Raw genomic sequence first — 144,179 nt, 5'->3', positions numbered from 1 at the left:
TTTATTTCCTGAGTGCTATACAACCATTATCCTATGCTCATACTATCTACACAAACTGGCTTGATATTCTTGTCAGCAGCCTCAAATGTAGAGCCAAAGGACCTCAGGGTTTTAGTGTTTTTTTCAAAGGCAAGAAAATATAGTTTCAGAGTGCTCTTTCAGGGCTGCAGTCAGCCCAGTCCCCCGGGGTGGATTGTGCCTTTTTGCATGCGGGTGCACCTGCCCCTTGGCGCCAGAGGCCTTTCCGGGGCCTCCCTGCTTTAGGCAGGCTCAGGACCTGATTACAAATAAACACAGTGCTTTCCCTGGTGGGGAAAGGCTGTTTATTCAGTAGGTGGCACTCCATTTACTCTGAAATCATTTAGAACTTAACCTTTTCATACATCAGGTGAGACATTTTGCATAATTAATGTATTTAAGAACCCTTTTTGAGAGGATTTTTAGGCAGAGTTGTGAGAAGAGCTGATTTGTGAAATGAAAACTGTCACCAGCCTGAGTAGCAATTATAAATATTTAAAATATGCCGTAGGAAGATGACAGGGACGCCGAGACGTGTGATGGCCATCTTCTAATGAGCCCCATGAACAGACACTGTGCTTTGGTCTTGTTAGGTTTGTTAGGGACTGGGGCAGATCATAAAACACTGCGGCCCGCATTTATTGCGCGCCCACACTATTCTGGGCACGTTACAAAGTGCTTTATGTAAGTTGATTCTATCATTTGTTCTTCACAACTAAATGTCTGGATTACTTTTAAGTTAGGGTAATTGAGACTCAGAGGGGTTATGCATCAGTAAGGTTAGGCTTCACAGTAGAAGTGGACATACTTCTATTTGCATCCTCCTCTGTGCTTCTAACCCATAGGCAGCACTACTTCTAGACTCAGCAGACTGAAAGGGAAAGGAAGGTAAAGAGGGCTAATTTTTCTCTAGGGAGGGGCAGTAATAGATGAATATTCTAAGTCTATCTAGCCTGGTTTATTGCTAGCACCTAAACAAAAAGTTGGGTACTAAAGAAAGGGTAAGAATGAAACCAGATTAACAATCTGCCCCATGGTGATAATTGGGAAGGTTTGATTTTCGAATGTGGTTGGGTATGACTGGGAGTGGGCGATGTCTCTGGATTCTGTGGCTGGTTCACATGTAGAGGTAAATTATATGCTCTCCTCTTGTAGAGGCGATCATATGGTTCCTTGGGCATGCAGGCCAGAAAGGAAGAGTCAGGACAGGAGTTTTGTGTTTGAGCCTAAAAAGTGTTATTTATACCCTGAGGATCAGCAGTTTAGTTGGGACCCCATTGGCTCCCGACACTTGGAACAAGAAAGATTCCACTCTACCTTCTAGAGTCCATCCCAGGGAGCAATCTTTCTGGGTGTTTCTTTCTCTGCTCGTACCCAAAGCTGCTGCAGAAGTTAGCTTTGACTTGTGCTGCCCTGACTGCTTTCACTTCTCAGTGGCTAGAGTGATATCTTTTCTCATAGGTCCCTCTCCTTGGCCGTGTTTGGTTTTGCCTCCATCCTGTGTACTTCCTAGCCTGACCCTGTATCACCCCTGCTCAGCTTGGCTCAACTCCCTCCCTTTTCCAGTTTAAAGGCCTCTGGAATGTTTTTGTGTTATTGTTGTTGTTGTTGTTTTTTCTCCCCCTATGAACAGCTCCTTGCTGCCCCCTTCTGGCTTAAAATATATTAACCCTTCTGTTTGTGGACCAAGGGGCTAGTCAAGTCTGGGTATTAGGTAACTGTCAATTCCATATTCTTGCTACTTGAAGGGAAGACAAGATAATTCTTTTCCCTCTCTCCCCCTCACAGTTCTCTCCAATTGTTTTTTCCAACGATTCTTTCACTAACTATTTTTCTGAGGTTTATCAAATTACTGGTTACATATACGTTCATCTTAGACTTCTAACAATGAGAACTCTTTTTTCTTTAATTTTAAACAAAATATATTTTTCTTATTAGTATTATATACCTATTCAATATTAAAAATTTGCAAAACACTTCAAGGCATAGAGAGAGCAAATATATCCTGTAATTCAACTACAACAGGTAGTAACCACTAACATTATGGTATTATCAGTACATGTTATTTACATGATTCTTTATTCTTCCTCTTAGCCATAGGTCATTAGTTATTTTGGTTCTTTTTAATACTGACAGCCTCTTTGGGAATTAATTATAGACACAACTTAGTTGGGATCACAAATTGTCATAAGATTTTAAGCATCTGCAAGGCAGACTTTGGATATATGAACAGGAGCTTTCTCTGCATTCTCCCTACTCCGTAGAATTCTGGGCTCTTTGTGTTGTGACGCTCAGTTCACGCGGCTGACTGGCTGTTCCGAGGTCATGGTGTGTTTTCCAAAATGGCACTAAAAATGGTAATGAAATGGTAAGTTATTCTCAGCTACTAAATTCCTGGTACCAGGGACATTATAAATTGTGTTTTTGATGATCAAAACTATTTGACCATAAATTTCAATTAAGTCACAATAACTTCTGAATTTCTCTCCAGCCCCTTTTATCCCATATGTTTCCAAAGTATCTGCATCATGGCTGAATTACTTTACAACTAATTAAAGCATAAGAGAAAAACATAGTATATGTTAAGAAGAAAACACAGTATATATTAACGTAGTTTGGATAGTAACCAAAGTTGGAAGAATTATTCTATTATAAAAGGTAGTTGGGGAAACAAAACCCATACTGTTAATAACTTGTCTGTCTGTCTTGCCTCCTCTCTGGCCATAGTGAAGTCAATTCATGTACACACTTTTTTGCGAGCTAGAAAACAATGAATCGGCTCAAAATCAAAGTTACATACCAATGAGTACTCAAAATCACAAGTCTTAATGCTGTACCATTTCTTGCTAATGCATCTAGCTTGTGGAAGCTGGTAAGTTTAGCTGCCTTAGGTTCAATAATTCCACAAGCCTGAATCTGTGAACAGGTCTGTGTTTAGCTACCGCAAGGGCCGGCCTTGCCATGGGTGGGGTCACCTCACCCCCTTTCTTTCTTTCTGGTTAAAAACAACAAAAAGATGTTTAATCTAGAGCAGATTGAAGAAAACAATTAATTTACCCAAAATGTTCACATTTAAAGAAGATAATAAAAAGAATAGGGAACATGAACATGCTTTTTTTTAATGATTAACAATATTTTAGGGCAGTTTTAGGTTCACAGCAAAAATGAGCAGAAAGTGCAAAGGGTTCTAACATATCACTGCCCCCCAACCCCCCCCCCCCCCACACACAGCTTCCCCCACCGTCAACATCCCGCACAGGAGAGGCGCATTCGTTACAATGGATAAACCTACAGGGACAGGATACTACCATCCCAAGTCCATAGTTACATTGCCGTTCATTCTAGGTGTATATTGTGTGAGTTTGGGCACATTTATAATGGTATGTACCCACCATTGTAGCATGCTGCCAAATAGTTTTACTGTCCTAAAGATCCTCTGTGTTCCAAATATTTGTTCCTCCCTCCCCCCAACCCTGGGCAAGTACTAATCCTTTCTCCATCTCATGGTTTTGCCTTCCCCAGAATGTTGGAATCATCTAGTCCATAACCTTTTCAGATTACCTCCTTTCACTTAGTAATATGCATTTCGGTTTCCTCCATGTCTTCTCAGGTTTTTACGGGTCAATTCTGTTGAGCACTGAATAATATTCTTATGTACCCCAGTTTATTTATCCATTCCCCTCCTGGAGGACAGCTTGGTTTCTTCCAAGTTTTGACCATTAGGAAGAAGGCTGCTATAAGTATCCATGTACAGTTTTTGTGTGGATATAAATTTTCAACTCCTTTCAGTAAACCAAGGAATGTGATTGCTGAATTGTAGGGTAAGAGTATGTTTAGTTTTGTCTTCTAAAGTGGTTGCACCATTCTGCATTCCTACCAGCGATGGATGAGAGTTCCTGTTGCTCCACTTCCTCTTCAGTATTTGGTGTTGTCAGTATTTCATGTTTTGGCCATTCTAAAAGCCCTGTAGTGGTAGCTCATTGTTAACTTGCAATTCCCCAATGATACAGGATGCTGAACATCTTTTCATGTGATTACTTGCCATCTGTGTTTGCTCAGGATTCTTTCCCATTTTTTAATTTTTTTTCTCACTGTTGACTTTTAAGAGTTTTTAAAATATATATTAGATAACAGTTCTTTATGAAATTTGTCCTTTGCAAATATTTTCTCCCAGTTTATAACTGTCTTCTCATTCTCTTGAAAAAAGCTGTTTTTTTTTAAAAAAAAAAACAGCTTTCTTTTAATATTTTGCTCCATGGATGACCAATGCAGAGAATTCTTCTTAACATATTTAGAAAATAATTGCTTAATCAGAGAAATTGAATAAACTATATTTGTCTGATTATTCTTGGTCCTCATTCAGGAATCTTAAAATACCCTGTGATCTATGGATGCTTAATATCTAGCTCTTCCTTCTCTAAATGTTAAGTGGATGTGACCTTCCAAGAAAGAATACAGCAAAGAGACATTTTAACATTATGTTTAATGCCTCTGAATGCATTGCTTTTCTGGCATTTATTATTTCCTGTTCAGGAATATTTCTGTCCAAGGAGATATAGGACTATTTTTTTATTATTATTATGGCAGAGGGGACTACAATGACAAAGCCAAAGAAACTGAAATTAAAAATCAAAATTATAGTATATTTCAGTTTCTACCCCAAATTTTCAGATATGTTACAAAGATTGATGGCAAAGATTTTATGTGATATTTTTAGGGTAAAACATTAAAAAAATAAATGTTTGTGCTTTGTGTTCTGGTACCATACAGAATATTTTAAAAAAACAAATAGCTTTACGGATTCCGTTTAGAAGGCTGTTTTTGCTATATCCTTTAATTTTCCTTCTTCTATCCTTTCTTAGATATTTTCTGAATGTAACTGAAATTTATCTTCTGTGTTTGAATTCAATGTAATTTTTTGTTTACTCTCTACTTGGTCATGAGAAAGAATGATGAAAATGATAAGGTTAGAATTTTATAAAAGCTATATGTAAAATTTAATTATAGATATTGAGTGCATTGAGCTGTTATGTAATCTCTTCTTTATACTTTTATTATGTAGGTATACTTATCATTTCAGAAATGTTCAGGTAATTTTAGATTAAATCGATCAGATTATTCCAGTAAATACACACACCTACACACACAAAATATCCATTTGATTACTGTGTTCTATTATTATACACACAAGTATGGTCTCTCTCTTTCTCAGCTCTCTTCTCTGTTGTGATACACCTGCCCTTTGAAATGTAAATATAGACACAGAGTTTCATGATGAAAGATACTAAAGAAACATGAATTCTCAACAACCAGCACACTCAGTAAGTGTTGTCCATATTTTCATTTCATCTTTTGTATGATAAACAAAACAATCTTCACTCTCTCAATAGAGAAAGGCATTGTAGAAGTTAACAGACTAATAAATGGAAGTGATTTTGTGCTTCTCCTGAGAAAAGTATCATATAGGTTCAAAATACTTCAGGATTACAATAATTTGAACAAAGCTGCTCTCGCTCGCTCCTTCATTTAAGGACGTGTTAGAATGAGTACTCCAAGCTCTTCAACCTGTTAATACACAATCGCATGTGCTACTAAACACCTCTCCACTCCTCCTAATGTCTTTGGTCTGTTTAAATTGGGTGAACTCAGAGTTATTAGCCTGATAAGCAATGATGTCATTGACTCTTTGGGCTAATTTCTCCCTATTGAACATGGCTGCACAGGAGCATGATTTGGGACAGGAGCATCAGAAGCTGGTATGTTTTACAGACCTGGCTAACATGGAAGCTTCCTCTCTATTGAACTTAGTATCTCTGCAGTGGAATAAATTCTCAGAAATCATTAATAAAGTAATTTAAAAAAATGCCCTTGCCATTTCCATGAGCTTCAGATTACAGCAGTTACAGTAATTACTGTCAGTGATATGCTATGTACTGGGGCCTATTAAGGCTATTTCTATGGACCTCTTTTTTTCAATCTTTGTACCTAAAAGGTCGGAAATGAAAAAGGGTGCTAAGGATGGCAGCCGCAGCACTTGCTAGTCTATGATGTTTATACGAAAGCTTAGAAACCTGGTCTTTTCTCATTCACAGAGACTCCTCCAAGGTTGTTGATAGAGTTCCTACCTTTAGGCAGTTTGCGTGTCTAATCATTTTTAGGATTCCCTTACAATTTAGTTAGATGTCAAACTGCTACTCCTACAGTGGGTAGGATATTTACCAAGACTCATCATTTGCTGTCTATGATGGCTGCCTGTAGGCCAGTGGAAAATCATTTTTGGTGACATCCATGGTCCTTTATATCTGAGGCCCTTAGGGAATTGACTTTCTCATAGAGACTTTCTATGGAAGCAGCATCTGGCTCTGGTCTTTTGCTCCCCATCTGAATGTGGCTAAGAAGCACAGGATTATCTCATTGGGAACTCCATATATGAGGATTCTATTCAAGCTCTCCAATAGGCATCTGGTTGGCTCTAGGAAAGATTAGAGTTTTCCTCTCGTGGCTGGGTAGACAGCCTTTAAAATTTTTTTTTAACAATCTTTGCAGGTAAGTGGACATTTTTTCCTTCCATCTTTCTTCCTTCCTCCCTTCCTCCCTCCCTCCCTCCCTCAGTCCCTTCCTTCCTTCCTCCCTTCCGTCTATTACATTTATTTATATGTGGCTCTTTTTGGGGTGTGGAGCCTGGCTGGGCTTGGTTTGTTTAATTTGTACTGCCACCCCGTCTTCTGATGGGTGGTGGGCATTTCATCAGAGTAATTAAACATTCTGTGAATCCTTTTAGAGATCAACAGAGAAATTGTTGGAGTCTTAAGAAAGGCAGGGGAGGAATGACTGTTGTGAAAACAGGTTTACCATTCGTATTTACTCAAGAGGAGGCAGTTTCTCTCTTCAGTTGAAGCTTGGACTTTAGAATACATTGTGCAGTTAGAGAGCATGGACGTATGGAGGAGGGAACCGTGAAGAGTGTTCCTTTCATGACTAGGAGTGAGTGGTCTTTCTGCTTCTAAGGAAACAAAGGGAAGAGGCAGCTGAGACATACACTTATTGTTTTGAAATCTATAACCAAATGAGTTATTTTCATCTCATATACATGTTTAACAGTGTAAGATAGTATTATGCATGAGGGGAATGTTTCCTTTTTTAGATAGTCAAAGTCACCCAGATTTCCTTCAGAATAAAAATTTTTCATCTATGATAGAGAGAATAATGTAGCGATTAAGAACATAGACTTGGGAGCCAGGTTACTTCATTCCAATCTAGTCTCTGGTCTCTGTGTTGTGACCTTTTTAACCTATCTATGGCTTAGGTTGTATCCAACTCACAAGATTGTTTTGTGGGTTAAAAGGGCAAATATTTATGTTCATAAGGCAATTAGAATAGCGTCTACCATATAGTAAATACCTTAAAGTGTTTTCTGAATAAATAAAATGTTCAACCTTTTCCAAAAAGATGGAAATTTTAACTTTAATAGGGAAATGAGGGGAGGCAGTGAAAATAGCTTATACAGCATTATGCCAATGCAAGATGACATTGCTTAAGATTTATTTTCCATGAAAAGAGTTTAGATATACATTTAGTGGATGGCCTATAAATCCGATTGAGTGATTGAGCACTCTACTCAGTTTTTGGTCCACATTGCTATTTTTCATATAGACTGCATTTTACTAAACCTTTTCATTAGATTTGAACAAAATTATGGTCACCGTGGTTCCCAGGATCTTTCACCATAGAGTCTTGCTATAGGAAGCACTTAGATAAAGGCATTAAATTATCATTTATCGATAAGAAGCTAAACTCAGTGAATTAATTTTTTATTTATACATTAACCTTTAATAGTCATTTAACTTCAGAAATAGTCATAAGCCTATGGTTTTTCAATATCTTCCAGTTAAGATGTTTTAAAATCAATCTTTTCATTTCCAGAAATAAATCCAATTTCATCACATCATTTCCCTGATTAGAGGTAGTTAGTGTCCCTCCATCATGCACACAGGATAAAATACAACTGCCTTAGCTGGCATACAAGGCATTTCATAATCCGGCTCTTAACTATTTTTGCCTAATCCCTTATCATTTCTTCCCTTTCCCCATAGTTAAGCCCAAAGAATATAAAATTTACCTTTGCATCTGACAAAAGCTGCTCTCAGTACCTGTACTGTCTTTTCTAATTCCTCCCTCTCCACTTTCTACCTCTTCTCTTAGCCGGTATCAAAGTCTGACTCATCCTTATACTTTAGCTCTGTTTAACGAAACTTCTAGGGATACTGAAACTCTCTCCTCCATGTTGTCACTGTAATAAAAATAAGTGAACCCTATATTGTACCTACTGTGTGAGAGGCTCTATTCTGATTGCTTTAAGAATATTAACTCATTTAACCCCCATAATAAATTTAAGACAAATGTTGCCCCATTTTACAGACTAGGAAGCTGAGTCACCGATGGTTAAATAAGGTCATGCTGTCAGTTGATTACAGAGTCAGAATTTGAAGTGCACTGCACTTCCCCGACGCTTGTCTACTTTTATATCTTTCCACTTATCAGATCTTTGTAAGTACTTATATATATGGCTCCTTGTCATCCTAAATACCTCCATGACCTACTAAATTCCTACTAACATCATAGATGATCAATAAATGTTTACAAGGACAATGTTTATTAATTTAAAATATATGAAAGTTTCTAAGTACAATTGGTTTTTTCTCAGAATATGAAAGTACAATTGTTAAATCCAAAGAAAATTGTATGATTTCTCAAGTCTCCATTGTCCTATCTTTTTTATTTTCAGATTAGTAAAAACCTCAGCAATGATTTTGCCCACTATTTTCTTTTCAATATATATGAACCTTTGCAACTCAAGTAGAGGCTGGGCCTTCTCTTTCCCCTCCTAACTTCACATCACCAACCTGACTTGAAAAGATGGTTTAGCCATCTTTTCATTCTGACTACAATAGCCCCAAACACCAAGATATGATTATAACATATATCCTCAATCTTGAAGACATAACTAGCTCTGTTTTTAAAGCTTCCAGCGAAGGGAAAAGAATTAAAATGAGAATGAAACCTAGAATTTTGTCACATCCTCATAATTTAGTACCAAGATGTTCTGGATTTGAAATAACAGTTGTTTTTATTTTTAAGTAAGAATAGGTGGATATTTCTTTAATATGATTAAAATATGTATAATATTTTAACAAGAAACTCTTCATGCTTGAGAGACAAACACTTGATGCATTCAAATAAAAATCAGGAAAAAAGACAAGGATGTCAGTTTTCCCACAATTACTTAACATTGTTCTAGAAATACTAGTTAATGTGATTATCCAGGAGAAAGAAATATTATGTTAATATTAGAAAGGAGGAGGCAATATCATGTAAGAGAATCAACTAAAAACTATTTGAAAATTTAGGAACTCCATAAAGAGGTGTATACAGTCAACATGCAAAAACCAATCATTTCCTATATAAAAACAATAAATGGTGTAATGTAAAGAAAATATTCAATGTACAGTAGCGATAGGAAAAGATAAGCTAGTTAAGTATTAATTTAACAAAAAATCTGAAAAACTTATGAAATGACAGTTAAATTACTCATTTTCTAGTAGGTAGAAAAAATTGTGTATAAGATGACAGTAACCGTCAGCACACTGTAGGAGGATGACCTGATTAACTTGCTCCAGTCTGAATCCCCACATTTCTGTTTTGTTTTCCCATAGGTCTGATTGGTTTTCTTTCAAGCATTTAATTGCTTACTTCATGGTCTGTTGTAGAAATGCCGCATGCCTTACGTACTATCCCTTTCTTTAATAATACTTCACAGCACTTTAGCTGGGACCACATAGTAAACAAGACTACTTAAGATAAAAAGCTTCTGCAGCATCTCCTTATTGACAAAAAATCTTAGTCAACTCATTTTAAATGTGGATCCAACTGACTGGTTACTGACAGGAAAGCACTTTTATGCTTAAATTTATGCTGTGTATTTACGTGCTTGTTTTGGCCCCAAGGAGACACAACTTTGGAGCAACTGGGTGAGTTAGGCATAGTCAAATTTCTGTTTAGTTCAAATATTCCTAGTCGCTCTGTAATAGCCACAGAAAAATAACTTAGGAATTTACCTCTCGAGTCTGGGTTTTTAAAATTAGAATAGTGGAATCTTTCTTTCTCACTGAATTTGACAGTGTGTATACAAGCCTGTGTGGGTGCAGAATGCATTGCTAGAATGGCCTCATGTCTTCACCAGTCTGGAGTTTGATCTCCATTTCTTACTCTCTTTTGCTTCTCTAAAAATGTTTCCTATGTAATTTCCTATTGCATAAATACAATTTTTCCAATTTTAAATTCTACTGAGTCCCATAGGTCTATCTCTAAAGATGATTAAATTTCACACTTCTTGCAAAACAATATTTTCTCTCACAAATATTATTCCCACTCCCCCAGGAATAAAATACAAAAACAAAAATAAAAACAAAAATGGGGATTTCTCTAATAGGCAAATGCAAATCCATAAAATAAGACTATGAGCTTTAAAAAGCGTGCTACTTTTGCTTATGATTTCTGTCAGCTGAACCAACCTACAAATGTTATGTAAATGGTAAATAGTAGGAAACAGAATAAGGTAGCCAATATAGTATGAATACACAGAAAGTAAATCACATTGTTTGTTTTGGTACATTTTCTTCAATGTGTTGCTTAGCAGGGTAGAATTTTGTTTTGAAAATTTTGTGACAGTACATAACTATAATACCCATTTCCAGCACTGTTGGAATGAATTCCAGTGGATAATCTGTTGGATTAATTATACCTGGATTATACAGGTATAATCCAGTTTATACCTGTATGTTGGAAGCCAGGTTTGTGAGCACAGGTAATGTCTTTTCTCTCCCCTGTAATCTTAGTTCCTACCAAAAACCAAGCAGTGCCATTTTGCTATTTTAAACTTAAAAACAGAAGTTCCTACCTACCAATCTATTACAACCCTACTCCTCAGTTTGGGAGATTTTGCTGATTTGTCTCTGCACATATGCGTGAGAATGCTTATTCTTCCTTTCTCCTCCTTCATTCAATACCAGCTCTCTCTCTCTTTGAGAAACTGGATGAGCTACAAGTCAAAAGCAACATGCATGAATATCTTAAAATATTATCCACTCATTCCACTACAAAATATCTTAAAATATATTTTACTATGGTTTTTGTAACATTCATAAGTTTAGTATCTTATTTTCATTTTTGTGGATATATTTATGTTCAAATAGTATCTGATATTATCATATAATAATTTTTCTCCTTGGATAATCATAATATCCTTGTAAATTCTATAGAATCATTTAGTTCTAACAATTTTACAAACTCCAAAATTTTTGTCGTTCCCTGCCTAGTCACCTCTTAATCCATACATTGGGAAAATGAGACAGTGATAAAATTATCTTAAACTCCCACACCCTAGTACTTTTATTTTCCTCAGGTTAGAATGAAGATTCAAACAGATAATAAATCATTAGCTTGCTAATAGGAGAGGGTCTGGTGGGGCATACTCTCTTGATGCCAAATTCTTCTCTCTTTGCTTAAGGTTTAGGGCTCCCAAAAAGAGAGGCTTCGGGGCCATGAACACATCAAGTTCATTGGCTATTTCTTAGCAGCTTTGCCCAGGGTGGCCCTTACCCTACCCAGTCTAATTCTTTCTCTACAGATAAAATTTGAGTCAACATTCCTTACCTGTTGAAGACTCCAAGAAGTTATGTGACCACTTAATCTTTTTATAGATCAAAATGTGTAAACATGAAATCTGCATAGCTCTAAAGTCTAGAAGTCATTTCCAATTTCATATCAGATGGGTAGCCTGGCTGGATATGTTAAATATGTCAAACTGGTTTTCTTAAGGACCTCAGTGCAAATGGGAAAATCTAGCTTCTATTAAGAGCTATAGAAACTTCATTTGCAACCATAAAACCATCATGGTGATTCATCAACAGAAAATGAAGACAAATATTCTGACAGATTATGTTGTAGAAATCTTGATTACAAGGCTTTGGGTAAAACATCAAGAAGTGTTCATTGATTTTGAGGACTGACTTAGAACTGCAGTTAATGAATTTTGGAAGAAATATTACATTGGAAGTGGAGAATAAGGCTTCTTGACTTGCTTAAAGGAAATTGTTAATCGGGCCCAGAAGCTGTGCTAACAAATAAAATAGTAAATTAAACACTCAGGGAAAGAACCAATGCAAAAGCATCTTTGTAGCAAAACTGCATGAATAAGAGGATGCATATTGGAAAATCCAATTTGAATGAAAAGACAACATGAGGACATTAATAACAAATTAAGGCAGTAACAAAAAATATATTACAAAAATATAGCATTAAGAAAATCTTCCAAGAAAGGATAGAAGCCATAGGAAGATGTGTTGGTAGACAGAATGGAAAGTAATAGGTGTAGATATCACTTCCATCTTAACTGGTCCCAACCCACATTGGTGTTAATTTTGTTATGATCTCAGCAATTGGATTTAATTTGAACTTTAAAGACAATATAATCAGGTAAAGTATGAGATGCTATACCCAGGTCAACATGGACACCAACACAAAACTTTGAACATGGTATTACTGAAAAACATAGTACTACTTCTCTAGATTAAGAACAGGGTGGGCATTTGTATTATTGAAATAATATACTGAACTCTAGTCAGCATGAGTATAGCAGATAGTATCTTCAGTGGTACTGACCAATTCAGCATGTTATCTTAGTAACTAAGAAGCATTTAATTTCTCCAGTGCCCATGCATATCACATTTTTAAAAACAATTGTGTCTAGTCAAGTTATAATCACAGTTTCCTGACGCACTACAATAAAACTTCTCTGGACTTAAAAATGATCTGGGATGGTGAGGATTCCAAAGGTTTGGCTCAGCAGGCAGCAGAGATCTAGGATGGGACAAAGGTGACTTTTCTGCATTCGATTTTAAGTCTCTACATATAGACTAGCTGTGAAAGATTCACAGTTGTTTGTTGGGAGAGAAAGGTGTATCATACAAGTGGAATGCATTTTTGTAATTCCAGATATCATTGTTTATTCACCCTGTGATAATATGTTATTCCTGTTATATTGGCTGCTCATTCGAGTAGTTATTTGTTCTTTGGTCACTCATTCAGCAAATATTTTTGACTGTATTAACCAGTTCAGACTAGTTTATGTTAGTAAACTATTTGCTTAGTGGGGGTCTGGTCTCCCCAAGTGTAAGTAAGCTACTGTTGGGCATAGAAGAGCTTATATTTTCTTTATAGTTCCCCACTCTCCCAAATCAGGTACATAGTAAGCAGTTAATGCCCACTTAATTTATTTAATTTTATTGAAATAACAGTCAGAAGATGTCTAGATTTCAACTGAATAAATGTATGTATCAGAATAACTCATTTCCACAATTACTTGTCAAAGACTAGGATTTGGAATTAATGGAGACCAGGGATGTGACACTTTTAACTCCAAGGGTAGTAATGGAGAGACGTTAACAATTGCCCATCAGTGTTGAGCTTGAAAGAGAAGGCTTGTTTTGAAAAGTCTTGGACACACAGATAAACCCAGAAATCTTTCCTGAATTGTTCTTAAAAGAATAATCCAGGAAATAATCCAGGTAAATAAAGAACTCAGTCAAGTGTCAGATTTCAGGAACATGAGTTCACTCAGAAGGCAGTTGTAAAACTTTGATAACCTTCTTTAGTTGGCTCTTTTAGTACATTACCCATATTTGACTATATGTGGCAGATTTTACCCAAATATAGTTTGGTATTTCAGTGAAGCTCCTCAGATGACCTGAGGCTTCTGAGTGCTTCACAGTTAGCTTAGAGAAGTAGTTACTGAGATCGAACTTAAAACAGATGGAATGGCAGTAGGAAGAAGTGATGGAGAAGCAAAATCTACTGACTTTGCAGAGGGAGGGCCAGCCCTGCCTTTATGCAAATGATCCTGGTACTTAGAAAAACAATGGACTCTTTGGTTTAGGGGAATCTCTCATAGGTGTATGTTTTCCATGACAAAACTTGAGTTCTTGCCAATAAGAAGATGAGGTCCTTACTAATGTTGCGATGTAATTGTGGCAGTAGGATGGGGTCGAAGGTTTTGAAAATGAGAATCTCCATGTCAACCCTGCCACCTCCTGCAACATTCCTCTATCTTTTTGCATGGATTTGACCTTAGTCACAGAAAGCAGATCTTGCTGGTGATCCTAGATGGAGGGGCCTTGGAAAGGGAAACATTTTCCAGTTGCTTTCATGTGCAGTTTTCTTACTTCTCAAGACCCAGATATCCACATGCCACATCATTATATAAAAATTACTTGACTTTTCCTAGATACTTACACTGAGCTGCCTTTCTTGGCAGCTCTCCTTAGAGACATTTTGGCATGGCACTTCCTCTCTTAAAGAATAAGCTCTTTCTCCTCCATCGGATATTTGCTAGGCATCACCAATTGCTTTTTTAAATTAACCAATATACAGTAGTCCTCTCCTATGTGGAGAAGATATATTCCAAGACCCCCAGTGGATGTCTGAAACTGCGGATAGTACCAACCCCTGTATGTACTATATTTTTCCTACACGTACATACCCATAATAAAGTTTAATTTATAAATTAGGCACAGTAAGAGATTAGCAACAGTAACTAATAATAAAATAGAACAATTAGAACAACTTTCACAGATGACAAATCTTTCTCTCTTAGTTTTTCTGGCTGGTAGATTAATTAAAATAAATAGGGCAGGGAATTGGAGAAAATCAAGTTTTAATATGTGTGTTCAGAAAATTCATATGGAATGAAAATTCCAAAAACAGTAAAGCAAAATGAGGTATATATGTAATTCTAGACTGAAGAAGAGGTCTAGGACTTCAAAAGGAAGTAAGGAAATTTTACAAGGGGATAAAAAGAGCTAATGTTTAGTAAACAAACATGTGTTGGGCCATCTTGAAATAATGAGGCACAGGGAGGACTTTGGTCAAATGGTTTTTGCTAGGTTCCTCGCCATGTCCCATACCTAGTTTAGATTAAACAATGATGATCTATGACAATAGCTCCCTTCCTGGAGCAGGTCTTCTATCTTAAATTCTGTTGGCAGTAAGGGGAAGGTCGAAGTTTCTTTCTTAGCCTTCTGAGTCTTGATTGTTTTTAGCTCAAGATAATTCATGCCAGAGTGACACATCTTAGGGCAAATCATTCTGAACCACCACACAGCATACAGTCATTAAAGTGATATAAATATGGTCTTTCTCTTCTTGTGATGATGTGAGATGACACAATGCCTATATGATGAGATGAAGTGAGGCCAGTGATGTAGGCATTGTGACGTGGCATTAGTCTACTATAAGGAGGACTTGAACGCAAGCACCATGACACCTCAACAGTAGATCTGGCAACACAGACAACTGTGAAGTGACTTAGGGTGGGTAATATATACCATGTGGATACATTGGATAAAGGGATGATTCACATCCTGGGCAAGAAGAAACAGGATAATGCAAGATTTAATCATGCTACTCAGAAGAGTGCATGGTTTAAAACTTATGAATTATTTATTTCTGGAATTTCCTATTTGATATTTTCAGGCTTTAGTGGACCACAGGTAACTGGAACTGCAGAAAGCAGGACTGTGGATAAGGGGGACTACTGTAACGTTCTGACCCATGACACAGGCCTTGATCCCCAGAATGACTTTTCCTAGAACTTAAGTTTGAAAATACCTTCAACTAGATAAAATCAGGCAAACTAAAGAAGGAAAAAAAATCGTAAACTTAAAAAAAGTCATCCACAAAGATGCATAATGAAGACAAAGCATTTAGTCTTGGTAGTTGCAAGGAAGTATATAAATTGATTCCATGCACAAGCAATTATTATGGAAAGAGTTCATCCACTGAGAACTAGAAGAGCCAAACCCTAAACATAGAGAATTGTGGTGGAGAAAGATTGGACATTTTATTGCTGAATGATGACATCCAGGAGAACGGGAAGACAATGCTCAAAAGCCTGAACTCTTGAATGGTGTGTAGGTTACAAATTATATAGATCAAAATCACAAGACACCATGGGTTGAGGCTTGGGGTCATGCTGGGAGCTGATTTGTCTGGGTAAAGTAAGGGTAACAAATCATTTCAAGTCTTGAGGACAGCTCTGAGTCTTTTACAGTGTCCCTCTGTCAGTTTTATGGGAAAGTAGGTGGGAGGTCATTCCACCTTAGGGCTCATGGACTAAAACACAACTTAGGTCAAGATGCTATCTCTGGCCTGCCAGGGGTCCATACTTTATGAGTATTAGTTCTGTCAGGGCAACTGTTTTATGCTGCATTGGGGTTACTGATTATCTAGGGAAAAGGCTGGGTCTCTGAGGGATGAATAGATAGATAGATAGATAGATAGATAGATAGATAGATGATAAAGAACTACTAGAGCTAGGATTTAAAGCTAAATTTAATCAAAGTCATAAGGCTGCTAAGCTTCATAATCTCAAATTTTATGAACAGGTTGTATTCCAGAACTGTTTGTTTGGAATTTAGAAAGTATTCTCTCGTAGAAACAGTGGTGATTAGGAATTAGGGTATAGGCTAACCCACAAAAGTGTACTTAATTCATGCAGTGAAATTGCAGCGTGCATGGTTAAACCACCTGGGAGTAGGAAGCAGGCAGCCTTGAGCGTTGGATGGAAGAGTACTGATGGCTTTCCCATGTCCTAGGGATGGATGGCCGTAAGCAAACAATTGAAACCTGCAAGATTTGCCGCGTTTTTCTACAGCCATCTGTTCTCTCTCCTGCCACTCAGTACCTCTCTGGCAGTCCCAGCACACCGTTAACCTACCTTAAAGCACTCGTTCTCAGGCACTTCAGCACCATTTCCACGCCATTTAAAACAATCTACCTTCTTTTATCTCCCAATTTCCAGTTTTATCAGTATATTTACTCTCAAATAGGTGCTAAGAAAAAAATCGATCAGAACCAAATAACTCACACTGCCATGTGGAAAATGAACAATTTCTCTCTCTTTTTTTAAAAAAAGAGACTTACTCAAATATATAAATTGAGATAAAATGATATGCTTGCAGCAATTGGACAAGTTGTTGGTTTGTGGGGGTATGAGAAACATCACAGAAGCTGGTCAACTTTCAATTTCTACTACGCAACTGATGATATCTATCTACTTAATCACCTATCTCTCTGATTATCTATCTGTCTAATCTCATACCCTGAACTTTTTATTTGAGTTTGTATTACAGATTAAGCTTTCAATTCTGACTCTAACACCCCAAGGCAACGTGTAATTTGTTATCAAAAGCATTTGTCTCAGGATAATTACCACTGCCTACTGAACAAAGCAACCAAAATCTCGGATTTGCACGGTTACAGCTCAGTTCTGTTCACACTGAGTCCTGTGGGAGTTGGGCAGCTCTGCTCCAACAGAGGAATCGGGTTGTCCCATCATCTCACAGCTCTTAAACTTCAGCTGCCAAAGAAGCAACATGGAGGACTGAACTGGACTCCCCAGAGGCAGAATGGGCACATGACATAGAGCTTCTTGGCCCATTTCTGCATTGGCCACGCTCTATCACATGATCCAGTCCAACTTCAAGGGAGCCGGGAAATGGAGAGGACCACATGGATAGGGTGAATGTTAGCACTCTCTGCCATAGTTTTAGCAGTGGGGATTTGTCCTTAGAATAAGTCGCTCATCTCTTTCATGGTTCTTTCCTACCTGACACCAAACTTACTTGAAGCTCCAAAGTTCCTTCTCCTCACTTTCTGATACAGTGACACATGTGATGTATGTATGTGTGTTACTCTGGCTATTTATGTAACCAATGGCAGTGAAATGAGCAGGAAGGCAAGTGGAGGCTGATGTTACAACTGCGAGCAATTGACCCAGAGTGGAAAGGGATAGAAAGTTATATGTACATGGAGATATTCTATTATGGAGATTTTCTTTTTTCTTTTTTTTCTGTAGCTGAAAGGACTTATAGACAAGCCTCAATAACAGATAGATTAAAACTCAGATTATGAAGTATACTTAACAAGACTTAACTTTATACTAACAATATGTAGACACGCTAAATCAGGAGAGAAAGAATTTTCATTATGTACTGCAGTATGCTACACTTTAGAATTGTTAGGATACCTTCATCAACCGTATTTCATTTGACCTGTACAGCAATCTCATGAGTATGGAGAAGATGACTTACTGTGCCCATCTTATAGTGAAAACAGGTGAAACCAAAAGACTTAGGCATCTTGCTGGGCTCACACTCTCCTTAAGTGGTTGAGTCAGAAATTGAGCCCACTTCTCCTGACACTTAGTCTAATTTCTTTGTTCTATAACAACCTGGAGTTTTCTTATCACCGCGCTAAGATTTAACTGCTAGAAAAACTACTCATTTATTGGTTTTTCTAGAGACAGTAGTTTGCTCATCTCTAGGGAGGGTCTTTTTCTTGATTTTGATTTCTATTTCCTGGAAGGAACATAATATGCACTCTAATGTGGTGAGCACATGCAGGGGGCAAACCATAATAGTTATGAAGTATCATTATTGTTGTTGATTCACACCTCACATGAAATCTTTAAGAAAGTTCTATGGCTTACATCCAAGTACATTCTAAACTCCACCACGTCTCCCTACTCGGGTCGCTGCCTCATGTCTGGTGTGCACTCCCGCCGCGGTCTCCAGCTGATCTCCCTGAGGCCCTTCTCACAGACCTCCCCCACCTCCACCAAGTCCGATCTCCCCCAGCAGGCAGACCTTCCCCTCCCCTGCTCAGAGCCTTCCCAGTCTCCTGATCAGCCTTAGAATAAAATTTCCCACGTGTCCTATAAGATATGCCCCTGGGAATATCTTTTACACATTTCACATTTTCTACCACTCCTCTCTTACTAACCTTGTTTCCATTTGTCTCCTTCCTACACCTTTAACATGACAAGCATTCACTGCAAGCATTTGCCACCACCTGGAACTCTTTCCTTGTGAGTGTGTGCCTGGCTTCCTGCCAACTTTTGGTTGGGTCTCTTTACAAAGACACCTTTGTGTGGAGGTCTTTGGAGGCCATCCTATTAGTTAAGCTGCACCCAACATCACTTTTATCACTTACCACTGCCTGTTACATTAGGAACATTTTTATACACTCATTTTCTCTCGTCCTCACTGGATTGTGAGCTCTGTGATGGTAGGAATTTTGCCTGATTTGTCATTATGTTTCCAGTGCCTAGAGCAGTGTCTGGCACATAATAGGTATCTAGTAAGTATATACTCAGTGGGTAAATTTGTTAAAGGAATGAATGACTCATGGGGTAAGGCCACTAAGTCTTATCTTAATATGGCTTAGCTATTAGCTAGATAATATTGTGTCTATTATTTAACTTAGCCTCAGTTGTCACATCTGTAAAATGGCGATTATAATAGTCTCTGCCTCATTACTAGTTTGCCATGAACATTAAGTCAGATTATCCTCATACATTGCTTACAAGTGCCTGATATAATAGGAACTCAGAACTTACTGACAACTGTTGACTCTGCTACCCATGGATGAAATGCATAGATAAAAAGCAGTTTTGTTATTCTCAGTGAAACTGTGCCCATGCATTTAAAGCATGCAATCAATGGAACAAGTGACTCAGCTCTTAAAAAAATTCAAGCTGTACAGAATCTTGGATCTCAATTTTTGGAGATTGCACAATTATCTTTCAATAGCAAATGTGATGAAAACATGTTCAGGTTATGTAGGCTGCCTTTGTTTTCACTCTCTCTGTCAATAACGTGGCTTCTTTTTTGGAGATCTGGCTAAAGGCTGTTGAACCCTTCCTTTATTTCACTAGATGTAACACCTGGTGCCAGGAGGGCCTTGTGTGAGATTTTTAGGAAGAGGTTTTGTGAAAGTAGGATTATACCCGTTTGCCTGAGTGAAGGGCTGAGCCTGGGCTTGAAGCCAGGCATTCTGGGAACAATGGTCCAATTTGCTTTTCTAAGCTCCTGACTTTATGGGCTTTCTTAGGGAAGTCCGGAATTACCTCATACTTCTGTGGCCTAGGCTTGGCCCTGGGCTGTGCTCTGGATGCTCAGCCTGGTCATCCTGTTGCCTCACCCCTAGTCTAAGGACGGGTGGCTCCTGACCCTTTCCTACCTGGGCTTTCCTTCTGAGGGAAGCGCTCCTGTCACAGGTGTTTCAGGTTCTTAATTGGCTGTGGCTACTCCTGGGGCAATGCTGTAAGTACTGGTTTTATTGATAAGGGACTCAACAGCGGGAAAAGTTCTCCAAATAAACCTTATCACAGCAATACTTGTGAAAGCCAAGAAAGATATATTGGAGAAAACTTGAGCTTGAGGGGTTGACAATCCGTGCAGAAGATGGAATGTGTCTTCTAAAGGAAAACATGTAAATCAGGGTAAAAAATATGAGAATTTATTTTAAAAAATTTATTGTATTTTTTCATTACCCTTTAATCCCCCTATACCCCCTCCCCCCTGCAATCACCACACTGCTGTCCATGTGCATGAGTCCTTTTTCCTTTTTGCTCAATACCTCCCCTCCCCCCTCACCACCCTCCCCCCTTAGGGGTCACCTGCTCTCCATCTGTGAGTCTGTCTCTATTTTCCTTGTTAGTGCAGTTTGTTTATTAGATTCCATGTATGAATGGGATCATATGGTATTTGTCTTTCTCTCACCGGCTTATTTCACTTAGCATAATGTTCTCTAGGTCCATCCAAACTGCTGCAAAAGGTAAAATTGTCTTTTTTTATGGCCAAGTAGTACTTCCATTGTGTAAATGTACCGGTAGTTGTTTTACCCACTCATCTATTGATGGGTACTCCGGCTGCCCAAGATGGCGGAAGAGTAAGTGAAATGTACACTAAACTCCTCTCAGAATTGTAGGAGAATTTGTGTTTTTGAATGATTTCATAGAAAGTGCTTCGGGAGACCCAAGTTTGTGGGATTTCTGAAGAAAATATTTGAGACACAGAAGGTCCTGTTCAACCCACTCCCACTTCAAAGCAATGTTCCCTACAGCTGTGGGGACCATGAGGTGGACAATACTTGTCAAGACCCTAGTGTTTGGTGAAACCCTTTGAGAGGCCCTCAGAACATACAAAATTCTGAACCCAACCCTTGGCCCTTTTTTTTATTCTTTTATCAATTTATTTTTAAAATATGGACATTGTCAAAATTTAGAAAACATGTTTTCTTGTCCAATATGGTAATGTTTATAGACATTGAGGTAATTCTAAACACCTGTTCTCTACATGGATACTTCTATTTTTTTTTCTTTTGATTTTATTTTGTATTGGTTTCAAACGTGTAGCTCAGTGGTTACACAAGGCACTTCTTATGCAATAGATGTGAAGTCAGACCCAGACCCCTGCTGTCTTCATCATCTTCTCCCTCCTCCTCCTCCTTCTCCTTTTTCTTCCTTTGAATGTTTTTTATTGACATACAATTAATATAAATAAAATGCATCTACCTTGAGATTCAATTCAGTGAGTCTTAATAGTTGTGTACATCTGCATAACTACTTTCCAAAACAAAATATTAAAAATGCAAAAATATTTTCATCACCATAGAGAGTTCCCTTGCTCCCCTTTCTAGAAAATTCCATTTCTCTTAACCTTCTCCACCCCAGTTCCTGATTTCTAGCTAAAGATGATCTCAGTCTGTTCTTGGATTGTATATAAATGGAATTGTATAGTATTATAGTTTTGTATCTAGCTTTTTTAATTCACAATGGTTTGGGGGAATTCATCCATACTGTTGCATGTATGAACACAATTTGGTGGGGAACTCATCCATGTTGTATCAGTAGTTAGTTTCTCTTTTAAATTTCTGTCTAATATCCCAGTCTTTAAATAAACCACAAATTGTTTATTGTATTTTCTTTGATGGGTATTTGGATTCTTTTCATTTTTGGACTATTTGGAATAAGTCTGCTCTAAACATTCTTATAAATTTTTATTTTGTAAATGTAAGTTTTTGTTTTTCTTGGGTAAATACCTAGGAGAGAAATTCTTGGTTCACAGGATAAATGTATCCTTAACTTTATGGAAAACCAGTAGACATTTTTCCAAAGTGGGTATATTGTTTTATACTCACTGCAGGAGAGTTGTGCTTGCTTTATATCATCACCGACATTTAGTGTTGTTAGATTTTTTAAATTTTATCAAAAATGTTGAGCACCTTTCATTTATTTATATGGTCACTGGTAATATCTTCTTAATTAACATGTGTTTTCAAATCATTTGGGCATTTTTAATGAGGTTCTTTGTCTTTTTATTCTTCATTATTATGAGTCCTTTATATATTCTGAATACAAGTTTTTTTGTCAGATATATGTATTACCAATATTTTTTCAGTCTGTAGCTTATTATTTTTTAAGATTTCTTTTGATAAGTAGAAATTTAAAATTTATGTTATTAAATTTATCTATTTTTATTTTATAGTTAGTTCTTTTTGGAGATTGCTCCAAGAAACTTGTCCACAAAATTACAAAGATATTCTCCTACGCATATATTTATAAGCTTTATAGTTCAGGACTCTGATCGATTTGAGTGTTTGTGTGTGTGCATGTGTGCTCCTGTCTGTGCAATGGGACAGGAGGTTGAGATTCATTTTGTTCTATACAGATATTTATTTTTGATAGTAGCATTTGATAAGAAGAAAATTAACCTGATACTTTGATTTTCTGCATTTTTAGGTGGTTCTGATGCAGACCATTCAAGGATTGCTTATATATGGTGCTGTGGAAGATAAGTGAGTGGGTGTTTGCTTTCCTATAAGGGAAAATTACTAGCAGTGGAATAATAATATTATCAATAATCACTGGAAGAGACTAAACTTTTTATTAAATTTTTGCTACTTTTCCATGATTATAATGAATACTTAATATTTGACTTACTCCTTACAATGATCCTTTTGAGTAGATCCTTTATATGTGGATCCTCTTGTCCACATATAAAGATATAGAGGCTCAGAGAGCTTAATTCAACTTGTCCAAAGATGCTCTTTAGTAAATATTGAAGCCAAAATCCAAACTCTGGTTTTCTGACTCAAGAGCTACTCTCTTAACCATTCTGTTCTCTGCCTTCTTCCTTGGTGTACTGACTTTGTTTCATGCTCATACCTGAAGTAATGATTCCTTAGTACAGTGGTTCTCAAATATTTTTTCTCTCAGGTTTACTTTATACTCTTGTTTTTTTAATATTTTATTTATTATTTTTAGAGGGGAAGGGAGGGAGAAAGAGAGGGAGAGAAACAGCAATGTGTGGTTTCCTCTCGTGTGCCCCCTAGTGGGGACCTGGACTGCAACCTAGGCCTGTGCCCTGACTGGGAATCCGACCAGCAAACCCTTGCTTCTCAGGCCCACACTCAATCCACTGAACCATACAAGCCAGGACCTACTATTCTGAAAAATTATTGAGAACCTCAAAGAGCTTTGGTTATATGGGTAATGTCTATTTACATTTATTATATGAAAAACATAACTGAGGAACTTTAAAAATATTTATAAATTTATTTAAAAAATAACAGTCATGAATATATTGCAGTGTAACATAAATATTTTAATGAAAAATTTTTTCAGAAAAATAATTCGTGAGAACAAAATAATTTGTTTCATATTTTTGCAGACCTCTTTAATATCTGGCTTAATAGAAGATACCTATATTTTCCTGTCTGCTTCTCATTCTCTCTGTTAAGATATACTCTTTTCATTGAAACACAGCACACAAAGAAAATCTGGCCACACAAGTATACATGATTGGAAAAAGCAACAGTATTATAATAGCCTTTTCCAATGACAATGGCTGTTCTTTGATACTACATCAACCCCTCCCCCAAAATGGTAGTTTCTTAAATTTGTTGCAGTGTGGAATCTGAAACCATGGTTCCTATCAATGACCATTTTGTACCCAATTTAGCTGAATTTTTATCCATGAATGTCTGAATAACAACGTGCATCAGTCGTTTGGAAAGTATCATTTCACTGTGTTATACAGATTCAGGTAAGCATGACCAGGCACTGCTGAGATCTCCTACTGTGGGGCATATAACTGACCAGCAGCAACTGCTGCTGCCCTTCTGCATCCACCACAGCGTTTGTACAAAGGTCGTGCTTCCCACTGCTGCTCCCAGCCAAGGCGTAGGTGAGCATGCATTAATGCAGCCCCATCCCTGCAAGATGTGAACCTCCTTAAACTGGTGACTTTGGCTCTAGAACTTGCCACTGGCTTGGCAGAAACAGTCTTAGAACCATGCAGCTACCCTACCCACTTTCCTTCTTCTCTCCTTCACAGGTGTCAGAACTGCATTGTGGTCTGAAGGCTTTCCATGCTTTGTCTGGCTCGTCTCTCTACCCTTCAGAGGTACTTCCACCAATAACTCTCTTAAATGCCTAATCTCATTTCAGCATCTGCTTTTCAAGGGACTCATACACAGATCTCTAAATGTTGACACATTTTATCATAGAATATCAAAACTCACATTCATAAATATCACCACTGATCTCATTGGGAAAGTCTTTAAGTATTGGGAAGCTGTCAAGTACAAAGTGAAAGAGAGAAGTGTTCCAAAATTCTAATTTTTACTTGAAAACTTGAATTTTATCATTTGCAACATGTACTGTCAGTTCTTTTCCTTGAAATAGCAGGGTTAGTCTATTCAATTATGTGAAAATTTCTGCCCATTACCCAAGTCTGAATAACCATAGTTTACCTACCAGTGTTTTTTCCTAGGGAAAAAAAACAGCTGCTAGTTCAGGTCACAACTCAATCAATCAAACAAGGTCCTTTCCTTGAGTCAAATCAATGGACTGCAGAATGCAGCAGAAGTGCTTTTAATTCATTGGTGCCATTTCCTCATGCAGAGTATGAGAAAGATGTGTCCTTAGGGTCAAGATTTAATACAATTAACATATTTTTTACTGCTTTTTCAAGGACATTCCTAAGTGGAACTGGCATGGCATTTCCTGCAAGTGTGTGGCAGTGAAGAATGTAATGACTATAAACAGTGTTTGTTGCCATTGACTTGATTTATACTCTGACCCCAGTCATTTTACCTGTGATTGTTTTCACTCCCTCAGTGCAAAAGTCAACACAATGAGAAAGGCAAATGAATCCTTAGTATTAATATAAAAATAGTTTTGACCTCTAAGATCCTCTTTAAAGTCTCCAGAATCCCCAGGTGTTCAGAGATTATACTTTGAGAATCATTTCATGGAGGCATCAAACATTTATCAAGCACTCAGTAAGTACAGTATATCTTTCTAGGCTCTATGGATGCAAAGACGGACAATACCAAGTACTTGTCCTCCAAGAGCTCTGGCTTTTTAAAAGGGGCACAAGTTATTAAATCAGTAAATTAGAGTTAGTGGAGTGTGCTCTGGAACACACTAAAGATATTTTAGTTCTACCTGTAAGCCTCAGGGAAGTCCATACCACGGAGGTGATTCTTGAAAAGATTGAGAAATGGCTTACCCATAAAATAAAGGAAGTAGGCCAGAAGGAGGAAACGACAAAATGCAAAGGTATGACGGCATGACGGAGTGTGGTATGTTTGTACAACCATCTAAAAAAAAAAACAGCGAAAATAGTATTTTAATCTACCTCAAAGATTTCAGAAAGTTTTAACTATATAATTTTCTGGAATTTTTATTTCCACATTATTACTCAACTAAGTAGACCCTTGGAAGTCACCTCTCCATTGTGCCAAGTGTGGTGGTAGATGCAGCTTACATTGTGACCCCTATGTTTTCCCTCACGGTAGCCACTTCTTAATCATTTGTTGAAACATTGGTTTTTGTTTTTGTGTTTTAATCGGACCCCAAAGTAAGACACATCTGAATATTTCCCTAGTCATTCAACTAGAACTCTGACTGATGTCATCGTTGATTAAAATTGTATTGTTCTCCCATATTATGCAGCTCAAATGCCTATGTTCTCCAGCAATTTGGATCTGGTTCACTAAACATGTATAAAACCATTAATCTGGAAGTCCAAGCCCTTGTTTTTCAAAGCATGTTCATTGATTTGCTAAGTCATAAAGAAACTGGATACTTTAGATTAGAAACCCACAGTGCAAATAAATGTATTAGTGTTGTGCGTAGTGAATGTTTATCTGTATAAACCCAAGATTGCTAGGGAGTGTTCAAACAGATCACTGTGATTCAGATGTTTCCTAACAACCACCTGGGGGAGGAGTGTGATCTTCTCATTTAGTCTTAATCATTGGCAATCAGGGACACTTGACAACTGGGAAATATCACACACATTATTAGAAGAGCAATCATAAAATGTAATAAAGGACAGAAAAACATATTCTTCCCTGTGCCAGGGATTTATCTACATTTACTTAAAATATTTAAAGATCTCTTTGCATCCCCTCCCAAGCCATCAGATTTAAATCTGAGTCGTCTTTTTAACTAAAGTCCTGTCTAAAGAAACCACAGTTTCTGGTAGACCAAGTATTTTTTATATGCAAAATAAAACCAGTGGATTTTAGTACTGAGATTCGTGTGTTTGTTTTTGTATATCTCCTCAACCATTGGTGCCCAGGTAGAGGTTTTAGCTTTGTGGTCTCTCTTTATAAACCTGTAAATATCTCTAGATCGAGAAGTGTCCAAGTGTTGTGTCCCCTTAGCTCTTATGTGAGAGATCAGAAATCATACCCTCCGGTTCCGGATTTCACCATTCAAGTCTCTGCCTTCATCTGGCAGGAGAAGGATGATAGAGAATCCCTGCCTGGAGATGGTTACCTCACTTTGTTCCTATTCTATTGACTGGCTCTAACTTGTAAGACTCTGCTTACCTGCAGGAGAGGCAAGAAAACATGGTCTGGTTGTGTGCCCTGGAGGAAACAAAACCAGAGTTTGGTGAACACAATGTACTGTCTCAGCCACACATTAATTTGTTCTGAGTGGTCGTTGTCAGCATTATGGGTGGACTGCATGTAGAAAAACCTCAGATCTGACCTAGTAGGCATGTATTTATAATTTTGTCTATTGCCTCAACAAATATCATCAAACATCACTCTAAGCAGGACATTGGGCAAAACATTCAGTATTTGACACTAAGCAGAGCATGTAACAAAGAGAGAACACAGACCCTGCCTTCAGAAGTTTAGTCTCCCACTAGCTAGCACACCTACTTTCTCATCTGCTTCCTTCAATCATCTCAAAGCTGTTGACAGTGTTGGGACAGGATAGAAGGGAAGGCAGGCACTTCTCCTAATTTACTATTCCAGAGGTGAGTCCAGCAGTAGTCATGCCTATCAGTTTATCCACTGCAGCTCTTTGAGGGATAACTCAGAACAACATGTAATACATATTTTATAGTGCTTCCTATTTTTGAAAATGCTTACATATCTACTGGTAAAGAGGACTTGAAATTAGCTATGCGATCTTAGGCAAATGACTTAAGCACTCAAAGTTAATTCTTGACCTATAAAAGAGGAATAATGATAAAATCTACCTCTTAGGGTGATTGTGAGAAGTAAATGAAATTTGTGAGGTTGTTAGCAAAATGCCTAATCCACCATAAACAGAAAAGCACACTAACTTGTGTTGTCATTTTTTGACTTTAAAAACAACCCTGTGGAATAGATGTTTAATGGATGAGTAATGCACAGTTCAGAGAAGTTAAGTATCTAGAGAGTAGTTGCACAGCTTCGTAATCTCAGGGTCAGGACTGATTCCTGGGTTAATGCTCTTTTGTTGATCCATGATTCCTTGAAAGGCCTGTAAATTATAGAATACTTTGAAGACCATTTACTTTTTTTTCTATATTAAAAAGAAGCTGGGTTAATCTCTTTAATAAAATGAAAAGACAAAAACTACTTCCTCTTAGTAACCAGTCATGAGAGTTTTTATGAGCATTAAATTTTAAGTTGTAGGCAGCATATTATCAAAACACCTGCACCTTGCTGCCTTTAAGTAAAGGTTGCTGTAGTCTGCAGATGGTGTGGAAAGAGAAGAGTGGGCGTAAGCGTTAGCATGCCTAAGTTCCAACATTTGTTCTACAGGTGGCCTGCTGCATAACGAGAGATAAATTATCTTACCTCTCTCCAGTTTTTCATCCATAAAATAGACATGTAGAATGTCATGTAGCTATTAAGCACCCTGCCAATGTAGCATAAAGCAAATTAACTGATGAGTAAGAGGATAATAAATACATGGCATTTTGAAATTAGAATTGAACTCAAGTCATCTTTATATCCTAAGTGTTGAATCTAAGTCCTCTGATCCTAGGTCACTTTGTCTGCAGAGTTTAAATTCTTCAGCATCCCTATAAAGTAGAGAGAGTCTGAATACTCTCTGTTGCCATGGCAGAGAACATGCTACAGGTATGGATTGTGTCCCTGTTAAAAGACTAATTATGAACAGACCACATTCACATCCTGCAACTATCCCTGTGCCCCACAGAGACAGACATGGGGTAGGTAAGTCTGTGAATAAACTTTTATAACCAATTAATTTGTTATCCTTTAAAGGTATCTTTGTGGTCATCATAGAGACTTTTACTTCATTTACTATAAAGACCAGGGAATAGCACTCTTTTAGTTTCCCTAACCCTTTATTAATGTATGTCTTTAAAAGAAAAAAAAAAGACATCATTTTATTGGATGATACACTTACATTTCAAAAAAAATGTTACAATTCAGTAAGAGTTTATGTACTCTTTTTATTCTACAAAATATCAATTTTGCAAAAATTTGCCGATGAATTTAAAGACCCTAAATAAAAAATAATTGTTGAAAAATTCTACTAGGTTTTTTTTTTGGAAAACAAAGAAAGGTCAGATGTTTATCACATAATTAATCTTTCAACCAATTTATTTTTACCTATGAAGAGACTGAAGCACAGAGAAGTTCATGACTAAGTAGTCACGGGGCGGGGGGAGGGGGAGGACCTAGGTCGACTGAATTCCTGATACTACACTCTTTTCTCCAGCTGCATTCGATACATTCATCTTGAACTTGCTTTGGTCTGAGAAAACCTCTGTGAAGGATTTTATGGTCAGAATGTTAATGAGAGACAGTGAATGCTGGGGGATAAAGAGACTAATAGCCAGTCACACAAATGATTGACTTTTAACCTGAATCTTGGCTGCCTATTTTGAAAAATATCTAGAACAGAAATGCTTGATTCCCAGGATCACCATGGGACTTAAATGACATAGGAGTCAAAAACTGGGACTGAGTTGGAGTCAACAATAATCAGTTTCTTTCCTTCCTAATAATATTAACTTCCATTAATTGCACACATTCTGTGTCCTAATTTGTGCTTAAACCCTTCCCATGAATCATCTCATTAATTTCTCAAAACACAAGGAAACTGAAGCTTCTGGAAATTAAATCTAGCCCCAAGGCCACCGGGTCAGTCAGTGTCAGAGACGGTTTTCTAATTAGATGGCCCTAACACTGGAGACCATGTTCTTGATCACCACGCGTATTTATTTCCTACTGCTGCTGGACAAATTACCACAGCTTTAGTGGCTTCAACAGCACAAATTTATCCTCCTACAGTTTTGGAGGTCAGAAATCTAAAGTCAGTTTCAGTGGGCTAAAGCCAAGGTGTCAGCCAAGCTGGTTCCTCCAGGAGGCTCCAGGACAGAACCCGTCTTTGCCTCATCCGCCTGCTGCAGGCTGCCTGGCTCTGTGGCTCAGCGCCCCTTCTATCTTCAAAGCCAGGGGTGCACCTTGCTCCCATCATCACTTCGCCTTCTTCTCCTGTGGCCAAATTCCCTTCTACCTCCCTCTTTGAGGATACTTGTGGTTTTATCTGGGCCCATGTTGCTAATTCAGAAAAATCTCCTCATTTCACAATCTTTAATTTAATCACATCTCCAAAGTCCCTTTTGTCACATAAGGTAACATTCACAAATTCCAGAGTATAAGACCTGGGTATCTATCACACCATTATTTTATTTCTCTTTCCTTCCCTGTTATATAGTAATCAAGCTTTAGTTTTCTCTCCTGATTGCCATGGCCTTTGGAGTTGAAGTCCATCCTAGGTAGGTTTGTTAAACAAACAAATTTGGCTTGGGAGGTGCCAATATCCACGTGCTGACAGAATCCAGATAAGACAGAAAGGTTCTTGATTCCTGGGCAGCATGCACCCTTGCTTAAATCCCAACAGGCTGAGAACATCGGATTTGCCTCAGCTCAGCCCTGAAAAAGGCTAAGTATGTGGCTTCTGCCTGGCTGTTGATATGAACTGCTCTAAGTGATTGGAATATCTGGAGACATGGCCAGGGCAGGCTTCAGTTTCCTTCTTTTCTGAGAACCTTTGAGGTTTACTCCTTGATTCTAAGAGCAAGCTCTGTTCATATTTCTGGAAAGCTTTTGGTATCAGTTTTGCTAGTGACAGTAGCAGGATCTTGAATGTCTTTTGTGAATCACATCCAACATATTGTATAATTTTTAAATCTACTTTTCCATCATCTATTTATCCACCTTTCTATTTATTTACTCATAGTGAAACATAAACCCAAGGTGTTTCAGGAAGTTTCTAGTTCTTGATGCTAGAGGAGGCAAACTACCTACCCTGTTTCCTTAACTATTTCTCATAATATAATAAACTTACTACTAATTCTTATTAATGTTTATCATAACTGATAATCTGAAAGATTTTTAGTTATTTTTAATATAATTAACATACTTCTAAAAATACCTGTAAACCTGTGATTCTATAAGAGAAATTAATAAATTTAGTTCTTTTTCTTACTTTCCTGTCAATGCAACAGGCAATCTGACCCATTTCCATTTGCTCATTTTCAAGACCCGTATTGCTCTCTGTCAATTGCAGACAAAATGTGATCATTTCCCTTCAGGGAACTTCCTAGGATTAAAACCTTGAATTTACTACAACTTAACTCTTTGCAGAAGCATAGTCGAAAGAAACAGTATTTATGGAGGGATTTCAGAAAGATCTTTATTTTAAATTGTCCTCCAGTCACTTTAAAAATCAATTCTCAGATTAAGCAGTTTAGTAGAGGAGGTTGCATAAGTGAACTTGACCCTTTGCCACTCTGCAGTTTTACTTGCACTGCACTGTGCTTTGATCTTAGATCACTAGCCTACATTACAAGGCAGTGTATGAAACATCCCGGAGACAGTAGCCCAGGCCAAGAGTCAGAATAGAACCTAGTTGAACAAGACGTTCTTTCCTTTTTCCTTCAGCCTCAGGGTTAATTAGATACCTGGATTTGTGCTTTGCTCCGTTTTGAGGACCCAGTCCTCTACTTTGAAGGTATTGTCTTTCAGGGCCTCTGTTGGCCATGACAAAATACTATTTTCCTCCCCAGAATAGAGCAGCATGTGTTCTTACAGGTGGGCACAGCATATTGATCCCATTTGCAATCTTTATGTTCATTGACTTTCTGTTGTGTTGCCAGGATTGATTCTTGAATTCCTTTTTCTGATTTGTTAAAGGCTCTTGGCACTGTCTTTGTCCATTTGGCTTAGCTGGTTTTGCATCCACCAGATCTGTTAGTGTGATCACATTCATTTTTCAGCATCAGGTGGGCCTGTGACTCTTGAAATGGTGACCTGTACCTGGAGATCATGCTAAATTTCCTTTGTTTGTATTTTTGTGTCAGTGGATTTAAGAGGTTGTTAGCTTTTTCTAGGCATTTTTTCCCCAAATGCAAAGAGAGTTTGCATTGACTCTTTGAGAAAACTAAGTGTGACTCAGAATACAGAGAGATACAGTCTGTAGTTGTTTACAGATTTCTATGGGTGATTTTGGGACTCTCCCCATTTTCCTATTGATTATGGCCTTATGTACCTCATGGCTACTGTGAGGATTAATGTTTGTGTAGCAGTTGCTAGAGTGTAGGGCTTTAGAAGGGAGGGCATGCTATTAATAGTGATATAAAAATTTGTATAGAGATGATAAAATAGACTACCCCCCCAAAAAAAAGCTGCAGAGCCTGAGATAATTTTGACTGGAAATAAAAGCTTAATGCCAAGGTCTTGAAGACTTGTCATACCTGAGAACAGTCACACATTATAGTCCAACTCCAGTGAGAACAAGACAACATGGAAGTGATCGTGGGCAGGTTGCATCCAAGTAAGGTTTCAAAGTCCTAAGATATGTTACTTTGAAAGGTTGATTAGAATATACCTCTTCACTGTAGGCTTGATTCTCATCAGCCTATAAGCAATAGATACATCTGAAGAGAAGACTGCGGATATTCAGCATCCATTCCCAATTCTATGCAGTCCTGTGATCTTATTAAATTAATAATAGAAATGTATCCCAGCTCGATATGATTGAAGCTGTGAGTCATTATGGCCATGACTATGTGATAAGGATACTTTTTACATTTTTTGAGGATATGCTTGTTTGAAAAGAGCTCATCTGCATTTACTATGGCACTGAAGCAACAACAAAGAGCATTTTAGCTATTCTTTTTTTCCTATTGTTGTTCAAGTATATTTGTCTCTATTTTCCCCCTGCCACTCCCCCCACCTCATCCATCCCCACTTCCCATCCTCAATCCTACCCCCCTCCCTTGGCTTTGTCCATGTGTCCTTCATACATGTTCCTTGATGAACCTTCCCCTCTTTTCCCTCTCTATCCCCATCCTTCCTCCCCTTTGGCTACTGTCAGTTTGTTCTTTATTTCTATGTCTCTGGTTATATTTTAATAGCAGTTTGAAGGGTACCAAAATTTTCTGGGAGAGATGTATATCATTTATTCAATTTATTAATAAGCTGTGAGTCATTTGAGCTTTTGTCTTCCTTGGGAAAACAGACAAAGGAAAGAAAATCTAGAAATGAATGAAGAGGTCTGAATAATGTGGGTCAATAAGATGTTGATTTATAATTTTCTACCTCAGTAAAACTCTTCCAAACTGCCTTTTAAATTTGTAGCTTCTCTCTGTTCATTTTTAGTAAAAAGAAACATATAATCTGAAAATTCCTGTCAATGAGAGCCAGAAACTTAGATTTCTACTTTTAGAAGATATGCTCAAAGGAAACTAAACTTGAGGGAAAGAAAACATAAAAAACGTTCATGAAGTTGTTATAAATTAGTTTGGTGGAGACCAGGTTGAAAGAGCCAGAAAAGCTACAGTGTACTAAAGAACGGGGAACATAAGGGAGTTAGGTAGAGGTACAGGAAGTATGGATTGTAACGGGCTTTATGTTCTCTGTTCAGGAATAGCTAAAAGATCTTGTTTTCCCAACAGACAGAGGTTCCTTAAAAAGTTTGGGTGCAATTACTAGTAATTACTGACTCTTCCTTCTCCATGATGTCTATCAGATCCTTGATTTCCTATCTCTTTGCTAATAAACTGTGACCCAGCTGTAGGACATAAAATGGACAAGATAGAACTTTTAAATCAGAGACAGTGGTTAGGAGCAGAGCTTTTGAAGAACATCCCTTGAAAAATTTGCTGAAGTCCTCAGAGCTGTTCTTCATCTGTAAAGCCAGCTTTAACGGTGTGCCTTAAAAGGACGTTCTAAGGATGAAATGGCAATATATTCAAGTTACCTGATACCCAGTAAGTGCTCAAAATATTGTAGTTGCTACTGTTTTTATCGTTGTTGTTTCTGAAACTTTAAGTGAAATATTTATTCTGTGGAATATCTGTATGTGGTAATGTGACAAATTGAAGGTGTTAACTGAATGTTAAATAACGATCACAAGTGGACTGGGGGAACAAAAGCTTCAGAAGGAAAGTGTGACTCAAAGGCCAACCTAACTTGAATGCTGACCAGACAGAAGCAGATTTTTGGCTGCGGAAAGCAAAACAAATATGCCCATGATCAGAGCCCTTCATCAGGTCCATGGAGCCAAAGCTTTGGGAACAACAACCTCCAGCCCAGGTCATCTAAACCTTCCCAGATTTTTGAGATGCCAGCAGTGAGAGCTGGTGCTTTCCAAGTCAGGAAATGGGGATCAGAAAGAGGATGTGATCCTGGCAAAGAGCGTTAGGATGATCATTTATGGTGTTAGTTTTGAACAGAAATAAGTTGGTACCCACTCGTAGATGACAATACCCCGGAAGCTGTGAGGGAATAATTCTGGGCTGGTAGACAAAAAACCCAGGTTTAGTTTTATTTTTCACTAATGTGCTAGAAAATTATTGGTAAGCCATATACACTTTCGTAAACTCTCAGTATCTCACTTTTCTGCTGGGCAAAAGGATTGTATGAGATGATCCTTCAGGTTTCTTCTAACTTCTTGTCAAGCCAACTAGTCTGTATTAGTTTCTTTCATTTTTTTAGTCTACTTAGTCTATTATACTACCATAGTCAACATAATGTGTAGTTGCATATTTGCAGTTTATAAATTTTTCCCTAGAGATTTATACCTTGTAAATGGTAAATAAAGCATAATTTCTGGGATTTTTTTTTGCCTTTTTTATTGGTTGGTACACATGTTGAGAATATAAATTGCAGACTCAGCATACAGTTTTCCAAATTAACTGAATATTGGCTAGTGAGTCAACAGAGTTCAAAAAGTTTGTATAGGAGGTTCAAACTTACAATCTCATTCAAATTTATATAGGTAATATTTTTCAAGAAGATAAGACATTTATGGTGAGAGAGACAGACTGAAAATATTTGCATGTAATTTTCTCCAGGCAGCTGGGAAAAGTTTAAAATTTTAAAACCAGAGGCCACGTGATTAATTAATTTTGTCCCAGGCTATTTACTAAGGAAATGAGATCCTTTTTTCTTTAATAGACAATGTTTTTGTTATTTTTAATCAAGGGCTGGGTAAATATCTGAAGTAGGAATTCAAGTACACTCAGCTGACATGCTCTCAAACAAAACTGAGGGTGGAAAGTGGGCATGGATACAGTTTATGGGAACGTTCCGAGTCCATCTCAGTTGCAGGCCCTCTTCCTCACACTGAATTGCTAAATAATATCACTCAGTACTTTTTATTTTGCAATGTATTTTGGTAACTCTGGAGAGCATCGCTAAATGAAATAACTTTTAATTTACTTTTCACTTATTTGTCCTTGGAAGAATCACAGGCTTCCAAGAACTTGTGAGAGTTGCATTCCATATCTTCCTGAGTATTAGGAGTAAGACTTGATATTTTAAAATTTTCATGTGGGGAAAACCGTGCTTATAAGCATACTGTCTTAGGTCACTTGTAAGAGCAATGGTACAGTGCTAGCCAAGATCTCTCCTATAGCAGTAGGAAACATCCAGGCAAGAAGACATATTTTTGCTGTTTACTTATCTCACAGATAATTCACTCTTAAGAAACAGAGTGCTATGAGAATAATGGTTTGTTCAGATTTTCTTTGGTCATGTACTATCTACAGTATTAAGTAAATAAATATCTGTGTTAACCTCCCCTTAGCCTCTCCAATTTCTCCAGACTGTGGAGTGTTGGGATTCATACTGTGAATGCTCTGAAAATCAATTATTGTCAGATTCTGTTTGCAGGGCTGCCAGACAATATTTTGGCTTAACTTCAGTCCATTTGGAACACAGCTGTTAAGTTGTTGACAAAAACTAAGGAAATATGAACATGTTCCACCCCTTCAAAAAAATCCATTTTCTGGCAACCAAACTGATGGATTTGAAATTTTCTTATTGGTGAGCAAGTTAGTACCACCCTCTGGCATCCTTTTGGACTGAACTGGTCGTCCCTGTGTTCCAACACACATGGCATCCTTCATTCACCACTTGAGATATTCAAAATTTGTTTTTGATCATGAGCTTAAGCTTTAAATTATTCAGTTAAAAACTGCCCCATAACTTTAAGTTTTCTTGGGATTTAGTGTCTCTGGTCTCACCACTTCTTCAGGTACATTTTTTAAAAAAAGACTACTATGACAAGTTAGCATTGATTTACTTTTAAAGGATTAGTGTTTATATTACCCTGGATGTTTTCTGTTGCAGTTAATAGAAAATCCCGTTCCACTGAGCAGTAAGTATCAGGTGACCATTTATATAAGAAAATAGGGAATTAAAATTATATATATATATATATATATATATAATCTATGTATATATATGTATGCTTGCTTATATTTAAAATAAACCCAATGGAAAGAAACCATAATTTTAAGAAAAAGTTTACCTATAGGAAGAAAGAGTGAACAGATTAGAGAGGACAGAAGGAGAAACAACACTTCCTTAAATATACCTTGTTTGTGGATTTGTCTTGGGAGTTGTGTAAGTATTTACTTAATAACTAATGCTGCCTGATAAAACTTTTATGATGATGAAAATATTCTACACATGCACTGTTCAGTATGGCGGCCTCTAGGATCTGGGAAGCTCTTCAATTTTCCCCTTCAATTTCTCCTTCAATTTTAAATAGTAGCCTTGCTGGATAAAGTAGTCTTGATATAGGCCCCTGCTTTTTATCATTTTGAATATTTCATGCCAATCTCTTTGGGTCCTTCAGTGGGAAATCAGCTGAGAGTCTAATGGGGCTCCCTTGGAGTTAACTGTATTTCTCTTGTGGCATTTAAGATTCTCTTTTTTTTTTCTTTAGTCTTGGCCATTTTAATTATAATGTTTCTTGGTGTAGGCCTCTTTTGGTCCATCTTGTTTGGGACTTTCTGCACTTCCTGGACTTGTGTGTATTTTTCTTCACCAGGTTATGGAAGTTTCCAGTCATTATTTCTTCCGGTAGGTTCCTGATTGATCTCTTGCTTCCTCTCTTCTCCTGGTATCCATCTGTATGATGCAGATGTTTTTACACTTCAAGTTGTCCCAAAGTTTCCTTAAATGATTCTCATTTTTTAAAATTCTTTTTTTTTTTTTTACAACTTGAAATGGGTGTTTTTTTTCTACCTTGTTTTTCAAATTGCTGATTTGATCCTTTTCTTCAACTAACCTGCTCTTTATTCTTTCAGGAGTTTTCTTCATTTCTAATATTGTATTCTTCATTTCTGACATTTTTTTGTGGTTTCTATGTTCTTTCTCATGTTGTTGTGCATCCTTATTACCAATATTTTAAATTCTATGTCTGATAAATTGCTTGCCTCCATTTCATTTAGCTTTTTTTTCTGGTGATTTCTCTAGTTCTTTCATTTGGACCTGTTTTTTTCTCTCCGCATTTTGGCTGCCTCTTTCTGTTTATTTCTATATATTAGATAGATCTTCTATGATTTTCAGTCTTTATGGGGTGGCTTCATGTAGTTAGTTGATTTTCTGTAGGGTCCAGTGGTGCAGTCTCCTTGATTACCTGAGCTGGGTGCTCCAGTAATGTTTCTTGTGTGGGTTATATGGGCCCTCCTGTTGTAACTGAATCTTGATTGCTATTGGCCCATTTGTGCATGGCTGGCTGACTGTGAGGCTCACCCTAATCATGGAGTGTGAGCTTCTGCACAGGTGCTGGCCTCATGAAGCTGAATTCACCTCAGCAGGGTTTGGTGCCTGCAAAATCTCCCTTTGGATATGCTGCTTGTGAAGCTTATGGGATCCAGCTATGGTTTTTTTTGGTTCTGGATCTCTTGGGAGGCACTCTGGTGCAGACCAATGTCGGATGCTGCCTGTGACTGGCTGTGGGCAAACTGTCTTGATGTAGCTTTTTCTATAAATTGTTGGTTATAAGGCTTCTCTTCAGTGTGTCTTCAGTTGGTTATTCAGAATTATTTTTATAAGTTAGTTCTAATTCTGGTTTAGTCTCGGGAAGAAGTAAGTGTAGCTTTCACTTACTTTGCCACCATCTTGAATCTCTCCCTCAGCAAATATTTTTAAAATTTATATTTATTGATTTTAGAGTGAGAGATGGAGATGGAGGTGGAGGAGAAAGGGAGGGGAGAGAGAGAGCGACATTGATTTGTTGTTCCACTTGTTAATGTATTCATTGGTTGCTTCTTATAGGTGCCCTGACTGGGGATGGAACCCACAACTTTTGTGCATTGGGACCATGTTCCAACCAACTGAGCTATCCAGCCATGGCAACTTCATCAAATTTTTAATGAGTAGGAAACTAAAATTTAGTTATATTTAATTAATTTAAATTATACTTTTAATAGCCACGTGTGGCTAATGGCTCCATACTGCACAGCTGAGAAACAGAATAATAACAGAATAGAGAGGAATTACTGTAAATGGTACTAAAATGCAATAATTCAGTTGTATATTCCTAGTGGGGAGACACCCTAAAGCCAAAAGAACTTAAAAATTAATATTAAACTTTTTTCAGTGATGACATTTTTATGGTAATGTTGTTGTCATTCTGAATCTGTTAGGTATATATTGTGAAAAAATCAAATGAGTAAATATGTTGGTGTCTTTGAGAACTCAAATGTTTAGCACAATTGGAAGTAGATACAGACTGAAGTTTGATACAGTTAAGTTAAAACTTTTTGAAGCATCTAATGAACTCACAATGTATGTTTTCTTAGGACATATTTCCCAACTCTCTCCACTAAAAATGCCTAGAAACAATGACCAACCAAGCAGCAATAAAATTTCTAGTGCTCAGCTTACTGTCTTTAAGTGCCTTTCCCCAGTAAACAGACCAGGAGTTCTTAGAGAAATGGGTGACTCAGAGTTTGGGGCAAGGAATTTGTGAAATAAATCTAAAACATCTTGCTATCATAAAGATGGAAAAATTTATGCACCAGTATGGATAACTACTGCAATTGACTGGAAAACTTCAAATATGTACATCATTAATTTGTATTAATACTTTAAAAACTCAATTATCTTTGAAGGTGTAGAGAACAAACTCATTATATTGAAAAGCTAAGTAATTAAGTATTAATTCTGCCTTGATTATATGAACTGTATTTCAGGAAGACCAAACAGTTGATGAAAAAATTTCTCTTTATGATACTATTCTATTTAATAAATGAAAAAGTAATGATAAAATTGGAATACCACTAGCTTCCAACCCATGACAAATTAATGGGTCTGGGCAATACTCACCAATGGATAATAATATCTTAGAAAGGTGATAGAGGTATGCTGTGATAGCTGTACACTGCTTTATATGTAGCTTTTTTTGTTCTTCTTTGTAGATAAAAATGTGAAATACCAAATATAAGTTGTCTTACAAAATAAAACCAAAACAAACATATTCACAATCAAACCTGAATCTACTCTAGATCCAACTACCAATTTATAGAAACTACAGGAGAAAGAAGCTCTGATAAAGGACCCCATGGTTGTGCAATTAGTGAAATCAGACTTTGAAATTCCACAGCAAGGATCAGCAAACGATGGCCTATGGGACAATTTAGATACTAATCGAAACAAACATATTGTAAATAACTTTTAAGAAAATCAGAAAATCTAAATACTGCTTGGATATTGGTAATTTTAATAAAATTTAAAGCTTTAAAATATTTTTAGCTATGCTATTACATATATATTTTTAAGAGCCCCTCTCTTTTAGATATATATTCTGCAATGGTTACCGAAGAACATGTTATCTAAGATTTGCTTTAAAATAATTCAGGGTGTAGGGAGTGGGTGGATGTACTGATGAAGCCAGATTGGCCATTAAGTGGTATTTATTGAACATGGTGATGCATAGTTTGGGTTAATTATACTATTTTTTTACTTTTGTATAAATTTTAAAATTTCTACAGTAAAAAATTTTTAATGCCTCTTTTTATGGAACTTTCTTTCCTGTGGAAAAAAAGAAAATGATAATTAAGATAAGTAACTAAATATATTTCATAAAATAGATGGTAAAAAGACTTCAGTGGAAAAAACTGTAAGGTTTTGAGGAAGCTATTGAAATTTTTGAGAGGATGACTTGGACTGTGTGGTATATAAACCACATATACACCTCCAAATCTGGGGATGGAGTCAGCTTCCTGAGTAGCACGTGGGAAAACCATGCAGCCGAAATCAGTACTTAAAAGCATACAATTTGGTACTGATTTTCATAGGTTCAAATTCCAACTCTGCCGCTTACTAGCTGTGTGAACTCAGTCAAGTTCCTTAGCTTCTCTGTGCTTCAGTCTCCTCTTGTTCTATAAGTCTTTGATAAATGTTTAAAAAAATATTACTGACATGGGAATTGGTGCTGAAAAGTGTTCTTAAAAATTTTCAGCCTTCTTATCAGTACAGTAAGTGGGTTTCCAATATTGTAAGACACCCGGCTAGGGTGGCTTGGTGGTTGAGCACCGGCCTGTGAACCAATATTGTAAGACAGGGGTTTTTAAACTTTAATATACATCAGAGTCATCTAGAGTGCTTGTTGAAATACACAATACTGAGCCTTTCCTCCCTTCCACCCCAGCATTTAATACAGTAGGTCTGGTGGGAGCCTGTGACTGCATTTCTAATAGGTTCCCAAGTGATGGTGATTCTGGTCTGAAGATCTTACTTTGAGTACCATGGCACAAAGAATTCCCTTATTTTGCTGCTATCTTCAGGGAAAAAACAGGGAAAAACATACGTGACATTAAAAAGAATTTTAAAGAATGGATTTGATAACCCTAACTTCATATAACAGAGGAGACAACATTCTTAGTTTAACCCCAAATTGGGAGTTTGAATTTTCTTCTCTTGGCTTTAATGACTGAATGAAAGAAAACTGTGCTTATGGGTAAATGTGACATACCAGCTGCAGATTATTTTTCCCATTCTTTTTCTTAATAAAAAAATTCAACGTATCCAGACAATTTCTCACCTACTCAGATCCATCTAAAACAAGACACCATCTGTTATGTACCCACTTAATCAGTGCTGTGACAAATTGGAGCGCACTCAGGCCTCTGACACCATACACCACTCACCAGGAGTTTCTGACTAGACCTTTGGAAGGTTCTGATCAGAGGCCGAGAGGACAGCTGGTCATTATTCTGCAGCTGGATATAATCAGAGGAGATGCCCTCAAGGACTCCCAACACATAAGTAGGTTCAAACAGCCTAGCCAGGATGACATTTGGAAAATGAGTAACCTGGGGTTTGGGAGAATTCTGAGTTTAATTTACTTATCAAGAAGGTTAAGTTATCTTTGAAAAGTGAGTCTCTTTTTCTCTTTGTGTCCATTGAACATGAAGTGGGGATGTTGAGAGTTTTTATCATGTCCCCAATTGGTGCCTGGGTATCACTAGAGCGCTGGCTCACAGATAAAATGCCTCTACACGTGGAATGGGAGGTCTAATTTCTCCTCCTGCTGGTCCGAGGTGACCTGTAGACTGAAGGCAGACAACCCACACCACTTCAGAACTTCCTTCAGTGGCTGCAAAAGTCTCTCATCTCTGCTTGCCAGCAGCCCATTTGAGTTCAAGAGCAGAGAAAGCAGGGGGCATTTGAAATGAGAAGAAAAAATAATCATCCAGAGAAAAGGAATCAGATAAAAAAAACAATGTTATAAGAACAGAAAAAATGAAGTTGGAATTTGGAGACTGCAGTTAGGGGCAATAAGGTTAGCAACTAAAGTTTCAAGAAATATTGTTGGTAGGTTATTTTTTTTTTTTCATATAGGGTAGTGGGGATGAAGAATGAATATAAAGATACAAATTAGTAAAAGTTGTTCAGATGATAACTATTGCCTTAAATGAAATTCTAAGTGTTCATGATCTGTTTTGTGTCTCTAAGTATTTAGCCATTAAAAAGTAAAAATAGTGTATATAATTGAAAACAGCTCTATGAAAGGGTATTACACAATTTCCTTAATAATGCACATGTAATACTGGGAAAAGAAGAAAAATGCTTCATTTTGTAATGAATCAAGTACATGGAACAAAATAAATCTGTAGGAATATATTTCTAGAATGCAAAAGAGAAATTGTTTATATAAGGAATATGTAGGAGATCAAAAGTATTTAAAATGTTCATAGCCCTTTACTTTTCCCTTTCTTTCCTTCTTTCAGCAAATATTTTTGAGAACCTGCTGTGTACCAGGTACTCTTTTAAGGAATGGGGGATTCAGCAATGAATGAGAGATAAAAATTCCTTCAATCAACTTTTAGTAGTCAAGAGAATGACTTGGAAATTTTGTTGAAATGCAGACTCTTGGGCCTAAGCCCTAGAATCTGATCCATTAATTTGTGAAAGGGCCTGGAGATACATACTTTTAAATACTATTAACAGGTGATTCTGACAGGACACAAAGCAATGTTCCCCACAGGTATGTTTCTCACTCTAAAGGCATCAACTATTTCCCACAAGAATATTGAGTCCATCTGCCCCTCTCAGCTCCTCAGCTACAGACCTGTTTATTCAAATGTTTCCTTGGCTTTTGCACCTGACCTTAGGAAGTCAAATGCTACATGTAAAAAAAAAAAAAAAGAAAGAAAGAAAGAAATTACCTCTAAGAACAAACCTATGCTTCTTCCTACATTTCCATGTCAATGAACAGCATCACCCTCTAGGTACCAAAGAGTAAGTTGGAAGTTCATCACAGCCTTCATCTTCCTTCAACAAATCTAGTCACCCAGGCTTAGGGACTTACCTCCACAATGTTGAGTATATTCATCTTTATTGCTTCTACTTTAGGTCAGCCTCATTAACTACCACCATGCTTATTTCCAGAGTCCTCTGTTCTCAGATTCTGTCCTCCCAGTCTACCCTCCATTCTCTTTCCCATGTATGTTTTTAAGATGAAAAATCAATCGTCTAACTTAATTACTCAAAAGCACCCACTGAACAAAATCCAAGATTTTTGAGAAGGTTAAATTAATTCATAATCTGGTGGCCTCTCTAGCATTTTTCCCTTACAAAAGCTCCTCCAACCTCCCATCATCCCACAATTCAACAATTACTTAATCATACTTTTTAATCTGTGATGTGTTTGCTCTTGCCCTTCCATATGTCTAGAATGCCTTCTTCATGTTCATATCAACTTGGTCACTCATCATTCAACATTTACTTTACTGTAAAATTTCTTGAGCACCCCTTCACACCCTCCCACTCCACAAAGAATTTACTTCCTTTCTTTGCATCCCTTTATTCCCATATATTCGCAATATAGCATATGTAATCTTTTAGTGTTATCATAGGTAGTTAGCTAATTATTAATAGTAAAGAGAGAAAGGGATTTTAGATAATGAGCTTAATAAACTGGGGATCATAAGCCTGTTTGCTTCACCAAGAAGCTTCAGCTTCACACCCCAGGAGATCATAGCATTGTTCCACCAAGGGGATTAACACTCCTCCATTCCTCCCTCTTGTACTGAATTGCTGGGAACTGCAGGGGGAGGTGCTTGATCATGGAGGCCTGTCAGTCTAACCAGGGGATAGACCCATCAACAAGCCCACAAAAGCTTGGGAAGTTGATTGGCTATTTTCAAAAAGCTAATATAATCCCAGAAGAACAAAGAGTCTCTTTCTCTATAGTTCAGTGGCCCGCACTTGTCTCACATGTCCGTGCATTCTTTCTTGCCCAGAAGCACACGCCCATGTGGTCTAGCTGCCACTGGGGTCCATGACAGACTGTGTGGGCTCCAGAGAGCTAAGCTTTAATATGAAGCACAAACTCTGGACACTGGCTTTTGTTTTGGCCTGTTCAAGATGCAGTTGGCCTTTTTCCATGGGGGCATGAAAAAAGATGGAAAATTTGAAATCCAGGGGCAGATTTCCACCCAAATAAACCTTGCCATAGCACAAGCTCCTCTGCATGGGTCCTTGGAATGCTTTTCTCATGATCCTATGGAAGAGCCTGCGTTCCATCAGCAATACTAGGACCCATATTTCGTCACTGTGAGTCTCACTTGAGTGTATCTGCAAGCCTCTTGATGACTTGGAGCTTGTTTAGCTCTGAATGGGAACTTTTATCATAGTGTATGCTTAGTCTTGAATCAATGAATGAAAATGATGACTCACTAATAAGTACATTTGAAAGTTTTGTGATATATGAATTTTTTAATATTTATATTTTTACCTAGTTAACTATTTTTATTTGCTTGTCTTGTCATACCAAAGCTGAATCAAAGATAAAGCACAATGCTTTCTTTAGTTGACTGATAATTAGAGTAAGTCTCAACCATTATTTTTAACAGCTGAGTCTTAACGTGAGTTCTCTAGTAGATCTTTCGTTAAGTATCATAGATCTTGATTTTCATTCTTGCACCAAAAAAGATTCTTTAAGCTCTCAGCTTCCTCCTTGCATATAAATTTTGATTTATAATGGTTTCAGGCTTTGTTTATATCTAAGAAAATAAACTGATTACTAGTCATGTTTTATAAGAGTGGAGGAATGACTCACATTTTTTGGTTTCATCTAAACTATTTTCATAACTTCTGGATTAGAAGATAACAGAGTGTTTTTTATTCTTTTTCATTTTTTTGTGGGTTTTTTTTGGAATGGACTCCAAGTACTTTTTTTAGCTATTGCTTTCTGTATCTCAGACATTATTTTTTAACCCAACACCAAATGAGCCATTTTATATATCCCACCTTTTGTGAATTGCTCAAGGAATGTAGGGGGGAATCCACTACTGATTTTGTTCACAAACTAGTGGCTGGGATAGTAATGTGTTGTGTATTTAGTATTTATTGCCATGATTTCTGTCTTTTAAACAAGTGGATCATTGCTTATTCAGTGTCCTGGGGTACTTTGAGCTATTCTTCAATCAGTAGTGATATGTTCATAATTTTTCATCTGCTTTCAACCAAACTTCCATAAGGGTAATGTGGGGTGTTTGGCAGATGATGATAACCCCACATTTCTATGGTCTTTTATATTTACAATGCACTTTGCCGTGTGTAATCATCCTTATTTGACTCTTGGAAGTTTTATGAGAATACTAACCAGTAAATGCTAACATTCTCTTGTGTGTACCTTTAAGAATAACTTCATAAAAAACTGGAATAAGTAATACTCTTATATCTTCTGAACGAATAAATGTCCAGAACAGTTTACACACTAATATTTAGAAGAGAAAAAATATAGATTAGTTTTTTTCTATGTTCTTTTTTTCATACCTATTGCCTTCTTGTGGCTGAAAAATAACTATAAGAGAAGTAAAGCTTTACCTTCAGGTAAAAGTTTCTTTGAATAAATCTAGAGATTCCAGATGCTTAAATGCACATTTACAACAGTAGTTAGAAAAAATCATTTTTAGACAGAACTGTTTGTCCCTGATTTATTCCTCAAAATAATTCTCACACGAAAAATAAATAAATAAATAAATAAATAGACCTGCCAATTACCCAAATAACAAGAGAAATCTGTCCATGGTTAATTGTCAGTGGAGAGAAATATAATTGTGTAAATAGCATTTAAAAAAATACATTTACCTTTTCTGTACCTCAAGGTTCAAAATTATGTCTCCTGATTTTTGAAGCACTAATCTTGAGTTGTTTAAATTCAAGGACCTCATCTGTATAGAGGTGGGAATTGCCAAGCTATTAATACCTGCATTTTTATGACACATTCTAAAGTCAATAGGAAAGAGGTTTCTGAATAAAAGACTTAAAATTACCTTATGAATTATTAATTATAGAGCATATTACCTTTGAATTATAAAAACCCAGAAAAAATGGAAAGGAGAATTGAAAAACATCAATCTCAGGTTCCTTAAAAATGTAATACCAATCACTGGAGCAGTGTACAAATCTTTTATTAAAGATAAAAAGGAGGTGATATGTTTTTTATTAACTGGAGGATATGTTCAATTCACATGATTAAAAATCTTATTACTAACTCAGGTCAGGAAAGAAATTTATTACTGAAACAGCATGGGAAGCATTCAGTTGTCCGTCGCAGCCTTTATCAGGAGTAAAACTATCAGTTTGTATCCATTTTAGCGGCCTTATATTTTTTAAAGGTAGACTTGCCATCTGTCTGAAGAATTCAAGATCTTTTTCTAAAGTTGGCTAATTACCTTGAAGTGAAAACATTACAAGTTTTTCATTTAGCTTTAAGTTGTAGAAGTAAACATTCTTTCTGTGCTCTAATGAAGGTAAAGTTTTTCAAAGGGAAAAATTACAAGCCTACTGTCCTCAATATTTTTTAAAAGGTTGTAGTCTGTAAACATTTATTATAGGATGACAACATTTTTTTCAAAGGAAAGATAATATAATATGTATTTGGTATTTGCAGTGGCAAAGAGATATAATTATTATCTTTTTGATTCATTGACTCCTGTATTTGTTACCACTTTTGTTTTAAGAGTAATTACAATGATTGCTTGTGAATTATTTCAAATTCCCTCAGGCTTTAATTCAATATCTAAGGTATTATATTTAGAAAACAGTCCTTTAGTATTAAGCTATTTATTTAGTACTGAAACATTTATTCATATCTGTAATATAACAAAGTATCCCACCAAATATCAGGGAAATAAATGAGGGTTGATGCTATCAGGATGCACCTCATGGATGTGGAGGGGAACCTGGAAGCTGGGTGTGATTTGGCTTGATGGAGTGGAACAGCATTTAGTAGAGGGAAGATGGCACTATCTTTTCAACACACTCAGCTGAAGCTGAGCTTGGAGAGTTGGGAAGGTGGTGAGAAAATGGCTTGGGGAAAAATGGTGAAGAAAGAGCCTTGGTTGTTCATCAAAAGCTTAAAGAGATGAGCTTGTGTTAGCTAAGCACAACCCAGGGAAACTTATGATCGGTCTGAAGTTAGGAGAAGTCAGTGGAAATGTTTAAAACAAAGGAGTGATGGGAAGAAAAAAAATGAAGAGGTGTTCAAAGGGCTGCAGCATTTAAGTCAAGGAGACCAGCTGGTAGGCCAGAAGCAATGTAGGTGATGAGGCCTGAGACAGTAGGAATTAAAAAGTGATGTTTATTTTTTTAAAGATCTTGAAAGAAAATTTTACTAGATAACTCTGACTTTTATGTCATTTGCTTACAGTTTATTTTAAATAATTCACCAGCTTTTCTAAGACTCAGAATTCTTATATTCTTTTTCTTCATATCGCAGTCCTTTGTCACTACTAGAGGTCGCTCCTGGTTTCAGGTGGTTATGCCAGTGCCACAGACCTTAGGAAGCACGTAAGAGATTCTCTAGTGCCTTTCTCTTCATGTAGTCCCCCTTGCAGAATAAGATACTCTTTTAGAGCTCCTGTTCCACCAGCAGAGATCACTGAACTCTTCCCAGTCGGGCTAGGGACAGCTGAGAGTACATCTGTGTCCATTTGGAAGGGGTGCCTTCTGGGGTTGCTTATGTTAACTAACACCAGCAGCACCTTGGTTTCAAGGCTGCTTTGGAATTTGGGCTTTTAACTGTAAATATTAAGCAGTAAATATCCTGGTATAGGTAGTCAATATCATCATGAACTAGAAAGATTGAAAATTCACCAATATTTTTCTCTCTCATTAAAATAAACTTTTTACTAAAGAATGGTTGTCGCAGATACGCTCACACTGTCTAGTCACTTGGCATTGTGTGTGCGCATAGCTTCTCTGACTTACGTAGTGCTTCCTGGGAAAAAAGAAAAGGTCTACAAAGTCTCATGTCCATTTATCAATAGTTATACAGTCTTGAGTGTCTATATGTACTTTAAAAAGAAAAAGAAACACTGTGTTTCAAATGCAAAATGCCTGTTATAAAGTGTAATATTTCTTCAGGCTGCTTTGTCCCTTTGAGCATTGGAGTTTAAACAAATGCCTTTTCCCTGTCCTTTTTTTTTTTTTTTTTAAAGCTGGCACATTCTTGTTCAATGAAAACAAGGGAGCAAGGGATTATTCTAGCCATTGAAATAGAAATGGTGTGTGAATCTGACAGCTGGAGCTTGGGTGTGAGATACTGCAATTTTTGCTGCAGGGAAAGGAGATAAAATGAGGGTTTGAATTTCATAGCATCAGGGGCTACCTAAATGGCAGCTGTTAGGTACGAGATCCCTGCTAAAGATTAGAAAATGGTGGCAGTTAGGTATTCCTAAACCAAGAGTTGGAGTGGGGGCAACACATTGCTCTATTTAAAGTGATTTTTCCCCCTTTTCTAACTCATGACCGCTGCTTTATGGGTGTAAAAGTGTATATTCTAAGTTCTCTTAATTTACCCAGGCTAAAAAAATACCTGCAGCCTTAGAGTTTTCATTTGGAAGGTGCTGAATAATATCGATAGATTACACAGGAGATACATATTTTGAAATTGCTGAAATTGTTAATAACAGTTCAGTGGATTTGGTTCTGCATTTCAAGAGGGAATGTTGTAATGAATTTAACTTCCCCAAGGCAATACAGTCTCTCTCTCTGAACAGCACTAAGCTGAGAACCTTTACATGCATTTATTATTTCATCATATTACACATTTTTGACACATGGTCTTTCCCTCTTCTTATTTCCCCTTGCCCATTATCACACATGCTCTCTGTGCTACATGTATTCCTTTCAGTTCCTCAAATACTGGTTGTTATCGCTCACTTCTGCCATTATCAGAATTGTATGAAAAGTAGAAAATGATTAAGACCTTTCCCCCACTCCTCCTCTCTCTTCTGCCCCAAGTAACCATTTCAAACCACTGCTTGTGGTTTGATACAATGGTCGCTGTGGTAGATGCCCAAATGCATCTCCCGAGTGGCTGGTACTAGTCTAAGGCAGCGGTTCTCAAGCGTTTTGATAACAGAACCCTCCTAAAAATTATTGAGAACTCCCAAAGAGTTTTTATTTATGTGATTATATCTACCAATATTTATAATACTAGAAAGGAAAAACTGAAAAATAATTTAAATTATTTATTAATTCATTTAAAACTAAAGGTATTAAATGTATTACACATTAATATATTATGACAAAAATTATCTAAACCAAAAATTATCGTTTTTCTCAAATGGTAATTCTGTTAATAAAAATTCTATGATTCTAGTCATTTTAAATTTTTGAGGTTTATTTTGAGGCCTATTACACGTTCTATCCTGCAGAGTATTCTATGCACGCTTCAATGAATAGGGCACTGTTGCTGTGGGGTGGAGTGTCTGTACTATACTATCAATATCTATTAAGTCTAATTGGCTTACAGTGTTGTTCCAGAACTCTGCTTCCTGGTTGATCTCCCCCCTAGTGTGTGTGTTCGTTATTAAAAGTGGGGCAGCGAAGACTGCAGCTCTCACTGCGCTGTGTTTCTCCTCTTGGTTCTGTCAGTTTTACTACATGTATTTGGAAGTGCCTGATGTTTTGACCCTTTTATCACTATAAAATGTCCTTCTTTGTCTATACTAATTTTTTTACTTTCACATCTGCTTTATCTGATATTAATACAATCACTGCAGCTCTTTGGGGGTTCTATTTGCATGGCATACCATTTTCTGTTTACTTTCAACTTGTTGGTGACACTAACCAAATGTGTCTGTTGTAGATAGTCTGGAATTGTCTTCCATCAGGTGACCCCACGGCCCTTTCCCTTACTTCACTGGAACCTGGACTCAAGTGTCACTTCCTCATCCCTGCCAGATCCCCAGTGCCTGGAATAGTGACCGATACAAGGCAGTGACTGAATCCATATTTGCTGAATAAATAAAAGTGAACCTAACCTATCTACAAAGTGTTATGTTTTATGGTGTAATGTGAAACAGAGTACAAAAATTCTGTTACAGTTTCAGAAACTACATGTAGCTAATTCTTAACAACTTACATTTGTCAAGTTTTAGTGAGTTTTAAAGAATAATACCTGGGAAAAACATTTCCAGAATGGCAATGCAAGGACATCCCAAAACCCCTCGTCCATAAAGCAACAAGAGTATTGGCCCAAATTATCAAAATCAAGTTTTCCAGAACTCTGGAAATTAACCAAAGACATGCAACAATCAGGATGGCTCATTCAATACAAATGGCCCAATCTGATTAAGGATAGATAGCTCAGTTGTGTTTTAACTTGACCTGTTCCAATCTTCTCTGCAGTTATACGCTAGCGTTAAAAACTGGAGGAAAGGTCCTGAAGCAGAACCCTGCTTGGCATGTTTAAAGCCCAGCAAAAGGCCTGTGCTGAGGGAGTGGAGTAAGTGAAAAGAAGAGCCATGAGACCAGGGTTCAAGCTAGAGGCCAGATTATGTAAGAGTGTTGTGAATCCTGGGAAATTCGGGTGCTCCGAGAGTGATGGGGAGAGATTAGAAGCTACTGAGTAGACAACTGACAGGATGTGTTAATGGGATTACTCTAATCTGTGCTTCCTTTTGAATGGTTTACAATCTTCAGCTTTACCATTCTCTCAACTTTTATTTCCTGTAGAAAGTTTTTTTTTCATGTTAAGGTATCAAGAGTTGCCAATTATGGATCTAATCTAATTATCTCAGAACCCCATACCTGTGGGAGACATGAAAGTATTTTAGTTAAGGGCACAGCGGCATCACTGCTCCTAATATTCAATAAAAGAAAGCCTCTTTAAAAAACAAACTTTAAAAACAGGCCACAGCACTAGACTATCTTATAGTGCATAAATAATTATTTACCAAGTAGCAGTTTAATTTACAAAAGACAAGAAGGAGACTACTTTTCCCTTCTGTCACTTATACTTAAAATTAAAGAAAAATAACCTGCCCTAAAATATTTTATTGGTAATCAGAATATAAAGCATTGCTGTTCAACTATAATGATAGTAGTAATTTCCTGAATTCTTTTGTTAAAATACAGATAGAAAAAATCTTTTCTCCTTAGCTTAAAACCTCCCGTTGTAGAGCAAACAAACTTGAAGAACTGGAGTTGAACAGGGCCCTGAAGAATTTGGCAAATAGGCAACCTCATGTTACTTCTTAATAAACCGTGTCAATATTCCACCTACTTATCCCAACCTGAGATTATTTCATCAGCAGTTTGCGAATATTTCTCATTCATTTCTAGAGATATCCAAGGTTTATCTAACCTATAACTATAATTTATTTTCAGTAAAGAGTTTTGGAGTGCTGCCATTGCTATCTCTGGTAAGCTTACCTCTTGTGATAGCCCTGCATCTCATATCTGCATCTCATATTTGAATACAATTATATTAGAGAGCACAGATTAATTTGCTTTACATATTCAGAGCTAGCTTTTTGGGAAAATGCTATGCAAATTTATGTAAATTGGAATACATGTTTATGTAAAACAACATGTGATTATGCATCCCTAAATTTACAAGAAAAATTCTGCTAGTCTTCTCTTAAAGTGGAGAAAAATACAAATATCCTCGCAGTCCCGGTTTGGACTAGGATTCCTGCTAGAATGGTTTGTCTGGCGTGTGGAGAGGCTCGCGTGTGCCATGGCACCGGTTACAGATTCTGTGTTTCCTTTGCTGAAACATGGTTTTCAGCCTGAGTTTCAAAGGACCTTGCCAATTTTATCTCCCTTTCTCTGCTTTCCTTTATTTCTGTGATGAAAGATCTTGATTTCCACTAAGTAATTCAAAACGGTTTTGTGGCGTTTCGCTCATTTTATAAATAAACATACATTGGTTGAGGCCACTGCATTTGCCTTTTTGTAATGAACTGTGGTAAAAAGAATGGCACATCCCAGCTTTTGAAGACACTCCCTCTGTTCTTTTTATATTGAAATGTGTAGCAATAAGACTGCTTCACCCTCTTGGGCTAAGGTGGCCACATATATCATGTTTTGTCTGAACAAGGACACCTTTGAGAGTCAACAGGGTGCAATTGTCAATTTAACTAGTTTTAAGATTTAAACCAGGACTGTTCCAAGAAAACTAAGACATGTGATTACCTGAACTCTGGCTAATTCTAAGAAATTTTTCTCCCTCTGGCAAATTTATGTGACTGTTCCATTGCACGATCAATCCTAATCTGTTGATCTTACAAGCCTCACAATTTTTATCAATCAGATGCTCTCTACGATTCTCAGACAGGAATGTTGTCTTTTCCAATCAATTGTTTTAAGTATTGGTTGTCTAATCCCTTTTCCCAAATGATAGTTTTGCACTGTTGTTTGGCTAGATTAAGACATGGAAATTTTTCTCTTGTGTTTTATGTTTCTGTTTTTCAGAAACAGAGAGAGAGAAAATAATTAAGACATCAGCACCCATCCTTAAGCAACCTCAGGCATTGTTTCTTTTCTCCACAAGTTCTGTCAGTTGCTTTTTTTTTTTTTTCATGTTTGCATGTTGCTAACCTGAGAAAAATCTTACCTTCGAGGAAAGGTTTAAGGCTATGATAGGCAAAAAGCACCAAACGTTGTAATAAATAAATAGTGAGCCATTTTGCTTGCTGGAGGTGATTTTATTCTACCAAGTTTGATGGCAGTTGGAATGAGACATCTTAATAAAAAACCAAAGGTCCTTTGAGATTTATTGGAAAAGGACATCATCCTAGCAACATGAGGACTTAGGTGAAGAAAATTGAGTAAATTTCTACTATTTTTATTCAATTATCTTTACATTCTTTTCCCCTGATGATCAAGTGTGATAGGGAAAATATTATTTTGTAAGCTCTCACATGGTGTTGACAGAGTCCCTGCATCTTTGAGAGCATGTGACAGGGTGACGGAAGGAAAGCCAGACTGCTAGTTAGGAGACAGTGATTTCACAATTTACTCAATATTTTTGAGGCTTGTGTTTTGCTAATATTAAATGGGGGGTGGTAATTTTCTTCAGACAATGAACTCAAGGTGAGAGAAAAGAATTAGACATTGAATGCTGACATATGTTACACCTCACATCACTGTGATTCTTATAATATCGTTGCCATATAGGTACATAGTAGGAATGAAATAAAAGTTAATGGAATGATTATTAAAAGATCAAGTGAAAGTAGCAATGTAAAATTACATTTTTTCTCCCTATTTTAGCAGATGGACATTTAAAAATTCTTAATCTTCTAAAATGCATTTTTAATAAAAGAGAAAGGCAAATTAATCAATCCCAGGTCCAGCAACTACCTCTCAGATAGTCAGTCATAGCATTCTGTTGCCTTATATCTTTTTTAGAATAAGACAAAATAAGAGTAAATGAATACATAAAAAATTCTAGTTCTGAAAGGAAAGCCTCATGAATCAATGGTTATATCCACATGAATCTAGAAGAGTGGATAAAAACTGAATAAATATTGGGAACATCCAGATTGCTTAAGTTTTTTCACAATGTGTTGTCCAAATCTCCTGGAGTTTGAACTTGTGAAGTGTTTATGACAGTTACAAGTTAAACACAATGCGTAAAACCCAGCAGATGGTCACAAAGTAACCATCATTTAATATTCCAGGTATTTTAGCTTGATTGCCCTTAATTTCTGTATATAATTTTGCTTTGATGGATTTATAGTTCATTCCTGTTACTGATTCACATATATAGAGAGAGATATATACATATATCTCTCTCTATATATATTATTGTATGTTTCTGTAACCCTGTAAAGCTGAACTATTGTAAAGTTCAGCTTTAGTCTGTACATACAGTTTTAGAGGACTTTCTCGATATCTCCCCTATGTTAAGGTATTAAGGTAAACTTTATTCTAACCCTACTATTCACCCCTTCTTTCTTTTTGGATTCTTTGTAGAGAAAACTGCATAATTAAACTGCAAAAGTTGCATGGAAAAAGAAAAAACTATTTCAGTAGAATTTCATTTGAATCCAAAGCTGAGCTCTTAACAATTTATTATTCTGTTTCTACCATGTCAGTTTTGTTGTCTCTTATACTGTTTTTGTTTTTTATCATCATTGCAGATATATGAAACCTGGTTATTCTGAGACTTTGTTACATATTTGTAGATTGGCCAGCTGATTAGATCTAAAAATGTGGTTTCCATGTGTTTTCATATTATTTTTCATATGTGCGTGTGTGTGTGTATGTTTCAATTTACTCACACAATTCATTTGAAGATCTATTGTTGAGAAACAAGCAGAGTGCTAAGTGAAGCAAACATTACATTGTTAGATTCTTCGAGAGAACATGTTTAACAATTGCTAGGTACAATGGGACAGTCTCGGTGTCCCTCGATTTATTACAGTAACGCCACTTATTGTTTGACGGTGCCAACTGTTTCAGATGGCTTTGAATACTGACTTGGTAAATGCTTTATTGAAACAGTCATTAACTTCTCCCACTCCAGAGGCAACCAAATATTTATCCCTGGACATGAAACAAAAGTGATCTGAATGTTGCCCACATCAGCATTTGAGAGGGAGGAGAAAGGTCACTCATGAATGGAGTCAAGTTCTGACTACTTTGCAAAGAAGGAAGCAAGTCAAATTGTAAGTCATGCATTGCTGATTTAACGTGTGGGAACAAGAAAGACAGGAAGAAGCTTAGAATGCTAGAGAAAGCTATCTGCCTGCCAGTGTCATAAAATTCTCTTTGTAATTCAATAAAAAAGTCATACTGTTGGAAATGATCCAAGTTTGGCTGCAATAACTTTTTATTCATACTTCTTAAAGGGATATCAGTGACTCTTTTTAGATTTGAATGATTTTATAGCAACAATTTTCCTGTAGGAATTATAAATTGATCACCACCTGAACTGAATAATTAGCCTTCCTCTTCGCTTCGGGAATCTTCACCTTTCTATCCTCAGGAGGGGGAGTAACTGAAGATTAAGGGAGGTCCGGCCTGGAAGGAAGAGGAAAAGGTGTTGCCTAGGCAAGTGTCCTTGGCATATAAGCATTTACTCACCCCCTTTCCTTAGCCACAAAGGCAATCAATAGCTTGCTGTTTACCCTTGTATGCACTTGAGATTACCATCTCACTCTAATTCGCTCTTCTCTTGCTGTTCACTGCTGAACCTACTCTACTCTATTTTTGTTTAGTTATCTTTTAGTGCAGAAAGCTTTTACTTGTGGTGTTGCATCACACAGCTATGACACAACATTGATTATACTTCTAGGATTCCTAGAGAATAATTTATACCTTAAAAATTTGATACAGTTAAATAAAAAGGCTCTAAAATGAGGAAGAGCTTATTTTAAAATTAAATAATAATAAAAGGATTTTCTTTTGTTTTTTCATGTGGTTATAAAGCAAGAAGAAATGGACTTTTTTCACCTATTTATTATTCATATTTATCTTTATTGATCATCTACCATGTTTACATTCCAGCCACTTTGTTTAAAATATTTTTATTTTTTTAAGAAAAGGTTTCTTGAACATTAGTGTGATAAAAATTAAGAAGAGAAAAGAAGTAGTGTCTAAGTTATAGTAATTTTCAAGAAAGGAAGATAAACTAGAAACACATTGGAAGAGTAGGTATCTATATTTTGGCCCAACTGTGTGTGTGTGTGTGTGTGTGTGTAAGATGTGTTTTCAACATACTGTAAGAGCAAGACTCCAAAGGGATTATGTGAAAACAGCTTTTTCCTTTTTTCTCTATATAAAATGAAATCCAGGGGTGGCCCATGATTTTTATAGTTTCCATTTTGATAATAAAATGTCCTTTAGTCGCTCTTAGTTTCAATGTAATTTTAATAATTGAAGTAACCATTTCCAAAGTCAAAACACTGAACTACACTTAGACTTAAAGAGGCTTCTCTTCTCCTGCTGAGTCTAGAGACTCCTGGTGGGAAATAGGTGTGGCCAAGTCCCTCTTTCCCAAATATCCTCTTCTCTTTCTCCCATCTCTTTAGCCAAGGCTTCTCAATCCTTCCAGCAGAGTGGAGAAGACAGAAGCAAGGAGCAAGAAAGTTGTTACTTCACAGGTATTCTTATGACTTGGCATTGACATATTCTGAAATTAGTGGATATTCATAATAGTGCCTTGTTTGGAATATGTTTGGTCTTTCCATGTTTACCATGGGGATCTCTGGGTAGTGTAGTTCTCTGACATGGGCACAGAACCACCACCCCCAGTTCCTGATGGTACATCCCACAGCCTCTTATTGCTGAGATTCATTCAAGACATCTTCAGCCCAGTTCCCTCTTGGATTATCCATAGGGGACCCCATGCATCCTTGCCATGCTAAATAGAGGAGAGTAGTTGCTCCCAAAGACTTCTGCATTTCGTCTTAGTTGGGGTTCCAACACCAGTTCCTGTGCCCTTTCACATTTCAGGAAGTACATATCAAAAGCTACAAAGTCCTTTCAAAGCCCTCTCGCTTCTTGAAATAGAAGAGAATCTCTCTTCCCTCTCCTCTAGCAAGGAAAATCCAAGAACTCAGCAGTTTTCTCTTGTGAAATATTCTCTCCTGGATTCTTTAACTTAATTCTTTCTATATCCTTATATGAAGTATATATTAATCTATGAGTAGAGTTGGATAATTCATATTTTTCCTGTGGGTACTTTTCTATATTTTCCCAAATTTTCTATAAAATATCTATCTTCAAATGTTTCAAGAGAAAGATTGATTACAATAGGCGCTGCATGTTCTTAAACATCCACCTGCAAAAGGGCAGATAACAGCAGTTCCTCACTATTTGTGATAATTTTACCTACTCATCCAGCACAATTATTTTGGATTTTGTAGTGCTTTGTTTGAAAAGTTTTTATAGGATTTCAACTTGGCATGTTATTTCATCAATAATGTTTTAAACAAGTGCTCTTCTTAAATGGAAAATTGAATGAGATTCCACTGTCTATTTTATGGCAGAATGAAAGTCATTCTGGTTGACAATTCCCTTTTGCAGGGTTACAGGGTTTAGAACCTCCAATCCTACTTTTCTTTGGTAGAGAGAGGACTAACTCTGCTGTAGCAATAAGCTTATGAATTCTGAGGATCACATATGGGAGGTATGATATTGTGAACACTAGCATAAGAATTTTGCAAAACGTTAAGAAGACATTGAATTGATACATAAAAGAGAGAACAGCCTTATGAGAGATGTGTGAGAGAAAAGTGTCTGGGATATACAATTTCAGAGCAAGATGGGGTTGGGTAAGGATGAGTAACTGGTTGCCCAATTACTTTCAGTCTTTTTCCCTTTTAGGGGCCTGTGTTACCTTAAGAATATTATAGCTGACAGCTAAGATAAAAACAGGTCATTTCCAAATGATTTCACAATTACCCATGTAACCAGAATTCTTTATATGAAAAAAAAAGCTTATGTTGGCAAATTCAAACAGAACATGAAGCTTTTGAAAAATAACTATTCATCTTATAAAAAGTACTGTAAAAAGCAATATGATGATTTTCTGTGATCTTTTGTAAAGAGATTTAAGACTACCCAGAAAAATTTATAATTTAGTTAACAAAGAAATTTAAATTTAATATGTGGTTTATGTGTGCCAATCAAGTAAATCACTAAGCTATGCAAAATTAATCATGGTTGTTATTGGAATTTGCACATGCCAAATATAATACCACTGAGTTCTTTGCTCTTAACCCTTTTTTGCTTACATCCTAGACCAGTGGGCCTCAAACTGTGATCCTTGGACCAAAGTCATTAACACTTGGGAACCTGTTAGAATTCTAGAGTCCTACCCAGACCTACTAATTAGAAATATAAAAGAATACAAAGCTTGTTATGTAAAGTATGCAACATTTTATTTGTTATGTGACAATGTACACATCACACAATTATCGAGATAGGCTCAAAAAACAAAGGTAAACCATAAAGAAAAACTCATGGGGACATCACACCATAAAAAGCTTGCATTCCACCACCATCTTTCTTTCATTGCCCCATGACTTCTGATGATCAGATGTACAAAATGACATCTATGTAAAAGGTGTAGCACCAGAGAGATCTATGGTACCTCCCCTAAGGCTGTTTGAGCTGACTGAGAGGATGGAGGGGCTTGAGGTTCCTGGAAAGGATCAAAGTCATCTATGGGCCCTTGGCCGTCATAGGATATAAAGATAAAGGAGACACATGTTTTCAAGATGGTTCTGTTGGGTCCTCTCCACATCCCACAGCTATTTAGCAAAGTAGGTTACTGCAAAATGGTCACCGTGGTCAAATCCAGGTGAGTTTCATAGCTGCTGCCCTTATTCTCCAATGTCACCAGTGGTGACGAAGTACATGTAGAACAAGGAATACTGAAAATTTACTAGAGTTCTCTATGGTCAGGGAGGTTTATTACCATTGTGCTAGGGGAAGTTCAAGGTTTTTCCACAGGACTATACCACCATATATGAGATCCGCTCCAATTTATTTGTTCAACTTTAAAAGTTCCTGGCTTGCAGGGGGATATCATATTGTTAGTGAACAGGAGAGAGCTAAGAAGCATAGAAACTCTGCATACAAGAGAGTTAGGAGCATAGAGGACCGGTATCAAGTTTATTTGCAAGGAGGAATTTCAGAGTGGAGTGGATGTAACACGGGAGGATTTAATGGAGATTATATACCTACCAGTTTATATGAAAGTGCAAGAAGCTAGATGAGTTAATGATAATATTTTTGAGCCAGAGTAATATAAATTTGGAAATTTGAACCTATACTCTGATCTGGAGAAGGGAAGATATGTATTCAGTCCCCACATAACTTGGTGAATTCTGCCACCTGTATTGGTAGTGGATTTTCTTCAGTGTGTCCAAAAATTGTTGCTTGGCACAATCATTCTGTGGAGCTAGAGAAAAAAGAAAGCTCTTTTATTACTATTATTATTGCTTTCCCACATAGAATCAATTTGTGGATTGCATAAATTGCAGGATATAATTCTACTATTTAAGCTAGAAACTTTCCCATCTGACCAAGACAATTGCAAATATGCTAAACTTGCTTTAATGAAAAGTCATTCTTTACATAGCTTACATCGACATAAGATGACAAGTCACTCACCAGAGAAAGAGCTCTTTGTCTGAATCAAACAATAAGCCAGCTCTGTCACAAAACCCACCATTCTATTCTGAACTGAATGCATTTTCAACTACTGCTGTATTCAGGACCAAAACCAAGGGAGGCCCATCTGCTGGGAAGGCCAAAAGCCCATTGTGTGGTGTGTTAGTCCAGTCTGTTATGGAAATGGTCACTCTAAAGTGTTTGAGATTTAAAAGTGCATACTGAGAATTTTGTTAACCTCTATTGACTGACTTCTGTTAAAGGCATCATTAAGAATCCAATTTACCCCGGCTTCCTCTAAAATGTTGTGCTCAGGGCATTCTGATAGGTACATTATGATGGTCAATTGTCATAGGCTAAAAGTCAGTACCTCGTTAGCACAAACACACCAAACATTAGTTTCCAGTTGTAACAAACAGGAGCTCTCTTGTCCTAGAATTATGGGACCACTGATGAAATATAATCTTATATGATGACTTGAGGGATGTCAGTCTGGGTCCAGGGGCAAATGCTGATTGAACAAGGTTAAGAGGCCCTAGATGGTAAACTCTGATATCAGTCTTTATAAATCTGGGTCTGCATTTTATGCTTAGAGTGAATATTTACAGAGGTTAGACCCTGAATGTCAAATCAAATGAGATGATGAATTAGGTCAATTACTACATGGTAGACATGCAAGTCACCCTAATGTTTAGTAAATATAGCACACTTTTAATTATGATTATCTATACTCACATTTATTTATTTTTTGTCACTTAAATCATTATAGGATTGCTAATAAAGTTAATTCACTATTTAACTCTAAATTAATTTTCTTTTTTATAAATATTTCTTTAGCATATTATTGAAAATGTCCTAAAAGCATCTTTGTTTAATATTTTCAGTTCCTTTCCCTAGCCTTGTCTTTTCAACGACTACAGCAATGAGCTGAAATTGTACTGCCTAGTATTATTCATTAGGCTAATCTTAGGTAATTTGTTTTTAAAAAGGACATTAAAAGAAACTTTTTAATTTTTTTATTTATTGATTTTTTTAGAGAGAGGGGAGAGAGATAGAGAGAGAGAGCATGAGAGAGCCAGAGCGAGAGAGCATGAGAGAGCCAGAGCAAGAGAGAGACATTGATTCGTTTTTTTTCCCTTACCTATGCATTCATTGGTTGCTCCTTGTATGTGCCCTACCTGGAGACTGAACCCACAACCTTGGTGTATGGGGATGATGATCTAACCAATTGAGCTTCCTGGCCAGGGCTAAAATAAGCTCTTTTGGTGTGTGAATCTGTATAAAACAAAGTAGGTTATGGTAACATATTCTGTGAAGTCACATTTTCAATTGAACTACTGAATTCAATCTAAGTAAAAAAAAAATATATATATATATATACTTATATATGTATATGTGTGTGTGTATATATATATAACATATATATATATGATCTGTTTGCCTCATGAGTGAGTGACCCGAGCGACTGTTAAAACCCTCCTTCCAATTTTCTTGTTGTTTTTTTGAAACTGAATTAATAAAGGGTTGATCACACCTCAGATCAACCTTACATCCGAAAGTGCTCCTATTTCTTAGAGACGGTCACCCTTTATTTGGACATTTCTGATAGGCCATATTTTGCAAATTTTTAGGCATTTTGGTTTCTTTGATAGCTGGAGGGAAACTAGAGTCTTAGAAAAAGGACTAATTTTTAAATATACAACTTTGGTTTGAATTTCAACTCTGACTCTTAATGGCTTTCTTACTTTCAGTGAGGCGTTACTCTGAAGTGCCTGCAGCTGAATTTTGGAAAAATAACAATGATAATTAGTTATAATAATATTCTAATATGAAAGTATTGTGTCCAGTAAAGAGCAATTCAATTAGTTGTGGTTACTAAGCATACAACATTTGGAAAACCTGGAGCAACTGGGCAAGTAAATCTAATAGGACTACCTTTGGCCATTCAAGCTAGCCATGCAAAAATGGGGGCTGAACCCAGTCTTGGGTTCTGTTCTTTGGAAGTTGGCTACATTCTGTAGCACACTGAAATGCAAAAGTACTGACCAATCAAAAAGGAATAAGGAAATCACTGGGAGGAAAAAGTATATCACGTATATCACTTTTTTTTTTTTTACAAATTTCATTACATAGATGAAATAATGAAATAATTCCTCATTTTGTTGTTAAAATACAAAAGGGAAACATCTGATTAGGTTATAAAACAATTATGTCAGGTTTCAGTTTATTGTCTCTCAGCCCCAAATTGATCCTACTCTGCCTGCGATGGGATCATGCAGGTGGACTTTGTAAATATTTCTCCTTTGCCAGCTGGCACGACATTAAGCCTTGCCAGCTGGAGGGGTTGGTGGGGCACTGGAGGAAGAAGAGATTTGTTTTTCCTCCCTGGTTCCAGCGTTCCCTGCTGTCAGCTTCCTGCAGCATACAATTTTATCTAATGTTCTACTCCTGCAGAGTAGAGTTTCTCTAATGTTAGTCTCCCGGAAGAGCAGCTTTCTCCAGATGCAACCTGTGCCCAGCACTATTTCTGCAGTGCTGGCGCTTGCACTACTGAACTGGGTGGTTGCTCCAGATCTTGCTACCTGCAGCATGGAGTGACCTTCAGAACCCAGTGGTCAGCATCTTTCTCCCTTACCTCCTCCAGTACTTCAGGACAGAGTGCTGTTGGTGAGGCACCTCCCCTTGAATGACCTCTGCCAGCAACTCTTAAGTGACTTCATATCAAGTTTTAAACTATAGCACCTCCCTAAGGATGGCTTCCCTTACCACTCGGAGGTTAGATTTCCAGCACTGCTCACCAGCAGGGTTCTGCAGCAAGATACCCACCATCCAGAGAGCCCTGGCTGTGCCCATTCCATTGTGGTCCCCATATCAGCCCTGTTCAGGCAGGTATGGGGTGACTCACCTCCCTTGGGCATTCCTAATCTGCTTCTTTTCCTGTTCTTTACATTTTCTTCACCTCTTCGTAGCCAATTCTTTATTATGCTAATCTATTAATAATTCTTTATTTTGAATTTCCCTGTGTAATTTCTATTTCCTGATTTGACTCAGGAAGATATTATAAACTTCCTAGTTTACCTTATCTTTTATAGAAACCATTATGGACAATCAAGAGGCCTCCTGAAATATTTGAGGATAGGGAAATATGAACCAGAATCCCCCCCAAATTAAGTATTTTTTCATTCACTGATAATTATTAAAATAATTAAGAAGTAATTTTAACACTGGTTGGGGAAGGTCATCAAATTTTAAAAAGTAACATAACCATTAAGGTTATTATTTTCCAGACATTTTATATTGCTATGCCAATCAGTTTTGATTGTAGTTAGGGCCATTTGAAAAATAAATTTTATATTATTGGTTGAAAGTTACCCACACCCATAAATCACCATTAAAATGAAAAAAAAAATAACAGGATTTAAACCTTTGTGTTATATCTTTTCTGAGTCTCAAAGTTTAAATTATTCATCAAAGAAAATGAGTCATAAAATACCTCTGATTAAAAATATAATATTGCCCTGGTTGGGTGGCTCAGTTGGTTGGGATGTGGTCCCATAGACCAAAAGGTTTCGAGTTCAATCCCAGGTCAAGGCATGTGGGTTGGGGCAGCCAATCAATGTTTTTCTCACTCCCCCTTCCTCTAAAATTAATAAACATATCCTTGAGTGAGGATTAAAAATATATAAATATTGAAAATACTATTTCCCCATCCTACTTTTCTGAATAAAACTTGTCTGTGCGCAGTCCATGCTTTTAACAAAGTGATTTTAGTTTATCAGTGTGTAGCTCTATAATACTGTGGTTAGGTTTAATTACTTTTAGATTTGTCTTCTAATTCATCTTTGCTATTTCTTTGTGTATTTACTTTCTAAGGACAATCTCTTTGAGTTTGTTATATTTCAGTTTTTCTCTCCTTGAAATATAAATAATAATTTGTTAAATTAAAATCATATGATGATCTTATTAAGTATATTTGAGGGTAGTAGAGTGAAAAATCTTTAAATGATCAAGAAAATTAGTAAATATCAGTCTATCTGAAATGCTATAAATAGTAATCAACAATCAGCTCTTGTATGATTTCCCATTAAATAATGGATAAACGCAGTAAAGTTACTGTTCAAGAACAAAATTCACCTAGGTAACCTTGAAGATCTAATAGGCTGTATTGCTGTATTCAGTAATTCATGAATCAGGCAGCATCCCATGGAGCGTTGGGGTGGGGGGCGGTGCTCTGATGAATTGTGTAAAATGGAAGGTTTTTATAGGCAAAAAGAAGGTGAGACTAAGAAATTAAAAGAGTGGATTATTTCAGGCAAGGACAATTTAGGGGAAGGTAGAGGGGTTTTGTTAGGCAGATTTCCTCACTAGTGTTGGCCAGAAAATTCTAGATCGATTGGCTTAAAATTCCACTTCTGGGAGAGGCTGAAACTTTGGTTAGTTTAAGTACTAATTTTTGGTTTGGTAACTTGGCTTAGCAAATGTGACTCCATTTTGGGTCTGTTGTTTCTTTCTTATAACATTACTGAACCAGTGGAAGTTGTAACAATTGGACTATTTTCAAAATAGTTTCAGTATTTTCATTTATTTTAATTCTTTCATCATTAAAGATGATCAGATGTAGTATGCATAGTATATTTTAGACAATTGTTGAGCTATTAATTATTCTATTTTGTCATTATCTTCCTATATATTACATTCTATAACTAAATAATTAACTTAATCTTGTATAATAAATAGGCTTCTAAAAATAAATCTTTGGTCTCTCAAATATTTTTTATAGTATTATCTTTTTAAATAAAAAAAAATAAAAGGAAATTGTGGACCTATAGCACTATAGCATTAATGAAAATTCCAGCTAAAGAAATATAAAGCTTGGATCTCTCGCTATCTTATCTTTACTGACCATCCTCCCAATAAACATTTTTCATTAACATGGAGGGAAGGTAGATAAATGTGAATTTCTCTATGATTGTTGGTTTGGGAAAACTCTGGACCATTAAAACAATGATAAGGGACATGAGAATTTCCCATTTACTATTAATTTCTTCTTGTAACTCACTGTACCATAAGAACTTTATCCACTTTTTCTAATGTAGTTTTTGGGAAACATATCGCACTGAATCACTTTGTCCAAGCTGTTGCTTTTTAGCAGCTGACAAGTAAGATTAGCATGTGTTTCTTTGTTGGAGTCTAAATAATGGAAGTCACATTTATGTGGCAGTTGTGGCTGTTGCATTTCAGTAACATAATTGCTTATGTGTGAGAGAGACAGAACAGTGTTACAAGTGAATGCTTTAAATAGGAGCCCTTCTCCAATCTCTTTTCCTAAGTTTTTAATTATGATGCTTACATAATCCTGCTTTCAATTATGGTATGTACGTCATTTAAGAAACAAGGCGATGTTTAATTCACTATAATCTGACTTCTTATTCCTACTGTGCCTGAAAATTTCTCTCAGTAAGGCTTCTCTTGAATTTTGAAAGGGAACTTTTTAGCCCTTACCTCAATTATACTCAAATTCTTTTGAGAATTTGCCAGTCAGTTTAATCATTGTTTCTCTGCTTGTAATAAATTCTTTATTGTTGAATTCCAGAAATTGAACTATTCTGTGCCTAGGGAGAATTTCTTCAAGTGTATATTGTTTGGCTTTGGTATCTATAAGTTCTACTTTATCACCAAGTTTGGGAAGTTTGGGTTCCTTATATTTTTCTTCTCTTCTTTCTCTCTCTCTCTCCCTCCCTCCCTCCCTTCCCCCCTCTCTCTTTCTCTTTCTTCCTTTCTCTCTCTCTCTCTCCCTCCCTTCTTTCCTTCCTCCCTCCCTCCCTTCCTTCCTTCTTTCCTTCCTTCCTTCCTTTGAGCTCCAATTTTCTGTAAGTCTGACTATTTGATTTCTGTCCCATAGGTAAGTAGACCCTGTTAATTAAAAAAAAAAAAATCCTATTTGTTTCTTCTTCTGATCAGATAGCTATTGATCTTTATTCAAGTTCATAGATACCTTTGTTTTCTCCAATCTGTTATTATGCCAATTAATTGAATTTTTAAATTTCAGATACTGTTTTTTTTGGCTCTAAGTTTCCCATTTGGTTCTTTTTTCATATTTTCAATTTCTTTGAATATATTTCTTATCTTTTTTACTCATTACAAGCATATTTTCCCTCACTTTATAGAGCAAAACTGTAGTAGCCCCTCTGAAGTCTTTGTTGGATAATTTTAAAACCTGGGTCATATTAAAGTTTGCTCAATTGTTCTTTTCTTCGGGAGGCCTTCTTTAACCACAAATGAGTTGAGTTTGGTTCCTCTTAGCTCTCTAAATATTCAGGATATACCTCTTTCTTGTTTGTCATTATATGAAATAAAAATAATGTGTTTATGTGCCTGTGCTCTTAATGAGATTGTAATTTTTTGAAATTTCTTAATGTTTTACTATTTATGCTATTACAGTCCCATTTTTGTCCCCATATATCCAGCCAGCCACCACTTCAATAGTCAATCCCCACACCATTGTCCATGTCCACAGGTCCTTCATATATGTTCTTTGACTAATCCCTTCACCTTCTTTCAATCGGTCTGCACCTTCCCCCTCCCCTCTTATTGCTGTCAGTCTATTCCATGATTCTATGCATATGTCTATATTTTGTTCATTACTTTGTTTACTAGATTCTTCTTATAAGTGAGGTCATATAATATTTGTTTTTCAAGGACTGACTTATTTTACTTAGCATTATAGTCTCCAGTTCCATCCATCTGTCATAATAGATAGCAGTTCCTTCTTTCTTTCTGCTGTGCAGTATTCCATTGTGTAAATGTACTAGTTTTTTGATCCACTCATCTACTGATGTGCACTTAAGCTTTTGCCAAATCTTGGCTATTGTAAATAGTGCTGCTATGAACATAGGGGTGCACATGTTCTTTTGAATTGGTGTTTCAAGATTCTTAGGGTACAATACCAGCAGTGGAATAACTGGGTCAAAAGGCAGCTCCAATTTTAATTTTTTGAGGAAACTCCATACTGTTTTCCACAATGGCTGCACCACTCTGCATTCCCACCAACAATGCACTAGGGCTCCCTTTTCTCCACATCCTTGCCAGAACTTGTTTTTTTGTTGATTTACTAATGATAGTCAATTTGGCAGGTGCAAGGTGATATCTCATGGTTTTAATTTTCATCTTTCTGATGGCTAGTGATGTTGAGCATCTTTTCATATGTCTGTGGGCCATCCGGGTTCCTTGGAGAAGTGTCTATTCAGGTTCTTTGCTCATGTTTTAATTGTTTTTGTTGTCTTTCTGGTATTGAGTCATATGTATTCGTTATATATTTTGGAGATAAAAACCTTGTCCAATGTATCATTGACAAATATGTTCTCCATACAGAGAGTTCCCTTTTCATTTTGTTGATCGTTCCTTTAGCCATGCAGAGGATTTTTAATTTGATTAGTCTGAGTTGTTTCTTTTTTCCTTTATTTCCCTTGTCATAGGAGATATATCAGCAAAAATATTGCTATATGAGGCATATGAACTTTTACTGCCTACATTTTTCACTAGGATTTTTATGGCTCATGACTTATATTTAAGTCTTTTACCATTTTGAGTTTATTCTGGTGTATGGTATAAGTTTGATTCAGTACAGTTCTCCCAACACAATTTATTGAAGAGACCGTCTTTACTCCATTGTATGCTTGTGCTCCCCTTGTCAAATATTAATTGACCATAACAACATAGGTTTATTTCTGGGCTCTCTATTCTGTTCTATTAATCTATGTGTCTGTTCTTATGCCAGTACCAGATGGTTTTGATTACAGTGGCCTTGTAGTGTAGTTTGATATCAACTTTGTGATCCCTAAAATTTTGTTCTTCTTTCTCAAGTTGTTGAGACTCTTTGGGGGGAATATTCTATATCTATGAAATGTCATTGGTATTTTAATAGGGATTGCATTGAATTTATATGTTGCTGTGGGTAATATGGACATTTTAATGATGTTAATTCTTCCAATCCATGAGCACAGTATAGGCTTCCACTTATTTGCATCTTCCTCAGTTTCCTTCTCAGTATTCTATAGATTTCTGAGTATAGGTCTTTTACCTCCTTGGTTAAATTTATTCCTAGGTACTTTATTTTTGTTGTTGCATTAGTAAATGTGATTTTTCTCCTAGATTCTCTTTCTGATAGTTCACTCTCCGTGTACAAAAATGGCTTCAATTCCTGAATATTGACTTTCTATCCCACTACATTGCCAAATTCACTTACTAGGTCAAATAGTTTTTGGCTGAGCCTATAGGATTTTCTATGTACACTATCAGGTCGTGCAAACAATGATGGTTTTACTGCCTCCTTTCCAATTTGGATGCCTTTTATTTCTTTTTCCTGTCTTAGTGCTGTGGCTAGGACTTCCAGTACTATGTTGAATAAGAATGATGAAAACAGACACCCTTGTCATGTTCCTGATTTTAAGGGGAATTCTTTTAGTTTTTGCCATTGAATATAATGTTGACAGTAGGTTTTCACATATGGCCTTTATTATGTTGAGATATGCTCCCTTTATTCCCACTTTGCTGAATGTTTTTATCATAAATGGGTGCTGTACCTTATCAAATGCTTTTTCTACATCTATTTATATGATCATGTGATTTTTATCTTTCATTTTGTTTATGTGATATATCACATTTATTGATTTGTGAATATTGTAACATCCTTGCATCCCTAGAATAAAGCCCTCTTGATAATGATGTATAAGCTTTTCAATGTTATACTGGATGCAGTTTGAAAGTATTTTTGTTGAGGATTTTAGCATCTATGATCATCAGAGATATTATCCTGTAATTTTCTTTCTTTGTGTGTCTTTACCTGATTTTGAGATTAGGAAAATACTCATCTCATAAAAAGTTTGGGAGTCTTCCCTCTTCTTGAATTTTTTTTGGAATAGTTTGAGAAGAATTGGTGTTAGTTCTTCTTTGAGTATTTGGTAAAACCCACCTGTAAAGCCATTTGTCCAGGGTTTTGTGTCTGGGAGTTTTTGATTACTGCTTCAATTTCACTGGTTGTTATTGGTCTATTCATGTTTTTTGCTTCCTCCTGATTCAGTGTTGAATAATTGTATGTTTCTAGAAATTTATCCATTTTTCTCAGGTTGCCCAATTTCTTGACACATAGTTGTTCTTAGTAATGTCTTAAAATCCTTTGTATTTCTTGCTATCATTTGTAACTTTTCCTCTTTTGTTTCTGATTTTATTTGAGTCCTCTCTTTTTTTTCTTGATTAGTCTGGTTAAAGGTTGGCAATTTTATTTATCTTTCAAAGAACCAGTTCCTGAATTTATTGATCCTTTGAATTGCTTTTTTAGTCTCTATCTCATTTAATTCTGCTCTGATCTTGATTATTTCCTTCTAATGACTTGCTCTTGTCTTTGTTTGTTGTTCCTCTAGTCTTTTATTTTTTAAAGATTTTATTGATTTATATTTAGACAGAGGGGAAGGGAGGGAGAAAGAGAGGGAGAGAAACATCAATGTGTGGTTACCTCTTGCACACCCCCTACTGTGGACCTGGCTCACAACCCAGGCATGTGCCCTGACTGAGAAGTGACCAGTGACCTTTTGGTTTGCAGGCTGGCACTCAATCCACTGAGCTAAACCAGCCAAGGCTCCTCTAGTCTTTTAGATATAGGGTAAGTTGTTTATTTGAGATTTTTCTATCTTCTTTAGATAGGACTGTAATGCTATGAACTTCCCTTTCAAGACTGCTTTCACTGTGTCGCATAGGTTTTGGTATGTTGTGTGTTCATTTTCATTTGTTTCCAGGTATTTTTTAATTTCTTCCTTGATCTCATTGTTAACTCATTCATTACAGCTGCCCTATATCTTTGGATTGGAGTATTTAACGCACTTACATTTTAAGGTTGTTATTGATAGGCACTTATTCATTTTCCCCCTTCCTACCTGTGTTCCTCTCTCTCTCACTCTTTTTCTACATTTTCTTAAAGTAGTCCCTTTAGCCCTTTAGCATATCTTGCAATGCTGGTTCAGTGGAGGGGTATTCTTTTAGCTTTCTTTTGTCTGGGAAACTCCTTATTTCATCTTCCATTTTAATTGATAGCCTTGGTGGGTAGAATAGTATTGGTTGTAGGCCTTTGCTTTTCATTACTTGGAATATCTCTTGCCATTTCCTTCTGGTTTGTATGTTTCTGTTGAGAAGCCAGCTGCTAGCCTTATTAGAGTTCCTTTGGATGTTACTTCCTTTTTCTCCCTTGCCACCTTTAAGATTCTCTCTATCTTTGAATTTTTCCATTTTAATTATGACGTGTCTTGGTGTGGGTCACTTTGGGTTCCTCTTGATTGGGACCCTCTGTGCTTCCTGGACTTGTGTGACTTTTTATATCATCAAATTAGGGACATTTTCTATCATTACTTTTTCAAACAGGTTTTCTAACCTTTGCTCCTGTTCTTCTCCTTCTGGTATCCCTATTATATAGTTATTATTACTTTTCATGTCATCCTGCAGTTTCCTTAACCCCTCTTCATTCTTTTTGAGTCTTTTTCCCTTTTCTTGCTCCCCATGGGAGTTTTTTTCTACCTTGTCCTCCATCTCACTGATTTGATCCTCTGCTTCATCTAGCCTGCTTTTGATTGCTTCTACTGAATTCTTCAATTCAGAAATGGTAGTCTTCATTTCCTCCTGGCTCCTATTGATAGTTTCTATGTCCTTTTTCATGCTGATGTAGTTCACAGTAAGTTCCTTGTAGTTTCCCTGTAGTTTTTGGTAATTCTGACTGAGCTCATAGAGCTTCCTTATAACCATTGTTTTGAACTCAGTATCTAATAGTTTACTTGCATCTATATCATTCAGCACTCTTCCTGAGGCTTCCTCCTTTCTTTTCCATTTGGGGTTGTTTCTTTGCCTTCCTATTTTTTGGAGACTCTTATTATTTGCTTCCTAAATTGATCTGTTTTAACTCCCTATCTTTGTGGTGTGAACTTCTATGGTGGGAGACCTGTAATATTCAGTGGTGCAGTCTCCTTGATCTCCTGAACTTGATGCTCTTGAGATGCCCTTTATGCCATTTATGTTGGCTGTCTGGATGTAATTGGTTTTTGATTGCTGTTGGGTCAGTCTCTGGTGGGTCCTCCCCTCCAGCTTGTTGACTGAAGGTCACTCTGCTCACCACATCTTGTGTCCTGTTGTGCAGGTGTTGGCCATAACAAAACCACAAAGCCCAGGAAAAAAATCCCACACCTGCAAAAATAACTCCCACCTGCAATCCCACTATCAACAGCAAATAAACCAGTATTAATAAGGGTGCAAAGAGATTAATATTATTATAAGAAAGGAGAGCAAATATGAGATGACCTACTGATAAAAAAATGATTTTGAGAGGGTAGAGGGAGGAGTGGTAATAAGAGTTGGGAATTGGAGTGATGCAAAGAGAGAAAGTAAGATTTACATCATTAATAAAAAAGGGAATAAAGAATGTGGAATGGAATAAGAAATTGGAAATATATAGTATGGGGTTTAAACAGAAATAAAATAAAATAAAGAGAAAGAAAAAGGAAAAAAGGCAAATAAATAGTAAAACAATAGGAACCAAATTGGAGAGGAAAGTCCATCACACAACAAACAACAACAAATGAGCTAAAATTAATATAGGTGACATGGGAATAAGATGGAAAAAAGAAAGAAAGAAAAGCTTAAGAGATGTCTAGAGGAAAGGGAAGTAATTTTGACATGATAGAGAAGAGGGAATAGTAAGAGTGAGGAATGAGCTACACAGGGAAAAGTTAAAATTTTGTGGTGAAAGGAGAAAGAAAAAGAGAAAGGGCAGGATGAAAGAAAAAAAAAGAAAGAAAACAGGCTAAGACAGAGCTAAATTAAAATTTGAGATAAAAAAAAAGAGTAGGAGAGGAGAATGGTAAAATTAGAGATTAAAAACACAAAATTAGTGAAGATGTAGAGATAAAATTGAAAAATTGCAACAACTACCCTATCTGCAACCAATGAGCAAAAATTGCTAAAGGTGGAGAGACAACATGGGTATTTTAAGAGTGGGAAAAGAATGTGAGATGACCATTGAGAGGAAAATTGGTTTTGAGATGTTGGATGGGGGAGAAATAGTGAGAGCACAGAATGGAAACAAATTGTTGCAAGATGAAACAAAATTTGAAATTAAAATAACAGGAGAGAAGAAGGTAAAATGGGGTAGGAGAATGAAGGCAAATATGTGAATTGAAATAAACTATATTATACAATCTAGTGACTTAATATGCATGAACTTGATGGGCAAGAAATATATGTTAAAAAACTATGCAGGAGAGAAAATATCACAAATCATATAGAAAACCATGGTGGATTTCATTTCAGTAGTATCTAGTATTTATCATTGTTTTTTCTTTGTGGATCTGCCTCTGGTGATGTCAGATGGTGACTCTGTCTGACCTTAGGTAGCCTGTTCAAGACTTCCAGGGGCCTACTGTCTGTGGCTAAGTCCTTCAGTTGTTAATCTAGTCACTCTGCACTCAGCAGTCAGGCTTATGTACCACATGGTGGGGCAAAGTCCCTCCTGGGGTCAGTACCATTGTTTCCCATCAGGCTGCTGCCACTCTGAGAGGAGTGGTCTGTCTGAGCAGGATGGCTGCTGTGGTATGGGGGATGACCCAGCAATGGGATCCCAGGGGCTGCTCTTTCAGTTCTCTTCCCAAAACCTCAGTTCCCAGTCCCTCCTCAAGCATCTCTAGTCCACTCTGCCCTCCTTCCCTTTGCTGGAGCCCAGGGTAAGTGGCTGCAAATGAAAATTTACATGTTGGTCCTGTAAATGGCTCTTTGCATCTCAAGCCATTTGTCTCTGGCAGAGAGAAACCCTGCTGCTTTTCACAGCTGGATGTTATCTGTGTACTTTTCTTGCTCTGGTGCTCTAAACTGGTAATCTCAGTTTAGGGTTTAGACCCCACACTTCTCACGGGGATCCAATTGGCCACTGAAATATCTTTCCAGTGCTTTAGCTGCCACCTGTGGGCACCCAGCTAGCTCTCTCACATCTCCACTGCACTCCCTACCAGTCAGGTTGTGCTGAAGCTGATTCTTCTGTCTGTCCTAGGTTATAAGGTTTCTCTTTCACTATTGTTCAGTTGTTTATTCTGGTTGATTTCTCCACAATTTAGTTGTAATTCCAGATTGGTCCTGGAAGGAGGTTAGTGTGACTTCCATTCACTCCTCCACCATCTTGGATCTCCTGTCAATCTTAGACTAGTTACAGCCCAACTATTTCTGAGAGGGATTCTAACAGAAATGGGGCTATGGTTTCTGGATCTCCCATTGCAGGTGCCTTTCAGACTTCAAGGAAAATGGTAGATATGTTCCCCCTCCCCAGAGGAACTAGTCTGGGTTTGTCTGGAATTATCCCTATACTGGAAGGGCAGAGCCACTAGTAGGCCTACAGGGCCCAGATTTTGGGTCTGCTGGATGCCAGGAGAGTGTTTCTGTGGTTCTCCCATGAGGGGGGAGCACAAGTCTGTTTCCTAGGAAAGTGTATGGATTGGCTGGCCCTATAGCCTATCTCTGACAACCCCTGATTCCATTTACATTTCTGTGTCTTCAGCAAGGGTTAAGATGCAGGATGGGAGAAAAGAACAAAAAAGCAGATTGTAAATTTTTAAAGACAATGACCATGTCTTTCATTTATGTTTTTCTTGGTTTCTAGCATAGTAATTGGAAAATAGTATCATGTTGGCCAAAAAATTCAGTTTTAGTTTTTTCCATAAAATAAAAGACATATTATTCATTTTCACCAATAACTTTATTGATTTGGATATTTTGAATATGTTGTCTATCTCCTGCATGGTATAATTTTGATTGTTCTAATAAAATGTCTTGATTTGATATCTGTCAACTTCAACTGGTCTACCCAATCATGGAGCATCATCCAGCGAGAAATCTCCAGCACCAAACTTTGCAAACCATTTCTGACACATTTGATGAGTCACAGCACCTCTTCCATACTGAGCTAATCTTTTTTTTTGCATTTCAGTTGCATTTTACCTTTCTTAAAATAATAAAGCATAATATATAATATGCTAAAAATGTTGCTTATTTTCTTCCATCTTCAATATTAAAATGGCTACACAAATTCACTGATTTTGATATTTTTAAATCCATGCTGATACGACAGCTGTCACAATACAATCTACCAAAATATTTCAAATGAAGTTAAAGACAACTAAACATTATTAGAGCCAGCTTATGGAAAAAACTAAACAAACTTTTTGGCCAACCCAATATATATTCAATAAGTATTTGCTTAATAAAGTGGAGTTCAGAGAGACAGTGTGGTTCTTTATTCTGGTAGAATACTCTTGAAAACACGAACTGTGTTTGGGACTCAGTTGTGTAGGCCAGAAACTAAATTTGATTAATATACTAAAAGTCAGTGGAGTTTTGGGAACTGATACTATCCAAAATTGTAACAAACTCATGCATAAATTAGAGTTTCTATGGTTAAAATACAATAGCAAATATATCCTAACTAACCCATGACTTCTTTTTGGGATATAATTTTTCTGATTTTGTTGTCTGGGAAATAAAATTAGTAATCAAAATATTGTTTATTATAGTAAAATAAATTTATATTATTGAGTAATTTATTTAAGTTGTAAAGCCTTATAAACCATCCGTATTTCTTGACCTGGTATGATTTCCACAAGTCTGTTCTCCACATGTTCTCTGTTGGACAGTTCTGGGTAAATACAGATATTTTTTCTTTTAAAGTTACTAATTTTTTCCTTCTAAAATCGTAAAGACTTCTTTTATACCTAATTAATTCTTTCCTCAGATAGGTTACAAGTTTTTAAAAACCTGCATTGTATTTGTAAATCTGAGTTTATACATTAGTTACTTTGTTTTTGATTTGTAAAAACTCAGCTTTTATATAGGGTTCTCCTTTCCTAAAGTGATTTCAGAACAGTTAATTACCACCATCTATTTATATTTAATTAATTATAATTAGTTCTACAGACATTTTCTTTTAATCCTTAAACAATTACATAAGTTCTTAACTAAGTGACAAACAACTTAAGGGTATATATTCATGCATTTTTCCATCTAAAACTCAACCCATTATTTATTAGGATCTGTGCAATTTTTCTAGTTGATCAGGAGATACAGGCCCTACTGCCACCATCCTTCTTTCAGTTTACTAAAGAAAACTGTTTAAACCAAGTGAAACAGGAGTGTACTGGATGCTAAGACAAAAGTTCAGGGAGTTTTGAAAACATGTATTAGGCAAACGACCTAAACCAGAAATCATGGACCATATATCTGAGGAACTGTTGTTAACTGGAAAGTAAAATGATGGGCTGAAATTAGCTGAAGGGACTGGTAGGAGGAGATAGAGACATGCTTTGGAAACTAAAGGCATTCAATTTGTTGGAGCAGAATACAAGATGGGGAAAGATGGGAGATAAAATCAGAGAGAGCGCCAAATAATGGTATCTCTTTGAAAGAGTCCCCCCAAAATGTTTCTTTAGAACTTTATATTCATTGTGCTTAAAGAGTAGTCATTAATTTTTAATGCAGACATTTTAACAATAAATTAAAAAGGGATATAACACAACTTTCTAAATAATTTTTGTTGCTATTAGAGCATAGCTACATAAATAAATTGAGAAAATTTCACATGATATAGGAAACTATCAAAAATGAAAGCCTCCATCCATCCATCACCCTAGAGCTCCCTACATTTAATCACCACATAAAGTTTTGTGGAATTCCTTTAGAGTGAGGAATTCCTATTCCTCAGACATTTATCTATCTAATTAATTATCTATATATGTACTATTAATATTTTATGCATTATTTTTATGTATCACAGTTGTCTATTAAATATTAATCTGATGCTTAATTTAATGTTATAGTATATTTTGGATATTATTTCTATTAACTCCTACAGAATCATCTAATTCTTGTTAATAGATTCATACTATTCCATTATGTGAATATGCCAATAATTCAGATATTGTCTTTCACATTCAAACCTGTCCTTTTATACTCTTTTAGGATGCTGGGGCTGGAAATCTGTAAAACTGTTCTTTGTTTCCATCTGCTGCCCACCCCTCTCCCCTAGTCCCTAATAATCTCTGCCAGTGGAATAGAAGGAGAATGGAAGGTTGGAGGATTGTGTCCTCCCTGTTTTCTTTGAATTCCTGTTTCCTTCTGCTTCTATTCTTATTTGCTTTCTGTCCCATCATTCATTCCATTATCACTTCTCTCTCCTGAAAATAGTAGTTAATTCCAGTAGCAGCAATTAATTCCAGTTTTCATTTTTCCAGCACACCCAGGACCCACTCCTTTGTACCCCCTCAGAGACACAAATACCACCTCAGGCAGACACTTCTTAAAAGTCTGGGCAGGCCCATGTTATGACTTTCATGGGATCTGAGCATTTAGGCCTTTGTGGGCTCCTTCTTCCATAAGAAAAATTTTAAACTATACTTTATGATGACATTGATATAAAGACAAATATATAAATATTATATATATAAAACATTTTTTAATCTAAAAGTTTATTTTTCATCTGATTTTAAGACAAATTAAAACATTCTCATGGGCCTATAAAAGTGTTTTGGGCTTAGGCACTGTGCCTACCTTGCCTAATGGATAATTTGGCCCTGGTTCTGGGTTTCAGATCATAGAAATTTCTCTCCTAGTTTAGAAGAACAAGTATTATCCCAGAGTGCTTTTTTCTCTGAGCTCTAAGCCCAGCTCTATGGGTGTCATTCCTGCAATTTGTTTTGGTAATTCTGTCCTTTGTTGCCTGAGGTCACTAGATCTCTCACCTTGACTTGCAGGTGACCATCTTCCTGCTGTGTCCCCACATGGTCATTCCTCTGTGTCAGGTATCCTAATCTTTTTTGATAAGGATCCCGGTCATATGGATTAGAGATCCCTCTAATGGCCCCCATTCTAACTTAATTACCTCTGTGAAAGTCCTACAGTCACATTTTGAGGTAATAGGAATTAGGGCTTCAATACATTAAATTTTAGGGAAGGACACAATTTAGCCTATAACAAATGGCTTTGCCAATTCTTATTTAACCTGAAATATATTGATAGATACTTATTATTTTTAGCTTTAGCTGTTACAAACCCATGTTAATGGACATTTTTTAATATAAAGCTGAACAAGATCTAAGAATGTATCTGTGGCATTAATTTTTTAAGAGTAAGACTTCAGGGTATCTTCATTTTTAATTAATGGTTTTCATAACTATTGCCTTGTTACACTCCTGAAAGTTTCAAATTCATGCTCAAAATATATAAGCTTTCCAGCAATATCATCAAATTCTACATTTTGGATCTGATGAGTATAATATGGTTATATACTTGTTTTGATTTGTGTTTCTTTAATCATGAATCAGAGTAATTGTTTCTTTTATACATTTATTATCTATTTATATTTCTTTTCCTATAGACTGTCTGATCATATACTTCATTGGTTTTCTTTTATGTTTGCTTTTTTCTTCATTTTATTTTAAAATTAAATTTATTGGGATGACATTGGTTAATAAGATCATATAGGTTACAAGTTTACATTTCTATGATACATGATCTGTATATTGCATTGTGTGCCCACTGTCAAATCATATTCTGTTGCCATATTTGACTCCTTTTACCCTTTAGTACCTCTACCCCTTTTCCCTCTGGTAACCACTATACTGTTATCTCTGTCTATAAATTTCACTTTTATATTCCACATATGTGTGAAATCACATGGTTCTTAGTTTTTTCTGACTGACTTATTTCACTTAGCATAATATTCTCAAGGTCCATCCGCGTTGTCACAAATGGCAGTATTTCATCTTTTCTTATGGCTGAGTAGTATTCCATTGTTCATATGTACCACATCTTCCTTAAGTAATCACCTATGGACGGGCACTTTGGTTGTTACCATGTCTTGGCCACCAAGAATAATGCTGCAGTGAACATAGGGGTACATATATCTTTGCAAGCAAATGTCTTCAAATTCTTAGAGTAGATACACAGAAGAGGGATTGCTGGGTCATATGGTAATTCTATTCTTAATTTTTTCAGAACCGCCATCTTGTTTTCTGTAGTGACTGTACCAGTTTACATTTCCACCAGCAGTGAGTGAGTTTTTATGTTTATCTACTCCTCCAAAACTTATTACCTGTCTTGTTGATAACAGCCATCCTAACAGGTGTGATGTGTTATCTCATTGTAGTTTTGATTTGCATTTCTCTAATAATGAAACTGAACATCTTTTCATACATTTGTTAGCTATTAATATGTATTCTTGGGAGTAGCATCTGTTTAGATCCTTTACCCATTTTTTAATTGGATTGTTTGGTGTTGAGTCTTATGAGTTCTTTATATATTTTAGATATTAACCCTTTGTCAGAACTGTTGTTTATGAATATTGTCTTTCACTTAGTCATCTGTGTTTTCATTTTGTTGTCAGTTTCTTTTCCTGTGCCTAAGCTTTTTAGCTTGATATAGTCCCATTCTTTTTTTTTTTTTCCTGCCTTTATTTCCCTCCTTGCCTTTGGGGTCAAATTCATAAAATGTTCTCTACAACACAGGTCCATTAGTTTAGTACCTATGTTTTTTTCTGTGTAATTTACTGTTCCAGATCTTATATTTAGGTCTTTGATCCAATTTGTATTAATTTTTGTACATGGGGACAAACTGCAATCTAGTTCTATTCTTTTTCATGTTACTTCCCAATTTTCCTAGCACCATTTATTAAAGAGGCTTTTTTTTTTCACCATTGTTTGGTTTTGGATCCTTTGTCAAAAATTATTTGCCCGTATATGTGTGGCCTTCTTTCTGGGCTCTCAATTTTTTTCCATTGGTCTGTGTGTCTGTTTTTTTGCCAGTACCATACTGTTTTGATTATTGTTGTTTGTAGAATAATTTGAAAGCCAGTAGTGTGATACCGCTGGCTTTGTTCTTTTTTTTCTCAGGATTGCTTTGGCTATTCAGGGTCTTTTTGGTTACATGAAAATTTGATAACTTTTTGTTCTATTTCTTTAAAAAATGACATTGGGATTTTGATGGGGATCGCATTAAGCTTGTATATTGCTTTGGGTAATACAGCCATGTTAACTATGTTGATTCTTTTGCTCCATGAACCCAGAATATCTTTCCATATTATTGTGTCTTTTTTCATTTCTTTTAATAATGCTTTGTAGTTTTCAGTATATAGGTCCTTTAAATCCTTTATGAAGCTTATTTCTAGGGTATTTTATTCTTTTGGTTGCAATTACAAAGAAATTTAAAAAAAATTCTGTTTGTTAAGTTTCATTTTTAGTATATAGGAAATCAGTGGATTTCTGTACATTGATTCCATCCAGCAACTTCCCTGTATTTTTTATCGTTTCTAATATTTTTTTGTGGAGTTTCTATATACAGGGTTTCTATATACAGAATCATGTCAACTGCAAAACGTAACACTTTTACCTTTTCCTTAATTTGGAAATTCCTCAATTTGGATGACATTTATTTCTCTCTCTCACCTGATTGCTCTGTGTAGGACTTCCAGAACTATGTTGAATAAGAGTGGTGAGAGTTGTCATCCTTGTCTTGTTCCTGATTTTAGGAGAAAAGCTTTCTATTTTTTACCATTGAGTATGATATTGGCTGAATGTTTGTCATATATGCCCTTTATTATGTTGAGGTACTTTCCTTCTATACCCATTTTATTGAGTCATAAATGGGTGTTGTATCCAATCAAATGTTTTTTTCTGCATGTATTGATAAGATTATATGATTTTTATCTTTTGTTTTTTTTAATGTATTACATTACATTTTTTGATTTGCATAAGTTGAACTGCCCTTGTGTTGTTGGAATGTATCCCACTTGACCATGATGTATTACTTTTTTGAAGAATTATATTTGGTTAGCTAGTATTTTCTTTAGGATCTTTGCATCTGTATTCATCAGAAATATTAATATGTAGTTTTATTTTTTGTGTGTTATCTTTTGCTGGTTTTGGTATCAAGGTTATGTTGGCCTCATATAATGCATTAGGAAGTAGTGTCTCTTCATCACTATTTTGGAAGAGTTTGAAGAGGATAAGTATCAGATATTCTTTGAATGTTTGGTAGACTTCACTAGTGAAGCCATCTGATTCTGGACTTTGTTTTCGGGGGAAGTTTTTGGGGGATGGTTGTTTCAATTTCCTCACTGATTATTGGTCTATTTAGCTTTTCTAATTCTGCATTGGTTTGGTCTAGAAGAATTATATATTTCTAAGATCTTATCTGTGTCCCTGGGGTTATTGAACTTGGTGGTATGTAGTCTTTCATAATATTCTAATATGGTCTTTTGTAATTCTGTGATGTCTGTGGTACCTTCTCAACTTTCATTTCTGATTTTGTTTATATGAGTGTTCTTCTTAGTGAGTCTAGTCAGAGGTTTTTCAATTTTATTAATCTTTTCAAATAACTAGCTCTTTGTTGTATTAAATGTTTGTTCTCTATTTCATTTAATTCTGTTCTAATTTTTACTTCCTTCTGCTGACTTTGGGTTGCTTTTGTTCTTCTTTTTCTAGTTCTTTAAGATATAATGTTTGGATGTTAAATGGGGATTTGCCTTGTCTCTTGAAATAAACCTGTGATAACATAAACTTCCCTTTATTACTGTTTTCACTGCATCCCAGAAGTCTTGATATATGATATTGTCATTCTCAATTTTCTCTCTTTGCAACTAAACTTTTATTTCTTATTTGACCCAGTCATTTTTTAGTAGTATGTTGTTTAATCTCCACAAATTAGTATATTTCTTTACTTTTCTTTGCAGTTGATTTATAATTTCAAAGCTGTGGTTAGAAAATATGCTTAGTATAACTTCAACCTTCTTGAATTTGCTAAGTCTAGTTTTGTGAGCCAAGATATGATCTATCCTTGAGAATGTTCCATGTGCACTGAAAAATAATGTATAGTCTGATGTTTTTGTATGAAAGGCTCTGTAAAAATAAATTATGTCCATTTGGTCTAATGTGTCATTTAAGGCTGATACATCTCTACTGATTTTCTGTTTAGATGATATATCTAGAACTGTTAATAGAGTTTTAAGATCCTCAACTATAATTGTGTTTTTGTCTATTTCTCCCCTTAATTCTGTTAGTAGTTGCTTTTATGTATTTTGGTACTCCCTGATTGGGTACATACATATTAAGAAGTGTTATGTCTTCTTGATGTAGTTTCCCCTTTATCATTATAGTGTAAAATGTCCATCTTTGTCTCTTGTTACTTTTGTTATCTTGGAATCTATTTTGTCAGCTATAAGTGTGGCTAATATCTATTTTTCTGTGGATGTGGATTGCTTGAAAAATCATTTTCCACCCTTTCACTTTGAATCTAACTTTGTCTTTGAAGCTTAGATATGTCTCCTGAAGGAAATATATAATTGGGTTTTATTTTTGATCCAATTTGCTACTCTGTGCCTCTTTATGGTTGAATTAAGTCCATTTACATTTTGGGTCATTATTGTTGTATAAGCATTTCCTATAGCCTTTTTATCTCTTGCTTTCTGGTAGCTCTATGCCTACATTTGTACTTTTGCTTTGTCTTTCTGTCTGCTTTTGTTTGGTGGTATTCCATACTTTTTCCCTTTGTTTCTCTTTCTCTTTTAATCTACATGTCTCAGTTTTTGTGTGTAGTTACCATTAGGTTTATGAAAAAGAAAGTTTCATATATACAGCAGTACTTTTTCTTTTGAATGAACATATCTCCATCCTACTTTGTAATTTCAGACTTTTACCTCCTCCCCTTTTATGTTTTTGCTGTCAAAAATTATCCCTGTTTCCACTATAAGTTTGTTGGTGGCCTTGCTTGTAGTTCTGTGGCTTTTTATTCTTTGTTTCAGTTAGAATGACCCCTTGAGTATTTTCTGCAGTTGAGGTCTTCTGGTGATAAATTCCCTCAGGTTCTGTATGTCTGGAAAAGTCTTTATTTCTCCTTCATATTTAAAGGACAACTTTCCTGGATATAGTATTCTTGGCTGATATTTTTCTCTTTTAGTAATTTGAATATTTGGCTCCAATGTCTTCTAGCTTGTAGAGTTTCTGCTGAAAAGTCTGATAACAGGTTTTCCTTTATAGGTTACTTTCTAATTTTCTCTGGCTGCCTTGAAAATTCTCCCTTTGTTATTAATTTTTGACACTTTTAATAAAATGTGCTTTGCAGAGGTGTCTTTGAATTGAGGCAACTAAGTCTTCTGTTTGCTTCTTGGATTTGAAGATCTAGCTCTCTGTAGAGGTTTGGGAAAATGTCATCAACCAATTGTTTAATAGGCTCTCCGTTCTCTTCTTCCTCTCTTCAAATTCTGGTATTTCATTATTCTTATATGGCTTTTCCTGATGTGGTCAGAGAGTTCTCATAGAGTTCTTTTATTTTTTTCAGGTCTCTCTTTCTCTCTGCATCATTTCTAGATTTCTGCCTTGATATCACTAATCCTTTCCTCCCTCTGGTCCACTCTATTTCTTATGCTTGTTAGTTCATTTTTGATCTCTGTTATTGAGGTTATCTCTTTTATTGAGTTATTCATCTCCAGGATTTCTTTTGGTTCTTTTTTAAAGTTTCAATCTATTTGGTAAAGTACTTATTTGTTTGTTTGTTTGTTTTGCACATTAAATCATCTGTCTGCATTTTTCTGGATCTAGTTGAGTATTTCCAGAACTGCAATTTTGGATTGTCTGTCATTTAAGTCACATATTTCCATGTCATTAAGTTTGTTGTCTGCAGAGTTTTCATTTTCTTTCTGAGCTGCCTTGCTGCCTTTGTTATTCATGGTAGTTAATGGATTCCTTCTCTGTCTAGGCTTCTATGCGTGAGTGGTTATTCTCAAGTAGATTAATAAGAAAAGGCTTTTCTCTTACTTTTCTGTACATGGTGCTGAATCACAAGATTTTTGGCCCCATGAAATCCCAGTGCTGTCCCCCGCAATTAGACACTATTGCCCTCAGTGTAGCTACTATTCATGCGGGTGGTGTGGGCTGGAGGAAGCAGCCACCTTCTTTGTTGTTTTGCCCTCCCAGTAATGACAACATCAGACCTCTGCAGTGTCCCCCCAGTGCCCTGACCCTGGGACAATCAGAGTGTGCACCCTTTGCTGAGGGAAAAAGAGTGTTTCTGTAGTACCAGTTCTTGGGTTTACTGATAATGTGCTCTGCAACCCAACACCGAGGATGAAGGGAGGTGATCTCTGGGAGGCTCTGGGGGCAGAGCCTCACGGCTTTGTTTCTCTTCCTGGAATGCCGACTGCTCAACAACCACGGCTGCATCCCCAAGCTGTGTCCTTCTCAGGCCTCTGAGCTCAGCTGCAGCTTGTAGGACTCAGACTCACTCCTGCAGGAATGCCACTGAATCTCTTTGCTCCTCCTGGCGGAAGGGAGTGTGAGATACAACCAGATTCCTCCCCTTTCCAGGCTGAGCCTGGCTGTGAGCTCCCAGCTACAGGGCTTTGTCAGTGGCTTTTCTCAGCCCTTCTCCTTGTCACCTCTCCCTTTTGCTCCCACTTGCTCACATTTAAATGTTTCATTGCACATGTCTTTCAGTAATTTTGTATGTTGAGCAGGGAATCCTTTGTTGAATTACAGCTATTCAAATTGTTGAAATTTCAAGAGGAGAGACCAAGGGGGTCTCTCATGCTTCCATTCCTCTGACATCACCGAGTGTTTGCTTCTTCTAATTTATTTTTGTGTGGCATCTATCACCTGTGCTTTTTTTCAAAGCTGGTTTTACATTTTTACATCAGCTAATTAATTTATTATGTTTAGCTCTGAGGTTAGAGATGATCTCCAACATAAATTCTTCTATGAACTTTCCTGCCAAAAGCCTGGGTCAGAAGCCCTCTCCTAAATGTTGGGCTTATTTAACCATACTTATACTTATACAGAATTGAAACTGGTTTTTGCTTTTTGTCTTCTCCTCTAGACTATCATCTTGAGATTAAAGACCTGGGTTTGTTTATTGAAGAAGACCTGGTAATAAACAATGTTTGAATTTAAAAAGTATTCAGTAACTTTTTGTTTTTGGCCTGAATGAAGGAAGAAAGGAAACAGTAAAAGTTTATATTAAGCCATATCTCTTAAGGTTTTGAGTTTGAAACCTTTATTCAAAGGTATTTGGATATCTAATTGGGTAACATATTTCTTATGGTTAACTCCAATTCCTCATAATAGCCAACAAAGTAGATACATTTGGTTGCGAACAAAATGTATTACTTTCTATCACAGCAGAGGTAATTTTGTTTATTATCAGATTTTAAAAGAATGTTGCTTATTTTTAGCTAGAGGTCATACATATTTGTGTTGCTGAGGGATAGTTCATCACAGAGTTTTAGTTTCCCTTTTCTTTTCAACAGATGCAACTCTGTATAGTATTCAAGAACTTTGGCTCAGGAGCTCATGCATTTCAACCATAGTTCCAGCACTTCTAGCTTTGTAACCCAGTTAGTGTTACTTACATGGCCTGATCCTTAGTCTTGACACCTATAAAGTAGGAATGATTATATTACTATCTTCCATGTAGAGTTGCTGGGAGAGTAGGTGAAGAGGCAAGTCAAGAACATGTATAGAGGACCCATGGGCATCACAACAGGGTGGGGATTGACTGTGGGAGCAGGTGGGAACTGAGGGGTGGGGGAGGGGTGGGCAGGGCAGGGGAGAGCAATGGGAAAAATGTGGGACAACTGCAATTAAACAACAATAAAAAAAAGCAGGTGGGAATAGAATAAACAATGAAACTACCTTTCATCTTCTGGAAACTAATGTCAATTTATTGAGGGCAGAAATCTGGATTTCAAGATGACCAGAAAAGGCATGCAGTAATAGAGGCAGACAATGCAAAAAATGTTATGTGGTAACTTTTATATTGATATTATTATATTGTAATCTTTATATCAAATTATATTATAATAGTATAATTCTTTTAAAAAGAGATAACATATATTAAACAACTAGCACCATGCAATTAAGACCAGGTATTACTATTATTCATGACACCTTTCTTTCCTAGGAAGTTGGAACCTCTTTAGAGTGTGGTGAATTGGAATATTTTCACTGACCTAGAGCTTTTCAAGGATGTAGAAAAATAAATTTAGATTGCTAAGAAAAGTAAGTTATCAGTGAGTACAACAGGGAATCAGAGTGTGAAAAAGAAACCAGTCTATCAGTCTGTGATAGAACAGAGATTAAGCTGTTATGTGTAAGGGCATGCATACCTGTATTTATACATCTATATGCATTCTTACATACCTACATTGCAATGACAGCAGATACCTCATTAGGAAATCATGATAGTTGGGATTGTCTCCACCCACAAATATTTGTTAAATTGTGGTTTTCATTTTATTTCTTTCCCTTCTAGGATACTCCTGATATTCAAATTGCGAAATGTGATACACACGGAACTATGCCTTGAGCCACCATAGAATTGATTCTGGTCAAGTGTAAAAACAATACAAGGATTCTTAGTTGGTTTTAGTGATGCTTGATTATTCTAGAGTCTGCCTAAAATGGAATGCGTTTTTAGGGGGGTGGGTTCAGTTCTGTAGTTAAAAGTGAATAGTGAGTCTTCTGGCCAAGATGGAGGCAGAGGTAGATATACTTTGCCTCCTTGTACAACCAAAAGAAGTACAAGAACAAACTTAAAAAACAAAAAATAACCCAAACTGTCAGAAAATCAAACTGTATGGAAATCCAAAAACCAAGGAGTTAAAGAAAGAAGAAGCATTCATTCAGACTGGTTGAAGGGGTGGAGACAGGAAATTGGGACAGAGAAGATGTGCAGCAAGGCAGCAGCTGGAGGATTGGGTGAGCAAGGTGGCAACAGGCAGAGTGGGTGGTCCCATGTTTGCATGTGGACAAATTGGGAGGAACAACTATGAAGTGAGACAGAGTGCAACCGAGTGTTCCAGCATGGGAAAAGAAAGCTTCCAAACCTCTGGGTGTAAAAACATGTGGGGTTTGCGGTGGCCAGAGAAACTCCAAGCCTCACAGGAGAGTTCACTGGAGAGACCCACAGGGTCCTAGAATGTACACAGACACACCCACACAGGAATCGGCACCAGAAGGGCCCAATTTGCTTGTGGGTACCAGGGGAAGTGACTGAAAGCTGGCCAAGAGCCAAGTAAGTGGCATTGTTCCCTGTCTGACCCCTCCCCCACATACAGTGCCAAAAAACATCAACCTGGCTTGCCACACCTTGGTGAATACCTAAGGCCCTGCCCCTTACAATGAAACAGGTGCACTGAGACAAAGAAATATGACCCAAATGAAAGAACATATGAAAACTCAAAAAATACAACTAAGTGATGAAGAGATAACCAACCTATTAGATGCACAGTTCAAAACACTGGTAATCCAGATGCTCACAGAAATGGTTGAGTATGGTTGTAAAACAGAGGAAAAAGTGAAGGCTATGCAAAGTGAAATACAGAAAAATATACAGGGAACCAACAGTGAAGGGAAGGAAACTGGGACTCATATCAATGATGTGGAGCAGAAGGAAAAAATAGACATTCAACTAGAACAGAATGAAGAAACAACAATTTAAAAAAAATGAGTAGTGGCTTAGGAACCTCCAGGACAACTTTAAATGTTCCAACATCTGAAATATAGAGGTGCCAGAAGGAGAAGAGGAAGAGCAAGAAATTGAAAACTTATTTGAAAAAATAATGAAGGAGAACTTCTCTAATCTGGCAAAGGAGATAGACTCCTAGGAAGTCCAGGAAGCTCAGAGAGTCCTGAAGAAGTTTGACCTGAGGAAGTACATACCAAGGCACATCATACTTACATTACCCATGATTAAAGATAAGGAGAGAATCTTAAAAGCAACAAGAGAAGAGGAGACAGTTAGCTACAAAGGAGTTCCCGTAAGACTATCGTCAGATTTCTCAAGAGAAACCTTTCAGGCAAGAAGGAGCTGGAAAGAAGTATTACAAGTCATGAAAGGTAAGGACCTACATCCAAGATTACTCTACCCAGCAAAGCTATCATTTAGAATGGAAGGGCAGTTAAAGTGCTTCCCAGATAAGGTAAAGTTCAAGGAGTTCATCATCACCAAGCCCTTATTATATGAAATGTTAAAGGGACTTATTTAGGAAAAAGAAAAAAATCAGAATTGTAAACATTAAAATGACAACAAACACAACTATCAAGAGCTAAACAAAAAATAAAAACAAAAACAAACTAAGCAAACAACTAGAAGAGGAACAGAACCAGAGAAATGGAGATCACATGGAGGGTTGTCAGTGGGAGGGGGGAAAGGGGAGAATGGGGGAACAAGTATAGGCAATAAGAAGCATAAATGGTAGGTACAAAATAGTCAGGAGGAGGTTAAGAATAGTATAGTAAATGCAGAAGCCAAATAACTTATATTCACGACTCATGGACATGAACTAAGAGGGGAAATGTTGGTGGGAGGGGGTATGCAGGGCAGAGAGGAATAAATGGGTGAAAAAACCCAGACAACTGTAATAGCATAATCAATGAAATATACTTAAAAAAAGTGAATAGTGAGATTTCAGAAGGTTCCAGAAGTACCATTCCTCAATATCTCTTCGTCATACCTGAGATTAGAGGACTATTTTCAGTGGGTAAATCTTTGCATTTTTCACAGGTGACTTCAGGAAATTCAAACACTGTGAAAAGAATAAATAATTCTTATTTGTTCACTTTTTGGGGATAGTTGTTTCTCATCATTTTATAATATAATGGTTAACCTGAATGCACATGTCAAACAAATAGGTAAAGATATGGAGACTTTCAGAAGCCCATGTTTGGTTGTCTTGTAGAAGGACAAAAGACGTGAACTTGGCATATATACAAGGTCTGTCCAGAAGATATCCAGCCATGTAATATAAAAAAAAAACAGAGACATTTACTGAAGAAGATATAAGATACAAGAAACATTGTACATAGGATAATGATGTTTCAGTCCCTTTCAAAGTAGGCACCTTGGGACCTCACACAGTTCTCCCACCAGCTGCTCCATTGTATTTTCCTGAATCTCATCTGCAGTCTGAAATTTCTTCTCTTTCAAAGGTGATTCAGTTTTGGGAAACACCAGATGTCCCAGGGCATCAAATCTGGGCTGTAGGGGTTGTGGGGGGTTGCTGAGTCACTTGGATGATTTAATGTTTTGCCAAAAAACTCTGCATGAGACCTAATGCATGAGCAGGTGCTTTGTCATGATGAAGGTGCCAATCACCATTTGCCAGTATCTGCGGCCTTCTGAATTATCCAAATAGTTTCCACAAAGTATGTTCAAAATTAACACAAAATTTGAGGCAGATTCGTTGCTCTACTCACTCAGTTATTTTGAATGCAATGGCCACACAGTACATGTGCTCATTCAATGGGCATCTACCGCCCCCACTGACTAGTAGAGTGAAGCCGTCATTGTTCACACATGCACATTCCAGTCCACTCTCCTTGGCTGCCAGGTTACATCAATGTCATGCAAACCATTCTTGTTATGTTAACAATGGCTAGACTTTTTTTGAATGACCTCGTATTTTATTCTATTTATGTCTATTACTCTTTGGATTATATAATTATAAATGATAACTTTTTTCCTAGAAATTTCAACTACATGTTCGTTTAATTAGAAATAAGAAAAACTTAGCAAAATGCCAATTAGCTTTTTACCCACACATGAAATTGACTTGTAGCTGCTTAATTCCCTGATCAATCTTGAAGCAACCTGTGCTTTAGAGAAATTGAAACAGAACAATGTATAGTGATTCAAAGTCAATACAAGTGATTAGATTTAAACCACAGCATCAGTACTATCAGAAGGAAAATTGATGAAATGCAAAGTTGATGTTACTTCTCATGATTTTAACTTAGCAAAATAAACCATTAGGGAAAAATCAAATCATTTCCCAAACTTCAGGGTTTGTTTCTTGGGTTATTATATTCTGTTCAATATATTCTATTGCAAAATCTCAATGATTAAATAATTCTTTAATATTATTCATCTAATGCTTGTTTCATATTTAAATTTTCTCAATTATATAAAAATGTACTTTTACACTTGATTTGCTTGAATCACATACTTTATAAAGAGGAGTTTAATGCTGATTTTTCAATGGCCCAGTATTTTCTAATGCATTAATATTTTCTGGAGATTTTCTTTTTTCTTTTTTAATTAAAGTTTATATTCAATATTATTCTGTCTTAGTTTCAGATGTATAGCAAAGTGGTTAGAAAATCATATGCTTTACAGAGCGGCCCTCCCTCCAATGCTTTACTTATCCACCTGGCCCCACACATAGTTACCACCATATTATTGACTATATTTCCTATGTTGTAATTTATGCTGTTTATCAAATTTCATACAGAAATGAATGAGAAAGATTCAATTTAGTTCAGTAGACATTTATTATATGTTTACTGTCTACCTACCAGATACTACAATGTGTTGAAGATACATACAAAAAAATCAAAGATTATGAAGAAGGTGTTTTAAATGCTTTAAAACATGTTTCTTTGTTAAACAGGAACATGTTCAGAAAAATATAAGAAAAAATACTAAATATTTACTCTGCATAGTAAGGTTATGGATGATGGAACTCAGTTTATTTATTCTCAAATGTTCATGTAACATATACATATATATGTATATTTCTTTCTTTCTTTCTCTGTGTGTGTGTCCCTTACACAACTTCTTTGTTTTAACCACGTTTGATCCCCATTCATCTCTGTAACCTTTATTTCTGCTTCCTTTTTCCACAGTTTTTTGCCCTACAAGTGGAAAGAGAGCATTTTATACATGAGGTTTTTACTCCACTTCCTGTCCCTGCCTGATGCCAATAGCCAACCTAAATGCCACCTACTTCATGCAGTCCTACATGCTCTGTGAAGCCTTCTGAGACCCCAAATTCCTAAATGTGTATCTCTTTTAGTAATGGGCATTTTGTGATCAGGTGCCTTGTACTGGTATTTAACTTAATACTTTACCCTATATGGTACTTTACATTTCAAAGCAATGTCACATACATTTTCTTATTTCAATATGTGAAATAGGGTTGATAAGACCTCTTTTTTTAGTATATGGAAAGCAAAAAGATTAAGTGACTTGCTTAAATTTCTAAGAAGACAAGACCAAGAACTCAGGGCTTCTGGCCCTTGATACAACATTTTTTTTCAGCACATGGGCTACACTTGGTTGACTTTTGCTCACAAAACTTTTATCTCTATGATTAAATTGTAAATAAGCTCTATGGACTCAGGGGCTCCGTAGCACTTGTAGTATTGCATGCAAAATAGGTGCTCTATATAATCTTCGATTTTGACAAAGTCTTTGAGGCAAACACACTTATTTACATAAGCAATTTATATTTATATAAATATTAATGTAAAGCATTTTTCCTAGCTCATTGTTAACAGGTAAGCTTCTCAATATCAAAGTGTTCTTCAAGCTTTTATTTTAATGTTCATTTTTAAATAATTATATTTTTTAGTTTTAAGATAAGCAGGATGCTTAGACAGAAAAAAAATCAGCATTTAGAAAGAGAAGACAACACTTTCATTCACCTGAAAGGGAAAGTTTATATATGAATGACAGAGGAGAGGGCATAACTGACAAAAATCTCACTGGAGGATGAGAAGAGAAGAGAAAATGATAGGTGAAGAGAGAAGTGTCATGGACTATTGTGATTTCACAGTTCTTTCTGGATTTTGTGTATTTCTGATACGGATGGGGAGAGATGGATCTCACAGAAACAAGGAAAGATTCAACAAGGTTTGCAAGATACTGATGAGCTGAGAGAGCTGATCACTGGTGGTTTCTATCCTACCTGGCAATCTAAGAGTGGTAAAAATTGATGGTCAGCTTTGATGTTTCTGTTTGAGGTGATTGAAGAAAAGAATAAGGTGGACCACTCAGAAAGTAAGGATAGGCAATAAGTACTCAGGAGACAGTAAAAGTCTTTCTCATTGTAGCAAAAAACTCTATCTACTTAGGCAAACAGTGATGACAATGAACTAGGATAGTGATGAATAGCAAAGAATACTGTACAAATCTTTGAGTCTTTGTATGTCATATAATCTCTAAAAATGTTCATGTTATAGTAAGTAATGGAATAAACATAATATAGTTTATATTTTATAAAAAAATAATAGTGGGTAGTAGCATGTGCTTATCTCCCTGCTTTCTTGGATAATTTCTAATGGAAGATACTTATCAAACACCATATATCCCAGGCCCTATACTAGGCTCTGAATATATAATTGTGAAATAGACAGACCCGAGATCGGGTCTGGAAACTGGAAAACATGCTATGATTTTTACTCAGGTGACCTTCTCTGTCGCCTAATTATCCATCCTTGAGGAATACCCTTGATAGCTGCCCATCTGTCTAGTCTATGGGTGCAAAATTTGTTAACTGTCTCCACAGTTTTCTGCGGGGCAGCAACCCGCCTCACTGCTCCATGTGATAATGGCTCCTGCCCTGCTTCTGATCAGTAAGTACTTCTACATTTCCGCTATTGTTTTCTTTTCTCACACTCTCATTACTATCATTGTCTGCTTTTTAAATTAAATTTACCGGGGTGGCATTGACTTGCAAAACGACACAGTTTTCAAGAGTGCCATTCATTAAAACATCATCTGCAGACTGCATCTTGCACCCATCGCCCCAAAGTCTCCTTGCATCCCCATTCTCCCACCCGTTCCCACCTCCACCTACTCCGCACCCCCTTTCCTTCTGACTATCACCACTCTGTTGTCTGTGTCTATGTATTACGTACTCAGATATGTGATTTTTGGTTAACCCCTTCACCTTCTTTTTTCCAGTCCCCCCCAAACTCTGTCCTTTCTGACAGCTGTCAGTCTGTTCCATGTGTCCATGCCTCTGTCTCTATGTTTTCCTCAGTTTATTTTTTTCATTAGATCTGCTGTCATTGTCCTGTGACACCATCTCCTACTGCCAGGGCTGGCTGCGATCAGTTAGCACCGTGCTTCCCAAAATGCTGAGCCCTTCCTACCAAAGCATTCTGTGACTTGTTTGAATGATTCCTACAGGCTCTCATGGAGAAAAGTCAGCTGGTGGTTGTCTGCTTTATGGAGATTGTCCATTCTAGCATACCCCTTCCATGGCAGCTTTGGCATTTCATTTAATGTGGATCATTGCTTTTTCTAATTTTCTAAGCTCCTGATGCAGGGTTTTTGTGATGTCTTTTTTTCTTTTTTTTTTTTTTTTTTGGTAATAGCTTTATTGAGATGTAGCTCATATACTAACCCCGTTAAAGTATGTAATTCAATGGTTTTTTAGCATATTAGCAGAGTTGTGCAATCAACACCACAGGCAATTTTAGAGCATTTTTATTAGCTTGGAAAGAAACCTAGTGTACTTTAGCTACCCTTTCTCCCCTCTTTCTCACCTGGTCCTAGGCAACCACTAATTTTCAAGGTCCGTCTATGTTGTAGCACACGTCAGTGCTTCATTCCTCTGTATTGCTGAACAACATTCCATTGTACGGATATACCTCATTTTGCTTACACCTTCATCAGTTTGAAATTTGTCTTGTTTTCAGTTTTTGACTCTGGTAGTAATGCTGCACTGAACATTCATTCAAAGGCTTTTGTGTGGACATAGGTTTTCGATTCTCTTGAGTGTGTACCTAGGAATGTAATGCCTGGATTGCATGGTAACTCTACATTTAACCTTTTGAGGAACTGCCAAAGTGTTTTCCAATGTCACTGCACCATTTCACAGTCCCTCCAGTTAGGCATGAGGGTTTTAATTTCTCCACATCCTCTCCAGTGCTTGTTACTATTTCTCTTTTTTGATTATAGTAATCCTAGTGGCTGTGAAGTGCTTTCGAACTCTGGTTTTAATTTACATTTCCCTGATGACAAATAATGTTGGGAATCTTTTCATGTGTTTATGGTCACATGAAGTAAATATGGAGGGATGTCTATTCAGGTTTTTTGACAGCTTTTAAATTGGGCTATTTGTTGTGTCTCATTAAGTTTTAAGAATTCTTTATGTGTTTCTGATATAAATCCCTCATTAGATATATGATTTACAAAACTTTTCTCTCATTCTTTGTGTTGTTTTTGGAATTTCTTGATGGCGTCCTTTGAAGTGCAATAGTTACTAATGTTTTTTAATCCTCACCCGAGGATATGTTTATTGATTTGAGAGAGAGAGGAAGGGTGTAGGGGAGAGAGACAGACAGACAGAGAGACAGACATCTTTGTGAGAGAGAAACATTGATTGGCTGATATGCTCCCTGACCTGGGATCAAACCTGCAACCTAGGTATATTCCCTGACCAGAGATTGAACCTGTGACCTTTTGGTGTATGGGTTAACGCTCCAACTAACTAAGTCATCCAGCCAGGGTAATAGTTATTAATTTAATGAAGTTGAATTTATCTAATTTTTGCTTTGTTGCTTGTGCTTTTGGTATCATATGTAAGAAACCATTGGTTATGACATTTTTGATGTGTCAATTTGGTTATGCTATAGTCCCCAGGCATTCATTAATAGCAATCTAGAGATGTTGCAGTGAAGGAATTTTGCTGATACAGTTGAAGTTCTTAATCAGTTGACTTTAAGTAAGGGGAACTATTCACTTGGAAGGCATTAATGCAGGGCTGAAACTTCTCTATAGAGACTTATGGATGACAGCTTTGGTCTGTGCTAGTAGAATTTCATCTTGCTCTTGCTCTTCCTTTCCTGACTGCCTGAACTGTACATCCAGAAACATTTAACCAGTCCCTACAATTGAGTAAGTCAATTCCTTGACAAAAAAGTCTTTACTTCTATATTTCTATTTCTATCTATATCTACCACACTACATATACTCATACATGTATATGCTTCTCTGGTTGGACCCTGACTGCTATGGATATGGTATTAAATCTTATTACAGGATAGTGCTTCTCTATCAATTAATTCCCTCCTTATTTCCAGCCTTATATTCTACACCTCATCATTTTTGCAGCAGTCTCAGAATCCAAACCCAGGCATACCTTCTCCAGTTTTGTTGGAATACGTTGGTTATGTCCCATAGCTCCTTAGCGTATACTACCTTTCTTCTCTTAACTGACCCAACTGTTCCCTGTTATGTAGCGCTTTATAATTACCAGTCTGGTGGCTGGTTGGGAGGGTAAGGATAGTTTCTGAGAAAACTTGTTTTGTATTGCAAGGGAGATGCCTTTGTATGATTATTAAGCAAGAGGGATGTGTGTACCTTTAATAGAGAAAAGAGGTCTCTTCTGCAAGGAAACATGGGGATTCAAGATTTTTTAGTACATTAAGCTACATTAACCCAAGTAACTCCTTCCTACATCTCCTTCTGCATCAGAATCTTGACTGTGGTTTTAGATTTACTTTGTGTGTGTGTGTGGTTGGGAATTCCATCTTCCAAGAGCTCTGTTAATCTTCTATATTAGTTTTAGGTTTAATACTCACTGTTGCTGCTCTTTAGCATCAGTAAATATATCTTTATATTCTGCCCAAAATGTCCCAAGCCTTTATGTTTTATTTTGTAAGTTACTAATCAGTCATCTTCAGACTGACATGGATTTGCTCAGTTCGTTGACAGTTTTCAAAAGAAGCGATGCAAAGCCATAGTCTTGAAATTCTCAGTCACTTGAGCTAATTCACCAACCAGTGTATTTCCTTCCACCAATAATCCAGCCTAGTTCACCAACTGGACAGTTTTAACAATTGCATCAGGACAGTATGCCACAATAGCTATCAGAATCCATCAGTCCCAGGATTTTCATCTGCAGTCTGCCAGGTGATCAAGGTCCAAAATCCCATTTTAGATTTTGCCTGTAGAGCCACAACTAACTCAAATTGTCTAGGCTGGGTATCTGAAAACAGACTCTGAAGCAGAGATTGTTGTAAAGGAGTTTATTGGGAGGTCTTTCTGCAACAATACCAGCAAGGGATTAGAAAGCAAGATTGGACAGAGAGAGAAGCTGAGCTGCATTCCACAATAAAAGCTTCAAATGTACCCATAGGGACTTCTTTAGCTGGGGTGTCACTTTAGAATAATTCTGAATTTTGTTCCACATTTTAAAAGGCCATTTACACAATGGAATACTATACAACTGTAAAAAAAAGAAGGATCTCTTACCCTTTGTGACAACATGGATGGACCTGGAGATTACTATGCGAAGTGAAATAAGCCAGTCAGGGAAAGACAAGTACCATATGATCTCAGCTATATGTGGAATCTGATGAACAAAATAGAACCAGAAGCATGGCTGTATGGAATGGACTGAAAGATCTCTGAGGGAAGTGGGTGGGGGCTCCTAGAAGAGATTAGCCAAAGAACACGTATGCATATATAGCCAATGGACACAAACAACAATGTAGTGAAGGCTGGGAGGATAGGTGGAAGGGGTAAACAGGGAGAAAATGCAAGACATCTGTAATAATGTCAACAATAAAAAATTAGATAAAATAAAATAAAATAAAATAAAAGGTCAAGCCTTTTTAACCCACTATTGTCCAGTGTTTTGTTAGAGGCTGCCTCTGAGGAGGATGTTCAACTTTGAGTAAGGCAGCAAATTTCAGCAGAGAGCAATTTCTGGAGAGAAACTTGGTTATGAGTGAGCCACAGCCAACATTCCCAGAGGCTGGGAGAATGAGTGCCTTTCTTGAATGCGGGAGGGAATGATTCAGGCAGCACGCCATCTGCTACATTACACCACTATCCACCCAACTGCTTGGGCTCAAAACCTGGATTCTTCTTTTTCACATCCCACTTCTAATCCATCAGAGATTGCTTAATGAGACCTCCAGTATATAGCTTAAAGTTTTTCACCTCTCATTATTTCCACTGCAAAACTCTATATCCAAAGCATTGTTTTCCTTCACCTGGACAATAGTCTTCCAATAGCTTTCCTTGTGTAACCTCTTACCTTTCTATATTCCATTTTCCTCACAGTAGTGATCTCCTGAAAATGTAAAGCGTATATCATATTTTGGAACTTTCCAATTGCTTCCCATTGCAGTTAGCATAAAATTGATGATCTTCATGATGGTCTATTCTAATAACAAGAGTTGTCATTTTTTGAGTTCAGAACATGATAAGTACATTACATTCATTATTTCCTGAAATCCTCACAATAGCTTTCACAGATGCTATTATTGTCACTATGTTATGGGTAAAGAAAGAGACTATGTCTTAATGAGGTTGAGTAACTAGCCCAAGGTCATACAACTGGGAAGCAGTGAAGCCCAAGTCTGAACACAGTACTGTTTCATTCCAAAGCTCTACTATACCTATTATTAAAATGTCTACTTATACAGAAAATAAATAAATAAGCACACACACACACAAATGTCTACTTATAAAAACATTCCAAGCTCTTGTCCTCATTTTAAACAAACATCACTTTAACTTCTCAGACAACTCCCACAGCTATAAAATTATCATCATTATTAGTAACTCATACTTATTTCTAGTTATATAAAGTATTCAATAAATGTGAGTTAATTTTGTATTTTGTCCTCATGGAATATTTGAAAAATGATTGGGTGGAAAGCTCATTTCAGATGGGGAAAGGAAGTAAGATCCAAGGTGGTCAAGTGACTAGTGCAAAGTAACAGACAATTCTGGAACCAAGAATGGAAGTGTGTCAAGATTCCAAAAACATTTCCTTCCATGTCACCAATATGGGAGTTTCTTGATAAGAATATTGCCTCTGCCTCTTCAACTACTTATGGATAACATTTCAGGGGCATGCTTCCAGACAATAGCGGAGGACACTGGGGTCTGAGGAGAAGCAGCCTGGAGGACATCATCGTCTACTCTGAAGCACGGTCAGCAGACTGGAGGGGTTCGGAGCTCTTAACCCATGTGCAGTTTGAAGTGGCTGAAGCCTTTGTGCAGCTGAGAACATTAAAGCCTGATGCCTCCTTGCAAAGGATGGTCTGGAGGGAAAAAGTCATCTGCACCCATAACTGAAGCTTCATGTCTAAACCTGGGCATTGCAGTTATCAAAAGAACTGAAAGATAAAGAAATTGACATCTTTCCGTGTATTTTGTTAGTTGGCAAAATTGTCCCAACTCTGCATGTAAATAATTATGAATAAAACAAAAAGTCAGAAGAGCTGAAAGTTAATATTTAATGACCAGTTCTCTGGCAGCAGCACGCATTCCAAAGATTTCCCAACTATTTCTGTTTCTCTGTTATAAATGCCAGCAGGCCCAGGTCTCCTCTGAGCTTAGAGCACACTTCAAGAGCCAATATTCCTCTATCTCAGAACTTTAAAAATGGTCTAAAAATCCGTAGCCAGAAATGTGCTGCTTCCTTGTTGATGTTGTTGTTGTGTTAACTTAGAGAAATCAGCAGCAAAACCATCCTCTTGTTTATTGCTGAATAGATTGTGGGAATACCCATTTTTGCTGGCTTCATCGGAGAAGGACTTATATGTCCAAAGAGGCCAAGTCATTTCAAAACTTGGTATGCAACCTATTGTTTTTGGAAAATTAGAAAAAGAACCCAAGCTTAAAGGGAACAGAGAAGCTCAACAGGAAATTTGTAAATTGTGTTACATTCTGACTTAATACTTCTTTTAAACATATGAATACTGAGATTCATTAAATAAAAACCAAAACGAAACAAATCACTAACATTTTTGTAAGTTGTAGTATAAAGAATACTTTGCACATGCTATTGCACTTGGCCCTGTTCTGTTTTCCAGCATTCATGGAATACTACATAGTAACGAGATGCACTGGTGTATGTCAGGAAGTATGCAGTTATTGGTGCTGGTATCAAGCTATAAAATCACTGAATCTTTTCCCAAGGAACTTCAAAGTATTGCCTTCTTATAACAGACGAATTGGTTAAAAGATTCTTTATTTTAGCTTTAGTAAATAGTCATGGAGCAGGGTCATCTATTTGTAAATGAACTTACCACACATACACAAAACCATGCAATGTATAGATCAAATTTTTAATTAGTAATAAGCATAAGAAAATCTATAAGGGGGTGATGTGGTTTATGGGGAAAAAAAACCTTCAGGACACAAATCAAGAAATGAGAGTGCTATTTTGAGTAACAATAATAGCTGCTGATATTTATTCAGTTTTCTGTTTGTGCCAAGAACCGTTTTAGGCTTTTTCTCTATTGCCTATTTAATCCTTGTAACCACTCTCTGGAGTAGACAGAGACTGCTGTTATTACTGTTTTGCAGAAAAGGATGCTGAGGGATAGAGGGGTTAAGTAATTTGCTCAAGGGTGTTGAACTTCTAAGTGGAGTTGCTGGAATACAAAATCTAGGACTCTGACTCTGGAGCCCATCCTATTAACTGCTCTGCTCAATTGCCTTTTGATTAGCAGCTCTACTCTTGCTAAGTGAACCTGGCCAATGCTCTTTATTTATTTATTTTTTTCAATCTGTTCAATTGATCTGATGCTTGCCATTTCCATTCCCACAGAGTTGTTTTCAGGATTAACTGAAATAATATATTTAAAAGCACTTTAAAGGGTAATGTGCTCTTCAAATGTGAGGTGACATTATTACATTGTATACATTGGTTAGTTACTCAGAGAAGTGGTCCATTAAATGGTCAGTGATGAGTGTATTTGATATACTAATGAAGTGAACCACTATAATAGGCTTCTTTTAGATGTATATACGTCACTTATTCCCAGAATGCGTGAGCAAGTCAAAGCTCAAACTGCCTCTGTACACAGTTATTTGGAGATACAGAGGCATATTTCTGGAAAGAGGGAGGGACTGTTGTAATTGTTTGCACATGCAGACATTGTCTCAAACATGATTATCCTATTTCAGATATTCCCTTGTCGTAACTACCAAAATGCACAAGCAGTACTTTTTTGTAATCTCCATATTTGACGCATGAAAGAAGACTTAATTCCTGTTTGAATAAACAACATAATAAGGTTATTGAGATTAGAGACCATTACTATATAAAATTATGTCTAAGTGGCAGATATAATTAACATTGGATTGTAATTACACTAATTACAAGTCACATTAAGACACTCCAGTAATGACAAAGTGAGAACCCTGTAATTGAATGGAATAAGTAGGGAAACATGCTGCTCACACTAATTACCTAAATGAGCTAATATGTCTTCAGAGTGACAGCCGTGCTCAATGTTACTGCGCAGACCAGGCAGTGGAGTGAGGTATTATATATATTATATGTTTTTTTCTCATTTTATTTTCTCCAGGACCTATTTCAAGTCATCAGCAGCTTCAGAATTTCTTTCTTGACCCAAAGAAAACAAAACCTGCAATGAAAGATCTCTCTAACTTTGTTAAAAGAATGGCACATAAAACAATAATCCATGAACCTAGGTAAGATTTCAGTCTTTGTGTGTATGGAATACACTAAACACCAGTTGGTTCCTTGGACTGATGAATGCTCTGCAAGCTCTCCTTTTATTTTGGCTTTCCCAGCTTACCCAATCAAGCAGCTCCAGGTCACGGTGCAGTCTGCAGCCTTGGGAATCATCATGCTGTGGGTTCTGAAGTACCGAATATGGCTTCCAGCAGCCCAGCTCCAGCGAGGCCCTGGAGAGTGATAAAACCCGAATTGTTCAAGGCAATTAGTACCAACATTGCACTGCAACTCACATTGCAGCCCAAGCTGTTAAGTGAGATTATAAACTAATAGTGGAATATAAATTCATGGCACCGTTAAAATTGTTTATATTTTGTTGTTTCTTTTCACCCTTCACTTACCTTTCCTTTATGTAACTAACTGTCTAGGGGCATTGCTTCAGTAAGAAAGGAAAATACAGGGAATAGACTGCAGCTATTCAAAACCTCCCTTTGAAAGGAGAGACTGATTTTTTTAAGGCAAGAAAATCACAATATGTGGAAAATAGAATTGATGCACTTAAATTGATAAACAATGCCGCGCATGGCTTTTCTTTCTCTTTTATTCGTGAAAAGAGAAATTGTGTCAGGCATGTCTTTATTACTTGGACTTTGGACTGTTTCTAGACATTTCTCTTTTTCTTGTATTAACCCAAATGGGATTTTCTTTTCTTCATCCAGAAATTGCAGTTTTGCCTGTATGAAACTAGGCTTATGGTTTCCTAATACAAAGTGGTAATCAAATATGCGAGGTTCATTAATAAGTGGATACTACACTAGTCCAAAGGTGTCAATTTGTACCTCCCACTCTGTTAATATTTGGCATGTAATGCAGAAATAATGACCCTGTTCTTTAGAAATACTCTACTTCCAAGGTTCTGCAATTCTTGCAATCAATCATACTTTAGTTCAAAAGGGGCCTAATGTTGAATTTGAATTAGGGTTTATAATCAATTAATTCTGTAGTTGTACAAACTCCTATAATTAAGCATGAGGAGTTTACATAAGAGGATGTTGATTGAAATAAATAGTGTTGGAGGCCAGCCTTCTGCTAATGGTCATGCAAATCAGAGGCTAATGGAGCTCAGCATATTTAATCTAAAAAAGGAGTGGGTGACTTAGATTTTACCCTTAGCACTATGCTGTTCTCACTGATGATTTCCCAAGTTATTCATTATCTCTGTTTTTGGTAAGATGGAAATTTCAATGGTCTCTTGCAATTTATTTAGAGCCCTTGAGGCCGAAAGCAGCTCACAAACTGACTTCACTTTGTATCACTACCTCTGGGTCAACGAGTCAGCCAAGCTGGCAGAGCGGGCAGATGCCCCAGACTAGGTTTAGCAAACTTTTCTCTAAAGAACAAGATAGTACATACTTAAGGTTTTCTGGGTCACATATGGTCTCTGTTACATTTTTTTAAAACAACTCTTTAAAAATGTAGAAACCATTCACCTTTCTAAGTTTGCTGGGCTATTCTATAGGCAGAATTTGGGCCATAGGGCCAACCCCTGCCCCAGACTAATATAATTGGATATGTATCAGAGTGCAGAATTGTTCTTTAATAGAAACTAAAACTACTTAAATCAACTTTCCCTAAAGTACTAAAAAAGAAAATGTAGATCATAGATATTTAAAGTTATCAACATGTTTCTTCATTTATATTTGAATAAGTTGCTGTACTGGGCATATTGGAGATTAAGAGTGTGGAGGTGGCTTCAGCATAGCCATGGGGAGCAGCCTAGCACGAGCCAGAGCCTAAGTGAGGTGAGGCGGGCATCTGTCCAAGACTAGAGACAGGGGCCTCGTTTAATACAGGAGATTGAAAAAATAACTACGTTAAAGATAACAGGATCCAGGTATCAGAAGAGGGTTACAAACATGGAAAGGACCAAATCTGGAATGAACACTGAAGTTTTCAATGTGTTTAGATATGTAAAAATAAATAAACATAGAAGTGAATTTAGTATGTTCACACACTCAAAAATACCTTCTCTAGTTCTGTCTATCTACTGAGATGGATCGGAGAACAGTGAAACCTTAGCAACAATAAGCAGATCTAGTGCCCAGATCGTGGCTTCTTAATGCCATTCTCTACTGAAAGATATACCAAGGCTTCTTGGAGAAATGGTTGATTCTAGAACTGAGGCTAAGAATATATCAGTCTAGAAAATCTTTCTTGTTCCAGAAACAAACCAACACAAAGGTCACTGAACAGTGAGGTCATGTCAAAAAGCTCCAGAAAACCGGTTTGAAGAGTCGTCACTGGATAAATAAGGAGTACATTTAGCATCAAAATGAATAATGACATCAATAGAATATTACTTATTCAACAACTTAGGAAATCATGAATAACTTAAAAGTTTCAAGAAAAATAGGAAATATACATGGTTTAAAAATATCTCCCTACAAAATATTAATTACAAGGGGATTGGGAAGATATACTTTACAGAGGAAAAGCTTGGCAGACATTACCTTAATCAATAATAATCAAAGTAAACTTCATCAATCATGGGGTAAATCAAAATGGTGTACCACCTGATAGGATGCAATTAGGAAAACACGGCATCACTCTTGTGATGTTCTCATAAAAAAATTAACCTGACTCTAATCATGAGGAAACGGACAAACCTCAACTGAGGGACATTTTACAGAATAACTGGTTTCTAACTTTGCAAAAACATCAAGGTCCTAAAAGTCAAGCAAGGATGGAGAAGCAATTCCAGTGTGAAGAATAATAGAGATTAAGTGCAACATGTAATTCCGAACTAATTCATTTTTCTGTAAAAGACATTATAGGGACAATTAGTAAAAATTGGATGAGCTCTAAGGATTGAATGATAGTAATGTGTCATTGTTAATGTCATTATATTGATTGCTTCATTGTTTATATAGGAGATACTCTTGTTGGTAAGAAGTACAGATATAGGATGGTGGGGCATCAGGTTGACAAATTACTCTTAAGTGACAGAAAAAAAGGTTTTGTCTCATACATTTTCTGTAAGTTTCTAAATATATTTAAATAAAAATAATTTTAAAGTGAGTTGTCTTTATAAACATAATATATTAAAATAAAAATGCAATTAAAATGAGCATTTTAGGAAAGTTTTCCATAGGGGGATGGCATGGTGAAATAGAACATGGATTTTGAAATCTCTAAGATCTGGGTTGGAATCTGGTTTAAACATTGAATAGTTGAATGGTTTTGGCCAAACACCTAACCTTAACTGTTACATGAGCGCGATATTACCTATATTGTATTGCTATTAAATAAAGGAGAGAATGTGTTTAATGGGCCAAGTATAGTGCTTGGCACGTGAAAGATGCTTTCTGGCGGCTGATAATAGTAGAGAATAATGGTAGTAATAATAGTAATAATAACAATAGTAGGAGTATAGCAGTGACAGTAGCGGTATTGTTAATGACATTATTGGTAGACTTTTTACTATCACTGTAACAGCAGCTGTTTTCATAGGTGACACTATTATTGTGATCATGTGATCAAAATGGGTCCTCCCTGGGAGGGATGACCTGGGTGGTCCCCTATATCAAAGAACTTTAAAAACCATAGTCAATCATGGGAAAAGGAATAGTAGGCAAAAGTTTCTAGGGAAACAAGTATATGGATGGAAAATATACTCATTTTCAAAGGTGAGTTAATATTTCAAATTCATGATATTCTATCTAATCAGTTTGCTCTCTTTCTTAACATTGTAGAAAGACAGTTGGTTCTATTTTTGCTCCCTTGAACCCCCACCCCAGCACACTTAGCCATGCAATTCTTGCACACCTTGTCAAGCATACTCACCCCCTTATCCTCTGGGGCTTGCATCACCTTCGGAGTATTTGCATATGTCAGAGGGCATATCCGTTGAGCATCTTAAAGTCAGTGCTTGACTTTAAAGTCAGTGCTTTACAATTGGTCAGTGCAAGATTCACTATATTCCAGCTCTAACTAATTTTCTGCTGTAATTCTACTAATATCTAAATTCTCAATACTCAAGAAAGATTTATACGATTGAGAATTTATTATATCAACTTTAAACTCTAATATGAACTGTCCCCTATTCTTTTCTTAATCTCTGGGGTTCAGTATATTGTGCTGCAGAGAATGAACCCTCAGCCAATATTACTTGTGTATAATAATTTTTTGCTGAAAGACCTTTCCAGAGATTATCTCTCTACTTAGTACTAGACTAATAGTGACTGTACAGGTTACACTCCTGGTTGGAAGTCCATTTCTAAGTATGTCCATCTATGCTGAGTAAAAGACAATTTAGTCCTCGTTTTCCTTACTCTTATTTTACACAACAATTTTGGATATGTGCAGTCAAGTCTTCAAAGTGGACTCAATCTCCTGCCTTTTCTGAAGCATTCTTGAATAAATAAGGAACTATGGCAAATGCCTGAGTCCCTCCGTCTGTTGGAGCTTAGAATGAAGACTCTCAGGTGAACAGTTGATCTAGTCATGGCCTGCTGCTCCCCTAATATCTCTGCTGCCAAGAAACCTATGACCAAAGCCCCAGGAATATTCCTTGTGAGGCTGTGAATCCTTATGCCCCTTCCCTTTTCTGCCCCCACGTTGGCTCAGCCCAAAGGCTTTGATTTGCCATGGCCCTGCTCTCAACTTCTGGCTGGAGCTTAATCTCATGGTTAAAGCAAGACAAAATTCCTAATCTGTGTACAGTCCAGACTGTTGGTTAACGCATTACCATTTTAGATAAATATTTTGAAATAAAATGTTTTCCCACCATAAAAAGTAAAAAAATATATAAAATGTGCTCTGAATTAGGTTCCTTCAGGGGTGTTTGTTACATATTGGTGTTCCTTTGGGACTCCTTACAGTAGATTCCTCTCACCAGCCCCTCATCTGTTGGATCCCACCTTCCTTATCCTTCTTGCTCTCCTGGAACTCACATGTGCCTGAGTTATGGCAGTTGCAGGCAAGTCAGTGCTACCAGCCCTCCCTTTGCCATGGTTCTTCATTTTAAGGCACATCCTGGCACCAAGTAAAATTCCATCTGCCAAGTGTTTCTTTAAATGGCCTTACGCCTGAAACACTGCTTACAGAATCTGTTAAGATGGTATTCTGCATGGAAGTCCTTTCCAGGGCTCAAATACAGTTAAGACCAGAGTTTTGGAGATAAATCCTCACCTTGATTCTAATTCTGGGCAAGCTATTTAACCCCTCTGAGCATGATGGGCAATATATGAGAATAGTATACAAATAGCTTGGACATGGCAATTCATATATCACAAGTTGTGAGATACTGATGACAATTGCTATGTATCAAGTGTCACCGTGTGAGGGCACTGTGCTAAATGCTTTTCATATATTATTTCTAGCTCTTAGAATGCTGTTGCAAGTTGTACTGTATTCTCACTTTATAAGTGAGAAATCAAGGCTCAGTGTGGTTAAATAATTCACCTCAGGTCACCACACTAAGCAAGAGGCAGAGCTGGAATTCAGTCCCAAGGTTTGGCTGACTTAAACTACTCTGCCACCACTGATGGGAAGCTTTTTCCCCAAACAAACAAAGAGACACATTTCTCAGTGGCATTTTCTGTTTTCTTATTTCAAACATCTTTGCAGTTGCCAGAATCAAGAAGATAATTTATGCATTGAACTGCTGCAGTCTGGAAAGAAAAACGCATTTTATAATGTTTAATCCTTTTTTAACTCATTCATTACGGGTATTGAAGCACTTTGAGTGAGGCTGCAGTAGACATATTTTGATGAGAAGGAATAAAGCCTGGGCATTGGTGGGGCTGAGGGATGTGTGAGACGGAAATGGCAAAGTCCTAAGAATCCTAGACCATAATGCAGAAGGTGATGCAGACAATTGTAAGACGAATAATTTAGTTCTTTGAGATTCTGGGGAAAGGACCCCAATGTGCTGGAAACATCCTTGGGGATAATCATGTTTTCTGACTGCACTCTTTAAAATTGGCCCCCTAACTATTCTTTATCTTAACCTATTTTGTGGTTCCCTGATAGCAGTTTTTATGCTTGTAATTATTATGCTTTTCTGGTTTTCTTTATATTTTCAGTCTCTTTACTGAATGTAGGTTCCCAAAAGACCAGGATCATGTCACACAGAGACTGGCACATAGTTAGCGGTCGATAGGGAATTGTCGAATGGGCGGCACTAGGGAGCTTTGATTGGCATCTGACAGCACGCCGTGACACCCTAGGTGGGCGCCCTGTACAGCACAGCACGTGTAATGTGTGTGCTCCCCGACCGGTATTGGAGCGGAGATGCCCTCCTCCCCGGACACTGGGTGGCTGGAAAGGGTGCCACCCCCTTGTTCGTCAGGCAATACATGCTCCTGGGGAACCTGTGCTAAACCCTTTGTAGACAACATACCAGTGTCGGATGTCGAGCCGCAAGAGTTAGAGGGCCTACCTTGGAGCCTAGGGCAGGGCCGGGGGTGGAGACACAAAATTAAAAATAAGATTTATAATAAAAGTAATTGTTGAATGAATATGACAGAATTGCAATGAAGATCCTCTGCCATTGTGAGAAGATCTACTTCAGGTACTGCCAGACCCAAATCCACATACCCTTGTAGGGATCACCAGGCAAAACAATACATGACGTTTGTTTTTCTCAGCAGGCCTCTGTATGCTTCTCATCATAGAAACAGGCTCAGAAAGACGATGTGCTGGCGTCTTGCCCACAAGGACAAGCAGGGCGGAAAACAGGATGCGGTGGGGCGGAATAAGTGGGGCTGCAGGAGGAGTTGACTATGGCCCAGGGGGCCTGTCAGTCCAAGACACAGATGTTTCTCTTTCCACCTAGGTCCAATCTCAGACATGAAGGAGGTGTAGGCTGTGAAATACTCAAAGGCAGATGGTGATGGTGCCATCCTGGGGACTGGACCCAGGAGTAGTGCATCTTAGCAAAAAGCGAGGATCAAGAATGTTCCAATGTTTGAAGGAGAAGTCTGGTAAAAACTAGTCAATGTCAGTTTGCCTGTGAGTTCCTATAAGCCATTAGTACCCAGACGTGGTAAATTATTCACCCAAACTGTCCGTGTGGACTTCAAATCATGTTACAGAATTTGGATGACTGGGAAATTATTCATAACAAATAACTGAGCAATAAGAATGGTTGTAGAACTATATGTAACATATGAGGCAAATTGCTTTCTCTCGCTCTCTCTTTTTAATATACAACTCTAAATGTAGATGAAAAAAACAGATTGGGAAGAAATAGAGGAAGGTGTTATTAGTGATTATCTCCAGGTGGTAGAATCTCAGGTGTTATATAACAAATCTTCTCTAGTTAACATTACTTACAGAAAAAGAGAAAGCATGTACGGGGAAAAATTTTTAAAAACAGGAGAAAGACTCCTGTTTAGCAGAATAAATAAGTCAGATTGTGCAGGCAACTGTTCTCATGTTTCTATTTCTTGTCCACTAGAGTACATTTCTTGGATGTGTCTGAACTATTGTCTATGGTGCCTCCCCTGGCCAGGAGGAACCAGTTACATGCTGCTCACCTAAGACCCTGCCTTTATGCTCACAGGTCAGACTTCTTGCTTCCTTTTTTCTCTTTCCCCAGCAGTCAGTGGTAGTGGACATAATAGGCCTGAGCTTCAAAGAATTCCGCAGAGAAACTAAGGCTGGTGTCAGACTTTGGCAAAGTCCTCCTGATCACCGCTACATCAGGTGTCAGAGAGGCTGAAGTGGAAACCCTTTTAAGAGTTCCATGGCAACTCCATACGTTTTCAAATGTGTGGTGGAGATGATGTTAGTGTGTGGTGAAAATCTGAGAAATAAAAGATTGTATCTATTGGTTTATTGAGAAGACTGCAATGGCTGGTTTTTATCCAAGGAGGAGCCTAGACCTGCAGTTTTTCATGAAGCTGGAAAAGGCAGAGACAGAATAATCTGTTTCTCTCATGTTTAGTCCCTTTCTGTCACCTCTGGTTGCCCCTCACTCTCATTTCCCCTATTATATCTATACTTTCTACCTCATAAATTAGTCTGTCTGTAACATTTTTCTCCTAATTAAAATGCCCAAGTCCTATATTCTATTCTCTCAGGTCCTTGCAAGGTAACTGATTACTTGAATCCAAGTTGAGGTGTTGATAGCTGATAAGGACTAGATGTGTTAGATGTGTTAATTCGGATGCTGATAATATTGACATTTCTTGGGTGACCTTCAGGATCGTAGGTTGAGTAAGCGTTGAAGTCACCATGAGGTGCTCGCTAAAAGATAGAAACATGCGAGGGCAAGTGAGACTTTCATCACCTCAGATAACGTAGGCTGCTAACTAACTGAGCTCGACATTTGGCCAGTTCTTTGTCAAAGCAGTTTCTCTGAAATCAATGTTAGCTTTTCATTTTTGCTTAGGTGCAATGCCTAATGTTTAAAAATTAATTAAAAAATGTAACTATGTAGTTGGGAACAGTTTTGATTTTCAGTGTCAAATGAAGTTAGATTTTTTATTGATATGATTTCATTAAGATGAGTGTTACGTACTCTCTTCATCAGAGGACTGGCGTAAATGGAAGCATCAATGGTACCTATGACATGGTGTGTTTAATACGCTAGTGTTTTGCAAGTTTGTCAAGGATAGAGAATGGTGCAAGTTGTCTGGGAAAAAAACTGTGAAATTCAGTGACAAAGTCTCTGATTATATCTAAAAGGTCAATTGAAATAGTCTGGTTGTAGTTTGTAAATAAGTAGGCCTTAACCTATACTGTACTGCTCTTAACTTCCTTGGCGTGGCCTTGTTTGGGTGATTTCTGATTAGGTTTTTATTTTTTTTAAGATGAGAGAAAGACATTGCTTTTTCCCATGCTTCGACTTTAGTTGAACTGATTGCCATTTTATGTTAATACATATATCAGGTTTTTTGCTTTTATATCCTTTTGATATACATTATAAGTTGGAGTCTGTTTTTATTTGGCTCTGTCATCTTCATTTAGTGGATATGTGTGTGTGCGTGCATCAGTTTGAAGTTATAAAAAATTTTTTAAAAACCCTATGAGATCAGTTTTAATTTGTGAAAATCAATTATTTCTATGTCTCCTGATGTAGAAATTAAAAATAACGGTATCTGGATGTTTTTTGTATCTCAAAGGGTAGTTGTAATGTTCACAGTAAGATAATAATTATACTTTTAAAAACAGTTACTGTGTTTTTAAAAGTATAAAATCCTGCTTAAATATAAGAATGATATTACTAAAATTGCTCTGATTTTTCATAGTTCTGCTTTTCTAAACTGTGTATTTTAAATGTAGGTGTGTTACTTAAACCGTACATTTGTCATTTCTTTACATTTGTCATTTTTTCATTAAGATAATATCTAAATATAAAGTTTCTATGTATTTTAATGTAATGATATATGTATACACATATATACATACAAATATTTTTCTGTAATATTTTTAATTTAGTGTAAGATTTTCATTTTTGACTGTCAGTGAATAATTATTCCAAATTTAGCAACCCAATGAACATATATGCACTTTATCTTTATAGACAACGGAATATATATTTGGGGGAGCTAAATAAGTAAAACAAATAGTTCTGCCACTAGACAAAGTCTCTGCTAAAATATTACCAGTTTGCAAAATACTGGGGAATTATTCATCAGGAAGTTGCAGTCAATGCTGTGGTTCATTGATCTATTAAGTAGGTCAGATTAACATCTGATCTCTTTAAGTAAAACATCCTGTGCCAGATAATCCCTGTACAGTTTCTGAGGCCATTTAAAATGAATGAATAAGCAAAGAATTTGTGATATATGGAATTCTGGAAAAAGGTTGAACAATTTTATGCTACAAGTATTAGAAGAATTCATCTTGGTAAATATTACATTGATATAAAAATGCATTTGCATTTTTTGAGAGTTTTTTTCCTTTTCATTCAATCCCTTTACCCCTAACCATCACCCACTAGCTTTCATCTGTTCTCCATCTATGAGTCTGTCTCTGTTTTGCTTGTTAGTTCAGTTTGTTCATTACATTCCACATATGAGTGAAATCATTTGTTATTTGTCTTTCTCTGACTGGCTTATTTCACTTAGCAAAATGTTCTCCAGGTCCACTGATACTGTTGCAAAGGGTAAAATTTTCTCCTTTTTTACAGCCAAGTAGAATTCCATTGTGTAAATGTCCTATAGTTGTTTTATCCACTCATCTATTGATGGACACTTGGGCTGCTTCCATATCTTGGTGATTGTAAATAATGCTGCAGTGAACATAGGGGTGCTTACGTTCTTTCAAATTGGAGTTGTGGGTTCCTTCAGATATATTCCCAGAAGTAGAATTGCTGAGTCAAAAGGCAGATCTATTTTTAATTTTTTGAGGTATCTCCATACTGCTTTCCACAGTGGCTGCACCAGTCTGCATTCCCACCAACAGTGCAAAAGAGATCCCCTTTCTCCACATCATAACCAGCACTTGTTTGTTGATTTATTGATGACAGCCATTCTGACAGGTGTGAGATGGTGTCTCATTGTGGTTTTCATTTGCATTTCTCTGATGATTAGTGACATTGAGCATCTTATCATATGTCTATTGGCTGTCTGTGTGTCCTCTTTGGAGAAATGTCTATTCACATCCTTCGCCCATTTTTTAATTGGGTTGTTTGCTGTTTTGGTGTTCAGTTTTGTAAGTTCTTATAAATTTTGGATATTTACACCTTATTAGATATGTTGGCGAATATATTCTCCAATTCTGTGGGTTGTCTTTTTATTTTGTTGATGATTTCCCTTGATGTGCAAAAACTTTTTAGTTTGATGAAGTCCCATTTTTTTATTTTTTCTTTTGTTTCCCTGGCCTGGGGAGATATATCTGATAAAATATTTCTACCAGCAATGTCTAAGATTTTGCTGCCTATGTATTCTAGGATTTTAATGGTTTGGGGTCTAACATTTAAGTCCTTGATCCATTTTGAATTAATCTTGTGTGTGGTGTAAGGATGTGGTCTAATTTCATTTTTCTGTATGTATCTGTCCAATTTTCCCAACAGCATTTATGGAATAACCATCTTTAACCCATTGTATGTGCTTGCTTCCTCTGTAGAAAATTAATGGACTATGAAGGTGTGTGTTTATTTATGGACTCTCTGTTCTGTTCCATTGATCTATGAGTCTGTTTTTTTTTGCCAGTACCAGCTGTTTGGATTACTATGGCCTTACAGTGTAGTCTGATATTAAGTAGGATGATTTCTCCAACTTTGTTCTTCTTTCTCAGGATCATTGTTGCTCTGTGGGGCCTTTTGTGGTGCCATACAAATTTTTGAAATGTTTGTTCTGGTTCTGTGAAATACAACATTGGAATCTTGATAGGAATTGCATTGAATCTATAGATGACTTTGGGTAGTATGGACATTTTAATGATGTTAATTTTTCATATCCATGAACACAGTATCTGCTTCCACTTACTTATACCTCCTTCAATTTATTTCTTCAGTACCTTATAATTTTCCAAGTACAGGTCTTTTACATCCTTGGTTAGGTTTATTCCTAGGTATTTTATTATTTTTGAAGCAACTGTGAATGGAATTGTTTACTTAATTTCCATTTCTGTTAGTTCATTACTGACATATAAAAATAAAACTGATTTCTCAATACTAATTTTGTATCCTGCTGTATTTTGCTGAATTCATTTATCAGTTCTAGTAGTTTCTTGGTGGAATCTTTGGGGTACTCAATGTACAGTATCATGTCATCTTCAAATAAAGACAATTTTACTTCTCCCTTTCCAATCTGGATGTTTTTTATTTCTTCCTCTTGTCTGATTGCTGTGGCTAGGACTTCCAGTACTATGTTGAATAAGAGTGGTGAAAGCAGACATTCCTGTCTTGTTTCCAATCTTAAGGGGAATGCTCATAATTTTTGCCCATTGAGTATGATGCTGGCAGGGGGTTTATCACATATGGCCTTTATATGTTTAGATATGCTCCCTCTATTCCTACTTTGCTGATGGTTTTTATCAGAAATGAGTGCTGGATGTTATCAAATGTTTTTTCTGCATCTAATGATACGATCTTGTGGCTTTTATCCTTCATTTTGTTTATGTGGTGAATCACATTTATTGATTTGCGAATGTTGTGCCATCCTTGCATTCAAAGAGTAACTCCCACTTGATCATGGTGTGTGATCTTTTTGATGCATTGCTGTATTCAGTTTGCTTATATTTTCTTGAGCATTTTAGCATCTATATTCATCAGTGTTATTGGCCTATAATTTTCTTTCTTTGTAGTGTCTTTATCTGGTTTTGAAATTAGGATGATACTGGCCTCATAAAATGAGTTTAGGAATCTTCCCTCCTCTTGTATTTTATGAAATAGTTTGAGAAGAGGTGTTAGTTCTTCTCACAATGTTTGGTAACATTCTTCTGTGAAGGCATCTGATCCAGACCTAGTGTTTGTTGAAAGTTTTTTGATGACTGCTTTAACTTCATTAAGTGTAATCTGTCTATTCAGATTCTCTGATTCTTCCTGATTTATTTTTGGAAGATTGTATGTTTCTAGGAATTTATCTATTTCATTCAGGGTGTCCAGTTTGTAGGCATATAATTGTTCATAATATTTTCTTACAATTTTTTGTATTTCTTTGGTGTCAGTTATTATTTTTCTTTTTCTATTTCTAATTTTATATTTTTGGACCCTTTCTCTTTTTTTCTTGATGAGTCAGGTTAAAGGTTTGTCGATCTTGTTTATCTTTTCAAAGAACCATCTCATGGATTCATCCTTGATTTTTTTGTATCATTTTTTTTAGATTGCTTCATTTGTTTCTCCTCTAATCTTTATTATTTCCTTCTTTCTACTCACTGCGTGCTTTGTTTGTTGTTCCTTTTCAAATTCCTTTAAGTGTGAAGTTAGATTGTTTATTTGATCTGTTTCTTCTTTTTTGAGATAGGCCTGCAGTGCTATGAATTTTCCTCTTAGGATTGGTTTCCCAGTGTCCCACAGATTTTGGATTGTTGTGTCCTCATTTTCATTTGTTCCAAAGTATCTTTTGATTTCTTTCTTGATCTCATTGTTGATCCACTCATTGTTTAATAACATGTTATTTAGCTTCCATGTGTTTGTGTGTTTTTCAGTGTTCCTGTGATTGATTTCTAGTTTCATAGCATTGTGGTCAGAGAACATACTTTATTAGATTCCAGTCATCTTAAATTTCTTGAGACTTGTTTGTGTCCTAGCACATGGTAACCCTAGAAAACATTCCACATGCACTTGAAAAGTATGTATATTCTGCTGCTTTGGGGTAAAACACTCTGAAGATATCAACAAAATCCATTTGATCTAGTATGTTAAGGCCGCTGTATCCTTGTCGATTTTCTGCCTGGAAGATTTTCTTTCCTGGAAGATCCATGGAAGTTAATGGGGTGTTAAAATCCTCAACTGACTGTATTTCTCTCGATCTCTCCTTTTTTATCCGCCAAGATTTGCTTTACATATTTAGGTGCTCCTGTGTTGGGTGTGTAAATGTTTACCAGGGTTGTATCCTATTGTTAGATTGTTCCCTTTATCATTTGGTAGTGTCCTTCTCGTCTCTTACTATGCCTTTGGTTCTAAAGTCTATTTAGTCATATATAAGTACTGCTACCCCAGCTTTTTTTTTCTTTCCATTTGCATGAAATATTTTTCCAGCCCTTTACTTTTAGTCTGTGTGTATCTTTTGATCTGAGGTGGCTCTCTTGGAGACAGCGTATATACGGGTCTTGTTTTCTTATCCATTCAGCTACCCTCTGTCCTTTGGTCAGGGCATCTAAACCATTTACATTTAAGGTGATTATTGATAGATACGTTTGTAGTGCCATTTTATTGTTAGACTGTTTTCCTCTTTTTTTTTTTTTCCTTTCTCTTTTTCTTCTTCTTAAAGCAAGCCCTTTAACATTTGTTGCAATAATGGTTTGGTGTTAACAAACTCTTTTAGCTTTTTCTTGTCTGGGAAGCTTCTTATTTCTCTTTCAATTTTAAATGATAGCCTTGCTGGGTAAAGTAGCTTTGGTTGTAGGTCCTTGCTTTTCACCACCTTTAATATTTCACACCACCCCCTTCTGACTGGAAATGTTTCTGATGAGTAATCCGATGCCAGCCTAATTGGTACTCCATTGTAGGTAACTCCCTGCTTTTCTCTTGCGGCTGTTAGAATTCTCTCCTAGTCTTTAAGCCTTGTCATTTTAATTATGATGTGTCTCAGTGTAGGCCTCTTTGGGTCCAGCTTGTTTGGGACTCTCTCAGCTTCCTGGACTTGTGCAACTTTTTCCTTCCCCAGATTAGGGAAGTTTTCAGTTATTATTTCTTCAAATAGTTTCCCATCCCCTTGGTTATTTTCTTCTCCTTCTGGGATTCCCATGATATGGATGTTGTTATGCTTCATGTTGTCTAAGATGTTTCTTAAGCTCTCATTTTTTAAAAATTCTTTTTTCTTTTTGTTGCTCTACTGATTGTATTTTTCTACATTCTTGCCTTCCAAAACACTAATTCAATCCTGTGCTTCATCTAATCTACTGTTTGTTCCTTCCAGTTATTATTTATTTCAGATATTGCATTCTTTATATCTGACTGATCCTTTTTTATGGTTTCTATGCCTTTATTCATACTGTTGAGTATCCTTATAATCATTACTCTAAAGATTGTTTTTGTTTATTTTCAGAGAGTGGGGAAAGAAAAAGAGAGAGAAAGAAAGGGAGAGACACATCAGTGTGTGGTTGCCTCTCACGTGGCCCCCACTGGGGACCTGGCCAGCAACCTAGGCATGTGCCCTGATGGGGAATTGAATCAGTGACCATTTGGTTCGCAACCCTCGCTCAATCCACTGACCTACAATAGCCAGGACTATTACTCTACTCTCTATCTAATACATTGCTTGCCTCCATTGCATTTAGTTCTTCTGGAAAATTCTCTTGCTCTTTCATTTGGGGTCTGTTTCTTTGTCTTCCCATTTTGGCACTTTCTTTGTATTTTTTGCCTTAGATGTTAAAATAATTAATCATTAATCTGATCAGTTGTTAATGTAATCAATCTATGATCAGTGTCAGGCTTAAGCACCACAGAGCAGGGCAGAGTGATTCTTGTGGACGGGCTATTGCTTCTCCTCATGCTGATGTCATTCTGAGAGGAGTGGTCTGCCTGAGAGTAATTGCTCCTGCATTATGGGGAATGACTCAGCACCTGGGTCCTGGCTTCTCTTCCCTCAGTTCTCTCCCCTCAAGAGACTTTAAATAATTAAATGAACTCCTTGGCTAATCCTTGCCCCTATACTAAATTGGTCATCTTTCTCTTAGAACTCTGCAGTTACAAGGGATTTTTACAGTCTCTGAAAATACAACCTCATTTGGACAGATATTTTTAAGTGCTTGTCAGAAAATATACAGGAAGAAAATCTGTAAGTAATTTGGAAAGGTCAGAAAGATACTCTCCTTCCAACAACCCAACTCAGTTACCACTGTTCTCTCCACATCTATTTAATACTCACACCATTTTCTGTTTAAAGAATCACTTAACTACTATGAATTAAGTGGATTTCATTACCTCCAGATACCTCAAACAAAATTACCCAGATTCTTTCCCCCTCCTGCCACAGCATCCTCCCCTCATTAATGGAGAGCTGTATATGCTGTAAGAGACTATTTGATCATTGAGAAAGACAAAATGTTCTGCTTTTCAGCACATTTTAATCCACAGCTGGTGCACAGATTGGCATGGAGTATATGTTAGTTTTAGCTGTGAATTTTTTCAAGTTGAGGTTGCCTATATTTAGATCTCTGAAGTTTTAGGATTGCTGAAAGTAAATGTTTGAATAAGAAAAATATTGACTGGAGAAAAATACTGTTTAATAGAGATGTTGATTTTGACCAGCCTAAAGTATACTCATGTTGGATGAATATTTGTAATAGGAGAGATGAAATTGTGGCTATTACTGGGAAAACACATTTATTCAATACCATGCATTAAACTGTGGTGTTGATGTCTAAAGAATACTTACCTCTTTTGGAGGTAAAAAAAAAAATGTTTTTGTTGGTTCATTTTAGAAAGCAAGGTATCACTACACTTTAGAGACAGAGAAACCAACATAAAACCTAATTTAGGCTTTAAAAAAAAGATTTTTATTTATTTATTTTTAGAGAGAGGGGACAAGAGGGAGAAAGAGAGGGAGAGAAACATCAGTGTGTGTACCTCTTGCATACCCCCTACTGGGGACCTGGCCCAGGACCCAGGCATGTGCCCTGACTAGGAATCGAAACAGCAACCCTTTGGTTCACAGGTCAGCACTCAATCCACTGAGCTATACCAATCAGGGCTTAATTTAGGTGTTTAAAGTTTATTTGCATGTTTATTAAAATCCTAATTATTTTACTATTGATTCTTGGACTACCTTGCAAAACAGACTACTCAACCACAGGGGCAATGCAATGTTGATCCACCTGAATTAGCTTTTAATTCATTCAACAAGTATTTATTGAGCACCCATTAAGTGCCAGGTAATGTGCTAAGCACTGAGAATATTTGAATTTAACTTTGAATATTATTACTCTATAAAAGTTCAAATAAGCAAAAGTTTTTTAAACCCTGATTATATTCTATATTTTAGTCTATTCTATATTAATTATATTATAATATATGTTTTATATTATATATAATTATAATTAATAACATACATTTATGTGTAATTATATATACATTAAATATAAATATAATTAAATTAAATATACTATAATTGTGTATAATTATATATAATTATACTTAATATAATATTATTAATTATATTACTTGTATTATTTTCTAGTCAGGATGTTATTGAGTAGCTTTAACTGTAGGCTTACATAGTAACTCCATAATTTAGAATGTGTAGGTTTTGCTCAGAGCTCACCTTTAAACAGCAAGAGATACATAGAATATGGAAGTTATCAGTTAAAGTAATAGAAGTTATCAGATGAAATGATTATTTGTTTCTCCCAATATTTTGTTCACACATAGATTAAACTGAAAATATCTGGTTTTGTTCTAGCATATAAAAGAATAAGTATTTTAAATAGGAATTATTGTTTTGAAATAATTACATAGAAATAAATTGAGTTATTTAGATAGAGATATCCAGTTCAGCTTAAAAATTGAAGATAAATAATTTTTATTTCATGTAGACATTTATATAGTTGATCATGCTTATGCTTCTTTTTAACCAGGACATATAAGCTTAGCCAATCCACCAAAGTGGTAAAAATTAAAATAAAACCATTTACAAATGTATTAGCTCAGTGTTGAATGAAAAAATGATGTCTGCCTAACAGCAAATACTATTTAAAATAAAAAACAGAACCTCTAACTTTTTCAGAATGGTGTTATTTCCTGCCATAAGTTCACTGTCAACAGATACTTGGTAGTGGACACATCAAAAAGGGTCGATAAATTTATTTTTAACTTATGTTTAGAACACTGGGCTTTTCATTAGAGAAACTCCAACACATTTATTTTTCATGATTGAAACTTTGTGTGTGTTATTGGAAACATTATTAATTTTTAAAAGCAATATGCCTGTGTTTTGAACAGAATTAACTATTCCTTACAAAAGAATAATAATTTATAGACCACTGGGGTAGATTTTTTCCAGTTCTTATTATTATTTAAAAAGTAAATGAAAGCACAAATTCTGAAGAGGATAAGCAAAGAAGCTTCAGGCTAAGAAAAGCATCTGAATTAGTTTTTTTGTTTTTCTCCTAGTTTCCTGGAGGAAAACCATAGAAACATTATATCCAACTCTGTGGTTGCTAAGTTACATGACTCCAGCCTCACTTTTCTCTCTTTGAATCTCAAACCTTTATAACTCCATCCAAATACTCTTAGGCTTTATTGTACCTGGTGAATCTTTCTTTTTTCAGGATTTAAAGTTAGCTCCTCAGTGAAGATTATTTTTTTAACTGTAGTTAATAGCCACCTGTTGTGTATTCTACAGCACTGTGTATATGTATTATATGCTAAGGATACTATTCTGTGGAATGATGACATTTGACATCTGTTTTCTGTGTTGGATTATGAAGTCTTTGAGGGGAAGGTCATATCTGAATCTCTACTACAATAATAACAATCTCTGGAATAAGAGTAAATACTTTGTAAATGCTGTTTCAATAGTCCTTTTTAAAGAAATCAACATGGAAATTTCACAACGCGTTTGCTGTCATGTAATTTCTAAACAAGCTAAATCTATTATTCTGTTTCATTCTTCATTCCAATGCTATCATGCTTTTCATTCTTCAGTGAGGATGCAGGAGAACAGACTCTCTTTTCTTTCCAAAAATATTTTATGAATAGAAGACAGGAATTAGATACTTTTTCATCTTTTTTTCCACACAGAGTGCAAGGACCCCAATTTCTTTAACCTCCCCTAAAATTGTGCATTCTTCATAATTGAAGTCATATTTTACTAAATTATTAATTTAGATAATGTAATTAAAAATGCTTCAGAATCATTGACTGCTATGTAGAGATGAGAAATACTTCGAATCCACATTTCCTTCTTTCATAATTTGAAGAAATGAGTTCTCTAAGGTAAACTTTGTAAAATGATGTCATCTTTGGCTTAAAAATGCCATTTTATAAAGGTCTGCTGCTGCCAAAAAAAGAGAAAAAAATCAACAGTATACTCAGCACTGCCAGAAGGTTATAGGAAACAAAATAGGAAGCATTATCAAATCTCAGTTCTCTGAATAAAGACATAATAGCTCTGAAGATGAACATTGTGTTCATAATGCCTTTTAATACATTCCATGGGAGGTAGGGGTGGCTAAGCAGGAAGGCCAAAGGACTCAGAGTCCAGAAAATGTATGCTCTGGGTCTCATTTCAACCGTGCATCGAAGCCAAACAAAGCACTAATGACATTAAAACCCTGGAACCAAACGAATCATTATTTTTAAATCAATTTGTAGGTTTTTAGACATTTCTTTTTTATGTCATAACATATATACTTTTTCTGCTAAAATATGGTTATTTTGCAATCACCTTATCTCATGTGCGCCTTGAAGTACAGTCTTTCAAGTGTGTTAAAATATAATCTTAGTGAGTATGATCTGTCCCGTTCATTCTTGCATGTAATTTGGTCACATACTCCGTGACTATGGAATGACTGAGTGTATGGAATATCAACAAGCTTTATTACGAGAGAGAAGGCCTATGTTTGCATTCATTAAAGCTTAATATGGAAGCTCAGCATAATTTATTTAATTTATTCATGTTCTCAGCTATTTCATTTTAACCATTAACTTTAAGAAAGTCTTATGTATGTTAGTTTATATGTCACAGTTTCAACCACCTAGAAAAATTGCCAATTTGTGGATACTATTTATATTTCTGTCATAAATGGTATACTTTTGTAGACTGGCTTTTGAACTTAAACCTTTATGCAATTGCAGTGTGAAGGGTTTATTTTTATTTTATAATGCCATAAGGTTGTTAGGAAGATCTAGGGAGATGTGGTATTTGGATGTGCTTTGTAATTTCAAAGAAACTATCCAATTGCAAGGGATTCATTTTATTTATCACAGTACCTAGTGTGTGCTGAGCACTGATAAACCTTGTAATCAGCATAATTTAAGTTGATACCAGGAAATCCCAAATGACATTATAGGTTTGTTATTTTAACCCTTCAACCATGATCGCGCACTTTAGAAATGGAAAAGCTGTTTTCATTCACTGATGAAAAGTCATTAATTTAATGAAGGAAAAACAATTTAAGTCTGAAATATTTTATTATTTGATATTATCTAATGAAGGAATTAATCTCTCTTTGGCCCTTCGCCACAGTATATTGCCAATATTATTATTTGATCTAGCTTCATTGTGATTGTGGAAATAAGTAATAATATTTTTATTGGTAAGTAGACTATAAGTCATTTTAATATCACTTATGAATGCTTACGGTTTATGTTTATGGTCTAGCTCCACGCCATTGCACAGATATTCAGGCAAGAACATTTCTTTGTTAAATTTTTTTCTTTAATAGTTCTTTTTGTTTATTTGTTTGTTGTTGGCAAGCACACTTAGTACACTGGGTAATTGTGTGATAGTGTAAATATGTTACATGTTGGAGAGACTTGAATGAATACTGTATAATCAAAATACTTTGTAACAGCTATGGTTCTACTTGCCTGATTTTCAGAATAGATTTATTCCCTGATTCCAATTGCCAAACTAATTCTCCAACCATGCACCACATTTTTATACCAAAAATCATTATCACAATTGAAAGCACTGAGAAACTTTTTTTTTTTTGAATTGGTCAGTTAACTTTTATTTTTTTATTTTTTTTAATTTTAATTTTTTATTGTTATTCAATTACAGTTGTGTGGCTTTTCTCCCCATCCCTCCACCCCACCCCAGCCAAACCCCCATCCCTCCCCCACTTCCACCCTCCCCCTTGATTTTGTACATGTGTCCTTTATAGTAGTTCCTGTCATCCCCTCTCCTCACTGTCCCCTCCCCACTCCCCCCTGTCCATTGTTAGATTGTTCTTAACTTCAATGTCTCTGGTTATATTTTGTTTCCTTTTTTTTTTCTATTTATTATGTTCCAGTTAAAGGTGAGAAACTTTTTTAATATGAGTTCTCTCTCACTTTTATTCTAGCTTTTGCTCTCTTGTTTTCACTTTGTCCAGATAGAATACAAGTCAGGGATTTTTTCAGGCTTTTTGCCAAATAGCCTCTTTCCAATGCAATATCTGCATATAAAGAACAAGTATGTAGACCAAGTGGGAGGAAATTGTATATGAGCTTTTGTTCCTAGGAATCTCTGCAATTAAAAAGGGATTTTACTGTATGTGAATTTTTGTAGATATGAATTGAGGGGGCAGGTAATGATTGATGCAAGTCCTGCTAAAGGCTGGGCTTTCGTGTCTCATGTAGTATTGTTTTTGGCTCAGGCAGGGCTCCCAGGACCACTTGCTGGCCAAGCTGACCCACTTCAGCACACAATGATGCTCACTTGTGTCCAGCTGGCCCATGTCTCCTCCTTTGGGATTTCTCTGGCTTGGGTGGCCGTTTAACTGTCTTTGCTCAGAGTCACTTTACCCAGTATACACTGAGCTTTTTGGTGAGATCCTAAAGCCAAGATTAGAGTTCTTTCTGTACCACGGGTTAAATGGGGACAGCTGGGAAGAGCTAAGCCTGAAGGGCATCTTTGTGACCTCACTGGGCTACCCAGCACAGAATGATGTATCTGTGCCCAGGTTGGTACAGGGCAGCCTGCAAATTGGTCTCTTCTCAGAGTGAAAAGCAAATACAGGGTGGAGTAAGAGCCTCCACTGCCATTGGTGAGGGATTGTACCTCAACATAATGAAGCACATACGTGTCAAACGCACAGCTAACATCATACTCAATGGGGAAAAACTGAAAGTGTTTTCCTTGCTTATGAACAGGAACCATACAGGGATGTCCACTTTCACCACTCTTATTTCACATGGTACTGGAAGTCCTGGCCTCAGCAATCAGGCAAGAGGAAATGAAAGGCATTCAAACTGGAAAGGAAGAGGTAGAGCTGTTATTACTTGCAGATGACATAATACTGTATATAGAGAACCCTAAAGATTCCACCTAAAAAAATTCTAGAACTGATAGATGAATTCAGTACAGTAGCAGGATACAAAATAAATATTGAGAAATTGGCTGCATATCTATACATTAATAACAAACTATTATAAAGAGAAACTAGGAAAACAATCCCATTTAGAAATGTATCAAAAATAAAATACCTAGATATGAATTTAACCAAGGAAGTAAAATATCTGTACTCAGAAAATTATAAGACATTGAAGAAAGAAATTGAAGATAGAAATAATGGAAGCGTATACCGTGCTCATGGGTAGGAAGAATTAAGATGTTCTTTTTATTACTGTTCTTTGAGCAATTTCCTTAATTAGGACCTGTGTGTGGTTATCTTCATATTTCTCATTCATGGATTTTTTTAAAGCTGTTTGGGTCCGTGGGTTTATAATTTTTAGCAAATTTGGAAATTCGGGGCAAATGTCCTTCTTAGAGGAACATTGTTTTCTGTCCCTCTCCTGGTCTCTTATCTTTGAGGACTCTGATAATGCGCCTATTAAGCCACTTGAAGTCCTGGAGCTCAGTGCCCTTATGCTAATTAAAAAAATTCACTTTTATCCTCTGTGTTTCGTCTGGATAGTTTCTATTTCCATCTTTAAATTCACTTATCTCTACTTCTGCGATATCTAGTCTGCTTTAGTCCTATCCAGTGTATTTTTGATCTTACATATTTTAATTTTCACCTCTAAAAGTTCATGTTTGGTGTGTGTGTGTGCTTGTGTATGTGTGTGTTTATATGTGTGTTTTCTAGATCTCTGCTTAACTTTTGAACAAATTAAATATATTTATAATAATTTTAAATTATTTTTGTCTACTAAATCTAAGATCTGTGTCAGTTCTGGATTGTTCTCAATTGATTTTTTTCTTCATTATGTGTTGTATTTCTCTGTCTCCATCCCAATCCTTTGTTTGTTTATTTGTTTGTTTGGATGGTAGATATTGTGAATTTCACCTCATTTCGTACCTTATATTTTTGTATTCCTGTAAATATTCTTGATGTCTTTCCTTACATAAAGATTTTTTATTCTTTCCAATATTGCTTTTAACATTATTTTGGAGCCAAAGCAGTGTTATTTTAAGTTTAATCCCTGCTATTGAGATAAGACCCTTCTGCATACAAAATCAGGCTTCCTGTGAATCATGAACTTTTCCAGACTGACTGGTAATAGACTCCATTCCTGGTCAGGTACTGATCCTCTAGTTACTTCAGGTGATTGTCTCCCCAGCCTTTGGTAGTTTCTTCCCATACTTACACTGATCAGTAATCTGTTGAGTACTTAGAGCGTCTCTGGAATTTTCCCGATGTGCAGCACTCCCCTCTTCAGCCCTCTGCCTTGTGGATTCTATCTGCGCGGTTTCCTTGGACTCTCAGCTCCATCTCCCCAGGTCAGGGGTTGCCCCTCCCCTCATGTGCCGCAGTTTGAACAGGTTCTCGGGACAGTAAACTGGGCAGTGGTAGTACTCTGAGAGTCCCATCGCTCGGATGTCGCACCCCCCTCATTCCTGATGTAAAGGGACTTGCACACCAGTACGCCATGTATTTTGTCGGTTTTTGTTTTGCTTGTTGTGGTTATTGCTGATGTTTCGTGTGAAAGGGTAAAGCTGGTCCCCTTTGCTCCACCTTGGCCAGAAGCCTCTGGCATCTTTATGAAGTCTTTTTGGTTGTTTTGTCTTCGCATTGTGTAAAAGTTTTCAACTTGATGCTGTGTATTTCTGAGAAAACTTTATGCATGCTTGTGCCTAATTTTAGTGCTTAAATTCCATTTTAAGTATTTGTTTCTCTTTTTTTAGATTTTAAATATTTTATACTTTGGTTTTCATATCTTCTGATGTTGTCACTTCTTTTTTTATCTATAAATATTTTACATTATGTTTACTTACTGTATCAGATAATCTATATTTTTTCTAAATTTTTAAAAATACAATGTTGATACTTTATACAATTTTACTCTTTAAAAAAAATTTTTTATCCTTATCCAAGAACATTTTTCATCGCTTTTATAGAGAGAGAAAGGGAGAGAGAGAAACACTGATGCAAGAGAGAAGCATCAATTGGTTGCCTCCTGTACACACCCAGCCCAGAGATTGTATGCTTCCAGGCAAGGGATTGAACCTACAACCCAGTTAGGTGCCCTGACCGGGAATAGAACCAACAACCTTTTGGTTACAGGATGATGCTCCAACCAACTGAGCCATACAGGCTACGGCAAATTTCACTTTTTTTGAAATTAGTCAATTTAAGACTTCCGACATTCTTTTTTTTTTTTTTTGACATTCTTAAAAGTATTGTACTAACATATTTTTCTGGCATAGGGGAGATGATGAAGTTTACTTTTTTGTTTACCTGTATTTTCTAAATTTGCTTTATTGAATATATGCTTTTATAACACCAAAGTTTATTTTATAAGAAAAAATACTTTTCCTTTTTCTCTGTTTTGTTGATTTTTTTAGAGGTCCCTCTTGATATGGTTGGTGCTTTGGTACTTATTCTTGAAAGACAAGAGATTTATTCAAGCCAAATATTCTCTCAAATCTGGGTGGGTATGATCTCTTCGGATCTTCCCACTCACCTCCTGGATGATATTTAGGGGAAAAAAATCTTCCTTTTCATTGTTAAACTGGAGGGCTTTTTGTTATAAATTCATATTATCATTAACAATTCCAATAACGTTGGAACAGAGGAGAAGAGACAAAAGCCCTATTGGGGGGACTTTATTCCTTTATAGATTAATTTTCGTGTTTGGAGATAGCTGTTCTCTTAGAGTTTGGGTTTCTGAACCCAATCATCCTACTCTTGCCTCCAGGCTGCTCACATGAACAGCAGCTTTGAGGCTGTGGCCCAAATCATCAGGGTGATCCCCACCGCACCAGGGGAAGGACTGGGGAGAGGCCCTTGGCCCTGCCAGCTTTCTGCTTAGTACAGCCATATTTCCAAATGCTTCAATGAACATATTTTTCTTCTTCATATTGATTCCCAGAAGCTTTGTTACTTGCCAAGAGTTATAGGCATGTTTAAGGAATACTTTCATATTACTTGCTTTCTAGGGGTGTTGAGCCCTTTTTGATTTCCCCATTATTATAGGAGAGAGCTATCCTGTCACTACATTACTTTCTTTTTTTAATACATGCATTTTCTTTATTATTATTTTATATTTCTCTCTTTTTTTATTGTTGTTCAAGTACAGTTGTCTCCATTACCCTCTCCCCCCATCTCCAGGCACCCCCACTTCCCACCCTCAATCCTATATTACTTTCTTAGGGACAGCTTTTTTATTCTCATTATTTTATGTGCTTTTCTTTGTTTATTAGTGAGAGTAAGTTTTGTGCATACGTGTGTTGTTGCTATTTGAAGTAATAAATTATGTGTTCGCATCCTTTAACCATTTTTCTCTAGGATTACAAATTATTCTGTGAAAATGTGTTGTCCTTTATATAGTAAGACATTTATAACCTTTAATAAACTTTTCATATTTTTTATTAATCTATTCCCCAGTCTTTTCTCTCCTTTATATTTTACAAGTACATTAGGCTGATGTAAATTCTTTCTATGTATACACACAAACACACACTTTAAAATGTCTAAGTTAGCCAATTAGTCAGTACATTCCTTCGAATTTCACTTGGAAAACTAGTTTTCATAGAGGAAGCAGATGAAGGCAAATAAATCTAATTCTTGGTTCTCTTTCTTAGTTATTTGTTAATTGAATAAACAAATGAAACTGTGACTTCCTTCCCACCTCTTCACCCACCCTGCACTATCTATGCCGCCTCCAGGTTTCATTTTGTTAACATCATTAACACATTTCAAGATGCAATGTTAACATTTTTTTAACGCCCACTATTCCATCATTTTGTGGTCACTTTCACTTCCATTTTTCTTCATCTCTTCTTCATGGAGATGCAGAAGACTTCATTAGTAGGCTTGACTGACCAGAGAGAATACATTGTAATGGTACTCAAATTGAGGTATTATGGCTGTGTAAAACATGACCTCAAAACTTAGTGGTGTAAACCCACCATATATTATGTCCATGGATTCTGCGGGTCAGGAATATGGACAAGGCACAGTGGGGGACCTTTATCTTTGTTCTGCCTTGTCAAGGTCTGTTGTACTCACAGGCTGGGGGGTGGAATTATCTGAAGGCTTGCTCACACATATGGCTGGTGGTTGATCTTGGCTGTCAGTTGAGTCTTAAGCTGCCACTGATGGTGGGACATTTATCTGTCATTTCTCCATGTGGCCTGGGCTTCCACTTACCATGGTTGTGGGATTCTAATGATAAGTGTCTTCAAAAGAAATAAAAAAACAGGCAGAAACTTCATTGTGTTTTGTTACCTAGCCTTGGGAGTAACATTGATCATTTCTGACACATTTTATTTGTTGGAAACTTTTCCACTAAGTTTGGTTCATATTCAAAGACAGGGAACAAAAGCATGTGCTCTCAATGGAGAAATGTCATGTGACCTTTTAAGAAGAGCATATGAGACAGGAGATATAGGCATGGTCATCACTGATGAACACAGCCTGCCCAACTTTCTGTATGGTTTAGATACAATGCCTTCCTCCAGATTTCTAAATTCTAAATTGTATATATTTTTCCAACCAAATCAATTTCCAGTTTCTATTCCCGCTAAACTTGCATTCTTACTTGCTCTCACTTCCAATAGCTTGTTCTTTTCCCCATGCCAATTAAGATGTGAAGTGTTGATCCTTTTCCCTGATCAGCCCAAAAAAGCATTTAGACAAATTATCTATACCTATATAGATTTTACTGAAGTTTTGGCAAGTATGTACAATGGAGGGCAGGAATGGCAGGGGTAGAGGAAATAACATCATAGCCGCTATCAAGTAAATAATTTAATATTTGAATGTAAACAGCCATGATATTAAAGATCCTTCGGGATGTCCCTGTCACTAAGAATTTCTAACTGATCTACAGCATTTTATAGGGCATTCAATTTCTGTCATGCGACGTGACTTTTTTTCTACTCTCCCATCTCCTTTTCTCTTTTGCTGCTTTTTCACATAATCATTTTCTGCTTGTGCCAAATCCAGAAAAATTTATGTATATCTTTATTTCATCATCATCTTTCAGTTTATTCCTTGAAGGACCCTTCTCTCATACCAAAAAAATGGGAAAGATATGAGGTCTGTCCAGAAAAAGTCCAGCCACTGTTAATATAATGAGAATGGTTTGCAAGATGTTGATGTAACCTGGCAGCCAAGGAGAGTGGACTGGAGTGCACATGCATGGACAATGACGACTTCACTGTACTAGTCAGTGGGGACAGTAGATGCCACTGAGTCAGCATGTGCACTGTGTGGCTCTTGGATTTAAAATGACTGAGCGAGTAGAGCAATGAATCTGCATCAAATTTTGCATTAAGCTTGAGCATTCCTCAGTGAAACTATTCAGATGACTCAGAAGGTTTTTGGGGATGATGCAATGAGTGCAGTAAAAATAAAAGTGTGGCACAAATACTTCAAAGATGGTCAAGAATCTTTGGAAAGTGATCTATCTATGTTCTGGACGGCCTGCAACAAGTAGAACACCTGAGAATGTTGAATGTGTACAAGCTGCAATCAACAAAGATCAGTGACTGAGAGTGCAAGGACTAGAAGCTGATCTGGGGATTCCATAAACTACTGTGTCTGAGATTTTGATGCAGGATCTTGGCATGAAATGTATTGTGGCACAATTCATTCCATGGCTTCTGCTACCAGAGCAGAAGGAACATCATGCTGCAGCTGCTAATGACTTGATTCAAACTGCTACTAATGAACCAGATTTCCTCAAGAAGGTCATAACGTGAGATGAATGGTGGGTCTATGGCTATTATCCAGAAACAAAGGCCCAGTTGTCCCAATGGAAGGCGCCTGGTTCTCCACACCAGAAGAAGTTGTGGCAAAGTTGAAGCAAGATTAAGACCACAAGTTAACTGTGTTTTTTGATTGGGAAGGTGTTGTCCATCATGAGTATGCCCCTCTAGGCCTAGCAGTTAATGTGTACCTCAATGGTCTTTGTCAGTTGAGAGATGCAATACAATGAAAATGGCTGCAGTTACGGGCAACTGGTGATTGGCAACTTCATCACAAGTGTGCCTGCTCATGCATCACATCTGGTGCAGTTTTTTGATGAAACATCAAATCACCCAGGTGACTCAGCCCTGCTATAGCCCAGATTTGGTGCCATGAAATTTCTGGCTTTTCCCAAAACTAAAATCACCTTTGAAAGGGAAGAGATTTCAGACCTTTGATGACATTCAGGAAAATATGATTGAGCAGCTGATGGCGATTGGGAGAACTGAGTAAGGTCCCCAAGTGCTTACTTCAAAGGGGACTGGGGCATCATTGTCCTATAAACAATGTTTCTTCTATAAATATCTCTGTTTTTCATATTACATGGCTGGATACCTTCTGGACAGGCCTTGTATGTTGGCAACTGAGCTGAGTATCAATTATGGCAGTCCTTTAAAGGCAGAAACTGCATGTATTTGTAATTTTAAGAACAAACTTGCTTCATCCACAAAACTATGAAATGAGTAAAGAAACAAATAAGCACATAGTTTTCTTCAAACACATTGATAATACAGTTTTTTTAAAGCATTGAGAATGTCCTTTCTAGTAGAGAGGTTAAATTTGTGATAGTTTGTGAAAGCTTAATCTTTTCCTTACATGTCTCTCCTTTTTCACCTGGGTCTTGCTACTTCCTCCATAAGAAATATATTAACCCAAGGTGAACCTTTAAGACTTGGCAAAGTTTCACATTTTCACAAGAAGTAAGTATTAATTGTTTTGTATGTAAACAGGTTTTATAATAGAGCTGAGACTGGGTGTTTGAAACCGCTATTCTCAAAGGTATATAGTCAAAGGCAGTGTTCCTTTAGCACCTACAAGAGCCTATATTCATTATAGTAAAATAAGACAAAATATTACTCGTTCTTTTCCAATTTCCTATGATTTGAATTCAGGATGATGTTTTGCATTTATAGTCTTAACAGAAATGAGAAATTGAAATGTACCTGAATGGTGTAAGTTGGAAAGATGATAATTAAGTTAAAATATTATATATCATTAATACATAAGAGCTTTTCTTTTAGTTGGGAAATTTAACTAACTAGCTTTTAAGACCATCTACAATACTTGGTCATAAAAACTACCATTGTCACAATGGAGCCTAACAAGAAAGTTCATGCCTTCGATTTCTTCTCACTGAGAAGACGGTGTTTGAGACAGTGGTGGATTCTGAGACAGTTTGTACTGCTTGTAAACAATCCAGTGTGTGAAGTAGATTGCAAGCACTTTGGGTTTTTAGAAGGAGGAACAATGGGGTTTGTTTGGGTACGTTGAACTTCCAGCAGCAGATAGACAGGAGAATCCTAGAGGTAGAATTTGAGTAAAGTCTTTCTGACTGACTCATAACGAGTGATAAGGATTTCTGGTCGTTTGGGAGCAGTGGAAGGTTCACTGTTAAGCTGACGAGGCTGTGACTTCAGGGCCCCACTTTACTAGGCCCTGCAGAGCAGGAAGTTGAACAGTATGTGTGGGAGCGGTGGTGAGGGAAGCAGGGCTGCAAACCAGAGGCACATCTACGTGGGCATGTTTGCTAACGTACTTAGAGAAATCTCAAAAGACTAGTTATTCATTGAGATTTCTTTTTTCATTCAAAGGAAATATTTACTTTTGTACCTATTTTTGTATTTGTAACTTCAAACTCTTTTTCTTTAAAGGCCTCCCAGTTGAGGCCACCCACAAAACCTGCTTCCACCTCTGTTTGGGAGACAATGGTGAAATCAGCAAGTTAGAGATTGCAAAGAGGCAATTGATTCATAGCTAGTTAGCATCAGAGCTAAGAACAAAACTCATATCTCTTCATTGCTAGTTCTGTGCTTTTACTTTATGCAGTCAGGTTTTGAATAGAAACCACCTTTGAGGGCTTTTCATTTGGCTTATCAAAGTTACCCGGATCAGATCTAATAAAATGTGACAACAAATTTTGTCACTGATGAAGTGAAACACTGAAACACATTCAAGCTCTGGCAGCATCTACCTTTCCTCTGCAGATATTATAGTTTCTTAATTACTAGCACAGCTGAAATGCCTAGTGTTTAGAAATTGGAATGAGTTCATATAAGCACTTACATTATCAGGAAATATAAATAGCTCATTTATTCATGGTAGCATTACTGTGTTCCTAATATAGTTTTTAATTGATGGACACTTGAACTGTATCAATCCACTTAAAATTCAGGATGGTTCTTTTGTGCAGAGGCTTTATGGCAAGAGCAGTATAATTCAATTTAATATAATCTTTTAAAAACAATGATGTTTGTTTCATAAATGAATATTTTATATGTTGTGTTTAATTAAAATAAAACTATGCTACTGATGTAGAAAACACAAAACAGACTTGAGTTCATATTTATGAAGTGTAGCGATATTGGCGAGGCACAACTTATCTTGTTTATGAGACATGCTTGCTATTACTTGTACAGATTGCAGTCATTTTATTGCTGAGCTTTACATGGTTTACAACCCAACAAATGCAATGAAACTGTCATGAGGAAAATAAGCCTATAAAATTTTTTTTTAAAAAGGTGGCACTCACAGATCAAGATGTGGTTTTTACTGAAGCACTGGTAGGTTTTGAAATGCTACATCCTTTTAGGCAGCAGGTTTTCTAGATGTATCTCTAAATGAAAGGGAGAAGGCTAAGATAAGACACCAAGGTTATTTTTAGTGCCTATGTTTTGAGTACAGTTCCTCTGAGACCTTCTTGCTTTTGCTTTTACTTTATTGATAGGTTCCAGAATTCCAGGTATAAAGAAATGTTTTCAACAACAAAAAAATTGTTCACAAACCAGCAAATGCTGTTTATATGTGGAAAAAAGAGTATTTGTCCTTTCTCTTCATTTAAAGTGTTAAAACTGAATATTAGCCCTGGCCAAGGTGACTCAGTGGATTAGGTGTCATCTCACAAACCCCACAAACCAAAAGTTCGTGGTTCCATCCCCGGTCAGGGCACGGGCCTAGGTTGTAGGTTCGGTCCCCCAGTTGGGGAGTGTGTGAAAGACAACCAATCGATGTTTCTTTCCCTCTCTCCCTCCCTTCCCCTCTCTCTAAAATCAATAAGCAAGTCCTTGGGTGAGGATAAAAAAGAAACTCTGGATATTGCATTTGATTCATATCTTTGTAAACTGGTGCCTGTGGAGCCGGAGCAAGAAGGTGGAGTAAGGACCACGCAATTCGCCAATTGCGGTGGTCAGGTGGGTGTGGCTCCCTCCATGACTTTGCATATAATTTATCTTCCAGTGCATTACGTGGTAATCTCAATTTACCTCCTAGATTTATTCTTTTATTCGAGAAAACATTTAATTTCTTGGCCATTCATAAAACATTAGTGACTTTAAACCTTGTGTTTCTTAGGTAAATTTATGTATACCCTCTCAAGATTTGGAGAAAGTGACATAAAAACAATCTTAAAGGAGGTTTATAATGGTTTACAGAAAGAACTCAGAGGGGAAAATGTTTTTTTTTTTATATACAGCACCTTTTTGTTGTGTTATCTTTCCCTAACTATGCCTAGTTTTTATCATAACTGCAAAAAATATTTTGTTTTCTGCTGCAAGAATAATAAATTGTACTCTAGTGTCTTTCTAACTAGGCCCTTGATGGTACCTAAGATGTAGAAAAATAAAAGTGTGCAAAACAAATTCAAGGAAAAGAGAAATTTCAAAAACTAAGAATATGAGGTCTTTACAACATAGACTAAACCTTTCTCAGAGTAGTGAGCAATGATACGCGTACTAATTCTTGGGTCTGGAAAACGGCCTGCTTCTCTTACCTTATCTGAATCTTAGCCATACTGCAAGGTGTAGCTTACATCCCATCTGTTCTCATCTGCAGACACATTTCAGGGATTTTTGTCTCCTACAATTGTTTTGCTGAAATTATAGATTCAGCCTACCTCTGGACCCAGTCCCACCACAGTTTTTCTTGTTCCTTGCTCAACCAACCAACACTTCCAGAGCGCTTTCTCCGCAAGACAGAGCGAAAAGCAGTGAGCCTGCAGTATGGTCTCACTGCCATTAGAGGGCGTAGCTGTTGGACCTGTGTGTCTCTGAGGTACTACCTATAAGAGGCTCTAGCTCCGTTTCCCAGCTAGGTTAATCTCGAGCCTAAACGTCATTCAGCTCAATTCTGGGACTCTGCTACACTGCCTTTCTTATGCCAGCCTCCTCCTCCTCCTGGGAAAACTGACCCTCTAATTAACTGCTCCATGCTCATACCTGTCTTACCTACCAGCCCACTCAATGCCTGCTACCTGCCTTGAATGGATGGTTTTTCCTGGATTGTGCAATAATGACCATCTTCCAGACTTCAAATATCTCCTAGTTCAGGGTCACATCTATTAGAATTTTTGTTCCTACTTTCCTACCTCACTCCTGATCTGCACATAGAATCAACACATGTATATACTGAGCTGTACTTGAAATTGTATAATTGTATAATCATTTCCACAGTCCCATCACAAGTAGTCAACTTCAACCCCTTATCTACAGGCTCATATTTTAAGTCCCTGGGATTTTCCTTATTAAAACAGCCTGAATTGAATTAAAGTTGATCACTGACTTCATCTGATGGCTTTCTTTTTTCCCTATGTACACTAAAGAAGTCCATGTAGGCACTCTGCAGGCAAAACTCAATTTCAGTTATTTTATTAATAAGTAACACATGTACACAGTACAAAATTCAAAGATTCCAAAATAAAGATTAGGAGTTTTTCATCTGTGACCCTTCCCACACCACCTCCAGCCATTCAGCCGTTGAGTTTCCTTTCTCTCTATATATCCACTGTAAATAGTCACTTTATGAAGCTTTTCCTGATAGTGTATGCATATATAGTATATAGAGGCATATGTGGGTATCGTGATTGTGTCTATATGTGTATGTGTTTATATATATGTATATATATATATATGTGTGTGTGTGTATATGCACACACATAATTTACACAAATAGAAGCATAATAATACATGGTTCTACACTTTCTTTAACATTATACCTTGAAGATCACTTCATGTCATATATAAAGAGTTTCATTCTTCTAGAGACTACAAAATATTCTATTTTAGGACTGTCTTCCATTTGTAGATATTTAGAGGGTTTCCAATATTTTATATTATAAACAGAGCTACAATGAATATTTGTCACTTTGTAATATCATAGTTGTGTGTGTATATGTGTGTAATGAGTATCTAGATTTGAAAATGCTGGACCAGTGAGCTAATATATTAATATTTAGAATTTTTATAGATATTGCTTAATTTCCCCCAACTAAAGTTGTACTATTTTGCTACAACTAGAAATTCTTGTGGATATCAATGTATCCTTAGGCGCCCAGCATGAAGTTGGTGGATCAATGTGTAATTTGAAAAAGATTAAATACATGGACTGTTTACAAAATATGGGCAGGATATAGAGGCATGCTATAATGTCACAGGGCTAGTAAGGGGATCAGGTTTCCACCACTAGACCAGAAATGCAAAGGACGGGAACACTTGCAGGTCCCAACAACAGAGAGGATGTGTGGAAAGGACCACCTTAAGGGGCTGTGATCTTTGGTCAAGGAGGCAGCTGTATTAGAGAAACTAAACCTTTGTGATGTGAGTTATATATATTTTTCCTAGAATACAATTAGTATATAGTGTTGTATGGATGGTAATTTGTATGTTTTGAATTTATCTCTTTGTGGGCATTTTTGGTAATATACATGCAATGCTGTTTGGATACGTATAAAGCAGTGTTTTTTTCATTTTAGTGATTATATTGAAGGCAGATGACATCTAAAAGTGGTTAAAGGGGAATATTCTTGAAAATGCATGTGGGGAAGTCCTTGTGACAGCTTTGCTTAACTGAAGGCAATATATTTAAGGCATAGCTTATGATGTGTAGGAAGAAAACTTTTCAAGGCTGGTTTTCATGAGGGATATATTGAAGGTGTTCAGAGTTATTTTACTGGCCATTCTGCCAACTGTTCAGAAAGAAGTTGTCCCGGATCTCTTTTCCTTTATTTCCCCCTATATTTCTTTGTTTATTAATATACTCTATTCATAATTCACTTCTCCACTTAAAATTTATTTATTCATTAACTAGTTTCCTACAATGAACATAGAACTGAACTAACTTTTGGATAAGCTGAAAAAGGGACTGAAAGTATGGTTCTTCTATTCAACACATATTGTTGGGTTTGGAGAGCCAAAATAATATCACATGAATAACTAGAAAGTAATAGACCAGCATCATAAGAGCATAAAATATACGTAGGGCAGGCTGGAGTCAAAGTTGATATGAAATTACATTTGTTTTTTCAAAAAGGCATTAGATTATTTTGATGAGTCTAACACACACATATACATATATATACCATATACATACATACACATATATGTACATGTCATGTAAAGACTGTGACTCTTGTGCCTCAGAACTCAGGGGAACTGAAAAAGAGTGAATATGTAAGAAGAGGATGAGAATTCAAATCAGAAATCACAGAAAGTTAGATGTGGGAGAAATAGAAGATTTTTGGATTTAGTTTCTTGTTTTGTTTTATATTTTCCTACAGTTGCTCTCGTGGCTTATTTTGTATTATGTAAAGGCTGAGAACAACTCACCTGTTAAGACTGAAAGACTGGCCTCCTAAACTATCAAAATGACAACTGCTGGTTTGGCAATGCCGAATTAACAGGAAGTTCAATTCAAGACTCTAGAAGCAAGAGATGTTCAGCAGGTTCGAAGGAAATTAATTAAAAACTGAAAGGAATATCTTGTGGTAAAATTAGAGGAACCAGCTATTAGAGGAACCAGAGGAACCTGGTAAGAAATCTATGTAAATATTATCCCTAGCCATTTATTAATAATCATTTGCTCCCTTGCTCAGCACTCCATTGTCTTTCTGTAATATTTCTGTGACACTGTATTTCACTGATTTTTGTCTTTTCTACAAAACTCACCTACTAGAAGACAGGGATTATACCTTTATTCATCTTTGTGTCTACACTGCCAAGTACAGTGCCTGGCAATCAATAGGTGTTCAGTAAATATTGGTAAGATGAATGAATGAATGAATGAATATTGGTCTAATAATATTTTAAATATTATCAGCCTTTGAGTAGTGAAAGAAGAAAATTGTTGCAGTCTATCCATTTAACCTAAATCGATCTTTTTGTCCCAAATGATTAAGGCAGTGGCAGGCCTGAAAATCCTGGTCTTGTTAATCTAGCTCATTTGTTGGCATGGGGAAGATGAAGAGATGAGCTCCAGTTGCCGTCCGTCAGACATCTCCTGTCCCATCCCATGTACAGACACATTCTGTTCACCAGCTGCTGATTTCTGTTTGTTCTTATCATGTTGTTTCCCCGGGCCAATGGTGCTGCTTCTGTTACTGGCCTCTTTTCTGCTATAATGTCTCCTACTCACATTACGTAGATAGAAAATGTATTATCTACACCCTTTCCTGCCCTCCTTTGTCTTTTTTTTCCCTCTGAGAAATAATAAGCAAATGCTTGTCAACATATGTTTTGCAAACTTCCAGTGTCCTGAAATTTAACCCTTAGTCCTTCTTCTAAAAGGGTCATGTACTCCTCAAGAATACCACCAGAATTTGAATGTGCAGCTAATGCTCAGAGCAGATCAAAACTGCACTTGGGGATTTAAATTTCCATTAATTTGAATATTGAGGTCATAAGGTTTTAGCTCTAAAGCTGTAAAGGTGAATGCAGTGAAATTAATTTTTGTAGCTACTAAATTCACATTCTGACTTGCTGATAAGGAAAGGCAGAAGTAGTATGAAACTTAGGAATTTCTCTGCCATGTTAGTCATATCCTGGCTTGTAAAGGGTGGCCCTATGAGATTCTTTTTACATTGCTTTTCTCCCCTTGAGTTATTAAGACTCTTGCTCCACAAAGTCTACTTCTAATTTGCACTACCTAGACCAGTAAGACGTGGAGTAGTTATGGTCTCTGCCAGCACATATGGACCGTGAATTCCCTGTAGCTTCTGGGCTGTGAAACACACATGCATTAGTGGAATCTTCATTTAAATATAATAAATTCCAGAGGGATGAGGAGAAAGACACTTGGATTTCAGACCTACTTCCTGTCTCTATTTTACAGCTAAATCATTGTTGGTATCTGCTTTCTGAGCATACTAAGAACTTAGCAGTCAAGAGGCACTGGGGCGATGCAGAGGCAGGACAAGCAACCCGCCCCGAGGAGCTTATATTAGATATAGGGAGAGGCACACGTGCGAACGATTTCTGGTTGTTCCCCACAGGGGTCAAATTGGGATACGCTGTCTAAAGAGCAAGTTTGTGAAGACAAAACTGGGCATCTTCTTTCACTTAAGAGACATGGAGGAGGTCTTCCTCAAGTAGGTAGATCCTAGGCTAAGGGTCAAAATGTACTAGTAATGCAGAGAACAGGTCAGTGCCCGCATGTGTTAGTTTGTGGATTGTTCAATAACTACAGATTTTGTATGGCTGTTGTTGGCTAGAGGGCATAGCAATAACTGATATCTATTGAACACTTAGGCCATTTATGTTATCTTTTAATTCTCCCCTCAAAACACCCATAGTAGTTATTATCACGTTGGGCCCAGTTTTAAAGTTAAGAAAGTGCATTTTAGAGTGAGTTCGGTTACTTGTGGAAAGTTAGGTACTACCCGGAAGAAACAGGATTTGGATTTAGAACTTTTTTTTACCATGGATTCTTTAATATAAAAAGTGTATGTTAGGAGAAAGGGTTTAAGAGAAGATTTGGAGATGTAGTGAGATGAGGTATAAGAGAGAGGCATGTACCATTTCAGGAAGAGTTTGTGGACCAGATTAATTAATCTGGGCTTCGGGCCTGGGAGTGATGAAGTACCACTTACGGGCTTTAAGCCAGCAAGTGGCATGATCTGGTCTGCATTTAGAAAGATGTCTCTAGCTATAGGGTTCAGAAGGGCCAATGAGACCTGCTCTTGAATTGATTCAGTGGAGACATAACAGATGAGTTTACGTAGCTCATTAATAGCAGATGAACCACGCCAAAAAGTCATCTGCTTTTATAATCATCTTGATTCTATTTCCTATTCAGGCCTTTGGTATTAGCTGGTTCCTCTAATTTTACCACAAGATATTCCTTCCAGTTTTTAATTAATTTCCTTCCAACCTGCTGAACATCTCTTGCTTCTAAAGTCTTGAATTGAACTTCCTGTTAATTTGGCATTGCCAAACCAGCAGTTGTCATTTTGATAGTTCAAATTTTTCCTTACTTAAGTGACCTAACATTTGTGATCTTGCTTGATTTATTTTACTTTAAAATGGAGATTGATAATGGACTTGGAAAGTGTACTTGCATAATTCTTTTTATCTTGTATGAAATATATAATGCAATTGCACCTAGAGTCTATGCAAACAGAGACTTTTCAGATTCCACAGATCAGGTTTTTAAGAGAATGATAGCTAACTGCATTTCGAACATGGTTGTAAAGGAAACTATCACACAGCATAGTTGATGAAGGGTAATATCTAGAAATCTTAAATTAGTGGAAGGAGGCTGGCAGTTGGTGAGTGAGTCAGACTGGATCAGGGGGCACTGGGAAAGAAATGAGGGCTATGGCTTTTCAGGCTGGCAACAAATTCAAATCAAGAATTCCATGAAGGATGGAAAATTCAGGAAGATTTGGGGGGATCCAGAGAATCAGTTAAGGAGGTTGCCAGAAGCAGACAACCTAGAAATCGGAACTGAGAGGCAGGGTAGTTTGCCTTATTTTCTCTTTCGTATTTCCTTTCAGGCATGAATTACTCAGTGTTCACTGCTGTGTGTCCTGGCCAGAGGACAAGTCACAGTCTTCTCACTCTCAATCGATCCTCATTGAGTTCTAGAGCTGAGAAGACAAGTGAGCTTCTTTCCAAGTGTGGGATCGAGATGGATGTTTTGTTCTGAAAATGAATGCTACTCCTGGGCATCCCAAATAAGTTTACTACAATTCCTAAAACAAGAGCTTTGCAGTTTGTACAAATTTTTCCATAGACATATATCACACCTATGAAAATTTATTTTTAGTACTAATTATTACTAATGCCATAGTACTAGTCTAAGACATTGGACTCAAATTCTGTAACCCCAAATCCTTTCTCTCCTTGAAAAACACTAATCCTGTAATGATAAGGACGGCAGGGTCTGTTTCCTAGTCTTTCTGAATCACGGGACAATTTTGAAATGCATTCCTTCTGATTCTCTTTGCCTGTTACATATTTAGGCCTATTCTATCTCTCCCTGAAGAATCATCTCAAGTACTATTCTTCCCTAACAAATTTCTGGTCAGAAGTGACCTTTCTCTTCCTCGGTCTTCCATAGTGTACTTCCTTCACGTCTTTTTATGGCAGTTACATTATCTTGCCATGTGTCATTTTTTTTTTTTTCACGATACACCCCCCCATAAACTTTCCCCCTTTCCTTCAACACCATACTTAGAGAAATAGTACCATGAGTATATTTATAGTATTAACATAAATATGTGAATGTGTCAGAAAATTCCCACTGCCTTTGATCCTTCCAGTGCTGAATTTTGGGATTGAAATAGCAAGACTATTTTATGGTCACAGATGTTAACTAGATGTTAGCTCTTGTGGTCGTCACTTTACAATATATATTACAAATATCAAATCATTATGTTGTGTACCTGAAACTAATATAATGTTGTATGTTAATTATATCTTCATAAAAATACCCAAAAGAATAAAAAGAAAAATGCAAAAATGTATTTACCAATATAGAGATAAAGTTAGACATAAATCGATAAAAAAAAGTTTACCTTTGACTTTCCCATTCCCATAACTGAGGATTTTTATACTTACCTTTCAGAATTTTATATTCTTATATCACACAGGCACGTGCAGACTTTCAAAGATTTTATTTGAAATAAATTTTCATGACATTGAAGAGTATTATAACTTTCGTTAGGTTGGCAGAAGGGTAAAGGGAGTATAAAAAGGTAGAGTATAAAAAGGGAGAGTAAGATAGAAGATGCTGACAGGTGGGAGAGAGGCCCTGATAAATAATTTTTATCTAAGAGATCACAGGAGAGGCTAACACTGGTCGAAAGCCTGGACACTGTAAGAGAACAGCCGGGCCTCCAAACCTTGGCAGGGCCTTTGGATATGATCTGTCCATCTGGCAACCCTGTGCCATGTATGGAAAATGATCAAATTGAGTAAGATTGAATAAAACACAGCAGACTGTTAGATTCAGTTGCAGGTCATTGAAGTGATTTGAATTGCTTCTCTGGAAAGTCCGAGAACAACTAGAGATTCACGGGGAAAGAGTTTAAAAGAAATTAGGGAGAATGAATTAATTCTAAGCAGAAGAGACCTTAAAGCTTGTGCATATTCCATACATTGCCCCACCCCACTTGTATAGCCAGAGATCCTGAGGTCTAATCGAGGCCAGTATAGAAAATCTTGTTGTTCATTTTATTACTCTTGGCTCTAGGGGTTTCATAAGACAGCATGTAACTTTGTATACCCCCTAAGACTCTGGCCATTGGAGTAATTAAAACCTAAATGTGGATAAGACAGCTTTTCCATAAAATAAAACTAATAGGTGTAAAAGGCATCTTTCTTGGCACTGACATTTGAAGGCTGGCAGTCTCCCATCTATCCACACATGAGACGGGAGAGGGGTATCCTGCCTGGGTTTGGGGAAAGCATGGAATGGAGAGAAAACTTTTCTCTCTCTTCATTTGAAAGTATAATAGCAGCAACAAAATGTTAGAAACATTTTTAAAATTTGTTTTGATGGAGTGTCAAGCAGAGCTGCATAGGTTTAGAAATATTTACCTTTGAGAACCAGAAAGTAATTGGAAAGAGACTCCTGTGCCCCCTCCACCTCTCCTGTCAGTTGCTCAGTCATTTCCAAGTGGTCTGAAGTTTCTGCAGAGACAATCATCTTGCTAATGACTGTAATTCATCACAGGAGATGTTTAGTTTGAAAGTGAAATATAGCTATATATTTTGGAGATTGATAGTGAGGGCTGATTTATTGATTATACTCTGTGAGTAAAAAAATAAATATAACAGAAAAAAATGCATTTTTCAAGGTCCATCAAAACAGCTAAAATAACTAAACATTCAAAAAACTTCTTTTAAAAATCCTACATATCACGTTAAATAAAAAATAAAAATGCTGATTTTGTGTGCTCTTTTTCTCCCCCCAAAAAACAATTTTGAGAAGACTTAAGACATATACTTCAGGAATTAATAACACAAATTAGATCAATGTCAAGGACATAAGTCAGTCTTTCTGCCATGAAGTCTGAAATGTTTGCCATCAGTAGGCAATAGTTTCACCTCTGAGTTTCCTAGTGACTGTGACAAAATGAGAAGCATGGGAAGACTTCAATTTCCCAATGAAAAACATTTTAAGGGCATATCTACCATCCTGGGTTTTATGTATCAGGTACAGAGGACAGGGATGCCTCAGAGACACTGCTGGTTCGGTCCCAGACCACCACAAGGAAGCGGGTGTGGCAATACGAGTAGTAAATGTTGTGATGGTAGAAGGTCTTGCCTTCAGTTTCTAAAAAATGCAGCATCTTTCAAATGCAATAAATTGAAGAACAATACAAAAGAAGCAATGACTGTATGTCTCTCTCTAGTAATTTTAAAGTAAATATAGAAGTGATTGCTATGGGATTTCTTTTTAATAAGGAGATTGGGTAAATTCAAGGTCAGAGCTTTTAAGGCAGGGTGTCAAACCCATTTTCACCGGGGGCCACATCAGCCTCTCGGTTGCCTTCAAAGGGCTGAATGTGATGTTAGGACTGTACAAATCTGACTACTCCTTAACAGTTAAGCAAGAGCTTGACGCTGCTGCAGGGTAGAAGCAAGGTGCCCTGCAGGATAAAACAAGGTGGAGGGCCGGATTTGGCCTGCAGGCCTTGTGTTTGCCACCTGTATTTTAAGGGAAGATGAATTATTATATGAGAAATTAATTCAGTGAAGTGATATATGTAGGCTTCTTATGATTGTTATGTGATAAAAGATTAGAACTGAAGATAAGAGTATTTCTTAGGCTCTCTTATATCTAGCAAGTTTTAGTTAGAAATTAATGTGGTATCAGTTTAAAATCATTGCAATTTCTGACTTGCTAATATTATTTGACACTAGCCTAATGCAGCTTCATATGTTTTGAAGAGCAGAACATTAGGTAGAGGTGAATGACAGTAAGATGTTAATAAGATGAGAAGCTGAGGCCCTATATTCACATAGAAAGAAATCCCTCCACCACTGAAAAGGAGTGCCCTGTAGGGACAGCACAAATTTTTCTCTGGAAAACATTTTTAGATTTGCTACAGCCCTTGAAAAAGTACTTTAACCCTAGAGTATGGCAGATAAAACTTTGAGCAGAATAATTTCCCAAGAAGTGTCTCCCCTTCTCAATAGAAAAATCAAGGGTTTATTTTCACAAAAATGGCAATAAGTGTTTATTTAAAGTCTAATTAATCAAAAAGATTAGTGTCATTCACTTGGACAGTGAGATAAATTACAAACATGGATAGATTTGAGGACCTTCAGAGAAATCTGAACCATAGGTTAAACTAAGACAATCCAACTCTTGTTTCTCTTTTCAATCCCTTAAGAATTCTCATATAGAAATAAATAAAAGCACCTTAAATGAATAAATAAATAAAATAAAAATAAATAATATTTAAATAAATAAAAGCTCTTAAATAAACATACCTTCCCCCAAAATGACTTTTCTTACCCATATGCATTGAAAATCATCTAGTCTTGGAGAGTATTCCAGGAAATTTAAGGAATTGTCAGAATTCTTAACTTACTAATTAATTGTACTTTTTTGAAACTAACTGAAATATTTTGTCCTGATGATCAGAATGTTCACATTTAACTTGCCAAACAAAAGTTTAAAAATGTATTGTTAGAAATGCTGTATGCTTTGTCAGTGGCTTTCCACAGTCTCAGTATTAGAGCAAGGACCAAATGTTTATTCATTCTCTCTGCCATAGAGCTAATAGCACTGTTCTTTTAATTCAACAAACAGAAGCCTGTGTTCTTTGGATGGTTATTTTATTTCCCATGGAGTCTGCATGCTGTTGGCTGACAAGCACAATGGCTATGTATTCTATTTGGATCAAGATGGCTCCACTGCCAAAAAAAAAAAAAAAAAAAAAAAAAAAAAGCAAGCTATCTTTTCATTTGCTTTTGCAATAGTTTTGAATTCCACTTTCAAAAATTCTTGTCAACATTCAAAAATGAAAACATTTTTGGAAATGATTTATTTTCCTGGGTGTAGAATTGCTGAAAGCATAAGATAAAGACGAATTGATCAATAATTAAAGAGCTTTACATTGTCCAAGTGTCCTTTCACTATCTTTAAACATATATGTGTATGTAGATATACATATATGTAGATGTAATAGAAAACAGTAATTAGCCCTTCTTCACTCAGTCCCCAGCACCCCCCCCCCCCCCACACACACACAGACACTTTTGTGATAGGACAGGTGTAGAGGAGTGGTCAAATTCTCAGTCTTGGGCACAGCTATCAAAGGTTCAAATATTCTTTTTTGTACTTTCAGTCACGTGATGTTAGGCCAATTACTTCATCTCTCCATGCTTTATTTTCTTTATCACTAAAGTGATTATAAAGATAATTGTGACTCTTGCATGGGAATGCTATGAGAATTAGATTGTTATCTCATTGGAAGAGCACCAAAACAGTGCCTGACCAATATTACATATATGCATTCAATGATTTGTGGTTATTCTCCTTGCCCTTGAGCAGTTCCCACCTGAATGCCCTTCCATCCTGCTCTTTAACTTTGCATTGATGCACCTGTTTTTAAAAAATTTTTATTGTTGTTCAAGTACAGTTTTCTTCCTTTCCTCCCCACTTTCCCCCAACCCCAGCCATCCCCACCTCCCTCCCCTGATTCCACCCCCGTCTTGGTTTTGTCCATGTGTCCTTTATAGTTGTTCTGAAGACCCTTCACCCTTTTCCCCCATTATCCCCTCCCACTACCCCTCTGGTTACTGTTCTGTTTTTATTAGGAATTCAGTGTTACTGTTAGGGGACATTCAAATATGTATCTTCATTTTTTTCACCTTTTAAATTCTTGTTTGCTTTTTATCACTTTTTCTGTCTCTTCTTTTAAACTGTTAGCTTTCATTTATTGTTTCCTTTATCAGTTACCCACCCTGCAATTTTCTGATTTTAATCTGCTGCAAACCAAGAAATCAGATTATCAACCCAATTAGAATTTGAAATAAAAGAGTCATTTGATCCAGTGAAAACCTGGAGTGGTCTCCTCTGAGTAATGCAAATCCTTTTGACCACTTGGATTTTGTACTTGATAGGATGTGTTTTGCTTTCCAGGGCCTCTTTCCCTTTTAAAAGTGAAGGTCTTACATAAGTCACCATGGAAAAAGTGAAGTGTTATAGTATGAAATTGAATTTCCTTTGGATGTCAGTATTTGCTGTGTTCATAGAAAGTTTGGCTGAAGAACAGAAAAAGAGAAAGAGGGAGTGGAGAAGCACAGGTAATAGTTGTTGTAGGAAGGGATGAGACAACTCACAATGTATGAACTTAATCAATACCCTGACTGCATTTTAAATCCTCTAGCCTTGCTCTGCTTCTGGCAAATTTATCTGATAGCAGGGATCTCTGCAGTGATTCTCAGAATGTGCTCCCAGAACCAGCAGCGACACAGTTTTTAGAGGTGCAAATTCTCAGCCCATCCTGGACTTAGAACCTCTGTGGGTTGGTCCAGCCCACTGACTTGTAACAGGCCCTTCAGGTGATTCTGATGCAGGCTAAAGTTTGAGACCCACTGGCCAAGGCTAGAGCTACTCAAGCCTGATTACACATTAAATGCACCAGGGTAACCCTGGCCCCATTAATTAAATTATTTTATGGTTAAAACAGAATCAAAACCAAAACACCCCAGGTGATATCAATGTAAACAAGTGTTGGAGACCTACTTCTCTAGATCTAGTTTTCAAGCACAGAACAAAGTCACTGTTGCGTAAAAGCTGTAGTTTGGAAAGGCCTCCGTGATTCAGAGTGGCAACTGTGGCCCCTGAACTCCTCCACACTAATCCCTTGCTGTTTCCCGCAGTGCGAAAGACCTCTATTAAAATGCAAATGTTTTATGAGAGATGATATCTGGAATTCATATACATTAATATGTTTTCTCCCACTAATTTGGCAGCTCTGTAGCAGTCCTGCTCAAACGTCAGCGCGCATCACAATCACCTGGAAGACAAAGGCTGCTCTGCCCCACCTCCAGAGTTTCTGGTTTGGAAGGTCTGCAGAGGGGCTTCATAATTTGCATTTCCAACAAGTTCCTGGTGAGCTGGCTTTGTTGGTTCTGGGACTATAAACACCATTGCTTTGAGGAAAGGAGGGTTCTGAGGAACAGGATTCAGAACGAGTAAAGTGTGCTGGGAAGGGAAGCAAAACCTCCAAACTTCATGCTGCTCTTACCCAAATGGGAGACCTGAAGACCGGGAAGACTAGCCTGGCAGTAAAGACATAGAAGGGCAGCTATAATGATGAGTTCTAACGAATCTAAAATCTTGTGATTATTATTAGAACAGTTTAAATTATAGCATTAATTTCTGCCAAATATTTAGCCAGTGGTTTTCAGAATTTAGGGTGCAACAAAATGACGATAGGAGCTTGTTAAAGATGTAGGCATTAGGTCCTCACCTTTGCAACATATATTCCGGAAATATAGAAGGAAGCCCAGAAATTAGTGCCCCAGGTGAGTTTGCTGTAAATGGTCTTTTATTTATTTGCTTATTTGATTGGTGGAACAGTTTATTCAGGGGAGCTGCGGGCCTTCGTTATTATTTTATTAAATATTTCTAAAGATTTAAGAGTGAAATAGAAATATTTTTTCTTTCTGAGAGTAGTTCAAGTATATTATTGTTCACAGAACAACCTCTACCTCTTCTGACTACTGGGGTTATCAAATGAAAATTGCTCAATTTACCACTTAAAAATATCTGACACCCAAGTTCTTTTATACTGGACACCTTTATATGATATAACTGTCAAGTCCATTGAAATTGAGAGAGGTGAGACATCAATTTAACATGTCCACTATCCCAGTTGTGGAAATAAATTCAGATGACAAAGAGCATGTACGAATAGGCACAGAGATTCATTCTAGCAAGTTCTAGTGACTGTTCAGCTTTCCATGCGACAATAGCAATCATATTTGTGCCATAGTGATGGAAATCTCTACAGATGTGGTGTTGCCAACAGACTATTGTGATTTGAAAATATACAGCACTTCAAAAAAGTTATCAGTTGTTGTTGTTGGCTTTCATCTTTATTGTTCCTTTTTTGTAAACCCCAGTTGAAGACCTAATGTTCACACAGGATAGTAGCATGATTATAATGAGTCTCGGGTCTACCCACAGAGGAAAAAGGATTGCTCTCCCAGCATCCCTAATAGTTTGGTACAGTTACTCTGAGGGTAATTAATAGGGAGTAAGAGATGTAGCTCTACAACCCTAAGAGCTGTAGCTGGCATAATTAAATCTTTAAGCAAATTATGAAAGCCATTAAAAATCTATCGCCGGGAAGGAACAAGGAGTCCATTTCTTTGAGAACCTTTTACTCTTTTAAAAACAAGTTCAGTGAATAAATCATTGTAGCAGAATATTGCCAGAGGAAACTCTTCTATCTGGGAATCTAATGGTGTCCATCAAAGAAACCATGAAAAGTATCAGCTGAGGACATTTAGACAGAAATGTGAAGGCATATTTGATGTTTTAAAGACAAGTATACATATTGTTAGAGCCAGAATCTTAACTTATGTAAAATATCATGTTTCACTAAGAATGATTGATAAATGTCAACAGAAGGGCCCATCTTGTTTGGTAAGATGTTCTAGAGATTTTCCCTAAATACAATTCTTCCATCACCTCATCTGTATTTTAATTGCGTTAAAATTTGAAATCATACAACTGAAATGGGCATGTGAATGGTTTGCTGCCAAGGGTCACTGTGTTGAGGTCACTGCTTTGAGCCACCCATGAGTTTGAACCAGGCTGATTCATGTATTATTTGGCATTGGAAACTTTGTGGGGTTTTTTTTTCCCATCAGAGGAAATAATCATTTTTATTCAGACATCCAATCTTCTCCTCATCTTTGGTTCCTGTGTTCAGCAGAGAGGCAGCATGGGGATGGAAGTTGTTACCTATCAGAGAAAGTTGCCAAGTGTCAGGGTCCTCAGGGAACTGTCTTGAGTAGAACACCCCAGAAAATTCCCTAATTTTGATTCTGTGAAACAGTTAGTATTCTCCTCAGGCTGATAGGCAGTTTCTGTGTTCACACCATACTAGGTGTTATACTATAGAAAGCATTAAAAAATGCTTCAGGCGGTATGTTTTGTTTCTGGCACTTAGGAGGAACTAAACCTGAAAACTTGTGAATGTCCTTTGGATTTGCTTGCTTTCTATAGCTGGGGGGAGGGGGGGTTATTTGTTAAGATCATGGAAATATGTTTGTGAATGGTACCTTATAAAATAAGAATATTACTACCCCTTGTTCTGTTACTGTTCCTCTCTTTCAGTAATAATATACTTCTGATCTTGGTGTAAATGTCAGATTGTGTGAATATGCAAACATCACATCCGCCTACATATGTTCTGTTGCTTAGTAATTCTTGGCACTGGAGCACAGTGAATTCTGTGCCTAATAAATGAGATACCCATCAGAATGAGAAATGAATTATGTTAGTCTCTTGAATAAGATAGTGTTAT

This window comes from Desmodus rotundus, chromosome 2 (genome assembly GCF_022682495.2).
Source record: "Desmodus rotundus isolate HL8 chromosome 2, HLdesRot8A.1, whole genome shotgun sequence".
NCBI classification, from domain to species: Eukaryota; Metazoa; Chordata; class Mammalia; order Chiroptera; family Phyllostomidae; genus Desmodus; species Desmodus rotundus.
Note: the sequence above shows the minus strand (reverse complement) of the source record.